Source organism: Eublepharis macularius, chromosome 5, assembly GCF_028583425.1.
Source record: "Eublepharis macularius isolate TG4126 chromosome 5, MPM_Emac_v1.0, whole genome shotgun sequence".
NCBI classification, from domain to species: domain Eukaryota; kingdom Metazoa; phylum Chordata; class Lepidosauria; order Squamata; family Eublepharidae; genus Eublepharis; species Eublepharis macularius.
The window spans coordinates 153,782,149-153,925,870 of NC_072794.1; the positions used below are offsets into that span (position 1 = coordinate 153,782,149).

General features: G+C 44.4%; 3 protein-coding genes across 7 annotated transcripts; 2 read left to right on the forward strand and 1 right to left on the reverse strand.

The window, feature by feature from the left end:
* Positions 1 to 10,235: 10,235 nt before the first annotated feature.
* On the forward strand, positions 10,236 to 31,341 carry CASS4 (Cas scaffold protein family member 4). Its single transcript, XM_054980452.1, has 6 exons — positions 10,236 to 10,271; positions 11,673 to 12,086; positions 18,758 to 18,862; positions 24,667 to 24,813; positions 25,515 to 26,849; positions 30,857 to 31,341. The coding sequence occupies exons 1-6, from the start codon at positions 10,236 to 10,238 to the stop codon at positions 31,262 to 31,264; spliced, it is 2,445 nt and encodes an 814-aa protein (XP_054836427.1). The 3' UTR covers positions 31,265 to 31,341.
* Positions 31,342 to 36,526: 5,185 nt separating this feature from the next.
* RTF2 (replication termination factor 2) lies at positions 36,527 to 111,754 on the forward strand. Of its 2 annotated transcripts, none has more exons than XM_054979616.1 (9): positions 36,527 to 36,664; positions 39,318 to 39,412; positions 39,512 to 39,605; positions 40,925 to 41,064; positions 45,248 to 45,326; positions 93,582 to 93,695; positions 103,350 to 103,404; positions 104,062 to 104,154; positions 109,317 to 111,754. In XM_054979616.1, the coding sequence occupies exons 1-9, from the start codon at positions 36,596 to 36,598 to the stop codon at positions 109,502 to 109,504; spliced, it is 927 nt and encodes a 308-aa protein (XP_054835591.1). In that variant the 5' UTR covers positions 36,527 to 36,595; the 3' UTR covers positions 109,505 to 111,754. The 2 variants fall into 2 exon arrangements, with proteins under 2 accessions (XP_054835591.1, XP_054835590.1); XM_054979615.1 differs by having other exon boundaries at positions 109,314 to 111,752.
* Positions 63,362 to 75,528, reverse strand: LOC129329886 (beta-1,3-galactosyl-O-glycosyl-glycoprotein beta-1,6-N-acetylglucosaminyltransferase 7-like). Of its 4 annotated transcripts, XM_054979611.1 has the most exons (6): positions 75,218 to 75,528; positions 72,109 to 72,274; positions 71,529 to 71,666; positions 69,409 to 70,445; positions 67,374 to 67,469; positions 63,362 to 64,870 (listed from the first exon to the last, which is right to left on the reverse strand). In XM_054979611.1, exons 4-6 carry the CDS (start codon positions 70,385 to 70,387, stop codon positions 64,644 to 64,646), a joined length of 1,302 nt encoding a protein of 433 aa, XP_054835586.1. In that variant the 5' UTR covers positions 70,388 to 70,445; positions 71,529 to 71,666; positions 72,109 to 72,274; positions 75,218 to 75,528; the 3' UTR covers positions 63,362 to 64,643. The 4 variants fall into 4 exon arrangements, with proteins under 4 accessions (XP_054835586.1, XP_054835588.1, XP_054835587.1 ...); XM_054979613.1 differs by lacking the exon at positions 71,529 to 71,666; XM_054979612.1 differs by lacking the exon at positions 75,218 to 75,528 and having other exon boundaries at positions 72,109 to 72,606.
* Positions 111,755 to 143,722: the final 31,968 nt, after the last annotated feature.

Consider the following 143,722-nt stretch of genomic DNA (forward strand, 5'->3'; position numbering starts at 1 on the left):
GGTAGAGAAATGTGATTAAAACAAAAAAAAAAGCTTGGCAGCCTGTACTAACAAGAGATATTGAAGGACGAAGGTTTTTCAGACGTCATATGCAGAATTATTCATTGTAAGCAGTTCTAACATAAGTGGTATATTGCCGGGGCTTTTACCTCCTATAGAGAGAATAAAGATACGGATTTTAATTATCCTCTTCCCCTTAAATCATTGTATTAATGTGAATCACGTCCACTTCCTTCCTCCAACATTTTCACCAACCTTCTTGACCTTGTACCATCCTTTCTCTCCTCATTGCTTTCTAGTTTCTCAGTTTCTTGAATCGTCTTGAATTCTGATTCCCAGAAATGAATGCAGCAGTTCAAACGAAGTTTACTGAGTGAAAGTAGAGTCTGTACTGTCAGTTTCTGACACAAGAATGCCAATGCAGCCCAACAATATTTTGGAGCCAACCAGCTTTTCTGCTGCTGAAAATAGGGTGTGTGTGTCTTCTTTGACCATGCAAAAAAAAAGCTATGCTGGAGACCTGCATGAACAAAAGCCAGGTGGGACGGGGGCTATAATAGGAAAAGGGACTGGCTGAGTTTGGGTGCCAAAGCTGGCTGGGTCCAACCTATTGGTTGAGTCATTTGTGTCCTAAATATGGCTGGCAGTCTCCGTGTGGTGGCTGGAGATTTCCTAGAATTACAGCTAATCTCCAAGCAACAGAGATCAGTTCCCCTGGAGAAAATGGCTGCTTTTGAGGGTGGTCTCTATTGCTTTATATCCAGCTGAGGCCCCTCCCCTCCCCTTCCCAAACCCCACCCTTTCCAGGCTCCACACCTCCCCATCTCCAGGAATTTCCCAGCCCAGAGCTGGCAATTCTGAGGTGTTCCGCGCCTGGTTGTCTCAACCGACAACCAAGATGCTAAAGGTGGGCCCTCAAAACACAGCCCATTCATGGTGCAGGCTTGCTTTATTTCAAAAAATTTCTTCTCCCTCGTCATTTTCCACTTTCAGAAAAGTTAGCCTTCTTTTTGAAAAAGACGGAGGAAATCTTTATTTGATATAAACTCCTACTGATTGTTCACAAATATTTCAAGTTGTCCAGACAATGTAGTAAATGCCTTTTATTTCATTATACTCTACAGAAGCCCCCCCCCCAATCCTGCCCTCCCCAGACTCCACCTCCAAATCTGCAGAAATTTCCTACACCAGATTTGGCAACCATAGGACCCTTGTGGCATTTTAAATGGCCCGAGTTCAGCTTTAAAATGGCATCTTCATCCACAGGTCAGACCCGGGGACGCCCTAACGTGTAGTTGTGCCCACAGATAACAGAGCAAGGGGAGCAGTTAGAGTAACCAGGTGTAACTGAAGATGAGGCTCCTGTTATAGTTGCGCAGGAGGAAGGGAAGCTGTGCTGGCTGAAATTCCTGCGATTGTTAAAGACACAGGAGCCCTAATCTCCTTTGCTTCTGGTCACACTAGAAAAAGAGGCTAAGGAAAGGATGGCCAGAAGAGGAGCCAAGGCAGAAAGGAAGGCCAGAGGGAGGGTTTCAGAATGGGAAGAAACCTGGGGGAGAGAGTCGACAGAGACATGTGCAGGCACAAGTGGCCCCAGGAGCTGTGTATAGCCAAGGAAGGTTGTCATTCCTATATGGAAATCTGGGGTGAAGACTTCCAGCCTCAGTAACGGGTAAAAGGCTGTTCTTGTTTTCACCAGAAAAACCCAGAAGGCATTGGGCTCTATATTTGGACTACGCTGACCTGGGGTAATTTTTCTGATTTCATCATGTACTTCCTCTTTGGACAGTGACTCAGTGACCTGCCTCCACAGCAGGGGCAACAGTAGAAGGAAGCTGTTTTGCTGATCCTATCCATATGTGAATGAATGGGGATGCTCAAATCGGCCTGCTGCAGAAGCGTGGGAGTGCCCTCGGGGCAGTGTGATGACATCACTCTTGGGAGTGACGTTGTCATGCTGCCCTTGGCATGTGCCCAGGAGGTCTGTTCCCCCACCTTCTCCCCCACCCCCCGCCAGCCAGGTGAGTGGCAGCGAGGGATGGAGGGTGGGAGTGGGGGACTCTATGGCATTTACCTGGCTGAGATCCTTTGCCTCTCCAAATCCTGCCCTCTCCAGTCTCCTCCCACAAATCTCTAGGAATTTCCTAACCAGGATTTGGCAACCCTACTTATCCTGGATTTATGTACAACTTTACACTGGACTTGATTCCACTAAGTCGAATCCTGATCCTTTCTTGCCCAGACCATATCCTGCAAAGATACTTATTTATCTGTCAGCTTCTGTTACACTTGTCTCCAAGAGGGCTTGGAGGCTCCATCCTCCTGGACACACGTGCCAAGAGAATCAAAATGTTCAACGTATTGTGATTCATCCTCATGGCAAGCATCACCTTTCACTCACATATGAATAGGAACAGCAAAACAGGGTTGCTGGATCAGACCAGAGGCCCAGTGGCTTGTTCGCGACAGTGGCCGAATCAAATGCCTAAGCTGGCCTATAGGGAGGGGCTGTGGCTCAGTGGAAGGACCTCTGCTTTGCATGCGGAAGTTCTCAGTCTCAATCCCCAGCATCTCCAGTTAAGAGGACCAGGCAATTGGTGACGTAAATGACCTCAGCCTGAGACCCTGGAGAGCTGCTGCTGGTCTGAATAGACAACACTGACCTCAATGGACCAATTCAGTATAAGGCAGCTTCATATGTATGTGCAGGTATAGGGGCACAGATGGCCCAAACCTTTCTCTGTGATTGCTTCCCAGCAGCTGGTATGCAGAGGAACCCTGCCTCTGAACATGACGGAGGTTCCATTTAGCCATCACAGCTAATGGGCATGACGGAAGTTCCATTTAGACGTCATAGCTAAGGGACCTACCTTGAGCCAGTCATTCTCTCTCAGCGTAGCCTACCTCATAGGGTTGTTGTAGAGGTAGAGTAGGGGAGGGGAGAAAGATGTTATAAGCCACCTTGGGTCCTCATTGGGAAGAAAAACAGTATATATAACCCAATACATACATACATGGGCCGAATCCACACATCTCAAGTTTTCCACTTTTCCCCCGCCCATTATTCGCTTCTCAGAGGGCTGTTCACATACTCTTACCTCAATCCCGCCATTCTCTCGCGTCTTTTGCGTTGCACCTCAGACAAATTTGTCATGCGTTCGAACGCTTTTTCTTGCATGGTTCACACCGTGGATGTGGACAAATAGAAGCGTTTCACAAGGAGACCTCCCCCTTCAAACCACCCCACTTCCGTGTTTGCAACCTTTCCAGAACACCATCCCTCTTTGCCGTGCAATTATCAAGCTTTTCCACTCTCTCTGCAGCATGCCTGCCTGCCCGCCCTTTCCCTTTAAAAAAAAAAAATGGGGACTTTCCCAGCGCTGTTGCACAATTCCAGCCATAAATCTTAATCGGGGTGCTCCAAAATCCCCGCAGAGACATCAAGGGGTGGCGTCATTTCCATTTCCGTGTCATTTTTAGGATGCCGAACAGTCGGAAATATCGGTGGCTGTTAAAATTAATTTTTTTCAACTGTTGAAATTACCGTTATAGCGGAAATCCGTCATTCTAACATTACATCGAAGCGTCAAATAATTAGTCTGTCCGTTTGGAGAGTTTGGATCTCCCCCACCTTAAATATCAGTTCAAATTAGCCCACCAGAATAATGGTCCAATGGATTTCAAAGACGAAGGCATAGAATAACATTAGCCAATCACAGGCATCATAGGGGTGTGTCCTCACCATAGCTATTTAGCAAAAAAACGCTATAGCAGAAATTTGATGAAAAAATGAAAAAAAAAATGAACGTGATGTCGTCATCGGCGACATCGGATCTAAACCCGCCCCATATTGCGCGATTCTACCAGGGATGTGGACGAAGTATAGCACGAGGCAGCAGCAGTAAGAGAAGGGATGTGAACAGAGACTGGGAAATTGCGGGATAGAATCCAGCACGATTAATGCACATGAAAAGTGGAAGGTAGGGAAGTGTGGATTCGGCCACGATATTTACAGTACGTCTTGTGGATTGTGGCATGTGGGAGTGCACGGGTAAGATGCAACTAATAAGAATGCAAGAATGGCCTTGGTGAATCAGATCTAGAATCATAGAGTCATAGAGCTGGATGGGACCTCTAGGTTCTCTAGTCCGACTACCTGCACAGTGCAGGAAATTCACAACTACCTCCTCTCCACACCCCCAGTGACCCCGGCTCCATGCCCAGAAGATGGCAAAAAAACCTCCAGGATCCTTGGCCAAACTGGTCTGCAGAAAATTGCTTCCTGACCCCAAAGTCTAGAGTCTGTCTAAATCTTACATGATCTTACATTCAATCTCCAACAGCGCAGCAGCCCAAAGTTTGCAGGTTGGTTACCCCAGGCCTTGTGTGCCATCCATTTATGCTATGAGACTCTCTGTGACCCTTTATAGAATATTCAATGTATGAATTAAATGTTATGTGCTGTGGTTTTGCCTCTGAAAAAGGAGGTTCCACTTAGCTCTTCTAGTCAATAGGCACTACTAGGCCTGTTCCCATCCCCACAAATGTTTTTTTTTTAAATTCAAGCCCTCCAATTTAATGGCCATTGCCATACCCCACAGTCATGAAATCTGCACCATTAATGTTGAATCCAAGTTCAATTGCATCATCATAAGAAAGATGACATGCCAGGTGGGATGTTGGGTGCACTTTTTTGGCTGATTGTATGGAAAAGGCTTCAAATGCAGCCCTTACTTCAGGGGCTGTTTTGAATTGTCAAAACCAAATATTGACACTGGCTTTGTCAGAAGAGACAGGTTGGTTGGAAGTTAAGTACTGCAGGAGGTAAACAGGACTGTTACTGTCTGTCTCTTGACAGCTGCCGGGGCGGTCCAGGCACCATAGGAGATCCCTTGTTCTGAGGCCATCTTTGCAAAAGAAGTGGATGCTATTGACAATGGGCTGCTTTCATCCTCTGAGCTGGCCAACACGTCTCTTCTGCCAATACTCCAGAGCAGCTGTTGCTTCTCAGCAAATGTTAGGGGTTAAAAATACAAACCTGCTGTTCCTGGTGCTGTTTACATCATGGGGAGAACTGGTGTTCTGGAGGAACAAATTCTCAGCCCAGATTGAAGTTCAGGTGGTGCAATGGAATGGGGCCGGCTGTTTGCATCCCGTTTAGGTTGAGAATGTCTGGGATTCAGCACCCCCCCCATCTCCATCATGCCCTGATTCTGCAGCAGTGCTGGCACGGAAGTCGCCCTCCCTCCCTGGAACCTGCTCTGGCCTGAATTGCTGTGGACCGTGACATTTGCAAGTCTGCACTATTCAGATATTTATTTATTGACTTTATTTATACCCTGCCTTTATCCCCAACGGGGACCCAAAGTGACTCACATTGTTCTTTCCTCCATTTTATCATCACAACAACCTTGTGAGGTAGGTTAGACTGAGAGGGTGTGACTGGTCCAAAGTCACCCAGCAAGCTTCCATGGTGAAGTGGGTATTCAAACCTTGGCCGCTCAGATCCTAGTCCAGCGTTCTAACCACTACTCCCCATTGCCTCTCAATAGATAGATGGTTCCTGCTCTGCAACTGGTACTTTCTAAACCTACTGGTTTCTGCTGTCTCATATTTCTGATTTTTGCCTTCCCCACCAGCAGTGTTCAGTGGTTGAATATGCTAAGGGCACAGGGCTGCTGAGAAGCCACAAAGGGGTTCTGCAGGGCCTGCTGCCCTCACTGAGCCTCTGAGCCAGCTGCACCTGATTTATCATTGAGCATGTAAACATGCTTAATTATTCCCCATTGAGAAGAAAGCATTGCAAAATTTAGCATCACTTTAAAAAATGTTCAGATATTGCAGGATGCCCATTTTGTACCGCTGTCCATGTGGTACCTAGGGCAGGTGGTGCTGTGTTACCCTAGAGTGGTGGAGAAACAGCAACCCTAATGAAAGGTTGCATGGAAACCTAACCCCTGGTAGAAATTTCGTTAGTGTTGGAGGTTTACATGGCTATTTGAATATGATAAAACAAAAGTCCAGTGACACCTGAAAGACTAACAACATTTATTCCAGCATGAGCTTTTGAGTCAGAGCTCACTTCCTCAGATGCAATGAAGAAAAAATCATTTTCCTTATATTTATCAGGAAAGTTATAGTAGGAGATGGGGTAAGGAGAGGTTGGGGCAGAGTGTAGTGGTTAGAGTGTTGGTCTAGGATCTGGGAGACCTAGGGTCGAATCCTCCATCTCCCCTGGAAGCTTGCTGGGTGACCTTAGGCCAGTCACATACTCTTCGCCTAATCTACCTCACAGGGTTAGTGTGAGGAGAAAATGGAGGAGAGGAGACTGATGTAGTTTGGATCCCACAGGGGAGAAAGAAAAGGGTATAAAGGAAGCAAATAAAATAAAAAGAGAACGGTTTCTGTGTCATAAATCAGGCACGATTGTCTGTATAAAAGACTGAAATAGATTAGCATGGTTGTTACACATGATGGATGATGAGGGAGGTCAGAAATTCCGGCCTCTGTCTCATGAGTTGAAAATGAATAAAAGTGCAATGGGGTGGGATAAATAACAGCTAATCAAGGGCCGAATCCACACGTCTCAAGTTCTCCGCTTCCCCCCCCGCCCATTATTCGCTTCTCAGAGGGCTGTTCACATACCCTTACCTCAATCCCGCCATTTTCTCGTGTCTTTTGCGTTGCGCCTCAGACGAATTTGTCATGCGTTCGAATGCTTCTCTTGCGCGGTTCTCACCGTGGATGTGGACAAATAGAAGCGTTTCACAAGGAGACCTCCCCCTTCAAACCACCCCACTTCCGTGTTTGCAGCCTTTCCGGAACACCATCCCTCTTTGCCGTGCAATTATCAAGCTTTCCCACTCTCTCCGCAGCATGCCTGCCTGCCCGCCCTTCCCCCCCCTTTTTTTTAAAAGGGGACTTTCCCAGCATTGTTGCACAATCCCAGCCATAAATTTTAATTGAGGTGCTCCAAAATCCCTGCAGAGACATCAAGGGGTGGCGTCATTTCCATTTCTGTGTCATTTTTAGGATGCCGAACAGTCGGAAATATCGGTGGCTGTTAAAATTAATTTTTTTTTAACTGTTGAAATTACCGTTATAGCAGAAATCCGTCATTCTAACGTTACATTCAAGCGTCAAATAATTAGTCTGCCCGTTTGGAGAGTTTGGATCACCCCCACCTTAAATATCACTTCAAATTAGCCCACCAGAATAATGGTCCAATGGATTTCAAAGACGAAGGCATAGAATAACATTAACCAATCACAAGCATCATAGGGGTGTGGCCTCGCCATAGCAATTTAGCAAAAAAACGCTATAGTGGAAATCTGATGAAAAAATGGGGGGGGGGAAATGAACGTGGTGTCGTCATTGGCGACATTGGATCTAAACCCGCCCCATATTGCGCGATTCTACCAGGGATGTGGACGCTGTATAGCGAGAGGCAGCGGCAGTAAGAGAAGAGATGTGAACACAGACTGGGACATTGCAGGATAGAATCCAGCGCGATTAATGCACATGAAAAGCGGAAGGTAGGGAAGTGTGGATTCGGCCAAGGAAGAAGTGCTGATTCTGCACACATTGGATAATGCACTTTCAATGCACTTTAGCTATTGTTGGAAGTGGATTTTTTGTTTCACACACAAAAAATTCAGTTCCAAATGATCTCTAAAGAGGATTGGAAGTGCATTATCCAACATGTGCGGAATCAGCTGTGGTCTGAAGTATGAGAAAAGCAACTCACATCAATAAAGGGTTCCTGATAGGTATTGAGCAGTCAATTAAAGTTTCTTAAAAGTGGGACCTCAGAAACTATACTGAGTAAGGAAATGCAAGTCTTTGTTTTGACTCCAGTAGCACCGTAAAGGCCAACAAGATTTCCAGGGTATAAGGTTTCGTATAAGCTCCCACTGGACTTGAATCTTGCTCTTCTACTGCAGTGCAAACCAACACAGCTATCCACCTGAAACAAATCTCTGATTAATAATGATGAAGGGACATCAAGTCCTGCACATAGGACTTTCAAAAGATTTTTTTCCTGCTATCCCTGTTTTGTACCAATGGTTAGCTCAATACACCTGTGGAGTTATATAGTGGAGTAGTAATGAGCCTTCCAAAATATTACCCCCTGCATTAGGAAGATGGAAAAATGGCAACCGGATTTGTGAAACTAGTCAGATCACCAGAGGCTGGTAGTGAGTTCCACTCTTTGGGTTGGGTCCCTCAGATCTCTCCTCCTGACTTTCCTCCAATGCAAGAAGCCTCTTCAGTCAGAATTACCCACAGCCAGGGGTAATTTCATAGAAAAAGAGCTGGAGGAACTAATTTAGCATAATTTATTAGCATATGCCATGCCCTTGACATCACCAGAAGTGTGTCATTAGCATAACTGATTTGCATATGCCACACCCCCTGACATTACCTATCCTGGCTGTTTTGGACCCAATTCTGACCATTCAGAGCCGAAATTGGGCCCAAAATGGCAAAAAGGGGCTGAAAATGGCTGAAAAGGGGCCCAAAATGGTTAGGATTGGGCTGCTGCTGAGCAGGAGAGTGATCTACCACCTGTCAGAGGCCCGATCAGGGCCGTTTTGGCCCCAATCCAGGCCAAAACAGGCCCCCAAATGGCTGAGAGTCAGGTGGGTGGGGCAACCTGACATGTGACCTCTTTGGAGAACTGCTGGAACTGCGTTCCTGCGCGTTCCCCCTCAAAATGAGCCCTGGTCACAGCTAATAGATCTGAAAGATCCAAAGTACTGGCAGCATCTTTCTCTAATGCAGGGAGCTTTCCTCCAAAGCAAGAAAGATTCATGTCAGAGGAAGGAGCCATCACAACCTGGAATATGCAAAAAACAGGGTGGCAAGGTGGCTTTGAGGGCTTTCTGTGGGATTGTGATGTACGTGTGGATTGTGCCAAGAAAGGAAAAAAGAACCCAAAAACCTCAGGGACAGAGGGCTTAGAACATAGGCAAGGTCTGAATGTTGATTCAAAAACAACCCATAAGCAACGGGCTCCCCTTATTGCATATGATCTCATTGGGAAACAGTTCTCTGTTTCCTACAGCTTGAGCACGAGCATGCTGCAGTGAGTAAGGGGTCGAACTAGGATCTGGGAGACCCAGGTTCAAATCCCCCCTCTGCCATGGAAGCTTACGGGGTGATCTTGGGCCAGTCACATCTTCTCAGCCTACACTGCCTCACAGGATTGTTGTGAGGAGAAAATGGAGGAGAGGAGAGAGATGTAAGCCACATTGGGACTCCCCTTTGGGGAGGAAAGTGGGTTATACGTGAAGTAAGAAAATGAATAAATTCTACTTATTGGCACCTTTACTTCTCTCTTTCATTTCTCTGTTAATTGTAACAGACAATATATGCATCTCTTATTGTTAGATTTATATTCCATTCTGTGGCCGCAGTCATTCCCAGACAGCACCTCTTTCCTGCAGTTACTGCATTGTAGCTGGGGCTGCCGGAGCAGAACATTGGCAACAGGGCTTCCACATGGCTAGGTTTTCCATGCATTTTTCCTACCCTAGTCCTCACGGTGATCTTTTCCCCCTTGACTCCATGCCAACAGAGCTCTTCTTTGATTTTTTTTTTTAAAAAATGGTATTTGGTGTGGCTATACCACCCTGACCTCGATAGCCCAGATGAGCCTGATCTCGTCAGATCTCAGAAGCTAAGCAGGGTCAGCCTCGGTTAGTAATTGGATGGGAGACCTCCAATGAAGACCAGAGTTGCAGAGGCAGACAATGGCAAACCACCTCTGTTAGTGTCCTGCCATGAAAACCCCACCAGGGGTCGCCATAAGTCAACTCTAACTTGAGGGCACTATCAGCCACCACCATGGATATACCTTAATACTGATATGTCAATTACCAATTGAAAAAAATCTCAAAAAGATCTGTGTGTGCAGGGAGTAAATCGCTTCCGTGGGGCTGAACAGAGGAATGGTGCCAAGGTAGATAAGACTGGGAAAATGCAGACTATCCCTCCTACACAACAGCCATTCCGCCTTTGCTGAGATGTTTCCCAAAACCTCTCAGCAAAACAAGTTTGGGAAAGATGGCAGGAAAGGCAGAGAAAACCCAGCAAGCGCAGGGAAGCACCCCAATGTTGCGTGGAAGACCAAATAAAACCCACGTGAACAACCTATCTGTAAGTGCCCATGCAAATTGATGAGCTGTTTGTCTGCAATACTATTGGTGCTACGAATCCTATTGTTAGCGTTGATGGGCTACAGGGGCATCGTGCAACGATTTTTGAAGGTACTGCACTAATCCTTGGTGCTTAACTTGCCATCAAACTGTTGGTGACTTGTGGTTGACTCGAACTGCGTGGCAGTTGACTCCATAGCATTTCTCAGGGACGAGGGAGAAAAAAAATGAAGAAATGGATGAGTAGTAGAAGGATTGGCCAGGGAGAAGAGCTAGTAACACTTTCTGTCTTTTGCAAGCGTCTGGTGATGGTGGAGGAGAGTGCCCTCAAGTCATAGCTGACCTGGGCCGTTTCCACACGGCTTACCTCTCTTCGTAATGTCCTGGTAGATCGCGCAAAAAACGCGGAAGATCGCATTTTCTCGCACAAGATTTGCGCGATGTCACGTTTATTATGACAGTAGACGGGTTTATTATGACAGTAGATGGCTGATGGTGATTGTTTGCCAACGTGGCCTGTACATTTTGCTGGCATTGCCTGTACTACACAATCTTCTGTCAAGGAGATAAGGCAGGATAGAAATGTTTCAAATAAAGAAACAAATGAATAAATCTAAATAAATTAGAAAGGTGTTCTAGACATTTAAAGATGACTTGCAAAGGGGCTTGTGTTTTACCCCATATACACGCAGGACAAATGAACCATCAGGAATCGAATCACAAATGGTAGGCAGCGCTGAACGTTAACACTGGGGAAATATTGAGAGTTATACATATGCTGGGTTGTATCCAGTGATCCTTCATTAGAAAGTGGTGATTGTTGCAAATTTTCCCCCTTTTTGCCTTCCCCAGAACACTTTTGAGGTTGCAGGACCTTCACGGATTAGGGTTGCCACTCTCCAGGTGGGGCCTGGAGATCTCCTGGAATTACAACTGACCCCTAGATAACAAAGATCAACCTCACTGGAGAAAATGGACTCTGTGGCATTATATCCTGCTGAGATCCTGTCCTACCCAGGCTCCATCCCCAAGTTTCCAGGAATTGTACAGCCTGGAGTTGGCAACACAAGCATGGACTAATAGCCACAAGGGTTGGGGGGGCAGTGGAGATGATTGAAACTGGAAGCATTTCAGCAGATTTGACACCCAATCGTTCTGATAACAGCTCAGAAAGATCAAGAATTTAGACGGCGGGAATGGCCAGTTTCAAAAACAGCAGGCTTGCTGGGACCCAAACCGGTTCTGGGGTTCACCTCAGAGGTCCCGAGGCTGAACTGTGGCTCAGATTTATAGTCCTGTTTGGGGTGTTAAATTCAAACATTTTCAAGCTTGTGTTTCTGTTTTGTTTGTTGTTTGTGACTTGTAATGGCCTATGGCTGAATACAATAAACCTTCTACTACTCTACTACTACAATACTACTCTACTACTACAATACAATACAATACTACTACTACAATTAGCAGCTACACAAAAAGCCATTGATCACTCTGTGTTGTCCCTCTCCTCCCCAGAACGCCTTGGCAAAAGCGTTGTATGACAACAAAGCCGAGTGTCCGGATGAGCTCGCCTTCCGCCGAGGAGACATCCTGACGGTGCTTGAGCAGGATCCCCTTGGGAGCGAAGGATGGTGGAAATGTTCCCTCCATGGAAAGCAAGGCCTTGCTCCTGCCAATCGCCTCCAGCTCCTCACCCCTTCGCAAGCCCCCTCCATCCAGCACGACTCGCAAGGCCTTCGGGCCAGCCCCGGAACCATCTATCAGGTTCCTTCTGCGCGCCAGTCTGCTGGGCCGGCAGCCCCCGTCTACGAAAGAATGGACAGTTGGATTAAGCCTCGCTCCTCTTCCTTGCCGAACCAAGAAGTGTACCAAGTGCCCGCTCTGGCTGCACAATTGCTCAGTGAGAAGGCGCAGAGCTCATCAAATCAGGTAAAGACAGAAGCAAAGCCTCAAAATGGAAAGAGCCACGAGAAGCAATTACGGAGATTCACAAAGAGGCACAGATGCTTCCCCCCTCTGCTCTTTCTGTCTGGGTTGATTTCCACAAGGTGGAGTTTGCAGGGTGGAGACTCCAGACAGGGGAACAGTGTGTGTGTGTTGGGGTGGGGGGGAGGGTTTGAAGCTTCTGCCCGTTGCTGTGGTCCTGATCTAGGGCTGCCATGTTCCTGCCGGCTTTGGGGAGATCTCCCATTCCAGGCTCCTGTTTCCTGCCACAACTCTGATGGCCAGCAAGAGAAAAAAAAGTTTTAAAAATGTCTGCCAATGATGTTAAGTCACTTCCAGGGGAAACTGGGAAGTGATGTCAGTTCACTCTAGGAACTCCCAGATACTATGGTTTTACATTTTTATTTTTTTTAAATGGGCCATGGTGCCTGGAAGGCCAGGCTCAAGTCTCCCGCCCACACCTTCATACTACTGGCCTTGGTTGTGGAGTCCAGCATTGGGGGGGGGGGTTGTATTTGGCCTTGTGCAAGAGAAACGGGGGGGGGGAGACCAGCTCTCCTGGCTGGCATGATGACATCCCTTGGAAGTGACGTCAGTATGCCTGGCAGCTGGCATGCTCCTGCCCTTTACAGGGGCCAATTTTGGGCCCCTTTGAAGCACAGGAACGTGCCTGCCACTGGACGCGATGACATCACTTAAGGAAGTGAAGTCATCACAGCTGGCTGGAGTGCATCAACCGTGCTCTGGCTCATGAGTTGTTCTGCCTCCTGGGCCCATTCCCTGAGCCTTCCCCCGTCCCACCAGCCACATGAGTAGTGGAGGCTGGGAGCCGAGACTGGGAGCATGGATTCCCCACCCTCACTGGTGGACTTGGAAACCTTAGTTCCCACTCTGTGTTTTTCTGGCCACCAAGGTGCCTCATGCTCTAAGTCTGCACAACAGGGGGCTCTGAGACAGAACCTGTGCCTACTTATTAAGTTCAGGGGTGTTCTGCCTGGAGTTTATGTAGGGTGAGGGTCACGACTGTGAACTGGGAGAAAGTTTGGCCGCCACTGGAGATTGAAGTTTGCATCCTGTGCTTCTCTGGGCCATTTGGATGGGGCCATACAGGTGGGTGGACAGTTGTCTTTTCCCTTTGTACAGGTGCTTGAGAGCTATGCTGTCAATTCTCTTGGTGTAACTCTCTGCCACTGTTTGAGGGCATTACCAAGCCTGAAGTTGGGAGTTGGGGGCAACTCCCAGCCCACCCCTCAGCCCTCCCACTCCCCTTCTGCTAAGGCCTGCTGAAGGCTGATCATGTTGAAGCACTGCCAGTGCACTGACTTGGCGGGGCTAGGGTTGCCAGGTCCAGGCTGAGAAATTCTTGGATATTTTGGTGGGTGGAGCCTGGAGAGCATGGTTTGGGGAGGGAAGGGGCCTAAGTGGGGTATAATGCCATAGAGTTCACCCTTCAGAGCAGCCACTTTCTCCAGGGGAACTGGTCTCTATTGCCCAGAGATCAGGTGTAATTCCAGGAGATCTCCAGCTACCGCCTGGAGGTTGGCAACCCTAGGCAGGGCACTGTCAGAGAGCTGCACTGGAGTAACTTGGGCTTACAGCAATGTAAGTATGAGATATGTAAGCCTGAGTGCTTTCACACACCCACCCTTAGGATAGCTCTGCCAGAGAAGGAGGATAATATTTATGCATTTTTTTCTCTCTCTCATAATGCTAGAATTTGGTATGAATGAGCGTAATTCACCTCTCACCATTTATAGTACTACAATTCAGGGTGCCATCCAATGAAAATGACTGTCATTATGTACAGGAGAGACAAAAAGAAGAACTTTGAACTATGAGTTGTTAACGTAGAGCAATCATTACTGCATGTTGAGATGGTTATGTGGAAAGATTGTTAAAGTAGCAGATGAATAAGGCGTAAGAATGGGACCTCCATATTCCAAGGCAATATTGAGTAGATTTGTTGTTTATTAATTTTTCTTGTCTTTCTAATGGACCCTTGAAGTAGTGTACAACATTATTCTTCCCTCTTGTTGGGATCAGACCTTTGAGCGTGACCACTATTTGAATTGTCTAGAAGCCTTTTGTTGGCCACTGATGGAGACAGAATGCTGATGAACGAGATGAATTTGAGTCTTTACCATCAAGGCAGTTCTTATGTTCTTAAGAGACAGATGAGGCTAATGATGAACAGCGGTCCTAGCTATCTTACTCTGGAGCTCATGCGTTCTTTGAAGGAGTCAAATCTTTCAGATGTTAATCCTTAGAATGGTGGGTTTTCTGGGGTTGCGTCCTGCACAGCATCGCAGTTGCTGCTGGCAGAGAACAACTGCCGCCTAATAATCTATCACGACGCATACTGAAAGAACGTGGAAGGCAAAGGGGCCAGCTGAGGGCAGGAATAGAAACAGGGTGGACTGAATTGCTCTGAGGCAGCTGGGAAGCGATCAGCTGTTCTCTGAGCAGCCGGGCAAAGTTTTCCCTATCTGGTTGAGATGGCCTCAACCTGTCTGGTGGGCAAGGAGATCTTGCTATGCGGTGTTGCAGGCTCTCTGCGTTTCACACAAACTGAACCCTCAGCAGGTCCCAAACAGCCTGTTTTGGCAAAATGTGTATTCAGTTTATTAATGGTATGCTATGCAGTTACTAACAACAAAGATCGTTGTGTTTAACAATACAGTGGGCTCTAGCAGGACCTCAAACGGGCAGAAATTGGGCCGGTGCGGTGTGCACGAGCACTCCGGAGCCCACTACTGGCCCCCCACTCCATCGAGGCTTAGGGAGGGCAGCACATGTGAGCCGGGCACACCTGCCCCCCCATCAAGGCTGGGTAAGGGCAGCGCAGGCAAGCCAGGCACACCTGCCCCTCCCCCCGCATCGAGGCTTGGGGAGGGCAGAGGAGGCGGGCTCGCCTGGCTCAATTGTGGCTGGGGAAGGCTGTGCGGGCGGTTCGCCCGTCGCCCCTTCCCAGGCTGATCAGCTGGGGAAGGTGGAGGCAGCGGGCTCCCCTATTGCCCCTTCCCTGCTGATCAGCTGGGGAGGGCAGAGGCAGCAGGCACCCCAATCAGAAACTTGCTTTCTTACATGTCTCAATTTCCTCAGCAACATTTTCTTCTTAGTAGAAACCAGTTCAGAGTAGGATTTCCAACTCTGGGTTGGGAAATTTCTGGATTCTTGGAAGTGAAGCCTGGGGAGGGCAGGGTTTGGGGAGGGGAGGGACCTCAGTGAGGCCATAGGGTCCACCCTCCAAAGGAGCCATTTTCTCCAGGGGAACTGATCTCTGTTGTCTGGAGATTAGTTGGAATTCTGGGAGATCTGCAGGTCCCACTTGGAGGCTGCCACTCATACGAATCACCCACTCAGACAGTGAAGTGAAAATGTGTTTTGTGCACAGCCTGGCCTGTGCTTATGGTGAAACAACTGACAAGCTAGTGTCCATACAAGTCAAACCACATGTACAGACAAGGATGACTTGAATTGCTGGTTGCATTCACTGGTGAAGCAATTGGCCGGGGTTCAGAGCAGAGTGGTTACACCAATGGCTCTCTTCTTCCTGAAATTCTTTCTCCAGAAAACCTCAACCACACTTGCTTTTAGAAAACAGCCGACAACACTTCTGCCTCTAACAAGTGTAGGTGGGCTGGTTTTATTTTACTGATGCCTTGACTTGAAACTTCGGTCCTGCCATAGGTTTTTGCAAAATCTTTAGGGCAACTTAAACCTAGTCCTAAAGTAATAAAAGAACACTTTAACCCAAAGCACACAAATGGAACAATTACAAATGATAGCCTAAAAAAGAAGAACATATTCCTACACCAGTTATTCTCTTTAGACAGCCATCTCCTTCTTCCAGAGGGGGGGAGAACCGGTCCACCCTCAACAGTTAGATTAACACTTTCTTTGGCTGTAGCCATACTAAGAAGAACTCTCCCAGAAGCAGGGCTTTTTTCTGGGAAAAGAGGTGGTGAAACTCAGTGGGTTGCCCTTGGAGAAAATGGTCACATGGCTGGTGGCCCCGCCCCCTGATCTCCAGACAGAGGGGAGTTTAGATTGCCCTCCGCTGCGGAGGGCAATCTAAACTCCTCTCTGTCTGGAGATCAGGGGGCAGGGCCACCAGCCATGTGAGCATTTTCAAGAGGTTCCGGAACTCCGTTCCCCGGGGTTCCCCCTGAAAAACAGCCCTGCCCAGAAGTGACTCTCATTGAATAGATGAGAATGCAGAGTAAACTTGCTTCAGATTGCCTTCTGGGTCTTCACAGGTTGGACACTTGTCAGCTTCCCTCAAGTTTTGATGGGAAATGTAGGCAGCTTGGCAGAATGTTGGACAGGTGACAGTTGAAAAGTTCATTGGACAGCAGGTGGAGAGCCAAGCTGCAAGACCAAGGCGCCGGTGTCATTCGTCACTTGTAGTTTGGCCCTAAGCCTCCTTTCTCCCCAGTGTCGGAACCTTGATCGGCATGCCCTCCCCACCTGCCTTTAACTAAAAATAAATAAATCAGGGGAGATCTAATTGTGTGTCTCCTACCTTCTTATCAATTTGTCCCAAAGGAGAAAGATGTGAAGGAGGAGCCCTACTTTCCTTCTTCACCCTCACATCTTTTAAGCATTGCAACATGCTACTTCAACACTAGACACACATGGAAAATTTGCAAGATGTCCAGCAACTATTTGCAGATTTGCAGGTGGGAGTCCCGTACACAAATAAGGCCATGAAAGTTGGGTTTGTTGTGGATGAAAGCAAAGGAAACCATTTCATCTCAGGAAGGGTTGACATTTATGGAGATGAATCAGTGGGTTAGAGATAACTAGGCTGAGAAAATCTCATTGGTCTTGGATTGATATGTTTTTGCATCCCGTGGGGGGGGGGGGGAAATAATGAATCCCTCCGATCTGAGTAGCACCCAACAGTTGGCTGCTACTTTCTGGTGGTGAAGTTAGGATTTTGAAGATCAGGTTGGCCCAAGACCTCCAACAGACCTCCTAGAGAAGAGAAGATGAAAAGGAACTCTTCTCTCTGTGCCTTTGGTCCTTCTGTGCCTTTACTCCAGACTGATGGGGAGGGGCAAATGCCGGTTAACTATAGTTTCCCACATTAGGTTAGAATCATAGAGTCTCTCTACACGAGACATCTGTCGGGAGATGCAATGTTAGCTGGGAAGGGTAGTTTAAAAAGACAGAGCCGGCGGCAGGGCAAAGGCTTTGCTATACACTGGAGCTGTGTGAAGGGGCTGTGAAATGCCAGAAGGGAAACTTCAGCCCATTATAACCTCTCCAGGTCCAAGCTTGGCTCTGGATGGCAGCTCCAGCCCATTTCCATTCCTCGCAGCCCTCTGGTTGAGATGCCAGACAGTTTTAGGCTGGAGAGGTGAAACTGATAGAGCCTGATAGAGGCGAAGATGAAATTAACAAACCCTCTGACGAGTGATCTCTGCTAGCTTTGTCTTTTTAAACTATGCTTCCTAGCTAACATTGCATTTCCCTACACTTGATGAACATGCGCTGAGGTGTCTCGTGTAGAGATACTCTTAGAATCACAGAATCATAGGGTGAGAAGGGACCACTACTCCAGTTTGGTGTAGTGGTTAAGAGCGTGGGACTCTAGAGAGCTGGGTTTGATTCCTCGCTCCTTCACTTGAAGCCAGCTGGGTGACCTTGGGTCAGTCACAGCTTCTAGCTCTCTCAACCCCACCCACCTCACAGGGTGTCTTGTTGTGGAGATAATAACAACATACTTTGTAAACCGCTCTGAGTTGGTGTTAAGTCATCCTAAAGGGCAGTATATAAATCAAATGTTGTTGTTGTTGTTGTTATCTATTCCAACCCCCTGCACAATGCAGGAAATTCACAACTACCTCCCCCCACTTAGAAATATTTCTCTGCTTTTATTTCCTTTCTTAGGACTTGCACCTTCATTTCTGTAGCCTGCCCTGTATACCTTTTAGAGATGTTGATAGTGGAATAAAGCTTTGTAATGTTTAAGAGATAAAAAGACTGCCTTGATTCCCACAAGCCATGTTGGGCCCACATTACCAGATAACTCTGTTTTATGACCCTCCTGGCAGGTCACGGCAGAAGAAGGCCTCCCAAATCTCTTAAGAGAGTTGGGGACCTGTGAGGGATCCCCACAGGGAAGTTGGGGTTTCCCTTGTACAAAGCAAGTCCCCTGTCCAGTCTTTGCAAGTTGTCTGCTTGCTGGCTAGTGGCAAAAGCAAGGAGAGGAAGTAACACAAGAAATTCCAGGATGTGTGGAAATGTTTATAGGGTTATATATATGTTCTCTTCTTTGACTCTGCAATGTAGAGTTCTTAACTGTAAGCCTCCTTGGCTGCCTCCTCTTTGAGGCCTGCCTCTTCAGTAGCCACAAAGGTTTTTTTTTCTTTCCCCTTGTGTGCCTGTCTTTCACACGTCAACAACCCAACACAACAGTCAAACAGAAGCTACCAGGAGTGAATTATTATGCGAAGAACAAACTCAGCTTCACAGGGCAGACCTGGAGCTTGTTTTTGAGGTTGGAAACCATCTGGCAGGGTCAGTGACTATTGACTGGAGTTTAATGAAAACCCATCGAAGGCTTCTTTCAACAATAGCAACTGAACCTTTTGCAGAAGCCGTAAGTCCAACTTCTTCCTTGTTTTTCTTCCTTCTTTTCTGCCCAGCACCTCTTTACACTTCCCAGAGCAACCTGGGCATCAACACTGGGTAGCAGAAGTGATATATATGACGTCCCGTCCCCCCAGCGCCATGCAGCCTTGTTCTCACAGGTGAGTCTCTTTGTCTTGGGGTCTGATAACTTCTGATCACAACGGACAGTTTAAAAATCTTCCCAGATGCTCTCAACTGACCTGGTCTAATCACACATTACAAAGACCGTGTGGCTATCAACCGCATACTTTAGGAGTTCCATGTTTGGTACTTAATTTCCAGGTGCAGTGAGACAATTTCATTTGGAACTACAGGCAGAAGGGACTTAAACTTTCTCCATGGATGCTGTTTTCCTTACCTGATGTCCCCAGGGAGCTGCTACTTTCAACCAGACTGATGGACTACACTTAATGTTTTTCAAACGGGGCAGATAGTCGATTCTCAGGGTCATTTCACGTTGAGAAAATGGTACAGAAGGAGGAAAAATTAAGCCCCCTCTTTCTGCGCACAGCAATCCTGATTCACATTGGGTTCACATGCACCTGTGAATTCAATTCGGAACACAAAACTCCCAGAGCACAAGATCCAGAGGAGTTAGCTGTGTTAGTCTGTAGCAGCAAAATAGAAAAGAGTCCAGTAGCACCTTTAAGATGCATCTGACGGAGAGAGCTGTGGTTCTCGAAAGCTTATGCTACAGTAAAGTTGGTTAGTCTTAAAGGTGCTACTGGACTTTTTCCAGAGCACAAGGACTTTGTAACATACAATGAGTCCAGCCTGACATCTGCTATATTTTCATCCTACAGTTCTTGCAAGGTACTCATGGCAGCAAACATAGTTCTCCCTTTCCACATTTTATCCTCACAACAACTCTATGAAATAGATCAGATTCGGGGAGAAAGACGGGCAGGTCACCCTCTGAGTTTTATGGCAGAGTGGGGATCTCATCTCAGATCGGCCAGGTCCAAGCTGTTTCATTCACACGATCTCTGTAGGTTTACTTGCTTCTAAAAGATCCAGCAGCACAATCCTGTAACATCTTGAAAAGCATGCAAGTTCCTCTGTAGCGTGAAAACTGGAGATCTTGTTTTACAGTTCTAAATGACCCTCGGGGTCCAGCTCTGACTTTCTGTGTTTCTAATTCCCCTGGTATCCCCAAGATGAAGGCTCTGTGCCACCATAGCTACTTATTGAAGTTGAGAATGCCTTGCCTGTTTTCTGCTGTGTTTCAGCTCCACCAGTACAGATGGCAAGAAGTTAATACTGCAGCTACCAGCTCAGTATGGCTCCGGTGGCAATAAGAGTTCATCTGCCCCTGTAAAGCTGCCAATTCTAGTCTGGGACCTCAGCTGAATCAACATTTTGTTTAATACTGCTGGCTTACTTGTCTATAGACAGGCTGACAACAGGCTACTTTTAATTGTCATTTCTGTCTTTTCAAATGATAGCTTTCTTGTATTGCAAATGTACCTTCCCCACAGCTACCACAGATGTTTCAGAGCCGCACTGCATGATACATTGCCTATGGGTCTTCCCAGGTCTGTCAACCAGATGTGCACCAGGGGATCTGTGTTGAAAAAAATTCCCAGGTGTGCTGCTTTCACCTCCCCCACCCCCAAAGCCACATTTCACAACAGGGCAAATTGCAGCTCCCGGGGGCCATTTCAGTTTGGAAAACGGCATGACGGGGAAGGCTTAAGACTTTCTGTTCCTGCACACCACAGTGCCAATTCTATTGGGGCCCCCATATGCCTGGAAATTATGTCGGTTTCCACGCGCACTTTTAAAGGGACGGCCCACTCATCGAACGCTGGTGGCTTTCCTCACTCACTCCACACGTCTCTGATTTCAAAGTGGAAGCAGGTTGTTTGGCTTCTGTTTTTTCAGTGCCTTTTCTGAGAACGCAATTTCCCACACTTTCCTGCAACCCGAAAAGATGCCGAAAAAACGGAAGCCAAACAGCCTGCTACTGCTTTGAAATCCGAGATGTGTGGAGTGAGTGAGGAAAGCCACCAGCGTTTGGTGAGTGGGCCGCCCCTTTTGGAACATGTGGAAATGGCCTGTGTTTCAACACAGATATTCCAGAGCCTGTCTGGTTAACAGAACATGAGCCACATGTGGGACAGACCTGTAAACAGCATGTCGTGTAGTTAGATCCTCACTGAAGACATTTTCTGAGTAAACTGCAGACATTTGACACTGGGGAGGAGTGATTCTCTCCCCCTCCCCCCACACCAACTGTGTAGTCCATGGTAGGTTTGCCAATTCTGAATTGGAAACTTCCAGAGATTTGGGGGTGGAGCCTGGAGAGGGTAGAATTTTGGGAAGGGGAGGGGAGGGACCTCAGCAGGATATAATACAATAGAATCCACCCTCTAAAGCAGCCATTTTCTCCATGGGAACTATGTACTCTGGAGCTCAGTGGCGGTGGCGGCAGCTTCTGCGCCCGGCTGGGGCGTGTGGGAGCGGAGGAGCGCGCAAGCCAGCCCCATGCCGCCACCGCCACACACCCCAGCTGGACGCAGAAGCCGCGAGCCGCTGCTGGGGTGGCGCACGGAGGCTGCGCCCGGCTGGGGCGTGCAACGGCAGTGGCGGCGGCAGCACGGGGCTGGCTGGCTGGCTACAGAAGTAGCTGCAGTCCAGTCATGCAAGCTTCACTGCGCGCGCCTCAGCCTCCGACTCCCCCTCCGGCGCCCCTCCAGTTCCTTCGCACCCGAGGCCACCGCCTACCTGGCCTCCATGGGTGCGCCGGCTCTGCTGGAGCTCAGTTGTAATTCCAGGAGATCTCCATGCTCTACCTGGAAGTTGGCAACCCTAGACCATGGGCTGGATCCTCAGGAGGGCTGGGGAGTCCCATGTACTGAGTTACAAGTCCCCATATATTGCATGGCTTTTTTTTAGGGGGTGGGAAATGGATGGTGAGGAGACGTCACTGCCAGCTATGGCGGTGATGACGTTACTGGAGGTAGGTGGATCTCCACTCCTGGAATCCGTGTTCTTCCTCTCCAGGAGCAGTGTTACCTGTGTGGAAAAGTGTAGCAAACTCAAAATACTATTATCATAGATGCAGAGGAGTTAGCCGTGTTAGTCTGTAGTAGCAAAATCAAAAAGAGTCCAGTAGCACCTTTAAGACTAACCAACTTTATTGTAGCATAAGCTTTCAAGAATCACAGTTCTCTTTGTCAGATGCACGACGAAGAGAACTGTGATTCTCATCTGACTAAGAGAACTGTGATTCTCAAAAGCTTAAGCTACAATAAAGTTGGTTAGTGTTAAAGGTGCTACTGGACTCGTTGATTTTTCAAAATACTATTGTTTGGGTAGGGAGCAGATGTGGTGTTAAACTGCTAATGTCTATATCTGGAGGTCTGTTCATTAGACCACCTTGCCATCTAGAGGCCATCTTCTTTCTCTACAACACTCTAGTCTAACATATACGCTACCATACTTTCTTCTAGCAAAAGTCCTGATTAGTGCGCCTGGATTTTTTTTTGGTTGCGATTTTGTAGGCTCTGCCAAGATTTCTTTGAATTCTTTGAATTTAAATGTTTAAATTACTGGTTCCAGATGATTAATGGATCCCGAAGTCTTGTTTGCTGTGCTATTTGAAAGGCAGTGCAATGGAAACAGGTCTTCTTCAGCAGATTATGAATTTATTGATGGCAGTAAAAGTATGCAGAGCATCAATGGGAAAAGTAAGGAGTTACTGACAATATCTGAGTGCCTCAATAAAATATAGAAAACAGTTTTTATGACTATATTAACATACCATATTGAAATCCAGGACAAATTAAAAACTGTGAGGTGAATAAATGTGTGGAATGATGATCTTTGTGCATTATTTACCGGAATTCAAGATATTCAAAATATATTATTTGCAACAGAAGTCAAAATCATCAGCCACCTGTCTGCTCAATCTAGACTTCCGAGATAGTACGCAACTCCAAGTACGCCCAAGCCAGTGCGGTGTATTGGATATAGTTTCAGACTAGGATCTGGGAGACCCAGATATGAATCCTCACTCTGCCATAGACGCTCACTGGGTGACCTTGGGCAGGTCACCTACTTTCAGCCTACTCTACCTCACAGGATTGTTGTGAGGATAAAATGGAGGAGAGAAGAATTACGTATGCGGCTTTGAGTCCTCATTGGGGAGAAAGGCGGGGTATAAATGACATAAATAAACAATTTTTTAAAAAAGTCACGAAACAAAATGCAAAAAAAGACTCCAGTAGCTGCTTGTGCTAAGTCAGTTGTATCCCCATATGTGTAAGATCTCGTGCAACTAGATGGGCCAACCTGCAGATCAGACCTGGAGATCTACTGAAATTATAGTTGATCTCCAGGTTACAGAGATCACTTCCCCTGGAGAAAATGGCTGCTTTGGAGGGTCATCTGAGTCATTATACCCTTCCATCCCTAAGCTTCATCTTCCCTAGGCCTCCCCCTCGGATCTTCAGGAATAATAATAATAATAATATAATAACATTTGATTTATATACCGCCCTTCAGGATGTCTTAACACCCACTCAGAGCAGTTTACAAAGTATGTTGTTGTTATCCCCACAACAAAACACCCTGTGAGGTGGGTGGGGCTGAGAGAGCTCTGAGCCAGCAAGGCCACCCAGCTGGCTTCAAGTGGAGGAGAGAGGAATCAAACCCGGCTCTCCAGATTAGAGTCCTGCGCGCTCTTAACCACTACACCTAACTGGCTCTCATAGGAACGTCTCAATATGGAGTTGACAACCCGTGAGCATGCACTATGCTGTGTCTTAGTCTCAGGTTATGAAGTTTAAGCTCAGGAGCCCCTCATGCTTAGTTCACACATGCAGGAGAATGATGTGGGAGTGAACTGACAGAGCCCCAAAGGTGGCAGAATACACTGTGTCATTTCAGACTGCAGGTGCTAGATTCCAAGTTTGAATCTTCTTGGGAATAAAAAAAAAACCCTCCATGCATAGATAAAACTAGGATGGAAGAAAGTAGTATCTGTGGTGTTTTGTTTTAAATTTACATAGGGCAGCTTTCCAATATGAGAACCTCCATAACCTGTACTTCCGTCTGAAGTGGTACAGTCCATTCTATTATTGCAGGTTACTGCCGTCTCATTCTCCTGCATGCATGAAATAGGCTTCGAGATGCTAAATGGCTATATTAATGGTGAAAACTGGACAAAAAATATGTGCAGCTGGGCCAGCCACAACTATGCTGTGAGTTTTTGGCCAACCTGGGGAAATTTTAAGTGTGCAGAAAAATCTGATTTGCTAAAAAAATTAATTGGGTGGTAAACCCCCCTCTCTAATAACTTAACAATGGGGTATGTGAATGAGCAAACATTACAAAAGTAGTTGGAATGTGAATACTATTGGGGATGCAAAAACTGGCAGTGGTGAGGAGATAAGATTGCCAACCTCCAGTTAGGGCCTGGAGTTCTCTCAGAATTACAACTGATCTGCAGACTACAACGATCAGTTCCCCTGAAGAAAGTAGCAGTTTCGAAGGTGGACTGTACAGCATCTCACTCCCTTCTCAAATTCCACCCTTCCCAGGTTCCACCTCCCAATGTCCCAAGAATTTCCCAACCCAGAGTTGTCAACCCTGTGAGGAGGCAGTGATCGGGATCAGACAAGTGATATCTAGCAGGAGAAGGAAGAGAAGAGGAGGGGAGGGGAGAAGGAAACAGGGTTTCCCCTCCCCATCAATCCCCCTCCCCTTATCCTTTTCTAAATTCCACACTTACAGGGGCAGTCACAGGGATACAGAAGGTAGAAAGCCCCTAATGTTGGTGAGCATGTTTGGTTCATCTCTCATTCTTTTGTCTTCCTTTTGACTGGGAAAAGTTACATAACCCTCATCTGTGCATGGATTAAATGTATATATGACTGCTGCAGGAACAATAAATTTCTTTTTTTTAAAACGCCATTAGGGTGTTGCCACTCCACCTTCTTCCAGAAAGAACTCCCAACTTTTCCCCTCTATAGAATGTTGCCTGGAAAAGTCACAGCAGCTTTACGATATCCCGCCAAGTCCACAAAAAGCAAGAATTTGCACACTGAAGCCAGCCACGGATAATGTAAGTGCCACTCAGGGAGCACGAGGCATCATTTTGTTGTAAATCATGAAGTCTGGGGGGAGCTGTGTCATTACAGCTGTGCTTATCAGGGGGCTGGGGTGGTGATGGTGGCTGAACCCCAAACTGTAGAAAACAGGATGCTGGACTAGACAGACCATTGGTCTGATCCAGTAAGGCTGTAATAAAAAGAAGGCACGTTAACTGCCGGTTGTAGAGGCCAGTGGTGCAACTGCAGAGACCAAGTGCACTGCAGAATTAGTTGTACTCTTAACAAGAAAACAAAAAAAGTCTGCCCCCCAACTCTGTTCCTTCACAACCATCCTTGGCTGGTGACACCCCCCTCCCGCTTAATTCTTAATTCACAAACGATAAATGAGAAGCACCCTGACCTGGATAGCCCAGGTGAGCCTGATATCGTCAGATCTCAGAAGCTAAGCATGGTTGGCCTTGGTTAGTAATTGGATGGGAGCCATCCAACAAAGACTAGGGTGGCAGAGGCAGGCAATAGCAAACCACCTCTGTTAGTCTCTTGCCATGAAAACTCCACCAGGGGTCTCCATAAGTCAGCTATGACTTGAGGGCATACTCTATCACCAAACAGAAGCAGGACTACACAGAATCATGGTTGGGGCCATAAATGAAGATCTTGGTATATTCCTAATTATTTATAAATTGCCATTTTTTTTGATGTTGTCTTTCAGGTGTGTGATAGTCTCCCAACAGCTTCCCAAGAGGCTAGAAAAGCTATATCAACACGAAAGGATTTAAGCCATTACAATACGTTGCCAAATCTTCATAAGTCAGAATGGATCTATGATATACCTGAAAAAACAGGTTTAAAACAAACTCCTCAGAGCCAGTCCCCAGATAGGCATATGCTTTATGACATCCCACCATCTAGGCTTGATTCTGATCTACAGAAAATCCTACCAATGAACAGTGAATGCAAATCAATGAGCCCGCAAGCATACGATGTTCCATCAGCTCAAAGGAGGTTAACTCTTCCAGAGAGTCCTCTTTATGATGTACCGTCGACACATGATGTTCGGTTTCTGCGTCAAAACGGTAACTATGATGTCCCTCCAGCTGTTTTATCCTCCAAAACCGAAAAGGAGAACCATCAACAGACTTTTTATGATGTTCCAAAAAGAACACTTACAACTTCGCCACAAAAGAAAGGGGTTGAAAAATGTAATTATAATTCCAGAGACAATGTTTACAATTTTCCTTCACAATTACCAAGAGATGCCAAATCAAACCAAGACAGACTGTCTGTCTCAAGTGTAGACAGCCGGACCAGTACCATATCAACATCATCCAGTGCTTCTACTGAGTCCTTTTCGTCTAGTCCATCATCATCTTCAGAAGAATCCAACAAAGAAGCAACAATGGAACTTGACTCGGCCATAGAAACTTTGACTAAGCTACAGCATGGGGTATCCAGTTCTATTGCAAGTCTAATGATCTTTGTGAGCAGTAAGTGGAGATACCAAGAGAATCTAGAGGGAAACATTGAGGAAATTCGTCGAGCAGTTGACCACATAAAAGTTTCCTTGGGAGAATTCTTGGACTTTGCTCAAACCATCGAAGGAAATGCTGCATGTGCTTCTGACAGTAAGCTTCAGGTGAGAATTAAAAAACAGCTGAGCATCCTTGCGGCCTCGTTTCAGATCTTGGTGGAAATGAGAGAAGCGCTGAACAAATGTAGATGGTCGCTCGAGGTCCTCGTCATTAAGAAACCTCAGAGCAACCCAGATGACTTGGATCGGTTTGTTATGGTGGCTCGCACTGTCCCAGATGACATCAAGAGATTTGTATCCATCGTCATTGCAAACGGGAAGCTCCTTTTCAGAAAGAACTGCAAAGAGAATGAGAGTAAAGAGCTGAGACACAAAACGGTGAAGGGCAGTCTCGGGCAGCGAATGGAAGACAATTCGCTTCTAAGAAACGTTTTGGATAAATCAAAAGAAAATAGCCCATGCGTGGAGAGGTCAGGAGCAGAAGTCACTGAAGATTGTGATTACATTCAGATACAGGTCAGTGAGACTGTGTTTATAGGAACAAACACGTATGGGAGGCACACACAGCACTGCACCTTTCACTCCTGATAAATTAAACCAGCATAACTACCACCCCCAATTTTGAACTCACAAACATAAATATTAGAAACTAGGAAAGGAAAATCCATACTTTTACTTCTAGAATAACTGCACTTATATACTACTCTTCTAGACAGATTAGTGCCCACTCAGAGTGGTACAAAAGGTATTAAAACTTTGGCCGTTTCCACACGGCTTGCCTTCTACGGGAAAACAGCGTCTTCTCGCACAAAATCATGCGAGAAGACGCTGTTATGCGAAATCACGCGAGAAGATGCTGTTATCTCGTGATTCTGTTTACTGCAATACATCGGACTTACCCATGGGAAACATTGCATGCTGTTCTCATCATGGATAATACAAGTAATTCCACAACACTGATCATTCCAGTATTACTTTGTTTTGTAAACACGGCATCCACTTGTTTCCACTCTATCCAAAACTGTCGGGCTTTTGTTTTGTTTTTAAAGCAATTAGGCTCTCGCCTTGATGGGTCTTCAGAATATATCGGACAAGGAACAAACAAAGAGTCTGAGAAATTCATGAGTTTGAAAAATTAGGACTCAATCAAGGAGTTGGGAGCACATTTGTGGAACTCTTGGGGTCATGTCTACTTTGACTCTCAGGGCCAAACTACAAGTTATGAATTACACAGGTTGGACACTTGTCAGCTTCCCTCAAGATTTGATGAGAAATGTAGGCAGCTTGGTGGAATGTTGGACAAGTGACAGTTGAAAAGTCCATTGGACAGCAGTCGGAGAGCCAAGCTGCAAGACCAGGACGCCTACATTTCCCACCAAAACTTGAGGGAAGCTGACATGTGTCCAACCTGTATAATTCGTTACTTGTAGCTTGGCCCTCAGTTCCGGAACACTAAGAATTCTGCCTGAAGCTCCTTAAGAACACAAGACAAGACCTGTAGGGTCACACTAGTGGCCCATCGATTCCTGCATCCCGTTTCATGTGGTGGTGCCAGTTCCCCTTGAAGAATGAGAAACTGGGCCTCGAGACCCTTGATGTTGCCTCCTCTGAATATCAGTACTAGGAGGCAACGTTAGGGGGAAGGCTTTGGCCTCTGTGCCTTTTTTATTTTCTCTGCTGGTTGGCCACTGCATGAAAGAGGATGCTGGATTAGATGGACCGCCAGTCGGATCCCACCGGACTCTTCTTTATGGTCTTGAGGTTAGGACAGAATTCCCAGCATTCTGGAACTGAATGTCAAATCAGTCATGACACTGACGGTGCAATCCTATGCAGAGTTACTCCATCCTGTTAGTTTCAGTGGGCAGACTATAGTAACTTGACATAGAGCTGCACTTTGGAGACCCTGTCCATTTTAAAGAGCAGGCATGCAGGGCTCCCCACCCTTGCTTTTAAAAGAAACAAAAACCTGGGAACTCATTCTCAGGACTCCCAGCATCACGTGCAGGGAAAGGAAAATGGAAATAGTGGGGAGGGGGAAATGAGATGCTGTAACCAAGTCCTGGCAAGTCCTCCACTTGTACCTGTTATATTCTCCTTAGAACTTGCTTTGGGATTTCTTTCTAAATGAGAGGGTGGTATACATCCGAATAGTGTTTCCCAACCAGGGTTCCATGGGACCCTAAGGTACTGCAGGACACCATCAGAGGTTCCATGAGAAATTAGCCAAGAATTCAACATTGTGCAAAAATAAACAAGCTCAAATATCACATTGAAAGGAATCTTATATTGGTTTCGAACGTGAACTTTATTTTAATGTTTAAGTAAACTTTATTTTGGTCTGATATTTTGATATTTTTTAAAAAGATTAAATAATACAAAAAAGACAGGAAAAATGTGATGTGTGTATGTATATAGCAGCTCTTTAAAATAACTTTTCTTGACAACAGTTTAGCAGTAATTGAAGTGCACTCCGTACCATCAATTTTTTCTTATCTGTAAATATTTTGATAGGTAGGAGTTCCTTGAGATTTGAAAACTGAATTTAGGGGTTCCTTCATGAGGGGAAAAAAAGGTTGGGAACCACTGCATTAGAACATAAGAATAAGCCTGCTGCGTGAGACTAGTAGTGCCCTCTAGTCTAGCAACCTGTTTCACACCGTGGTCAACCAGTTGCCCTAGAGGTCCAACAAACAGGGCATAGAGGCCGAGGCACTTGCATTGTCTTTCATAATATTTTAGATAAATAATTAAAACATAGAGAAAGCTCAGAAATGAATGTCACTATTGTAAATTATAAAGTTACCATAGTGAGCTGTTATTAAGAAGCCCTTTACTGGGTTTATGTGGTCCCCCCACACAATGGTTAACATAAGGGTAGCCCTGACCTGGATAGCCCAGGAGACCCCAATCTCATCAGATCTCAGAAGCTAAGCAGGGTCGGCCTTGGCTAGTAAGTGGATGGGAGACCAACAAAGACCAGGGTTGCAGAGGCAGGCAATGGCAAACTACCTCTGTTAGTCTCTTGCTAGGAAAACCCCACCAGGGGTCGCCATACGTCAACTCTGACTTGAAGGCAGGATTTCATTCAACATAAGGATATAACTTTAAGATTTCACTGTAATGTAGCGGGGTGGTGGTGAAGGCAAATCTTACTATCCTGGATGCAGGAGAAGCAGTCAGACTATGCATGACAAGCTGGAAGATGCATAACCCTGCAAACCAAAACAGGTGGCAGGGATAGCCATATTCTAGGCACAAACTGGGCCGACCTTCAAAATAAGTCCACAAAACAAGTTACTAGACCTCAGCTGGTATATTTTTATGCTTCTAACTTTACTCTTTAATTGTTCTACTGTGTCAAATCATGTTTTTATGTTATTTTATAACAGATCCCCTGATGAAGTCTAAAGTGAAACACGTAGGGATCTAAAAAAAAAACCCCTTCAATAACTCCCTTCACATTGCACCTGGTTCTTCTGTTTTTTCTGCCTACTGGTGCAGCCATTGTTTCTCCTGCATTACTAGTCCACAGCAACATGTACTAAAAACCAACAACATGTACCTGTGTTAAGACATTTGTAGCACATTGATGGCCTTAAAGGGGGACAAAAGCCCACTTCTCTTCCGGGTTAACAAACATTTCCTAGATTGATTGCTTGAAAATTGACCCTCAGCAGCCAAGTGGGAAATCGCTTTAAGAGTGAAATCCTAAGCAGAGTTACTTCCGCCTCATCCCATTGGTTTCAATGGGCTTAGACTGGGATAACTCTGCTTAGGATTTCACTGTAAGTCTTTAAGACCTTCTTCCCATGAGCATCTTGAAATGCAACCACACGGAGTTTGTCCCCATGTAATCAGACAGCCGTGTAAAGATGGATCAATGTTTAATCATCAGTGTGGTGCAAAATGTCACATATGCCAGTAGGCTCTGATGGTGTAAGGTGTCCATACTAAACACAAAACAAGTCTCTGGATATGTCTAAAGGGTATATGACACAGCAGGCTTGCTGAAGTTAAATAGATGAGCATCTAGGTAAGAAAACTCCTTAGAGCTTTATGTAAGACTCTGGGAATTCTAACTGAATAAATGTAGGATCTAAATGTTCTAAATTCAATGAATAATAATAGCATTTTGTTATTAAATAATAAGTTATATATAACTTATATTATTTTCTTCATTTATACCCTGCCTTTCTCCCCACTGGGGATGCAAAGCAGCTTACATCCTTCTCCTTTCCTCCATTTTATCATCACAACAACCCTGTGAGGTAGGTTAGGCTGAGTGTGCTTGACTGGCGATTTTAAGACTAGTAAGAACTGTATAGTTAAACTACAAGGAAATAACAGTTGCAACCTGATTTATCAGCATTATTAACTCTATTCCTTTTGGATATGTCTATATTGGTAGGTAATGTATTCCTGTCTATGCTTGCTAAAGGAGAAGTTGTAAGAAGAGTTATTGAAGTACATCATCACCAAGAGTTGTGAATCTCTTTCTCATTTCGTTTTTCCCTCTCCAGGGTTCCCCACCAAAGTCTAATGTTCTGAGCGAGCAGGATCCTGCCATGAAAATGAAACTCTCTGATCTCTGCAGACTCTGTTTTGGTGCTGTTCAGAAGGCCATCGGCGTTTTCCGTGACAGCCTTGGCAAAAATCCAGCCCCAGAAATCTTCATAGGGCAAAGCAAACTGATTATTATGGTGGGCCAGAAGTTGGTGGATGCCCTGTGTCAGGAAGCCCTCGAGAAGGCCACACGGAATGAGATCCTGTGCGGTAGCAGCAAGTTTTGTAGCTTGCTGAAGAACTTGGCGGTTGCCACCAAAAATGCCGCAGTGCAGTATCCAAGTGCCGAGGCCATGAGGGAGCTTCAGGATCAAGCGGATGGGCTGTTGAAATACATACAACAGTTCCAAGCAATGATGGAATGAAGTTTTCCCTTTTTCTGGGGTCCTGAGGATACTCATAATTGTGACTACAAGCACTGAGATTAGTTACTGGCCATGACTGTGAGACTTCTTGTTTATTAAAGAGTACCTGTGTCAGTTACTCCACCTGTATGAGGGAGAGATTAGTACTGTAGCCTCATAGGGATGTTTTAAAATAAATATGTAAGATATTTGGTATAATGCTTTGTAGTTGACTGAGCTAAACATTCTAGGGTTGCTCAGATCGTCGGTGTGTTCAGCCATAACCCCTTCAGCCTCTCTAGCTCAGACCACATGATGGTAACAAAAGTTGGTGGGTAGTCTGGAGAGGGGCAAAGGCCATTTATCTACTGATTTATTATATTTGCATCCTACTTTTCTTTTGTTTTCTAAAGAAAAGCTCATGGCAACTCAAAGGAATATGAAATACAGCTAGGTGAGAGCAGACCAATAGAAAGGGCCTTGCTAGGGCTTCCTGCTAAAGGCAACAAAACAATCAAAAGGACTGGTCTCAACAATCTGAAAATACAAGGGGACCGCAGGTCCCAGAAGACCACGCTAACAATATAGAATTTTATTGTTCAAAGTGCTAGTGCAAAGTGATTCCCCCCCCAATAACTTACAATCTACTCCATGCATAGGTATTCAGACCCAATGCTCAATAGTCCAATATAACAGTTCCAATTCCTAAATGATGATAGGCAACAAGAGTACTGAATTCATATGATGCAATGTCCAATATGAAATCTGTTGTTTCTTCTTCTGTAGGCAAAAGCCGTCAATGGAGGACGACAAAGAAATCCCCATGGGAGACAGGATGGAATATAGGTCTCCTGGGCAGTTGGCAACGGGAGTGCCAGCAGCATTGCTTGTAAGGAAGACACTTGCCAATGCTGATGTAGTGAAGATACTTGTTGAAGAGGATGTGTTAAATGATGGCTTGATAAAGCGTTACAATGTGAAACAGACTGTTACAACTGCTGGCTGTTACAACTGCCCAGGAGACCTATATTCCATCCTGTCTCCCGTGGGGATTTCTTTGTTGTCCTCCATTGACGGCTTTTGCCTACAGAAGAAGAAACAACAGATTTCATATTGGACATTGCATCATATGAATTCAGTACTCTTGTTGCCTATCATCATTTAGGAATTGGAACTGTTATATTGGATTATTGAGCATTGAGTCTGAATACCTATGCATGGAGTAGATTATAACTTCCTGCTAAAGAAGAACCAGATGGGGGCTGAGCAAGAGCTGCATGCACTTCCTTTCCTGATCTTCAGAATGGACCACCGATGGATTGTGTAACCATTAAACATAACTTACAGATCAAGTTGCTGGATCACACGTGTTAAGGAAAAATTTTCTTTAAGGTAATCTGCGTTCAGATTACATTTCCCAACAGCCGTCACTCACAAGTAATCAAGACACAAAAATAGTGATCCATAAAGATTAATGAGTTTTATTTACAATACAACCCAGATGCAGTGCCATGTTCCAACACATGCATAAAAATCAGCCATAACAGAGAATCATATATAATTTCCAAAGTTGTTTACAGAAAAGAGATTAAATTGTTATACAAAACTAGATACAAACAATTCTTCAGAATCAAATTCTTCAGGAGACATGACAAAAAACAAATCTGACTGACAAGACAGTAAACGCTCTCTGTAATACAGACATGCTCCATGTCTGGTGCTGCAAAGGAATTTTGGGTGTCTTCCCGAGAGGTACTGCTTATCCGAGCTAAATTCTTGAGTACAAAGTCAAAACAAGAGAGATACTGTCCTTGCAATAGGGCTTTCTAACCCATGTCACTCTTACTTTCTCTTTCCTCTGTTCCTGGTTAAGGTGATACCAAGTATTATCCCACCTGTGGTGAAAGTATTAATTTCAAAGTAGATGCATGGAAAACAACTGTTCTTTTCTTTGTTCTAAAGCAATGTACTGCACTAGGGATTAGTGTGGGGAGGGTAATATATGGGAAAGTGAAGAGTGCCCCACAATGAAGCAGGAAAAGGGAAAGGCTATGGGGACTTTCAAGGAAGGAAAAGATGAAATGGGGAGCTGGAAAATGAGATCCCCCAAGTCTTTATGGCTCCCCCATTTATTCAACACTGTGAAGCACAGTACAGCAATGAATAGACTTGTTACACCACATTTTCCCATCTAATAAGTGTTAGCTTTTGAATGGATAAATGTGATGTACATTCAACAGAGAAAACAATGTACACTTGTTCAAAATTGTTCATGCAGGAAAGCCCTAAGGCAATGGTTTTCAAACTTCCCAGAGCCAAGACACGCTTTTAACCCCTAGGCAGCAGCATGGGATGCCCCTGAACTGCAAACATGTGACAAGAACTCATGGCATTACCTTTACATGGCATCGGAGTCCTGTGACTAAAAGAGTTAGGACCTCACCAGTATCAAAATCGAGGCTAGAGGAGTTGGGAGGGGGGAGCAGATCAAGAGAGGCAGTGTCAGGAATCGAAGTCAAGCGCCAGGAGGTGTACTGTAATGCGGAAGAAGCAAGCAGAGACAGGTTCTCTCATTCTCTCTCCCCTGCTCCCCTCTTTTGCAAAAGTTCTCCCTTGCCTTTTCTCTCTTCTTTCCCACCCACTTTAACCCCCATCAGCTACCCCAAGCTCCTCACCTATTCTTGTATCAGATTTCCCGGGAAAAGACAGCCCTGTGTTGCAAGCACACTCACAGAGCACTGGAGGATTAACTTGACAAAAGTGGGGAAACAGAAAAGATAAAAGGAATGAACTTTGTGTGTAGTGAAATGTGTGGGGTAAGACCGTTGCTGAGTGGTAAAGCACCTTTTTTTGCATTTGGAAGGTCCCTGGTTCGATCCCCCAGGTTCTCCAGTTAAAACAAGCAGGCAGTAGGTGATGTTAAAGACCGCAACCTGAGACATTGGGAAATTGCTGCCAGGCAGAGTAGATGATACTGATCTTCATGGACTGATGGCAGCCAAAGGCAGCTTCATATGCCTATGAATCTATCTGTACAAAAAAAAAATAATCTCCACTTCCAAGTAACCTTGTCTTACCATCCTGCTGGTCCTCTTAGTGTGTATACAAACAGAGAGAGGAGTCACAATGACCTGGCTGTCAATGCATTAGCATGTGCAGCAGCTGTTTTATTTAAAAATAGCATGTCTACAGGGGCTTGCCAATCCTGCAAATCATCCAAGGTCTCAAAAACCATGGATGGAAGACCACTGCCCTAAACCATTTACCCGAGATAGCCACGATACAGAAACTGAAGGAAGGAACAAGGATTTCAAGGTGGACAGAAACTTACACTTAAAACGATATTTACTTCTGAATATTGCAGCTCCATAGAATTAGGGGGGAAACCTAGAATTGGGGGTGGGGGGAAGAATCAGAAAAAAATGACCTGTCAAATGACCTGTCAAATACTGGACAAGTGTTCTTAACCCATACATTTTATTAGGACACCAGAAGGTGCCTTAATTGCGATCTGATCCGATGCCTATTTAAAAAGGTTGATTCATTGCTACTGTGAAACAACCCAATTAATTTTAAAAAATTCAAACGAACCTTTCACAATTTAAGTTTCTGTCACTATGAATGGCTCTTTGTAGCTTTTGTCCTGGAACACCTAGGTCAGTTTATTTACAGTTAAAACATTTTAAAACCCTGGAATTAAAACAGAAACAAAGCAAGAAACCATTTTTAAAAATGCCCCTTAAAAAACACAGTTGTAGCTGAGAAATGTCTACCTTCACACAGAAAAAACTGCCACTTACATATTGGTATTTTTTTCTTCATGGAATATTTGATAAAATTTAATTAATCATGCCAGGCCTATATAAAATATAGCTGATGTCCCTCAGGTGTTCTAAAACCAGTTGTCACAACCTCAGCGGGGTCCTTTATTTTATTTTGCTGTTGAAACTCTAATCCAACAGCTGTAGGCCTTGAATCCAGTGGTACCTTAGAGATCATCTAGTTTTCCAGGATATTAGCTTTCCTAAGCTCCCTTTTCCTCCCTTCTCCTTCTTCAGTATCTAAAGAAGGGACCTCTGGCTCTCAAAAGCTTACACCTTGAAAATCTTATTGGTCTCTAAGGTGCTACTGGACTCAAATCTTGCTAACCCAACAACTATTACTACATAGTTTTAAAATTTGTATGGAAACTGCTGGTACTCTTACCTACCACTTTTCAAGAGAGAATTTGAAAGCAATTTCTACAGGGCCAACAATGATTCTCACTATAAAACAGCTGAGGCATATGCCTGGTTCAGAAACCCTTTATGCACAAGTCCCACTGAGTGGGTGGCCTGACCCTTTCTCCAAAGTAAGTGGCATAGGATGGCAGCCTTTCATCTGAACACATACGCTTACTCCGTTCCATGGAATGTATTCCCAAATAAACTTGCATAAGACCTGCAACCCTAGGCATTTTAACTCTGATCTCTCGCCCGCTTGAATGCAGCTTACTCCCAAGTAAGCCTGCCAAAGAATGCAGACCCAACCCAGTAAGCACATTCACTGGGACATCAGGACAACACAGCTTACCCCCAAGTAAGTTTGCTTAAAACTTCAAGATCTAATCCCTGTGCACATTTACTCAAGACATAAGCCTCGTGGAATTCAATGGTACTTACTCTCAAATTCACCTAAAATTACAGTAGAAAAGATCAGGATGGTTAGCCGTGTTAGCCTGTCTGAAGCAGCAGAAAAGAGCAGGAGACCAGTAGCCACCTATAAGACCAACAAAATTTGTGGTAGGGTAGGAGCTTTCCTGAGTCACAGCTCACTTCTTCAGCTGTGTTTCACAAAAGCTCATATCCTATCACAAAATTTGTTCTTATAGGTGCTACTGGATTCTTGCTCTTTTCTACTGCTACAGACAGGCTAACACGGCTACCCATCTTGATCTACCTAAGACTACAAGCAGAGAAGCTAAGTCTGTTTGGGATGGGTTGCCAACTTGGCTGGAGATCTCCTGGAATGACAACTGATCTCAAGGCGGTAGTGGTTAGTTCCCCTGGAGAAAATAGCATCTTTGAAGGGTGGACTCTCTGGCGTTGTACACCACCCCACAGTCCAACCCTAATCACGCCTACTTGAGTGTAAAGCCTATTAGAGCGGCCCGCTGACCCCACTCCCACCCCTTCCGCCTGCTTCTGGAGAGCGTCGGCCGCGTTGCTAGGAGCCCATCAGCAACGCGAGCGGGTTACGTCATCAGTACCGCCCCTTCGAGGTTCTGCGCCGGAAGGATTCATCTTTCGTGGCCGGAAGTTTCTTTGTTGTGTGGAAACCGGGAAGACTGAGGAGGAATCTGAAGGGAGAGAGATGGGTTGCGATGGGGGAACCATCCCCAAGAGGCACGAGCTGGTGAAGGGGCCACGGAAGGTCGAGAAGGTAAACGACGGCATAAGAGGGGGCCTGTCGATACACGGGGCCGGGATGGGAGTGGGGTGGAGGCCGAGTCCATAGGAGAAGGGTAACTTTGGGAGCGCCCGTAAATTTTCCACCGTCCTGGAAAAGGGGGGGGGGGAGTTCCTTTCTTCCCCCCTTATCCCCTTTCCTGAAAGTTCATTCTTTTGGGGGAGAACGGAGGGTAGAAGTTCATGCCATATACTTAATAGTCTCCCCCTCCCCTCCCATGAAGTTTCAAAGCTACATGCTACTGCATAGCTACTTTAGGGAGATCTGCTGTAGCTGCTCAGGGGAGGTCTCCAAACGTTGGAGGGGTCCACACCCCACAGAGTGGATCATTTACTTTTTTCCCTGCTGGCTTTTGTTTTCGTCTCTCTCGCAGTATAGTGTCACATAACTAGTCCAGGACAATTGAATCTTCTGACCTCTCTTTGTGATATTCTCCTCCCCTCTCCTGTTAGTTATTCTGGATATGCATCTTTCTACAAACTGGTTGTAACCATGTATTTGAGGAAAAGGGGTCTTGGCTCACCAAAGATTTTGCCACAATAATTCCATTAGTCTTTAGGGTACTACAAGATTCCTTACTAGTTACTGTGAGCTTGCAATGTAGGGTGTCTTTTAAGGGATTAAAATACAGTATGCAAGGGTGTGAATATGGAGTATTCACATATTCTGAAGGAGTAGCTGTGCAGAGTTACTCCATTCTAGGCCCACTGGAATAATTGAACTTAGACTGGAGTAACTGTATAGGATTGTACTGCAATCTGTTACAGCAAATATGACAATAGAGCCAGTCCCTTCTCCATAAGCAAGGGAGAATAAGTTGTAACCAGACATCCATTATACTTGGATGATGTTCAAGCCAAAGTTTCCTTTCCTCCTTGCTAACAGTTGCTATTGAGGGAGAACAGGCATACTGGTTTATATAATATATGACAGACTGTTTATAGTGTCCTATAAACATTTCAGGAAAAAAGGAACAGTACAGTGAGTCTTTGATTCCTACTCTTCCTCCCCTGGTAATAGCATTTCATTCACCAGAGTTGCTTGCTTGCTTGACCAATGTTTTATGAGAGCTTCATGATTAGGTCTCTAGAGCAGTGGTACTGGAGATAATGGGTTTATTTAAAATTCAGAACTTGTTCTTATTGAAGTAGCAGTTAATATCTACAAAAGGAATTGTACAGTGTTTCTTCTGACTACTCTGTGCTGTTGTTCTTTACAGAACTGCAACAGAGAATTGTGCTATTGCTTTGCATGGTTATTTATACAGAGACATGAAGGCAGATGAGTCCAAAGCCCCTATCATCTCATAGTTTGTTTGAACATACAAGCACATTGGAGTTAAAATTAATTCAAAGGTGGTTTATATAACGTAAGAAAGAAAGAGGTTCATATCCATGTGAAGAATTGAAAACAGATGGTGGATCTTGAAGTTATGTGTTGGCTTCAGCTTCAGAAGGAACAAGCAGGCTTCTCATTGCGTACTCATACATTAAGAGGCTGTGGCCAATTCTGATATGTCAGCTTGTGTGTGTGTGTGTGTGCGCGCGCACACACACACACACACACACTCACTGAGACTCAAGGAGGATTACACTGTGTAAATCAAAACAGTCAATGCCTGGTACATCCAACAAACAGCACAATGGAGTATGGATTGCAGAAATATGAAAACAAACATAGGACCAAATCTTGCCCCTTTGCAGAGTGGTATCTGCTGAAGGCCCTGTTCAGATAAGTGAAGTTGCCATGGCAGAGCATAGTGGGAGAGGGAGTCTTGAAAATATAAGGGGCCAAAGCTATGCAGGGCTTTGTATGTGATAGCCAAAACCTTGAGTTGAGCCTGGTAATTCATGGGATGACTGCAGGATGGGAGTAATATGCATGCTGTGCCTAGCTCCTGATAATAATAGAGCAATGGCGTTCTGCCCCAGTTGGAGTCTGTGAACTGACAGAGGGAAAACCTATGTAGAGTGCATTACAATAGTCTTAGTCTCAATGTTACCATGAATCCATTTGGCCAGCCGGGTCAGGGTAGGAGGCTTTCTTCCAGGTTAGTCTGAGTTGGGAGAAGACTTTTTTGCAGTTGCATTTACTTGATTCTCTAGTATCAGTGCTGGATCTAGTATAATCCCTAGGCTCTTAACTGAGTCTGCAAAGGTCAACTGAACCAGATTGAAAGTGGGAAGCACAGTGTCCTTCCAGAGCTCTGCCTTCCCAACCAACATCACTCCCACCTTGTATGGATTCAATTTAATGGTATAATAGTCATAATATAGTATAATAATAATATATAGTAAATATAGTGATAATAATATAGTAAATGTGTGTGTTCTTCTCCTGCTTCTCTTGGGCATAGACCTATTGCAAATAGAAATAGGGGACAACCAACATTGCACTGGTAAATTTGCAAATCAGTGCTAGAAATGTCAAGAGTCATGAAGATGATTCCTTTAAGTAGCACAAGCTGTGTACTTATCTGCTAGTAATTATTCTGGATTTTTAAAGTGTATTGCATATGAAATGCCTGTGGGAGGTGGGTTTCTAAAGTGTATAGAAAGATGGGTGTAAAATGTGTTAGTGTTGAGCAAGGCTTTGGCTTCTTGACATGCATATTGTTTTTCCTCAGGTTGACAAAAATGCAGAATTAGTGGCTCAGTGGTACTACTGCACTCTGAGTCAGGAAAAATTAAGCAGACCTATAGTCGCTTGTGAGCTTGGCAGGTATGATTGCAATTTCTTTCTTTTTTAAATGGATTTTAATTTCTGAATATATCTCAGATGTGAAGTTAATCCGTTTTCATAATACATTTCTTATTACAGGCTATATAACAAAGATGCAATCATTGAATTTTTGCTGGATAAATCTTCTGAGAAAGCCATTGTGGAGGCTGCATCCCATATCAAGAGTATGAAGGTAAAGCTGTCTGCTTGTGATCCCTCTCCACTTTTGTATGGAAGGCTATATCTGTTGTACATAGATCAGAGACAGTTGTACCTGATTTCAGTTTAGCATCATAAAATACTTGAAAGTACCAAACTTCTCTAGAATATACCCATTTGTAAAATAAGGTATCCTTGAGGAGTATTTTTTTCTCCCTAAGTTCAGTGTGCTTCTCCTCTCTCCTTTCATTCCCTGTCTGGCACTTCTTTAGTTGATCCACTTGTTTTCTGCCCTTTTTGTCATGATTTTCCTGATGTCTGAAATGGCCCTTTTACCTGTCTGCAATTCATCTTTGAAACCTTTTTGTCCTTACAGCCTTGTCTATAGTCACCATTTGTGTATGATTCTGTGTCCTCTCCTGTGCCTCTTTCACTAAAAAGTTGACGCCCCTAAGTAGTGCTGGAGTTGCAGCCTCTGTAGGGAAGACCCACTGGTATCCTTATCAGCAACTCCAGGCGGAAGTGTCATTGTCTTGCAGAGCATCTGTTCTTTCCGTCTTCCCCAGAGGTTGCAGAGCCACAGGAACTTTAATAAGCATGGGGAGGAGGGAGGCAGGGGAATGTCTTCTCGGCCTCCTCTTTTGGTGCCTTCTCACTTTTGTCTCTTTTTATCAAGTCCTGTGTCCTCCCCCCCATCATTTTGACCCACTCTTTGGGCAGACAGTAGTGCCAGTTCTGTTGTCTCTACAATGTTTTAACTTAGTGATGCTAAACTGTTAAGTAGTAATTGTAGATATCAGGCACAAATGTTCAGGCTGTAATCAGCACATATGTGATCAGAAGTTGAAGGACTGCTTACTGTGGCTTGTTTATTTGGCCTCGACACTGTCCTCCTCACAAGAAGCCCAGGGAAACATACTTGATGCTCCCCTGCCCCACTCTATCCTCACAGCAGCCCTGTTACCTGGTTCAGGCGGAGAGATGGCAACACAGGCCTGTGGTCTCCCTCTTGGTGTAATGGAAGAGTGGGGATCTGAACCTGGTCTCCCTCATCATAGTCTAGTACTCTAATCTTTATTCCATACTAGCTTACCTCCTCCAGCTGAACTAAGGTTTTAGAAACTGGTTAGGCCTTGTAGAACTTAATAGATCTGTGAACTGCAAAGCAGTTCCATCACTGCTTTTGCACAGATGTTTTAAAAATTCACAAATAGGGCTTCTAACCTAAGTAATTCAACAGATGATTCTATTAGAATGGTAAAGAGGGGGATTGCAGTGTCTTTGCTTATGCTTCCTTCCAAGTTACTTGAGTGAAAAGCAACTTAGCTAAGACTTCTATGTATTCTCTTTCAGAATGTCATAGAACTGAACCTCACAGATAACCCGGCTTGGAATGGTGACAAGGGGAACACGAAGGGGGATAAATACGATGACCTCCAGAGTGCACGTTTTATTTGCCCTATAGTGGGATTGGAAATGAATGGAAGGCATAGGTTAGTGTTTTCAGTTTTTTATTAACTTGCATCAGTAGTTTGTATCCAAATGATCAATAACAAAATTCCAAAGCTGTTCCATTTCATGAACATGTTTACCTTTACTAAATAAGGTTAATCATTATATATGTTTTTTTAACCTTTGCAACCCAATGACACACATCTACCAGCGTACCTTGTTTCCAAACTTTTGCAAAGGTTATCCTAGCAACAGTTAAAATGTTCAAAAGACTAAATTGAAATTTCTTTCATATCATCTCTCTTTTTTAAATAAGATAAAAATTAAAAAAGACAAAACATAGAATTACAGTAACCCAAAAACTAGCCAAATGAGATGATTAGCAAACAAACAACAGTAACCGACCATACAAACAGAACAGAAAATATACAATAAAGGAAGAAGAAAGAGAGAAGGGGAGGGTGGGAGAACCAAATAATCAACTGAATAATCTAAAAGAGGGCTTCCAGTTTTCTGCATGAGAAATACTAGTATTTTCAAATTTCCCCTTACTCTGTGTTAAAATTAAAAGCTCTCTTATCGCTCGTGCCCAGATTCATTAATCCAAAACCCCACAATTCATCAACCATTACACGTTGAAAGTCAGTAAGAGGTTTCCACTTGTCTTCTCTCCAATCAGTGACAAACATTTTGCTATCTTTGCTCATTCCAGCACCTTTAGTATCATCTCAACATAATTCAAAAATTATGTTGAGATGGTTTGGCCCAACCAACCTTCTGGCCCAACTGGTTGCTGTCTGTGGGTGTCCTCAAGTATCAGACCAGCCAGGGAACAGGGTTGCCTCCGCTTGACCTTCTCTTGACCAGCCTATCCAGAGCTGCTTCCCAACCACGCCATCATCAGCCCTCACAGGAGCTGTCTTATTTAGGAGTTTCCTTGCTCAACCCCTGAACCTCCTTCCAACTCTGCCCTGGCTTTCCTGAACGTCCCGCTCCTGAGCCAATCAGTTGGAAGAGCTGTATGAGCCTTTTAGCATTCTTGGCTCCTTCCCTCTCAGTTCATCCAGCAATGGTTTACCCATCCACTTCCTGGTTGGGCCCACTTAGGCCCCAAACCAGGCTCAAGCTGTTAGAGACCTCCTGCCAGCTCGGCTTTTCCTGGGCCATGCTGGCAGTTCTCTTGGGAGGAGGTTTGGCTGTCTCAGGTCCCAGGACTGCTGCAGGCAAGGCGTGAGTAGCACGGGGCCTGGCAAGGCTGTCTGCTGCTGCAAGGGCGGAGTGAGTGGTGCAGAGACCTGTGGCTTCAGACAAAAGTAATACTTCTGGTCTAAAAGGCAAGTGTATACCTAAAGCTTGAGTTAATACTCTGTAAATAGATGCCCTGAATTTCTTTGCGCACACACCCCGCCACTACATATGCATAAAATCCACTTTATGCTCTTTACTGAACCAATAATTCTCAGAGCCTCTATAAAACATTTTAATAGTTCTTAATGGCATTAAGTGCCATTGTTGTATCATTTTCATACCATTCTCTTTAAAAGCAAGAGATGCCATAAAAGTTGATCCAAATGATGATATATATTTCCACATCTCTATTTATGTTTCATAACACAGAGGCGTGTTCCATTTCTGCTGCTAAGATGGGTAACGATAAGATTTTATCAAAATGTCACATATTCTTGATAAAACATGGTTACTTCCTTGCTTTAACAAAATTTCAAACTCAGTGGGTTTTCTTAATATTTTGCCCTGTGTTATTTGCTTCAGTAAAAGCTTCTCATTTGCAGAAATCCAAATGCTAAAATTAATTGAAGAAATCTGATGAAAGGAGATCACACTGTTATTTACCGTTCAAGAGTTGTATGTATCAATTTTAAACCTGTCCCATTTACCCAAGCCTCTTTACTGACCTCTTGTAGGTTACTTAAATCTCTAATGGCTGATGCCAATTGGAAAATACCGGGCAATAACTTTTTCTTCAGTTTATTCCAACAAAATAAAAGATTGTTAATAACAAAGTTATTAAACTTAAAAACCTTTCCTCTTAAGGGTTTCTTAAGCCGTAAGAAAGTATGCAGGGACATATTTACATACGCCTGTTCTATTTCAGTTTCATATGTTCATTTTCTGTTGTCTGTTCCAGTAACCATGATAAAAGAGCTGCATCATGATAGACTTTTAGGTTTGGCATATTTAATCCTGCATTTCCCCTACTTATTTTCTGCTAAAGCTCAATTCAGAGTGAATTGAGCTTTTTTTTGTTTTCCAAAAAAAACAGTTTATTATAGATTGCCATTCCTTCACAGTTTTCCCTGATATTGTAACAGGAAGGTTTCCCAATAAATAAATCAACTTCGATATCAACATCACTTTAATAGCATTTATATAACCGAACAATGTTAACTAGAATGAATTCCAAAGATTTGATTTACTTTTAAATCCGCTTTTAAAGTTCTTATCCCACAAATCTGGTAAGTTCCACCCAGTTTTTACACCTAAATAGACTATAATGTTTGTATTTAAATTTGTCTTTAATAGCCAGTAATGAGAAGACAAATCCAAGGGTTATGTATTAAAGAACAAAGTTTTGTCATCGTTCAATGTGTACCCAGCTACAGCGGAATAAGAAATCTATAATGCTTCTGAAGATCCTGCTAGAAGTCTCTAAAGTCTCCATCTTTAACTGATTCTGGTTCATATAGTTCACCAGCTTCTTCATCAGTTAATTCGATTACGATCTAACTAAATTAATTTGTAGTGTATAGGCCCATTTTACAGTTAAGGGGCTGATGACTGAGTCCAAGAAATGTGTATTAGAAGTTAAGATCCCCTTTAAATTGCTCTTTAATTCTTACTCACATTCCTTGTGGACATCAGATGGTGTGAGAGAATTGGCCTAGACATCTATTGAGATTTTGCAGTATGTAAATCTATGGAATTTATTTAGGTTCCTTAACTAAGAACATTTCAGCCAAAGTACTGCATCAGTAAGTGAATAATGGACATTATGAATTATAAATTAACTATTAGCAAATGAAGAAGAGAATGCCTTGACTTTTTTATGTTCTGTTGTATCTTGTGGGAAGCTGAGAATGCATGGTTGTTCACTTAGACTGCAGCCATGGATTCCTCAACATGTCTCCTCTAAACTAAGTCCCACTGACATGAATGGGCACTTTTCCCTTGGAGAGCATTCCCAAACTGAAGGATCCGGGCCAGTTCAAGCAAGCTCCACTGTGGGGCCCTGAAAAGCAAAGCTTCATTTAACTTCAGATGGGAAAAAGTGAAGAAGGGCCATGCTGTGCTTTTAAAGGAGTCATATAATAACATAAGCTCTGAGTACTTTGCCCTGGTGCAAGGCACCTTCTCCTGGGGCAAACCTCTTGCATAAGGGAAGGCTTTGGAAGCACAAATGCTAACAGAGCAGACCTAGATCCAGAGGAGTTAGCCGTGTTAGTCTGTAGTAGCAAAATCAAAAAGAGTCCAGTAGCACCTTTAAGACTACAATAAAATAGAGCAGACCTACAGGATGCAACTCGTTAAATGTGAGAGGAACCAAACCTTATTTAAATATTGCACTAAATGAAACATATGAACAGCTTCTAAAACTCATCTGTCTATACAAGTTAATGTGATGGCTTCACTTTTAATTGGTTATTTACTGGAATATATTATTGCATTGCTGCAGTAATGAAGCTTGCCTATGAAGTCCTTTTATCCTGTACTCCCTGGGATAACCACAAGGGGGCTCTTTGGGACATACCAACTAAAATGCTGCTTATCGGCAGCCAGCCCATGCAATGAAGTCTCCCCCACCCCCATCTGTTGTTTACAATTACTTAGAAATTCTGGCCTAATTGTGATTTCCAACACTTCCAAGTTGGAAGTGTCTCCGTTTGAAAGAAGATCCCATGAACTTGAATGAGACTTGCTCCCAGGTAAAATAGTGACGAAGAGAGCTGTGGTTCGCGAAAGCTTATGCTACAGTTAAGTTGGTTAGTCTTAAAGGTGCTACAGGACTCTTTACTATTTTGCTACTACAGACTAACACGGCTAACTCCTCTGGATCTGTTCCCAGGTAAGTGTGCATAGGATTACAGCCTGTGTCCCATGAAGCTGAATGTTAATTGTAACTCATTGAAGTTGGATGCTGACTTTATGTGACTTGGACTTCTGCTTTCCATCTGTTGATTTATTTTTTTTTCTTTTTACTCTTGCAAGGTTTTGTTTCTTGCGAAACTGTGGGTGTGTGTTTTCCGAACGTGCCCTCAAAGAAATTAAAACAGAAGCTTGTCATAGGGTAAGTGCCCCCCCTTCCTCCTACCAAGTCATCTTTCATTAATTTGTGCTGAGTTCCAGCCCAGAAGTCTGAGGTTAAGTCCTGTCAAGAACAGCAAGGCTTTAAACTTGCTGGCTTGGTTGCTGCTGAGAATCGGTGAAATCAGGGTGAACTTTTCCTTGGATTTCATCTTGCCTGCTGTGCATTCAGTAGAGAATCTGTTTATGCTATGGAGATTTTTGTCTTGTGTTTAATAGCATAGCGACAATGCAAGAGGTTATGCTTTTACTTTGTCATGGTGATGTCTAGTTTTCTTAGCCTCTCCAGAACTGCCTTTTTGCCCTTGCCTGTCTTTATCTCACTGTTTCATTCATGTAGTCCAGACTTCCATAAACTCCATGGTCTTGACGCCATTCTGAAGGAAGTAGACTGCCTAGGAAATCAAAGCTGTCCTTAGGCTATACTTTCCTAGCACCTGCCCTCCTTACCCCTTGGATCCTCCAGTCCTCCTAACCACTTTGCCTCATTGCTCATTTCCTACACCCTCGTTTCGTACTTCCCCTTGTATACCTTGTACTTCTCCTCCAGCCTGGAGTATCTGCATTTTCAACAATCATGATTTTGTGACCCTGCCCTCTCTCCCATTCAGTGGTCCCAGGGGGGACAGGACCGATGTGGGAACTGACTGTTCATAGATGTATATAAAGGTAAAGTGTGCAACCAACTTACGGAGACCCCATCATGGGGTTTTCAAGGCCAGAGATGAGCAGGGATAGTTTGCCATTGCTTTCCTTTGCATAGCAACCTTAGTCTTCCTTTGTGGTCTCCCAGCCAAGTAGTAACCAGAGCCTACCCTGCTTAGCAATGGATTCTGACAAGGCTGGCCTAGTCTAAGCTATATAGGCTGCTGTATTAATAGCATATGCAAAGTAGTTTCAAAAAATTGCTCTCTCTCAGTGTCTTTGGGGAAGTCAAAGACACATAAGTGGGTACTAGATCAAATCAAGCCTGAATTCTCCCTAGAAGCTAAAATGACAAAACTGAGGCTATCATACTTTGGTCACATCATGAGAAGATGAGATTCTCTGGAAAAGTCAATAATGCTAGGAAAAGTGGAAGGTAGTAGGAAAAAGGGAAGACCTAAAACGAGATGGCTTGACTCAATAAAAGAAGCCACGTCCTCCACTTGGCAGGATCTGAGCAAGTCTGTTAATGATAGGACATTTTGGAGGTCTTTCATTCATAGGGTTGCCATAGGTCAGAGATGACTTGATGGCACACAACACACACCCACAGTCACCGACTAATTTTCCAGGAGATGTGTTTTGCCATTTATTTTTTGTGAATCACATATTTTATGTGCTTCATTGTAGTGTTTTCGCTGCTGTCATGATGCTTTCACTCAGAACTTTTGAGCAAAGTCATTGCATTTATACTGAATTCTGTGCATCAGATTGCTATTCCGTAAGGCAGGGGTCCCCAACCTGCCGCCCGCCAAGTATTTTTAGAAAGTGGGCAGGCCAGGTGGGGCTTTTGCCCAGCATGGCTTCTACTTGGTCATTGGGGATCTGATTAGCTGTGCAGATTTTTAAGAAGTTGCTTCAGCACCTGCTGCCACCGCAGTGCAAAAATCTTTGCTGCATAAGTGAAGATAAGCTGTGTGTATGAAAGATGATTATTTTTAAACAACGCGTTCATTTTGAACAGCATCCTGTTGAGCAGAGCTTCTGCTTGAAATGTAGAAGAGTCACTATTAGAATTACATGTGACCTCACTATGACATTTTGTGGTTGGCTTTGCCTCTTGGGGGAGCTATTTTGTGGTTGGGCTCACCACCCTGTATCAGGAGCTCTCAGGCTTCAGAAAATTAGGGGCCCCTGCCTGATGAGATTGTTAGGACTACTCCAATAAGTCACATCCATGTTGCCGGGTTTTACACTCATTTGGGCTGTTTAGTCATTCAGCCCCAGGCTTGATGGGTCTTGAGTGCTGTTAGACCTTCTCTCCACAGTCCCAGCAGATGTAGCAGCCTTGTGAATCAGGCCTGAAATCCTTACAGTGTAATTGACTTGCGCTTAGGTGCAAACACAGTGATATTCGTAAGTTACGCATTGACTTCATGGTATCAGCAGCACCAGCACAACCTCTTAAACTGTTCATCTGAGAAGCTAGCATAGGCTGAATAGCTTGTCAAGAGAAGGTGTTGGGGAGTTCTGTGTATAGTAAGGTATTTCAGTAGATGTTCACAAAGTGAACTTGATTTCATCATGAGTGTATCTTTACAGCAGAGTTAATATATGTTTGTCCTTTACGCACACAATTAATTGCGGTGACTGTTGGTTGTAAACACAGCAGTTGAAATCTTGGACGCAGTCCAGCAAGCTGAGCCATGTCACCTGGGCTGACTCTGCCTGTTTCTTTCACAAGCAGTTGCCCTGTACCCCTTGCAAGGGGAGGCATCCTAAGAGACAGTAATCCTCAAATGGCTGTCCCTTCAGTTATTGTACCTAATATAATGATATTTATTTATTTATTTAATCACATTTCTAGACCGCCCTCCCCGTCAGACGGGCTCAGGGCGGTTTAACAACAGCTTAAAACAGTAAAAACATTATTAAAACATTAAAACATCATATCAAAACAATTAAAATTGGTGGGTATAAAATATTAAAATACAGCATTGTCCTGCATGGGCGGTGGCAGGTCTTCAGTGGTATGGCTGGCGAGAGGACAGCCTAGCCCCCACCAAATGCCTGGTGGAACATCTCCGTCTTGCAGGCCCAGCGGAAAGATAACAAATCCTGCCGGGCCCTACTTTCCTCAGACAGAGAGTTCCGCCAGGTCGGAGCCAGAACTGAGAAGGCCCTGGCTCTGATAGAGGCCAGGCGGACCTCCCTGGGGCCAGGGACCGCCAGCAAGTTCTTAGTGGCTGATCGAAGCGACCTCCGGGGAACATATGGGGAGAGGCGGTCCCGAAGGTATGCTGGGCCCAGTCCGCATAGGGCTTTATAGGTCAACACCAAAACCTTGAACACCAAAACCTTGAACCACATTCAAAACCTTGAATGTGGAACCATTGTTCCACAATGGATTTGCCAAAGGCTTTCTCTGTCTCTTTAATGATTGCCACATAAAACCAGGTTAGCAACACAAACTAATTTTACAGTTCAGGGCTGATTTCCACAGTGAGTCAACACACATCCCAGTCGTGCTGGCCTGAATTATTATCCTCTTTACAATACACAGTTACTTTAAAGCTTTTTTGTGAAGTGTAAACATACACTGCTGTGTTAAAAACTAAGCCTTCATTTCAAGTGTTGTTGTTACTCTCAGAATAGATCACAAGTTACTCTCAGAAGCATGACTGATAACCTGTTCTTAAGATTAGCTGAAGCTTAATAAATGGGTCCAGTGGGCATTGGTTGCTACGTATCAGGTATTTAATGTTTTGTTTTTATTTAAAGCAGCAATTAGCTCTGTTCCCCAAGCATACCCCTCTCTTTTGTGCATAACTGAGAAAATTAACCCCAGTAAATGTGCTCAAGGCAGGAAAAAGAAGAAACGCCTTGTGATATTCTGATGTGGTACGCATTGTATTTGCAGCTACTTCTTCCATCTCCCTTCCCCCCTAAAACAAAAAGGAGGATCTTTTAAGATGCATCCTGGATCCAACTGAATCTGCCTTCTAGCTGAGAAAGGCTTTGTTGTGGTGACAGCAAAGTATGGGTATTGTGGCTGTAGTTAATACACGGCAAGGCTACATTACGTGGTACAATAGAGGATAATTAAGCAGTCTTGTTTTATTCATTGGCTCGTTTTCGCTTTCACTGGGATTTGGTCTAATGTTTATGGTTGTGATCACTCAGCGCCTTCTGAGCACATCTCCGTTAGGTTGCTGGGTTAGTCTTGTTTCCTTCCCATGCTTCACAACGTTCCTGCCAGAAGCACCAGACCTGCAGCACCGATGCATAGCCATTCTGGTCTCTTTTGAGCTCTTAATGTAGGAATGGCTGGTAAATTATCAAAACACGAATGAAATCCCTCTTGTACCTGTTACTAGGGCCAACCACATTGATACAAAACATGGCACAAGCTTTCAAGCTCACTAGAACTCTTCATCAGGCAGGAACGTTACAGAATTTAAAACGATGCAAGGGTGGAAAGCAGATGATGAGCATTTTCTCAAAAAACTGGGAGGAACGTTAGCCGGGCACCTAAATCCTAGAAGTAGTCAAGCTTATGTGTTCCAGAGAATCCTGGAGGTTTTTTTTGAAGATTATTGGGAGGTTCCTCAGTGGGGAAAAAAATTCCGCAGCTGTGGACAGGGTTTCCCTGGAGGGCAGCTTGGACAGCATTGCCAGCCGTATGTAGCCTCATGGAAGTGCATTCTTTGTGTGTATGGGCTGATACTGAGGCCTACCCAATGCCCTGCGTGAATGGATTTATTTATTTGATTTATATGCCACTTCTCTTCAATTAAGAACTTGAAGTGGTTCACAACAATTTCTTCAGTTAAAAGCAGTACAAAACATAATATATACAATAAAATCACAGTAAAACAATGGCATAGTATAAATACTTAAAACTGCTTGTGCACCTTTGAACAGAGACCTGTACAATGATTCCATGGAAACTGTTGATGTGGAAGGAGTTGCTTGAAGCTAGAAAGTCCAAAAGTCACTAAGGTGGTCTTTGATGGCCCTGCAATGAAGATTATAATGAACAGTGACCTTTGAAGTTGAAGGTTTGCCATTGTTTTTTAAATGCAACCAGGAACCCAAAGGATGTTGCATTAGCTGGTAAAAGCAATCTTTGGGATACAGTTGTGACATGTAGGCTATCCCTGTAACTAGAAAGAGTTACTTTTATCATGCTCACTGAAAACATAGACATTGAATTTGGAAGGGGTCCAGTGGAGTATCTAAAGTTTTTATGGTGGGAGCAGAAGATCCGCTCCCCCCCGCCCCCAAAGTGTGTGGCTTGTTTTGTGTGAATGACAACTCTCAAGTTTGTCATTCCGTGAACACTTTTGTGTAGTATACCTGTTCCCATCTTATCTGACACTGAAGGTCTAGATTTGGATACATGTAACCACGAATGATCAGCTGGAAGATAGATAATACCTGTCTGCCAGGAGGCTTTTTGGTCACTTCCAACTCTGCTTCTAGTGCTTCATAAAGAGATTCCTAAAATGAAGTCTAGAGCTGTGTGCAATTCCATGTTTCCTTGTAAGTGTGGAATTTGGTACTGGGTGTAGAAATTGACAATGTAAATACTTCCAAAACTGATTTCTTGCCCTAATGCAGAAGAAGATATTGAAGTATGTGGGCAATCTTTATGGATTTAGGGCTGAAGATAGCTTTTGTTGGTGAAGGTTGAGTAGATGGGGCTCAACCTGCACCCTCCCTTGCCACCAGATCTCATGCTGACCACTAGCTGAGATGGTTTTAAAAGAGGATTAGACATATTGATGTATCATAGGCCTATCGATAGTTATTGGGGTGTGCCTAGTGAAAATCACGAGCTGTAAAAATAGCTTTTTCCTAGTTCTGACGTTTATCAGCAATGCAGCATGAGCTCACATTTCACTTTGAATCTGGTGTTGATTTACAGGAGAATTTCTTCTTTTCAGTTTGATCATTGCAAGAGAAGAGCAGCAAAGAGTACTTCCAGCCAATCCCAAGCTGTAGAGAGCTGCCATTCTCTCTTCTCCCCCCCCCCCGCTTGGGGCTGGAGAGAGTCTTTTTTTTCTTTTCACAAGAAAAGCCCTAGATTGTTCAGGGGCCTGTAGAATCTGAATGCTTTGCTCAATTTGCTTGAAACTCGAGGGTTCTGCTGTCATTTTGGTGGCATTTGGTTGAATAACAACTACTTCACCTCCCCTCCCCCCCAAAGGCCCCCATAGGGAATGATGGAAGTGCAACAATGTCTGAGGATGGGGTCTGCAATGGAAACCTTCCTCATTTTCTGAAAGGAAACAAACCACACGGAGGTAGGAAAATGCAGAATTTTCAGTGAAAAAGTTTTTTCAAAATTGGTCACTGAAAGAGTAGGGTAGTAAAACGAACGCAAACAGGGCTTTGTTTTTTAAAATGTTGGTGGCTGTCTGGAGCTCTCCTACTGCCTGCTGCTTGATGGTCATTTTAGGAAATGGTAGAGAGAATTTAGTGTCATTGCCCAGAGAGGGTCTGTAAAATTGCCCCCCTTTGTTCAGTCTTCTTGAAACTAAGGGACTCTAGTTGCTATTCCTGAAACTATTTGCTTTGTGCTTTTGTCTATGCAGCGCTCTAGTTCCGGTGGGTTTACCGCATTACACTCTGTTCTGTCCATTCTACACAGAGCCTAGTACCAAATTCCTCACAGTGCTTTTGAAGGGCTTAAACTCTTCCTCAGAAACATTGATGTTGCTTTTGGTTGTTGTGGGTTTTCCGGGCTGTATTGCCGTGGTCTTGGCATTGTAGCCCGGAAAACCCACAACAACCATCGTTCTCCGGCCGTGAAAGCCTTCGACAATACATCGATGTTGCTTTTGTTTGCTTGGGCAGCTGAGAAAATACGAACGGACGTCTCATCTAAAGGAAGTCATGTTTTAACATGAGAACTTTTAGACTTTGTTTTAGTGTTGATATATATGACTTGAGGTTTTTTTCCCCTTTTCATTTAATCCACTGTGTTTGAATGGCCTTTGACTACATACTATAAATGCTTTTGTACCTTTGTACCAGGAGATTAAGATCTGAGGCTGTTTCATCGGTGCTGATGAAATAACACCAATGGCAGAGGATTAATAGAGGGAATAGTCAATTGAATGGTAGAAAGGGCAGTTGATGCTAAACAACTTATTGTTAATCAAAAGGATTCAGTGGAAGCATGGATTCCGAAAACCTTCGGCAGCAAGGATCCACAAACATTGGAGATGGCATTAGAAGACCAGTCTTTACACTATTGATACCATAGTCAGTTCCTCATCCAGTAAATTTTATTCTACTGTATGTGCCCAGTGGTGATTAGCAATTTGTGCCTCAGCCCTCACTGGTGACACCTGACGGCCACACCACATGGCCCTCTGCTGTGGCCCAATGGCATACCCTGGTGGCTTGAAGCCAAAGCCCAGAGCTTTATGTCTCTTTTGTATTGAAGGCCTGAAAGCTGTTCTTCCAACATTCAGGGAAGATCTGCCTCGTCATTCTTCATCCACAAAGGGGGGAGGGTTACAGAACATCTGGGGGGGGGGGAGCTGTCTCTTCTCTGTGCAAAATCTTCAGTAGATAAGGGGGTATTTATTTATACAATTAGTTAATATTTATATCTTGCGCTCTTCAAAATCTGCCTGAGGCAGATAATAGGTCAAAAGGTACGCTCGCAGCAATGATATTTCACCCTGATTGTTCCCATTCATGTAACATAGTCACTTCTCTTTCATCTTGAAGAACTGGATCTTCAGAAAAATCTGTCCAGTTGTTGATCACAAAAGATGCTTCTCATTGTTTGTCTTGCTGCAATCTGCCAAAGGGATACTTTGCAGCCCCTCTGAATTGTTCTCGAGCATAACACCCCCCCCCCACCGCCAAAGTAAGCCCACTTTACCAGAATTGCCTGTTGCAGTCTTCATTTGTTCCAGCCCCTTCAGGCACCATGCAGAAGCCTGCTGGACTGCATTCTTGGTGCAGACCAGGAGGATTCTTACCCCAGTATGCGATCCTAGTGAGCACATTGGCTAAGCAGCAAAGGCCATGGTGTCTGCACATGAATAGAAGTGCTCAGTGGAACATCAGATAAACTCTGCTGGAACTAATCAATGTTCCATCTAGTTCAACATCTGTTTCCCACAGTGGCCAACTAAGTTCCCCAGGAAAAGTCTGCAAGTGAAGCATTTAGACAGTAAAGTCTCTGTTTATTGATACATCTTTGCCCCCACCCCCACCCTGAACTAGTATTCAGAGGTGTACTTCCTCTGAACACCTATGCTTACGGCCATCTCTACATCTTGTGTCTGCAAATTCTGTAACTTAATTCTGTATTACGTGGAGTACTTCCTTTTATAGTAAACCTTTGCCATTGTATTCACATTTCAGTCATGTAATATGGACTCCAGCCTGTTTTTACTTCTACTGCACCATCAGCTTAACCTTTATTAAATGGGTGGAGGGGGGAATATGGTGGTTTTACTACTGGGTGGCAGCAGAACCCTGCCTCTCAGTATTTACGAATTTTGCCCTCCATGGTCATCCCAGGAATGGCTCCTCCATGAACGATGAAGATCTCCTCTGTAATAAATCTCTGTCTTGTCCCTGGTTTGTCCCTGGTTTTTTTCCTATTAACTGAAAAACCCCAGACTCTAGCTATTCTTAGTAGGGAAGGTGATGCAACAACCTTGATCATTTTGGTTAACCATTTCTGCACCTTTCTCAGTGCTATAATGTCTTTTTTCGGTGAGCTGACCAGAACAGTATTCAGTCTGAATGCAGCTGCAACAGAGAACTACACAAGGGCATTATGATAGTTCTCCTTCTTGAAAATCTAATAATACTTGATAATTGTTTTTCAAAAAAATCCATTTTTTGTATTAGTGGGTGCATATATTGACGTCAATGTCCATTCTTGTCCTTCTGGTAATCTAATCTTTAAAATCCTTATCCAATATTTTCCTTCATGATCTTTAACCTCTTCAAGAACCTCCACCAAACTTTGATTATTACTATATATTGCTATGCCTTTTTTCTTCATTTGAGATGATGCTGAATAGAGTATTCTGAATAATGTGGTGTTGCAGAAATTTCACTGCACGTATTACTGTTCACCTCCAATTCCAAACCTTTTAGGAACAAGTTAAACAGCACCAGCCCTAATGCAGATCTTTGGTAGGCTGCACTGGTTCTGCCGTCCACTGTGGGAACCATTTGTTTACTCCTTCCCTCTGCTTCCTTTTGTTTAACCAGTTGTTAACCCACACAAGGATCTGTCTGGCTGCTGTGCCAGTTCAGGAGCCTTTATGGAAAGCCTTGGTTGAAAGCTTTTTTTGAAGGTCCAAACATGTTATGGCTACAGGCTCCCCTACCCACATATTTGATAATGCTGTCCAAAACCTCCAAAGGTAGGTGAGACAGGGCTTCCCTCTGCAGAATCTATGCTGATCGTTTTCCTAAGTAGGGGGATTGTTTTTCTGCATGGCTGATAGTTCCATTTTTATAGCAGTTTTTACCCATTTACAGTGCAGTTAGGCTAATTCCAAGAGGTAACCATGTTAGTCTCTTGTAGCAAAATAAAAGTCCAGCGGTACCTTAAAAATTAATAACATTTATTCCGGCATGAAAGCTCATGCTGGAATAAATATTAGTCTTTAAGGTGCCATCTCTGTTTTGTTTTGTTAGCCTAGTGTCTGTTTCAGGTCATTTTAAAATCTTCTCTGGTTTCCTTTTTAAAAAATTTGGTGTTGTGTTTGCAAATTTCCAGTCCTCTAGTAGGGGGCTTGATTTTAGTGACAAATGGCATATGTTTCTGTCACGATGAAAGAGGGGGAACTTTACCCTCTTCCTCACTGCAGCACCCCCAACCTATATGGCTGTTTGCTCATACGGATTCCACAACCCCAGAACTGAAAGAGACCGCTGGAAAAATACTTATAAATAGTTACCCAATGAGTTTTGTGGCTGCTTGGAGATGGTGAGACTATTAGATCCAAGACTATTAGATCCAAATTTGACACTATGTCCATTATTTTAAAGAAAATACTAGAGGGCCAGTATGGTGTACTGATAGTTTGTAAGACTAGAACTATGATGGCCTGGGTTCAACTTCCTCTACTCAGTTATGAAGCTTGCTGGCTGGACTCAGTCCAACCAGTTGCTCTCTTTTTATTTTAATTTCCCTCCCAGGGTTGATGTGAGAGAATGCACTATGTCATATGTTGTTGTAGATGCATTCCAAACTGTCTAAAAGCATCACATAAAGGTAAGCAATATTATTAGCCTAGTTCTAGGCACTCAGATTGGTAGTGAGTCTCCTGGGTCCTAGAAAGAGAATCTCTCCAGCCCAGTGGCTTGAAATCCTTAGAGCTGCCAGGGATTGTACACTGTGCAAGCACACCAATGTACCAGGTGTAGAGTGCACCATCCAAGAATGCAAGAGGCCAGAGAGGCACAGCAAACAATTATAGGAGGGGGTATAGCTACTTTTCGGTGCAGGTTTAATCATAAAGTCATCCATGTGAAAGAGCAGCAGAAACACATGACACTTAGTTGCTCTCAAGACAGGGGTAGTCCTGAGCATGCCAGAGTTCTGTTTGGAGTCCAAATCTGGCCCCAGTTATAGTTATATAGGATAAGATTCAAATTCAAAGCAAGATTGTTTTCTTTCCTTGTATGGACAGAGAGAATGGAGGCAGGGTGAGCTAGGGAGGTCCTATTTCCGAATAAGAAATAGAGGGGCAGTATCCTGGCAAGGAAGAGGTATTTTCATGAGGCTGTCGATTACCTCTTTAAACTGGAGTTTTGGGGTATGGGATTCAGTCCAAATTAGATCAGCCAGAACTGAAAATCTTTTAGCGTGAAGTGCTGATGTGAGCTTAGTGCTTTCTAAGGCAGAGTCCTAATATGGCAGGATTCTTTTTTTCTGCTAAGTACCCTGATCAATGGCTAAAAAGCCTTTATTAATGGCCCAGTACGTAAGTGTGCTGAGATCGGCATGTGCTCTCTCCTCCATCTACTGGCTCTCAGTCTTTGGAAGTTCTAAAGGCCATAAGCTTCTTTACTTGGCCTGGGAGCGGAAAGAAACTGATCCTGCATCTCAAGATGGAGGGTGATAGAGAGGCCAACCAAAGTGGGGGCATGGTGGAAACAAGATGAGTGGACATGTCTTTGTTTACAAGCCTAAAAAACTATGCTGGCTTTATTGAGAGAGAGAGAGAGAGAGAGAGAGAGAAAGATTGTAAATGATATGATATCAGTAAGAAAGTGGTGGAGCTGGGTGAGGTTGATTTTGAAAATTTCTGACCTGCACTCCTTGGTCAATTCAGGCTTTCTAAAGCAGCTTGCAGACCACATGATGTGTACAAAGGGGACACCAATATATGGTAAAAATCAAGCAATAGTACCTTCAAGTCAGTGCAAAGAAAGAAAGAAAAGTACAAACTCAGCAAAATGCCAGGGGACATAAATAAGTTTTTGCCTGGTGCTAAAAGCTGACTGATCACCATGCAAATAGAAGAGGGGGAGGGCATTCTACAATCACAGGGCTGCAGTGTTTTGAAGTAGTGAGAAATACACTGTATGGGGTTTGAACAGGGAAAAAAGCGGAGCAGTTGTAGAAATTAGTGAACCTACTAATGTTTTCTATAGTTAGTCAACTCTTTTTTTTGCCATCAGTCTTCTTAAAATACTAGGATCCTATCCCAAGTGTATCACTCCACTGGGCAGAGTTTATTTATTAAAATATTTATACCTCACCTTTTCTTTTGGCTCAAGTCTGAAGCCTTTCTCCAATCTAAGGTGCCTTTCTCTATATTAAGTGGTTCTTCCGTTGGAAGCAGACTCACTTAAGATGGAATAAGTCGCCTTGGGGGGGGGGGGGGAGGAAGGTTACTTGGAGGATGATTTGGTCCACTCCGCTATTTCTCTTGGAGATACAAGCCTTTTGAAGCTTACACACAGCAAGTAACATTATCCTAATTCTTACTGTCTCTTGTCAGTGTTTCACTGTGTGCACTGCTCATCATAGTAAGAGAAGGAAACATCATTGCAAAACATGTAAAGCTTTTGCAATGCATTCAGGTTTGTTTCCCATCTAGATTTTGAATGTTCTTTAGATTGAAAAGTACTGCGGTTACAAGGTTGGGCTTTGGATGGCAGCTTTAGTAATTAGACAGCCCCTGTATGTATGTGTAGCACATACAAAGCTCAGGAATCTCTCCAAAGATACCTTATGCACTTGTGTTGCGGTGCATTCACTGGTGAAGAAATGAACAGGAATCCAGAGCCAGGAAACTGACATCAGTGACCCTCTGGTTCTTTGAACTTCTTCCAGAGAAGCTCAAACACATACTTTTAGAAAACAATCAAAAACACTTCTGCAAAAACAGATATGACATGATTTTATTTACTTATTGGCTTAAAAGTTCTACCTACTTCCCCTCCCCTCTGTTTTTTGTAAAACCTTCAGGGTGGCAATTGTAAAACCACAATCCAAGACCGATTAAAAACATGCTAACACAAACTATCCAAACTGAACAAACGGTGGTTAGAAAATGGGAAGACTGTGTACACCAAGGCACATAGGCAGGATAAAATGTGATAGATACTTCCTTTCGAAAACCTGTCATTTCACCAAGTTGCAATCCACTTTGTTTTGGCTGTGGTTTACAATAACTCATTTTAGTAGCGCTCCTGTCATGTAGTAACGACACGAGACAAGATCTGGATGCAAAGTCTCTCCCTCCAACATGGAGGCGAGTGTTTTATTAAGAAGCTGTCTATAGCAACAATTGTAGCAACAGTTACACATTTCCAAACCAGTCGCAGCCAACTAAGCAAATATGCTGTGATCAGGCTTTTGTCTTATCTGTGAAGCATAGTGAGAGGAACACAGTGGACCTTTAAGACATGTAAGAATATTACTTAGAGTGTTTGGGAATATTGTGCTCTGTGAAAGATGAGAGAGTTATTGTGAAACATTTAAACTACGTCCTGAGTCTTCCTGTGTGGCATGCCAACTGACCAGGAGACCAGGACTGTAGAAATGTAAAGGCAATTAACGGAGGCTGTGTGGCATGCCTACTCCGGCCTACACTGTCATACATACATAATGGCAATACGGCCGCTACATATATAGCAGAAACTGTGCAGATGCTTTTCCTGTATATAGAGCTAGTTCATTTGTTTGGTAGTATATGATGTGTTGCTTCTTATATGAGGACATGGTGATGTAATGAGCAGGTTAACTGAATTGCCAGCATGCTTGGATGTGATTACCTTGATGATGATGATCCTTCTTGCTTGCCCTAGCAATATTTGTACAAGAAGGTACACTGTCATATTTTTATACCCTGGGGTGTGGGTTCTAAGTTCCATTAGTGTCTCCGAGAATTCAGAAAGCCCATTTACAGCACAAAAATGTTTCTTAAGTGTCACAGTTCACACATTTTATTTCCCGTACTTCCTCCTATTGTATTCAGGTCCATCCTCCCTCACTTCTATGTATCTACTGGTGCAGTAACTGTAAATTACATTAGGGTAGGAGCATATACGGCATTATGTGCAGTCCCCTGGGAGAGCTTTTGTGATCTCTGAAGCCCCTTGCTGCCATGTTGAGCATCTTTGCTTGCATGTTACATTTTTGGCCATCTTGGATGACTCCACAAAGACAGCATTCTTAAAATGCTCAGTTAGTGGAAGATGAAGCAGACTGCACATGCATGTTTTCCTACTTCATTTCATGACTGTGTAGATATTTTGGGTTAGTTCATAGTCCAAGTAGTATTCACCAGAAGAGACAGCTGATGAGAAAACCTTGGATTGATCCATTGCCTATCATTGCGGTGCAGCTTAATTGCACTGGGCATTAGTAATGATGTTTCAGGGGACCCTATTTGAGTGGAAAGGTGGCATAGAAATGTTTTAAACTAAATAAAATAAAATGGATGAATGAATAAACATGCAAATGCTCCCTGGAGATTTTTCATAGCTCTCACTTGCCCTCGTGGTGGGGGAGGAATTTCCAGAGCTCTGTTTGGGGAGAATGTTGAAGTTAAGACAAACTCTGCCATTCCTTCTCTGGCGCTGGTGTCTCTTGTGCTTTGGCTGGGGAAGTTTCTCTCCACTCACACTCCTCAGTTATGGCCCTAGTTGCAGCCTATCTACATAAATGGGAGTGGTTCACTTTTGTAAGAGGAAATAGACTGCAGTCAGAGTGAGAATCTGACCCAGATACCAATCACTTTAAAGGCAATAATAGCGATGGGCACTGTGCCAGTATAGTCAAGCATTTTAGTGCTTTCTCTCTGGCTTGCAATATTTGGTTGTTGTTGTATTGTCGAAGGCTTTCATGGCCGGAGAACGATGGTTGTTGTGGGTTTTCCGGGCTGTATTGCCGTGGTCTTGGCATTGTAGTTCCTGACGTTTCGCCAGCAGCTGTGGCTGGCATCTTCAGTGTGACACTGAGAGATCTCTGTCTTTTGGTGCTACACCTCTGAAGATGCCAGCCACAGCTGCTGGCGAAACGTCAGGAACTACAATGCCAAGACCACGGCAATACAGCCCAGAAAACCCACAACAACCATTGGTTGTTGTTGTTTAATGTAATTACATATAGCAAATTCAGCTTTTGAAAAGAAGCAGTGACTCTCAGAAGAAAGCCAGTGCTGTATTCCCTTTAAAATCCATTTGTTTATCCATGACGCTTTATGCGTTGTTGACTGTAAAACTTAATTTTCCATTACAGTTGCATATCAGACACATCTCTACCATCAGTGGTAGTTTTTGGCCTATATCTGTTGTTCAAAAACAGTGGGCATGATTTTAACGTGAATTTGTTTCTTAAAGAAAATGCTGTCCCGTTAATTCTGTGTGACTTGGGCATGGGCAGGTCCTTATATTCTGGGAGTTACAACATTTCAGAGCAGGTCTGCAGTGCTGTGGTGGGGAAACCTTTTCTCTGCTGTTTTCTCAAAGGGAACCATTGACACCCCAAACTGCAATTTGACCTGCGGTAAAAATACACAGTTACCTTGGTTTTCACTGGAAGAAGCAAATAGCAGCAATGACTCAGGAGGGGAAGGAGTCAGCAGCATGCTCCTTTCTCTTATAGAGCAAGGGAGTGTGTGTGCATGTGGAGGAGGACGAAAGGCTGATGGGCAAGGCGTCTCGGACTCTCTGTCCTATCCAGACCATCCATATGCCGCCTCCTTCTAATGAAAGACAGAGAGTGGAGAAGCTGCTGCCCTATCTTTAAAGGGCAAAATAAGAGATGCAGCTGAACCAGAGGAAGAGCGGAAGACTATTTGGAATTGCTTGGCAAATGACTGGTCACTCCCCAGTGACTTTTGGCCCTCCCGTGCTGCATGAGATGGAGTGTGCAAGTTTTGTATGCTGCCATTTCCCCCCAAGAAACTTTTTTTAAAAAAGATTGAATGTGAGGATTAGTTTCCCAAGGTAATAATGGAGCAGATGACCAGTGCCAAGTCGAAGTTACTTAAAGCGAGTTCAGCTGCCAAAGGCATCTCTCACGGCTTTGGGAAAATGTTTAATGATTTGCTCTGATGACCTTCTAGTTAAGCCACAGATGAGTGCATTTGAAGACTGTCCCACTCTCATTGTGGTGATAGGCCTCAATTCAGGGACGTACTGGAGGTCTGGTGTAACCTCTTCAGTCTCGCTGGTAATGTGAAGACCTCTTTAAAGCTGTAAAAAGAATCCCCTTGAGTGCAATGCCAGACAATGCGCTCTGTCTCCTTTTATGTGGCTTACATTTTCAGCTTACAAAAAGTGGAGCGTTCCTCACTACTGAACACAGCAATGAAGTCATTAATAATTGGCAAATTCTTCTGTGTTCAATGTGGAGGAGACTTTGTTACAGTACAAAAGAAAGTTTCAGGTTGGTAGCCGTGTTGGGCTGTAGTAGAACAGCAAAATTCAAATCCAGTAGCACATTAAAAACCAACAAGATTTTCAGAGTATAAGCTTTCAAGAGTCGAAGCTCCTTTCATCGCATATACAGCCAAGGGAACTTTGACTTTCGAAAGCTTATACCTTGGAAACATTGCTGGTCTTTAAGGTACTGCTGGATTCGAATCTTGTAGTACAAAACAAAGGTGGCTCTGTATCTGGATAATCGACTAAAATGGGATTCCACTGTTTCCGTTTGCCGTGGGAGTAGATTGTTTCAAGAGAGAATGTATGTACCTTCTGGGTGCGAACTGTTCTTTCCTGTGGTTTTTTTTTCTTTTCCTGTTGTTGTTTCCTGTTCAGAGAGCAGAGGCAAGGTCTTTTTTTCCTTACATCATTGTTTCAAAGATTCATTACTCGAATAACCGTATGCCAGATTATTTGGAAAGATCTGATTTCCTTGTTGTATCTGGGTTCTATCACACTATCCCTTAAAGGGCTATCTTAGCTTTACAGTTCAGCTTTCTGCACTCCTCTGAACTCTTCCTGTGGCTAAAGCTACACATTACATTGGGAAGGCTATTTTTCTTTTCCACGTGCTGCCGCTGGAAAACAACGCAGGGTAATAGAGGGGCTCTTTAACTATTTTCTGTCAAAAAAAGCCACACTGCCCCCTGCTACTGTTAATTCAGGTGGGGGAAATATGTAGGTACTTGCCATTATTTTGTCCTACCTGGAGTACCAAGAAGTTTGGTGGTGGTTCTTTTACAGTGGAGAAAAAAGAAAGGGATGAAAGTGTGAAAAGTCCTTTCTATCCTGAGTCATCCATCCTTCTTCTTGGAAAAGCTGCCCCAACAGCTACATTTGGAAAAGGAAATGGTTTGGAAAATGACCACAGAATTGAATGTAGCTTAAGACTAAGAACTTGCAGTAAGGTAAAGACTTAGACTTATGTGAGTCTCAGTTTCCAGTGACCAAAGCCATGAATTGGATCCAGCCAGTTTCTCTGCTAGTGAAGAAGGAAGAGCGGGGGCGGGTTCATGTGCCCAAAGGTCTGTTCTGGAGATCAAGCATGCACAAAAGGTGTGTGTGGTGGGATCTGCAGTAAAGAGAGGGAATGGATGAGATTGAGTGAAAAGGTTGGTTGGATCCAAACCCAATGTTCAGTTTACAGGTACACACTTGAACTGATTTTTTAGTTTTGGTAAGTAATGAAGTGCCCTGACCTGAATAGTCTAGGTGAGCCTGAAACTCAGATCTCAGAAACTAAGCAGGGTCAGCCTTGGTTAGTAATTGGATGGGACACCTTCATCAAAGACAAAGGTTGCAGAGGCAGGCAATGGCAAACCACCTCTGTTAGTCTCTTGCAATGAAAACCCCACCAGGGGTCTCCATAAGTCAGCTGTGACTTGACGGCATGCTCCACCATCACCAAGTAATGAAGTGTGCAGAACTCCCTAGATTACAGACAGGAAATAACAGCTGCTATACACAAATTTGTATAATTTGTACACTCGGGTTGCAAAATTTGAAGAGCGCTTGTGCATCACAGCGCTCTTCAAATTTTGCATGGAAAGGTTTGCCTTCATTGATTTCAGACTTGATTCATATGTAAAACTAAGGCCTTGCCAGGTCTCTTAACAGTCCCTAAAATGTCTTAGTTAAAGATCATATTGTTCAGTTTTGTGTCAAAGCACTCTATTTTCTAGGGTTGACTCGTGAATCTATTATGCCACTAATGGCTCTTTCCTCTGGCATAAGGAGGAGGAGCCTCTTGCATTGGAGGAAAGCACTGCTGCTAGCAGAACAGATTTGCAGGATCCAACCCTCTGATTGAAAGTTGATGGAATATTTAGGCCCCACCCCAAGGATAGAAATCCCTTCTCCCCTATTGAAATGTCAGCTGGATCAAGTCATAGTATCCCACACCTGTTGTCTAAAGTAGTATGGACTACTCTGCTGCCTCATTTTGTAGTATATGTAGATTTCATCCACTACTGTATGACAGGAGGAACCCAAGTGGTTGTTTTAAAACCAGTGAATGACCCTTTTAAAAAGTACTCTAAAACAGGGACGACCAACTTAAAAAAAGCTCTGCAAGGGGCAGACACCTGGTCTGGTCCCATCTTCCATAATGTTTCCACAATTATAGGGTTCATGTATGCAGCATGATTGGAACATTATCTATTTAAAAAACTGAAATATCCAATATTAAAGTGCGGGACTCATCTGCTTCTCAGACTTTCTGATACCCATCTTTTCTTTCCCATCTAATCAAAACCTGTGGGCTGGCACAATTTGTTAATCATAAATATAAAATTGCTTTCTAGTTTCTCTTGTTGGCTATCCATGTTCACCTAAAACGCTTCAGCTAAATTTTAAAGAAAAATACACATACAGACACACATTAATTGCAGTTCGGGAAACCATGAGCACACAGAAAGGGAAAGAGCCAATGTGTAAATGGATCTTTCTTTTCTTTTTTTTAATCAATCTTCCCAGTCATCATGATTACATATAATCTCAAATGTTCAATAACTTAGGCAGCAGTGAATAGCTTATGACATAAAACAGCTTGTTGTCCTACGAGTCGATTCTCCTTTTGAGCCTTCTTGTAAACTATCAATTCCATGTGTTTGTCATTCCACTGAAATCTGTAGAGCTGCTATAATGGCTTGGATCCTGTGGCACACAAGTGGAAACATCAATGGACTATCCACAGTTCTGCTTTCATAAAATACCGTGCAATACCTAGCGCTTTTCTACCTATATCTTATAGTGCTCAGAAATTGGTTGCACAAGGTCTTGTACAAATGGAAGTTCGAGTAGAGGTACAGTGATTTTGACTTGGTGCAAACTCGCCTCTGCGTCTGTCTTGCATTGTCGCTCATGCAAGACCTCTAGTGCAAGTGGAAATTTTGCACTGTATCCGGCCCAGTGTCTTTGTTCATGTTCACTTCAATTTAGTCCTTGATTGTTACTTTCCTTGCAGCAAATTACCTAATTTATCCTTCTGTTTCAGTGGAGGCATATGGAATACCAAATTTTACCTCTTCTTCATAGATTCTTTTGGATTCTATGTGCATTGTGTTGCTCTTTTTTAATATTACATATAACTTTGTTTATACAGATTATTTGGATTTTTAAAGGTTTTTTTATTGTCCAATCAAAGACATTTTAGTCAGCTGGTCAACTCAATTGATTAAATGCTCCTACATTTGCCTAGGGATAAAAAGAGGCGGGGAATTCATGCACATTCTTAGATGATGGTGTTTGCTGCAACATATACATGCACCTTAGAGGCATTCTCTCCATTTAAAAGAGAGTGCCTCCTCTAAGGTAGTGTCTATCACTTATGCGATACTTTTAAAAAAGAAAATACTGTTGTTTTTTAAAAATCTACTGCCAGATTAATTGGAGGAACCTTTGTTCATTAAAACTTTAAATGTTTTTAATCAGTTAACTGATCAGTTAGCTAAATGTTGCAGCCCTAATGAATGTATATGCAGAATTTTTAGGTGTATTTTTATACTGCCTTTCCACTCACAGGTTCTCGAGGCCACATTGCTAAAGATGCTGGATGTCAGTATATATCAGTACTTCATTTTGTGGATGATTTTTTCTCTAATGCTGTTGGTATTATACAGGATGTGGGTGTTGCATCGGACAGATTTCATAACTGTGATATAGCCATTAAGCAAAATGACATTCATTTGTCCTTCAAATGTTGGTCATGATTGATTCAGATATTAGGTTTCATATTAAAATAAGTGTGTTCCTGTAAAGGCCAGTGTTCTTCCAATGGGACTTCAGCCTGCTGGAGTACTTTAAGCCGATAATGCCTCTCGAGACATTCCATGACAAGTGGATATGTTTGAGGCTCAAATTTGTTGGCAAACAAATGTGGAGATTCAATGATCCATTTTATGTCCCCAAGTCCATATACGCAGATGTCTCGGACGTAGTGACCTGCAAAAAAACAAATGGTAAATTGGCAATCCAAAAGTTGGTGCAATCTAGAATATGGGGTGGACATTGAAGGTTAGATATGGGGAATGTCTATTGTTTGGTTCATACCAAGCGTCATAGCACTCTCCCTCTGGCCTCTTGTCATTCCCCTTTGATTCCTTTATTGATCCAAAATTTGCACTTGATAACAGCTTCAGTACCATCTCTTTATAATAATATATTTATTGCTTTTCCGGCCGAAGCCATAAGCCATACGAACACCAACAAAATATGAACTGTACACTTGAACATACCCGATTCACATAGACATAACTCGTCATTATCACTTTAAACTATCTAAACTCGTGAAAATCTTGTTTCTTTATCACCGTGGCTAAAAAGGAAGCCACTATAGCAGAGGTTTGATTGTCAGGAAAGTTATCAGACAAATAACACTGAGATTGTCCAAGGAAGGAAGGGAAGCTTTTCTTTTAACATTATAGGAATAATAAATCTCTTTCCTTACTCCACTTAGGGCAAAAAACTATTATATGATCCAAGGTCTCTAACTTTCCTTGTCCACAGTCACAAACTCGTTCAGAATAAGGGAGTCCAGAGAAACAACCAGAAAGCACTTTAGATGGGAAGGAGTTGAGTCTAGCCAATGTGAAGGCTCTGCGTTGAGCTGGAATCTTTAAAGAATAGCAATAAGATGGAATAGCCTCTGGGGGTGAAAGTCCCAGGGATAAGCTTAAAGACACGTGTTAGGGCAGACTGAGGGCCAAGCTACACATGACGAATGACCCTTGAATGGCAAGTGGATTGAGTGGAGGGCAAGTGAACAGGGAGAAATACACTTGCCGTTCAAGTGTCATTCGTCACTTGTAGCTTGGCCCTCAGTGGGATTTCCTGGCAGAGGTCCAAGTAGGAGTAGTATGGAAAACAAAGGTGATTCTCCTCCCCACTCCCCCCTGACCTCTTAGATGTTTTACCTTGGCTGAAGTGTCAACCATGGAGGTGCTGTACTTGAGCAGAAAGGGCTTGTGTGCACATAAGAAAAGGAATGCCCATACGTGAAGCTGCACATAGTTTGAGAATGTGAGATATAAAAGAAAGAGCATGTTCTTTGGTCAGGCCTCACTGGCAGTGAAAATGCAGAGTTGCTCTGAATATAAAAGAAGGTTCTTAGGCTGGGTTTGATAAAACATGGCTGACTATGCCCAGTCCACCAAATGGTTCTGTATCTCCATGTGGTCCTTGAGATCAAAAGTTTGAACGCCCCTCCTGTCGTGTGTCTTGGGAGTTGGTTTGCGTATATGAATTTTGGACAGTATATAGTGGCAGTATTTGGAGGAGCAAGAAACGGCACATTAGATTCTGCAGGGGTGCGCTGTTGCCTTCTGTACAAAAACAGTTAAGGGAATGGACCGGGAGCAACGATGCACCGTGATCGGAAGGTCATTTTTCCACCTTTGCCTCTGCAGTGACAGTGTGTAATGTTAGATTCCTGACTAAATAATGGAACAGGGCCTTCATTCAGTCCTTACCAAATGATGGCATGTATTCAAAACACTGTTGTTTGTATTACTGAATATTTATTCAATTGAATATTTATTTAAAGGCTCAGAATCATGTTTCTTCATTGTATTCATATTTCCAGTAAATGTCGTTGGTGTTATTTCCTTTTCTGAGTCACTTTGGCAACACATTTCTATCATGTGAGACAAAAGTGGTATTGTTGAAATGCATTCAGCCAAATCTTCCCAGCATTAAAACACTTTTTGCTTTCCTCCAATTACCCAGTTTCCCCTCTTCAACTGTGGTGCTCTCTGAGATTCAGAGGAAGGAAAACAAAATCTTGGGGGGGGGGCATCTTATCTGACTGCCTCATCATAGTAAAATTCCTTTTGCAAAGTATTTTATTTATTGTACCCTGCCTTTCTCCCCGTTGGGGGCCCTAGGTGGCTTACTTTGTTCTTTCGTCCTCCATTTTATCTTCCCAAGTACCTTGGGAGGTAAGTTAGGCTGAGAGAGTGTGACTGGTCTGAGGTCACCCAGCAAGCTTCCATGGCAGAACAGGAATCGAAACTGAGGCCTCCCAGATCGTAGTCTGATACTCCGACCACTACACCACACTGGTGTACATGCAGACAGGCGTCACGATTAAGTAAATCTTCACCTTGCTAAAGTGTGTATAATAATCACAATATTACAATTGCTGGAAGAATCTCAGTTCGATCCATTGCTACATGGTGGAATTTTGCATGCTTTACAAATATGCGAGGTGTATCTTGTCAGTAAAAATCAGAACGCTGTTATTGAGTGTTGGACCATAGAAGTGGGCAATAAACTGGCAACCACTGTCTTCCCAGCTGTGATGCTGTGCCGCTTCCGCTTGTTTGAGTGGGAATTTTGTAAGTGCAGTGCTCAAGCTGTGTCAAAATGGATGAAGTCAGTGCCTGGTGCAGAGAGTGCACATTCCATCTTGAGGCGAGTTTGCACTGTATTCAGTTATGGGTGTTACCTTTGCAGCCATTGTGGGCTCGTCCTTCTTGATCTCTCCACTTGATAGCTCGTATGTTTCCTTCCCACTCTGCATCTGGCGTGGCACCGGGAGCATCTAAGTCGCATTAAAAGCAGCGTTACCCATGGCTGGTTATTTAAAATACTGAGCCCCCTCCCCTCAATATTAGGTCTTTTTGCAGTTTCAGTACTGCCCCATCTTATGATTCCTAGTTCTCTTTAGAAAAACTTACTGCTTCTCTTTCTGGGGCTTGGTAGGGAAGCTAAGGAAGAGAGGGTTCAGAATGTCTTAAAACACTTCAAAGTAAAGTGTTAAAACACTTTTAAAGTAAAGCTGTTTGTGACTTCTCTGGAGGCATAGGAGTTCCCCTGGACATCAAGAAGAGATGCAGGTCTCAGTATCAAAAGGGGATTGTGAAGTTTCTGCCAAGCTAAAAGCGAGCCACCAAGCCTAAGGCATGCTATGCCTGATACGGGAAGAATGCTCCACCAGCCTTTACAATGCCCTGCTACTTGCAAGGAGTAGCCTGGCAGGAACAGTCAGAGGAAAGAAGGCAATGATAGCAGAGAAGACTCTATTCCTTCTTTAGATCAAGATGGGTATCCATGTTTGTCTGTAGCAGTAGAAAAGAGCGTGAGTCCAGTAGCACCTATAAGACTAACAATTGTGATTGGGTATGAGCTTTTGTGAGTCACAGCCCACTTCTTCTGAGGAAGTGAGGTGTGGCTCATGAAAGCTCATACCCTACCATGAATTTTGTTAGTTTTATAAGCGCTACTAGACTTTTGCTCTTTTCTTCCTTCTTTAGAGCAGCATTGCTGAATCTTCCATTACTGACGACAGAATGAGAGAAAACAAGCCGGGATGGTACTCCTGGAGACCTTGGATTGGGAGACCTTTCTCTCCGTCTCTTCCCTCACCCCCATCTCATGCTGATTCCTCAGTTTAAGAAGGCAGACTTCACCTGGGGACAATCCCTGGCAGGCGGCTGCCTGACTCAATTCAGGAATCTCAAGGGATGAAGGTGAAAGGTCCCATTCCCAGTCTCTCCTTTCAGGAAGACCAAGCATGTTATAGATGTGAATCGCCTGAGGCTGACATGTTTGAATCCCTGGTTTTATCTTGAGAGAAAGGGAGACAGGTATATAATAGATTCGATTGTGCTGGTCATTTCTCTCTGCGTGTTTGGTCCCCCACCCAGACTTCCCACTCCTCTCTCTTGTGCTGTTCCTCCTCTGTCTCCCCAGGAGAAATGTGGGAGAATTTTTGGCTGCAGCATTGAAATTGTCAGTTTCCTAAGGGGTTATTAAGGGCTATCTGGAATAGAGAAAAACAGTGTTTTATAGGTAGCTACTATATTAAGCATGAAAGTGTATCTAAACAAGAGATTGTATTGAACATCAATATTCTTGTGTGTTACTGAAGTTTTTTCTGTTTATACCTAGGGTAATTTTGATGTCTGCAGAATTTTAGGCACGTAATGGATACTTCAAGATGGGAGGGGAACCCTCTATTAAAAACTAACAAGTTGTGTAGATTGAGGGCCTGTTCTCAAACTTCAGGACTTTTAAGTTTACTATCTAGGAGATGGTACTAACAATTTGGTGCTGAATATTGTGGGTTTTCTATTTTCTGAACACCGAAAGGCCAAATGAGAAAGTTGTTTTGGCACACTAGATTCTGGCTCCCAATTGATTCTCATGGGCTTGAATAGGCAGATCATGAGAGGGAGGGCAAGAAGGGATACGTCAGTGCTTAGTTCTCGTGGCCCTTTCTTACAAGCCCACGGGAATGCTGATTGCCATTTTGGGGCCAGGAAGCAATTTTCTCCAGGCCAGTTTGGCCAGGGATCCTGGAGGTGTTTTGCCATCTTCTGGGCATGGAGCAGGGGGTCACTGGGGGTGTGGGGGGGCAGGGGTAGTTGTGAATTCCCTGCATTGTGCAGGGGGTTGGACTAGATGACCCTGGAGGTCTCTTCCAACTTTATGATTGATCTATAGTATGAATGCTCAATAGTATGAAGAACTTTGCTTACCTGGCAGCCTGTTGAGAGTGACCCAGTAGTGTTCATCAGGGCTATAGGTGTCCCTTGACCATTCGAGTAAATCTTTTGCACGTTCATCAGTCAATGCAAACTCTACAAATTTTCTTGTGAGTACATAGTAGGCACTCCCAAAATACATAGTCAAATTGTGGGGCGGCTCCCTTTTCACATTCTTTGTTGGATACACGTAAGATTTTCCTGCATGTACATATTCTCTGTAACTTGTGTGCGTTCGATGCTTCATGTGAGGTGGCTGGATGATTCCTGGAGTCATGTTTTTACCATTCCATTTGCTTTTGATATATTGTACCAGCTCCTTGTTCGTTTTGATGGGATAATCCTGCCCACATAGGTTGATGACGTAATTCCACTGAGTTTTGGAATGAATCAAATCGTGCATGCAGTTGATATCCGCTTGCAATCTAGAAAATCCAGCATAGACAACATTCTCTCTTTTAGAAGCAATAAAAACGTTTTCAAAGCAGTTAACCAGGGTTTGCACAGCCACCTTGTAATCCTTCGGTGATTTTTCATCAATGTGTATGCAATAAATGTTTTGAGGCATATAAATGGCTCTGAGTAACTTGATAAACATGTCCAGCTCTTTGTGAATGGTGATGATATATGCCAAAGAGAAGTTCCCTTCTTCTTCCGACAGTGGCCTTGTTATGAAATGGAGTCTCTTCTGGACTGTTGAGCAGTTGCAAGGAGTCCGTACGCAGGCAGTCATCTCTTGTCCACGCAGAACCTGCTGGCACAGGTGGCCAATTTGAGGAGCAGCATCTTTGCCCTCAAAGAGAGCCGCGCACAGCTCATCTGGGTAGAAGCCACACTCGGCTAATTCTGGGGAAAGTTTTTGCTCACTGGCTTCTTTAGGAATTGTATTCTTTACATAGATGAAGGCAAAGATGAAAACGCAACCCACGATGCATACTAAAAACCCAGATTTGGCTGCCTCAAGTTGGTTCATCTTCTGTGATCCAGAGATGTTCTTCTGACCATAGTTCAGGGAAGCATGTTCGGTCTACCTGGGGAGGGGTGGGAAGAGAAATCAGTGTTCGAGTGAAGATGGACAGGCACACTGTCAGCCACAGCGTGTAAGCGGCAAACCACACCTCCTGCCTCGCTGTGCTCTCCCCCCGCTTCCCAGAAGCATCCAGTTAGAGGCGAAAATCGTATCACTAGAACTTAGTCTAGAAGGAATAATCATGAATATAGATATTGAGGAAAAACTTGTCTAACTGTGCATGCTTTATTTTTCTTGCCTTTATCGTTCTGAGGCTTGGTGTTCAGTTTATGCCCTCAATCAATTTAATTTTCTGTTTACATTCCCATGTCCATTCAGTAACGCCTGCTGCTTGTTACAATTTTTATTTTTTTAGATTCCCATTCCACCTTCTACAGGAGTTGGAGGAGGGGTTACAATATTTATCTTTTATTTAGGTTGGTATCCAAAGACTTATTTAATGACAGCAAAAATGTTTCATACTTTCTTTTCAGAAGTTACTGCCTCCCCGTTGCTATTTTTAAAAGTTGCTTTCAAGTTTCCTTGAATCTGCAATGCAGTATGGGGAGGGGGGAGAGAAGTGTGTCTTGCTGACTTTTTTGCAAAGCAGAAATGCAAAGCCGTGTCACGTGGAAGCACTTGCATAATTCCTTGGCTCCCCATCTTACTTCTTTTTTGAAAATATGTGTATAGCCTATATTTGATCATATAAGTCCTTAGACAGCTTTTGCTTCAGCAAGGCCAGTACAGGGTTCACGGTCACTGTGCAAGTGAGACACGATCATGCTTTCGCCACTGCTTCATTTTGTTCGGATCACAAGGAAAATCGCAGTCTGTGCTGCTGCGGTAATAACAACCAACTCAAGGCTCAGTCTTGCTTTAGCTTCTTACCGTGGTTTAATTGGCACCAAAGAGAGTGCTTTTGAAAGCAAGGGGTATAAAATAAAAATGAAGGGGGTTTAGAGTATTTCAAGTCTCTTCTAATAAACAGAAAATTCTGACTGTAGCAACGCAGCTTTGCCTCGCAGTGCTATTTATGGTTAATGTTTCCAATCCTGTTTTAGCAACAACAACAACAAAACTGTTTACGGTTGCGCGCTTTTACCTTTCTGCACATATCCTTACACAGACTTGGCTTTGTTGAACCATCCTGTGGCTCTCAATGCAGCAGTATGTGCTCTTAGAGCTCAGAGAGAGGTAAAGTCTCCATCCTTGAACTCTTAGGTGCTGGATATTTCTGGCACTAAAAAAGAAATGTAGCAGAAGGATAAGTCTGGAAAGCTCTACGAATTCCTAGCAGGTTTCTGGTATTAATTTACTAGTATTGATTTTTACCAGCTTCGACACATGCTTGAAAGCTTTCTTTAGTGCTAGTATGTGAAATCAGGAACAGGGCTGCTGTCTTTCGATTTTTTCATATACGCTTCTGTTTAGCTTTGTAGCTTTGTTTTTCCATATATTTCTTTTTTTTTTAAAGTTCAATATCTGTGTTTAAAACCAGTTTTATTCCTTCAGATTGCTCATTCTAATTTCAGGCTTTTAAAAACAACAGCATGCAGAAATGGAAGGAAAAAAAAGACATGTTTTAGAATGTGTCATGTTATAAAACTGCCTTGAGTCTCCCAGAGAAAGGTGGGCTATAAATGAAGTAAATGAAGTAAAAACAAAATCGGGTCTCTCCTTACTGGTGTGTCCTGGGCGTCAGCGAGAGAGAGAGTCCTTTCCTCCACTTCATGGTGTAGAATTCCTTTCCGTGGAATGCTAGCTGGAAGATGCATCCATTTTGCCGTTTAGTCCTATCTCTGCCTTAGTCATCTTGTTCCCGCACGGAGCTGTGCTGTCTGTGCAGGCCTAAGAAAAACAGCAGGAAAACCAGTCCCAGTAGGATAACGTTTGCCTAGAAGCTCATAAGGGATATGCTTACTGTGTAAACATACACAGGGAAACAAGCATCTTCTTAAGATGAGCCCCCAGGCGCCGGCTTTGAATCTGTAAAATGTTCAGCTCTCGCATCTGTCCTTCGGATGGGGGAAGGAGTGGAGGAGGAGGGAGGAGGAGGAAGCTTTGGGAAGCTGGAGGCAAGGTTTCCTGAGCAGGACAGAAACACCGGCGGAAACGCGCTGGCTCTGCTCGCTCAGGAGATCGCAGGCTGCTGCCAAGTGGCTGATGGAGCCAAGAATAGATTAGCGTAATGGACATGATGTACCTCGTAGAGGGGGTTAAGAGCCAGTGGGTGGAGGAAACGCCTGGCTACAGTAAGGTAGGCAGGGGCTATGTCACAAAGTCAGGATTGCCATGTTGCAATGGATAATTAAAAAGGGCATAACACAACACTCCAGCTTCTGTAGTTAATGTCATAGAATACTGTCACAGGAAGAGCACGAGAGAGTGTGTTGAGGGGAAACAAATGCAACAGTTCACTTGAGGTTGTAGGGTTTTTTTTACTGCCAGTAAGGAAACATTGCGAGAGAGTTGTTTCTACTTTTAAGATTCCTCTGATCCGTCATAGGGAGGCAGACTGTCTTAAAGGGTGGAAACCACTTTTGTTACAAATTCATTTGCCCGACTTTGCTAGCTTGCTGTTTCCCCAGTCGAGAGTTCTGTGCAGATGGAAAACCTGAACACCAGCAGATGTTAGCTCAACAACAGGGAACACCGTATCTGTTTTTTAAAATTATGATTAGTCCTCTTCAGATCCAACGTAGGCACCAAGCTCTGCATTAAATTAGCATTGTGCTTTGGCAACTTAATGCAGTGCTTCTAAAAGGCCTTGCTAAGCTAAGCGGTATAAGCTGCCCACAGAGGAACCAATAAAGGGGATGGGCGTAAGAAGAGAGCCAGCAAGAGCTACAGCCCCCGGTCAGACTGTGGCAGGACAGGAGGGTGCTGCCTCACTGAAGTTAAATAGAAATCCCCCCTCGTGTAATGCCTCTGGCACAAGACCCCTAATGCAAGCTACTCTGCTGTGCACCAGTGATTATTTCAGTCCAACGTTTGCAAGCTCCACTGTCTTCCCTGCCCCTAGGTTTCCCACTTAAGGCAGGTCCAGATTGAGTTAGGAGCCTCTGCTACACACAAACAGCATCTTTCTGTCATTTCCTACAGCTTGTTATGGATGGAGTACACTAATGACTTCAGCATCTTTAGTTGCCGTTTAGAGGAATTTTCAAGCTGGATATTCATGTGTTGCAGTTAACATCATGGCCATTGCCTCTGTTCTGTATGCTGTTTACATAGAAAGGTTTACTGGTGTCATTTGGCGCTGCAGAGGTGCCATTCTTGGAGCATCAGGGTGGCACTGGAGTGGGTTGAAATACACAGGCTAATAAACCTGTATAAAGCTTCTGTCAAACATACACCTCCTTCCTTATTGCTGGACACCTCCTTAAGAGGCTATAAGGGTATTATGTATAATGATGGTGTTAATGGCTGATTAGGAGTGGCTGCGGCTCAGTGACAGGACACGTTTTGTGTGCCCGAAATCCCAGATTCAGTCCCCTGCCATTTTCTCTTAAAGGGTTTCCAATCGCAAGAATCACCAGTCTGCCATTCTGAGTAGTGAATATGGGGATAGATTTACCAGTGGTCTGGTTTAACAGAAGGCAGCGTCATGTTTTCATATAAATTATGGTTTTCACCATGGTTGGATCTAGCCAGCTTTTTCAATCAAATGTTTCCAATTCCAGTCCCCCACCCCATATGATCCCCAGCAGTTGCATTTTTGGAGGTCAGAGAGAAATCCTTTCCCCCCTTTGAACCTACAGAAAACCTACGTGGATCCAACCGTGTATTATTCAGACTTCTTCTTTACATCCTTAAAAGCACACGGTGAATCTAAGCACTAACTCCGGCTTTGTTGTTGTTATATTTCTAAACCGCTCTCCTCGTGAATGGGCTCAGAGTGGAATGCAACATATATAAAATACATAAACGTATTTAATTTAAAACAAGGTAAAAACATCAAGAAATATATAATACGATTTCTAAAATACAGCAGTATATTACACAGACACTCTTTCATGTAAGAAATTTGCATGAGATCCATTTAGACATTATAATGTGTTTTTGTTTGCCCGTATTTCCCTGCATGCATCTAATGGCTCAGTTCAGATGGAGTGCCTGTTTGTGGTTTGGAGCTTGGGGGTATCCCTGTGGCCTTTCTTCTTTCCTCCCCTCTCACATACTCAAGTGCAGTTGTTATTTGTCCTCCTCCACTAACCATGACGTTCTGGTGTCTGAACTGGTGTGCCTTTTATTACTGCTTTCCTCTAAGCCTTGATTGGCGAACCCATGTCACAGCTTAGTTTTTTGGTTTGGCGCAATGTGCCAACCATAGCATTTCAATCTGGGCACCACTGTAAACTAGAGGTAGCAAACCTTTCAAAGTGAAGGAGAGCATATGTGAATCTGCAGGAGCCCCACATTTTCCAGTATCAATTAAAGTCGTCGTTAATCCTGAGTTAGAAGTGTCGATGATTACCAGTTGCTCTGTTAGTAATTGCTCAAGATGTTTAATTGTAAATGATTGTAAGCGATGATTTTAAGTCTCAAACTAGTTGAGACGTGGGCAGTTTGAGAAGAAAATAGGCACTTGGTCTCCGGGGTTTTACTTATCGAATGAAGAAAGTCCTGTTTTCATCTATTAGCTTTTTCAATAAGAATCCTCATCGGCCAAAACAATTTGCATAGGAGCTGGTAATTAGACCTGAGTTGTTTTGTTTAAATTTCCAGTCATTTCAGATTAGGTTGTAGGCTTTTAAAAATATACATAAGGTTCAGAATGCATAAACTCACCCACTGCTGGAAAAGGCAGATGTCGGAAGCCAAATTTAAGAAACGAGAGGATCGTGATCCAGTGCCCTTCAGGCTCGTGTAGAATGCAGTCCTTCCATTTCTAATGTCGACCTCCTGTCACATGAAAAGAGTTAATATTTAATGTTTTGTTTTGTTTTTAAAAGTGGGGGTTAGTGCAGGTTATCCTGCACTGCTGAGTCCCTTGTTCTAGAGTTTAGCGGCTATGGTGTTCCATAGAGCATAATTAAAAATAGCTTGTGTTTTTTGAAATTTTTTCCCCCTGTTGTCATTCTGGAAGCCTTTTAAGGCAGTGAAACCAGTCTTTGTAAATGAGATCTGTAGATACTGCATAACTGTTGATTATAAATAGTCTTGGTATGGCTTTAACCTCTAGGCTGCTAGCAGAGTACAGTGAACAATGTGAGGGGGGGGGACCTGCTTTAACTCTCCAGTTGCTGAAACTTTCCACATTGTAGCAGGCAAATGAGAGCTGTGTGTAAGCATTTGTTGCAGGACACCTTAAAGGTGGAACACACAAAGAATTCTTTTGTCTATGTATTCTTCCTAATCTGAACAATTTCACGTCACCTTCTGTGGTTTTCATGCCTGAAGTTATTTTTATTTTAATCAAGTAGTTGTCTTAGAGGTTTAAATAATAAAACAATCCAGTGCATTGTAGTGATTACAGTGTCAGACTAGGATCTGGGAGACCCAGGTTTGAATCTCCACTCTGCAATGGAAGCGTGCTGGTTGACCTTGGACCAGTCACACACACTCGGCCTGACCTACCTCGAAGGGGTGTTGAGAAGATAAAGTGGAGGAGGGGAGAACAATGTAAGCCCTTTGGATTCCCATTGGGGAGGAAAATGGGGTATTAATGAAGTGAATAAACCTGTGGATAGGAGATCTGCCATTGGAGTGGAGGGGTGTGCAGGAAAAATTCAAAACAGTGTCTGTACAGAATACCAAAACTGTATTTTTATTACATCATTGGTTTTTTTACCTAAAGACGGTAAATGTTAAATGCCTTGATGTGGGCAGGATGTTGGTGCGAACAGAGTGGGTTCTGCATGCTGTGTTCCTCAAATGATTGAAGAAGGTTGTAGAGAATCCAGTGGTCTGTACAGAGTCCTTTGAAGAAGCAACAGCAGTTTTTCAGCAGAGCAGAGTCTAGGACAGGAAAGACGCAGGTTCAGATTCCTGATCACCCTTGAAACGTAGTGGCAACCATGGGTCAGTCATTCTCTTTTAGCCTATTCTAATGCAGAGGGTGCTTGAGAGGAGATAGTTAAGGAGGGGGAGACCCATGTATGCCAGCCAAAGCTTCTTGGAGGGTTAAAATATACAAAATTCATATTCCTGTTATAACCAGCTCTTGCTGAAGCTATAAATTCATCTGTAGTTATTTCTCACCTCTTCCATAAAGGACTTCTGCTGTAATCACAGAGTTGGAAGGGGCCATACAGACCTTCTAGTCCAACCCCCTGCCCAATGTAGGATGAGCCTAAAGCATCCCTGACAAATATTCATCCAGCCTCTTCTTGAAAAAACTGCCAGTGAAGGGGAGCTCACCACCTCCCTAGGCAGCTGATTCCACCTTTGAACTACTCTGACTGTGAAAAAGTTTTTCCTAATATCCAGCCGGTACCTTTCTGCGTGTAATTTAATCCTCATAATGAATGAGTTAATCCTCTTTTGACTTTGCTGTTGCTAAAGACTGTGATCCGATTTGCACATTTTTATCTATCAATTTGCAGTTTTTTTATGCTGCCTCATGGCAACATACAGATCCAGTGCATATTAAAATGCATAGTAAGATATCTGATTTTTCTACAATGCAATATAAAAAGCTGTATTAGCAGACTTTAGGAGCAGATTCAAATATACACCAATAGCATCAGGTAAAAATGTGAGGTAGGCAGCAGATAAATAAAACAAAAATAAAGAACATTTTAAAACATTAGCACCAAAATAAAATAGTATAAAATTGTTTGCAGGAAAAAAAAATCAGTATAGGGAAAATGCCCTAGGTATATCACTAATGCATCACATTAAAGAATCAAATGCCTAAGTAGGTAAAAGTGTTTTAACTTGCACTTGTTCCTTACTTTTGTGGTCTCATCACTGACTGAGTAGAATGGGTGGAACTCTCTGCATAGACATGCTGAGTTGAATCCTGTGGTTGCATAAGCAGAAGGCAGCCATGTTAGTGGATTTTTCTCCTCTTCTCAAAGCAGCCTTCTGAGACCTCCGTCTCAAAAGGCATTGCTGTCAGGGTCATGCCTTGTGAACAGAAATCTCCTGGGCACGGGAAGATGTAGTAAGGAGAAGGAATTTGGTGAGAATGTCCCTGCCTTGCTTTTGCACCAGTAGAATAGAGCAGAAGAGCTTTTTTTGTAAAGCCTAAGACCAGTGGGGAGGCATATGTTGCCCAATTTGCTCTCCTCACTGCAGCGCTCTGTGCTTGGTTGCTTTTTGACCACAGGGGATCCCATGACCTCTAGCAATGCCTTTGCGGAGTGGGGGGAGGTGTTGCAGAGGGCCGCTGTATCAAGGAAAATATTGGGAGGAGGGTCAGATCTACCATAGTGCATTCTGTTCTGAAACCAGGCAGGCCACCTTTGAGTGGGAATCCCCAAGATGGTGGCAGCCTGAAAACCACAGCTGGCACGCAGGGACATACAGGGAGAGACGGTCCTTTAGAAACGTGGGTCCTAGCACCTTGAATCAAACTCACAGATAAACTAGCAGCTAGTGAAGCTGTTCTAAACTAGGCAAGATGTGTTCCCGACTGCCGGGCCCTAACAAATAGTCAAGTCGCAATTTCTGGGTGGTGTTTAAAGGGCAGCCCAGTGTAGCATGTGTTGTAGCCCAAGCACAAGTTTACAGAAGCATGGTAGAAGGTATTTGTGGCCACCTCAATGAACTGCTTTTCCAAGAAGCTGGATCCATGAGTACCCCCAAGTTCTTACCCTGTTCTACAAATGCCATCTCTCTTTTTTTTTTTAATATTTTTTTTATTTTTCATAACTACAAAACACTACAGACTATCACAAGGAAAGGGGAGAGGGAAGGGACAAAGGGGGGTGGAAAAAGAAAAAAGGGGGAGGGAATGAACTACAAACACTAAACACTACACTTCAATGTTTCCCTTCATACTGTCATAATACAAAAATAGCTCCATAGAATAATGATGGAGTGGTTAATCATACAGAGAATAAACATTTCAAAATCTGATTAAACTTTCCTCCCCCTTCTAGGTCCCGGACGCAATTCTCTCTGTGCAACTGCTGTTGCGATGCTCTCCTCCCCCCCCCCCCTCCGGCTCCTCCTTTTCTTCGTTCTTGGTGCAGCAGAGTTCTGGGTTTTTATTCTCAAAATCCTTTAGTTGATCTTCTGATAATATCTTATAGGCCTGATCTTTATATCTGAACCATATTCCTTCCGGGAATAACCATTTGTACTTTATTCCATGGTCCCTCAGAAGAGCTGCAAACTTTTTATATTTAAAACGCCGTTTCCGGACTAGAAATGGAACGTCCTTCAAAATCTTGACTTTCAAACCCATAAAGTCCAAATCCGCATTGTATGAGTTATATAGGATGGTGTCCCGAATCTTTTTAGATGAAAAGTCAATAATGATCTCACGAGGCAACTGTCGCTTTGTTGCATATTTTGAAGAAGCCCGACGGACCTCCAAAATGGCGCTTTTAACCTCTTCTTTAGTCGTCCTCGCGGGTGTCGCCAGTAGTTCCGAGACCAAATCCCACAGATCCTCATTTTCCTCCTCTTTCACGTTTTGGAGACGCAAAATTGTCTGCGTTCGTTCCACCTGTAGCCCGATCAGCTGGTTCTCCACCAACTTCAACTCCTTTTTTGTAGCCTTCACAAGTGACGCACTTTCCAGAGCAGACTTTTCTGCCCCCCCCCCGCTGCTGCCTTAATGGTTTTCACCTCGCTTTCAATTAAGCCCACCCTTTGATCAGTTTCGTTCAGCTTGTCAACAAAGGGTTTTATGGCTTCCACCACCGCCCTGCGCACCAACTCTTCGAGCGACTCCCCCTTCAAGGTAGCCGAGATTGACTTACCGAGAGCGGGACTTTGCTTCTTTGCTGCCATTTGGGGGGGGGGGGGCGCCGACAAAATTCTGGAACTCAACGAAGGGGAAGAGCGAGTCTTCTTCAGATCAACCTCTCCTTCACAAACGCTTATAGAACAGAAGGGATTCGCTTGTTTACAGGCTTCCGCCTGTTTCTTTTACTTGCCGTTTCTCGTTGCCCGGCGGCACTCGAGGCGCCGCGCACATCTGCCGGCCTCCATAGGGACAAACGGGCAATTCCCCCCCCGCATTGGTTTCGGGGAGTTCTTCCTGCCGCGTCCCGGACCCTGGCTCCCTCCCTGGGAGTCCTGGGGGCTAATCCTTGCAGATCAGCCGCCCGGTCAGGGTGCCCGGTCGTTTCCTCCCGGACCAGCCGAGAGGAGCGTCCGGCATGGCTGAGAAAACGAAACCGAATCCACACTTACATACAAATGCCATCTCCATTCCATCCACCATTGTGAATCCATGCCTTCCCGACCTTTTGTCCTGCCAGGATTTGACTTCAGCTGCTTCTGCCTTAACTGTGTCCTCAAAAGACTGATTCAGAGCCAGTACAGATGGTTCTGGAGGCTTAAGTAATGAACTGTAGAGCTGCCTGTCATCTACATATTAACAAATGATTATTCATGGGAGAGTCAGCCCTAATGCTGTGTCTGCACCAGCCAATATCCCCCCCCCCCCGGCCCAGGCAGAGAAAAAGTCACATTAGTCCCTCTTTAGCCGAGCAACTGCCTTTGTTGCTGCTTCTCTCGCTTTGTGGATGTACAGTTCCGAGAACAGAGAAATTTCTGTGAAGTAATTGTATCCGAATGATATTAACGCCTGAGTAGCAAGGAGGGGCTCTATTCTGCTTGGGTATGCAACAGAATGCTTCCGTTCCTAGCAAATCTGCAGCTATTCCTTTTTGGGGGGTAGAGGGATCACTATTGATGAAGGGCTGGCATCTTTCCCTGCTATTGTATCTACTCAGGAGAAAGAAGACTCCAGCTTGTCACTTTAGAGAGCAAGCTGCTCTTCTCCTGTTTGGAAGCAAATCTTGTTGATTTTTTAAAAATTGTGGCTATCTGTTCTCTGCAAGGAAACAGGTCTTTAATGAAATGCTTGAGGTAGGAGGGAGTAAGCATAGGGCCATAATTATTTATTTATTTATTTTATTTGCGTCATTTTTAAGTCTGCCTTTCTCACTGAGACTCAAGGCGGATTGCACAGTATGAGGTTAATACAATCAGTATCAAGTAAGTACATTTCAATACAATACCATAAGGTAAACATATACAAGTTTAAAGACATAGTGTTAGCAAGGATCCAAGATATAGTAGAGATACTGAAGCAAAACATAATCAATTCTAGGACTAACATTAGACAGCATAATAACATTTGATTTATATACCGCCCTTCAGGACAACACTCAATCAGAGCGGTTTACAAAGTATGTTGTTATCCTCATGACAATCACCCTGTGAGGTGGATGGGGCTGAGAGGGCTCCAAAGAGCTGTGAGTGACCTAAGGTCACCCAGCTGGCTTCCAGTGGAGGAGTGGGGAATCAAACCTGGTTCTCCAGATTAGAGTCCTGCTGCTCTTAACCACTACACCAAACTGGGCCAACACGTGAGGTGATAAGGACTTTGCCCAGGAAACTAAACCATTTTGTCAGGAAACTATACTATTGTGTGGCTAAATTTAGAGCCAGATGAATTCACTAAGAGATCACAGATCCCCTGTAATGCATTATATCTTCCTGTCCTCATTAAAACACTGACATCCATGAAACGCTTGAGGTTTGCAGACCTAGACATTCATAGCTAAAAGGCAACATCTGCAAGAGAATTGCTTACTCCAACGCACTCGTAGTGTGGGGGAGAGGGAGAGCGGATTGGAATATGCAGCGTTTTAACTTTAGTGAGGCTGCTCAATGCTGCTGCGCCTTACCCATTTTAGAACATTTGGCCTTTTTTGTGCTGTCATTAGAATAACGGAGTTCCTCACAAGGTAGTTACAGATGGCTCAAGTTCACTATTGGGGAAGTAGCCCAAGCAGAAACTCTGAAAGTCATGAGACTTATGACAAAGCGATAAGAGAGTTTATAGCATTGAAAAAGGTGTTTGCTATCCCCCTTCTTTTTTAGGCACTTCCTAAATGAAGAAAATGAAGAAGAATTTAAGCTACATTTTGTCTGGACAGTAGCATAGATTTGTCTGTGTGTTTGTGTCCGAGAGAGAACTTTGAAACATAATGCCTTTTTAATAGTCTACTGATCGTAACCTGTTAGTTTATTCACATCTAAACTTCTTTGCTGCCATTATCTCTCTCATAGCTGCTTTGGAGGGTGGGAGATCGACTAGGGACCACTGTTCTGGGTGCCACAAGTTTGTGGCTATAAACTAACCTACCCTTTTATTGCAGGAAAGGCAAGGGCAAATGTGGCCTTTGGCCACTCGCTTTCTAGGCAAATGTGGCCTTTGGCCACTCGCTTTCTACTACTTTGGCTACTAGACTGAGGATGAAATAGGGTATGTTCCTGGGTGAGAAAAGTAGCATAAAAGTGGGAAGGAATGCAATGAGGAAAGGGTATGTGGGTCATATAAAGAGAACCGATTCATGCTAGCAGCAATTCCTGTGCTTCTGTTTCCATATGATGTTTGGGTTGGGTCTGGGTGGGAGGAGGAGGAGAGGGAGAATCTTTATGGGGCGCCTAACAGCCCTTGCTCATCATCCCAGCTAAGCTTAGACTTTTTTTCTGCTGCCGCCACTGACCACAGAAATAATGTAGATCTGTGAGAGAACATTTCTGATGGCTAATGCTGGAAATGGTCAACAGTATCTGCAGTCTTCTCTACCAATTTGTAAGTTACACACACTGACCAGAAGGCACTGAACCTTGTAAATGCATCTTCTGTTTGCAAAGTGTCCAGCCTACGTGAATGGGAATCTGTGTTCCGTGGCAGGCTACACAGAAGAAACTAGAAGAGGAGAAACTAAGATCTTCATGCTTTTAGGACAGGCCAGTCAGAGATCAGAGAGCTACTGCCACCATCCTCTGCATATCAGAATTAATAACTGTGCTTCCTTTGCCTATAAAAAGGCAAGATTGCTGATGGGCGTTAATGGTCAGGAGTGTTTCTCTCTCCAGTCTTAAAAGAACAGTGTTAGCTTTCTGTTTTCTTCGTGCACAATTCAAAATGCTTGTTATCACTTTTAAAGCTTTAAATGGTCTAGAACCCAGGATAAAGGACCACTTGCTCCCTTAACAATCTGCCCAACAACTTCCCCTGCGATATATACCCTTATCTTCCACAGCATATGGTTGAGGCTGAGCTATGGGTGTTTTTCCTGCCGGTTTCCTGTTAGAACCCCCCATCCCGGTTTTCTATCGGTGGGACCTCTGCTGTTCTTCACCTCCTACCCCATGGAAATGTTTTACTGGGGCTGGGGAAAAAATGGGCTGCCATCCAGAATTGTTTTTATGACTGAACTGTTATTTATTATGGTTTTAATGTTAACGTTTTAATGTAAATGTAATCTTGATGTTACCTGCTCTGAGCCCGTCCATGGGGAGAACAGGCTACATGTAATAAACAAATCAAATCAGTAAGATAAGAGGTTCTGAAGAACCACAGTGATGGCTGTCTCACACAGCAGGGGATAAAAGAAGTACATTTCCCCCAATAATTGTGGAATGAGGTGGTAGTTTTCATATAATGAAGCTTACTATTTAACTGTTTGTAAGAATGGTCTTTTCAGCCACCCTTTTTTAATTAATAAGGAAGAAGAAATGGAGCTGTCTGACATAATCACAGAGTTAATAAATGTACATTAATGAATAACATTAGATTATATCCCACATAACAAAATTAGTAAAAAATTTAAGGTCACCCTGTTAATTCCATGACATAGTACCATCTCCAAATTAGAGAACAGACCACTCAAGTTGCATATGATTTATAAAACACAACGTACATGCATGTATATAACCATATGACTACGCTACTGGTATTATTTGATTAGTTATAAATTGATTATGAAACCCTGAATCTTATTATACCTCTCATGGATGAAATCATAGGAAACAGAGCACATAATCTGATACTATTCTGAAATTGCTTGTTGCAAAAAGCTACCAAGTACATAAACTGATCCTTGCCAATCTGCTGTTTCCTTGCTTGGGTAAAGTAAATTGTCTTTGACGTTATTGCTATATCACAAATCTTGTAAAGCTGTTTCAAAATGGGAGGAATAATATTTATTTTTCTCCTCTGTAGAGGCCAATGACCATTTTAGCTACTCTCAAGTATAATTTCTCTTTTCCTTTCAAATAATATAAGGTCCTCGTGGTTCTGCTGGAATTGTATACCCTGTTATTTGTTCCATGTAATTTAGAATTTTGTTCCAAAATGTTTCGATCTTATTGCATATCCAGAAACATGTACGCAATCAGGCTTTGAATCCCCATACCGCCAGCACTGTGACCAGATCAAAAGTTATAAACCAATGTATTGCGCGAAGTACCATTAATAGATATTAAAATTTTCTTGTACATTTACTGGTGTTAGAGTATTAAGTACAACTTGGCCAATTCACCCTTTTTAATGAATCTAGAAAGTAGAGTACAGAAATCTAAAGTAAAACAGCTAAATAGATGTGGACTGAGGCATGATAGAGAACAGTTATAAATGCACCACACTTTTAATGCATATTGAAACAGTAGCTCCAGCCGTTTCCCCCCATTATATTAATTTCCTCCCTTATTGTACATTTTGTATCTCTCCTTTGCTCTTATATATCCTTTAGGAATCTGATCTAAAGTTGTTTGGACAAAGGGCCTGGTAGCTTTAAAGCTGAGTGCAATTTATTTCTGATTGCTGATATAAGTTTCTAAGTACAACTAAGGAAAAAAATTAGGCAGACTTAAGTTCCGTCAATTCATAGAACAAATACACAGTTTAGTCATTGAAGTGCCGTTTCTCTTTGAATGGAGCCCTTGCTTTGGAGAGTGTCAAGTAAATCCTTATATTCCTGATTGATTTCAGGAATTGGAAAGTTATTCAACCACCTTCCAATACAGCCGTATCGTATCGTGGGCTACGTATAAAGGTAGTTCTCCCTTGGAAGGCATAATGACAATTTTGCTGCTCTTTGTCGCTTACGTTGAGTAACACCTGCCTGCGGGGTGGCAAGACCTTGAAACTGGTTTGCCCAGTCTGAGGCAGCGGAAAGGTTTTGTATGTCTTGTGAAAAGAGATTATTTGGATTGGGGTGGGGGGAGAGACGTTGGCAGTGAACTGGACTCGGCTGTTTTGTTGATCAAGTCTGGTCTATATCCCCTTGTCTGCAGCTCTACCTGTACATCTGTAAATGCTCAGTTGGTCACAAAGGAGTCTTCTCTCTTCAGTCTTCTTTTCTCCCACCAAATCTCTTGATGTTTGCCTGGATGTTTGTCTACTCCTCAAGAAAAGGGAAAATATGCACAACATAATCAAGTATGGGGACTTTCTGAGAAGTTTCCTGAGAACATTTTTTCAATGTTCTTCTTTGTAACTGCATACTGTTGTTTTTCTCCGGGTACTCTGAGGATTAGTCTTCAGCAGCTGAACTAATAACCTATCAAGTTTATCAGCTTTATTAAAAACAAGCGACTGTAAAAACCCTCTCTGCTTTGAGCATCTTTTCTTTTTTAAGTCTAGTTTCAAGGACTTTGAAAAAGTTTGGAGAATCTTACTGGTAGGTTTAGGGCATGCATCCTGTAGGATTGCATGTTTTCATCAAATGCATCTGATCTGTCTACAGCCCCCATGCTTGATCTGTGCAACTTACCACTGGGTGTGATGCACAACAGGAATGAGTAGATATCGCTGTAACCTATTAACCGTCGAGATGCATTATATTGCACTGTACTTCCTGGCTTCTGCTAACATGCAGAATGGGCTATGTGGGAATTTTGTCTGTTCTGTGGGAGAAAAAGGAGAGATGGGACTTGCTTCCATGCCTTGGAGCTAACCTCAAATCTTGTTTGGCACAGATAAGTTAAATCTGGGATTCTTAGGATTTTTGCAGGCTGTCCTGGAATTTGCAAATGGTTCTAAGTCAAAATGAATACACCCTGTCCACCTGGTCATCACAGCAGAGGTTAGGGAAACAATGTTCCCCCAAGGTTGGACAAGTTTCTATCCATCCATGCCCCCTCATCTCCCAGGATCTCCCTTGGAATCTGTCTGACCTTGTTCCCTAGTGCTGAACCTGCACGGAAAACCTAAACCAGCTCCTTAAAATTGACGCAGCTTCCCTAAAGGAGTTGTACTGATTGCCAGGGCTCCATCAGAGAAACCCTGACAACGAATTCGGAGATGCATGACTGCAACATGGAGTGGTGATTTGCATGTGTAAAATGGAAATCAAAGGGAAATTTCAAATGAGAATTAAATGACATTTTTCAACGGAGTCAGGTCTCACTGTCCATTGTGTAAGAGAGGGATCAAAGCTGGAACTAGCTTAAATCTTACATAAACGTGTCATGTAGCTGCTTCATTGCACTTTTGACTTTCTCGCCTTCCTCCCTTCAGCATCCTGCAAATTTGTTAGTATCGTATGTACACAATTCCTGATCTGCCATTGTGGGAAAAGTTTGAAGGTCTTTGGGGTTTCCACTGCAGGCCCAAACAGAGTGATGTTCAGAGCCATCTAGAGCTAAGCTAAGAGCCTCTTGAGGGTGGCCCTGCCCCAAACAAGGGAATGGGTGCTAATGTGCCTGCTTTGAGGGCCCAAAGTGTCTTCCTGCTCCGTTAATTCTATGACTGACGCAGCACCTGCCTCCAGATCTTCAGAGAGAGCTTCAAATGCTTTCCCAGATCTCTTAGTGAGTAACCAGAAACCAAACACCAGGCTGTACTCTAGGTGCACCTCTCATTGTTTCTGAATATTGAACTGGCACCTCCTATGAATCCAGATTTTCAGTCTCTGGATTCAGATACCCTTTTAGCTTTTCTTTAGATGGCCAAGAGCTTGTATGGAAGCTTGTCACACAACTTCCATCAAGAAGACTGGGCAACATGTATAGAATTCATCAAGAGAACTGGTCATTCCTGTTTTCTCATCTCGCCCCTAATCCCATCATTTCATAAGCAAAAGCTGCACTCTGCCCTAATGGATAAAGAGGGCAAGAAGCTCAGCTTCATGGTGTTCTGTGAATTCTGTTCTTGCACAGTGATTTCTCTCTGCATTGCCATGTTGTTCTTTCCTCTCCTATTCACTTGCTAACGCAAGGGTTTCCAATTTCTTAATTTCCCCATACAATCCACCTGCTGCCACTCCACGTTTGGGCTTTCCTGTAGAAACTGGACCACTCCCTTCTGTGCGGAATTAGAACTCCTTTGTTATGACTGGGTGCTGAGGGGTGACTGGGTGCCCCCATAGTTCTTGAACCATTGAATACTAATCGCTGTTACGAGCTGGTGTGTCATCTGCGGCCAGTCACTGAGTTGACTCTGTAACGGCAGTTGCTGCATCTAAAATGTTCAGTAGAGTCGTTGCACTTCCAGACTCGTGTAGAGCAACAACTCAGGCATCTGTTTTCATGAAGCATTATGGTGTCTGGCTAGAATCCATACTGCCTTAATCAGGCCAGTGCTCAACTTCATGTTCTCCTGTCTCAGCAGCTCCAAACTTCAGGTGGGTCAGCTTTTCTTTTCCCTCGTTAGTGTGCCTGCACAGAGATTATGAACAGCCAGGCTGCTTACCTGTAATAGTTATTTTTCAGGTAGCCCCCTGTGTCGTCAAATGTCCTTCTGTCCTTCCCCTTGGCCACCTGCTGCATCCGTCCACCAGAAAGACATGGCTCCAGCCCTCAAGGCATGCACGTTAGCAACCTCTCTCTCAAGTAGAGCAGGCCTGCCACCAAAATACCATCTTACACTTCAGGCGTCTGTAAATCTCTGACTCCATATCTTGCACATTTACTTTGAAGAGTGAGAAAACCACATCAGGGAAGAGGGGACCTTTTTTGCTCCAAAGTGTGGACTGAAAGCCATGCAACACCAGGCTAGGGATAGATCTTCACTCAGCAGCCATGCAAAAAGCACTCTTGCCTAAAAGCTGAAGTTGATAGTGGAAACATGCAAATTGCTTAAATGTACTTTCAGCCCCTTTATGCCTCCAGGGTCTCTTGTAACATCTTGTTACATTGATCCAGTGAAGTGGAAAGTAATGGCTACTGAGACTGCAGAAGGAAGGAAACTGCAAAATTAAACTATAAACCTGAATACCAGAGCCATTAAGTGATGCTCTCTCGAATTTTCTCACGAGCTGCTGTCTGCTGTCCCAGGTATCTCTGGCGCTATGTCATCCCGAGATAGTGTTGCTTTCATCTGTAATTCATGTATATATTGGCAGGACAAGAGCTAGGCATAGGAGAATAGAATGCAAAGTTAGCCATTCTTGGCAAAAGGCTGTTGCAAGATAAGAAGCGAATGTTACTTTTCAAAAATTTTAAAACAAGATTTATGTATGTATTTAACATATGTTTCAAAATTTATTTTCTGCCCTTCCCGAAAAACAATCTAAGTAGCTCACAAATCAATAGGTAGACAAGCATAAGACAGTTCAATATTAAAACCTTCAATGAGACGAACCAACAATGAACCAACAATTCAGCCACGTTGAAAGAAGCAGTATGGTGCAGTGGCTAGAGTGACAGACTAGGATCTGAGTAAGACAAGTTCAGTTTCCTACTGTGCCATAGAAGCTTTCTGAGTGACCATGGGCCAATCATACACTTTCAGCCTAACCCATCTCACAGGGTTATTGTAAGGATACAGCGGAGGAGGAGAGTGATGTAAGCCTCTTTAGGTCTCTTCTGGGGAGAAAAGCAGTATATAAGCATAGTGGATGAATAATGGGGAGAATAAGACATTCAGCAGCAGAAGGCCCTTTGAAAAAGCACAGCCTTACATGTATTTTTAAAAGCTGATACAGATGGCAACCCTCTTCACCGTCTCCAGCAAGCCTTTCTGTAACATTAGGGCAGTGAATAAAAATGCCCAGGAGTGGGCATGAATTTTTGATACTCCTTTTGGCCCGTCTTTGATGGGGGCGGGAGATAACTCTCTACCTATATCTCTATCTGCTTTATGGGAATGCTTTGGGGATGATTCCCTTTGATACAGTTGTGGAAAATATGTTCCTGTTGGCTCATGCTTCTGGACCATAACTGAAGCCATAACATGAATGATCAGTTCTACAAAAACACGTTTGATTTGAGAGCTTCCATATGAACAAGCCTGAAGTGATCCTGTGGACACAGTTGGCATCAAAAGAATTCTTCTGAATCGGGAATATGTATAGCTGAAAGGATTGGGAAGCCCTTAAGGCACCAGGATAGTTCTACAGGTGGGCTTACAGGAAACCCAACTGTTACAGAGAGCTGCTGTAGCACAGTGGTGAAGTGGTTCAGCTGCGAATCAGCACTCTACTGGTTCGAATCCCACTATGGCCATGAGCTCAGTAGGTGCCCTTGGATAAGCCACTCCTCTCTGCTCCAGCTCCCCAGCTGTATTATGGGGATAATAACACTGACTTGTTCATTGCGAGGCACTAGAAGAGCGGTACATAAGCACAGTTGTTGTTGTTGTTATTTATTTATTTATTTATTTATTTATTTATTTATTTATTTATTTATTTATTTATTTATTTATTTATTTTACAGCCCTTTCTAGGTATGTGTCACTTCAGAAAGCAGGTGGGCTCTTGCTGCTCCCCTTGCATCACAGGCATGTGAAGATAAGACATGCCTTAATGGAAGAGGGAAGAGAGAGGCCGATTCCAAGAGCTTTACCAGGGCAGCATGCTCTGGAGCTCTTGTTGGCTATCCCTTCTATTTCTGTTAGATGAAAGTGCTGGAAAAGGTGTGGGAAATGGCTGCCCCAGCTCCAACAGCAAAAGGGTTAATGCAGAGAACGCTGCCAGCATGATAATGAGTCCTTAGTTACCTGACAGGAGCATAAATTATGCAAAATGTAACTCAGGCTCTCTCTCCCTTTTCTTTGGATGCTCAGGGTAAACAAGGAAATGAATCAATCCCAAAAGGGCTGTAGGAGAGACCCCCAGTACCGAGAATGGACTGACGGGAAAAGGCTTGGATGAAGACAGCACAGATGAGAAACAAGTACCAAAGTTTCTTTAAAAATCCTAATGCAGATTCAAGAGCTTCCTCCCGCCCCCGATCCATGGTGCCTGGCTGGGCACATCCTCACAAGCCGACACTCTCAGTCATTGTGTGGCTTCTCAAAGAAATGGACTAGGAATTTCTGAGTGCAGTAATTTATCCATTAAATTAGAACATCTTGCAAAACACTATAAAAGGATAATTATAGCATCCAGGAACATCCTATACAAGATACTAGTGCTTATAGATAATCCTCTTAATTTTATAAGCTAAATCATGATATTCCATAGACCAAAAAATACATTCAAAAGATGCAGACAGTTTATTAATAAAAAGAGCAAATTTCTGGACATTATCTGCTTTTTGTCTAAAAGATCTTATCCTCACTGGAAACCCTCTCTCTCACCTAAACCATCATAAGAACTTTGAAGGATACAGTTTAAAATTTAAAACATAAGAATTGTCCATAAGGAAGGTTCTCCTTAAGACATCTGGGATGACAACTATTATCATGTAAAACAGAGTTTTTATCAGCTGGTTTTGAATACTTTTAACATACAGAGTGGAATGTAATTTATAAACCATCATGTCCAAAAAAGGAATATTTGTGACGCTGCACTGATATGAAAATTTAATATGAAGACATACCCAGTTAGCCCAAGAACAAGGAGAACGTACATAATTAGCTTTGGAGGTAGAGGTGTTACATGATTTTGCTGTGTAATCAGTATAATGCATATTAATCCTAATATAGCTTGTATTATGTTCTGTTTATTGATTTTAGATACAGTATTATTAATCAACCCAACCACTATTGTCATATTCTGAGGCCATGATTTGGCAGTTTCCACCTTCTGAGGTTAGGAGGGGCAACCTCAAGGGAGTCTTCTCTGTTGTGGCACTAAAACGCTGGGACTTCCTCCCCAAAGTAATTTGTCTGTCCCTTTCTGTAGCCATCTTCCATCAGTAGGTGAAGACTTTATGTTGCATTTGGCATTCCTTCAGTGATTCTTCCTCCTTTCCCCAAATTTTCAATTTTTAATGTTCTTTGGCTGCATTTTAGTTCTGGCTTTAATTGTTGTAATGATGTGTTTTATTTGGTTTTAAGGGTTTTTAAGACGTAATTTTATTATTTACGTTTTAATTTGTTAGCCATCTTTGTGGCCTTTATAAGAGCAGAAAGGCGGGGTATAAATGTTGTAAAATAAGTAAGAGGAATACAGCTTCTGGCTGAACTCAAGGTTTTCCCTTCGTTATGTTTTTATGACCTCATTAGCAAGGATAGATAAGGTTAAAGTAGCCTTGATAACTTATCTTGAGCTTTGGGAGTAAATGAATTAACTGGTTTATTGTGCTTATCAGTCATAAACACTTGGTTTTAGCTTGACTGGCTCTGATCTAGATATATGAATTTTTTAAAAAACCTCAGACTTCTGAATTTTAATAATACGACTTCTTCCTTTGTTTCTTTCTAAAAATCCTTTTAAAATAAATCTAATTTGCTCTTTTTGATCAGAGTCCTGTTAGCTCTCAGGAGCAACCTTTGATAAGGCTTTTGTGCGCTGGGAATTGATCACTTCCTGGATATTGATTGGTACAAAGACTGTCTGATAAAGAGATTATAAAACGTTAGTTGATACTTTTGTTGTCATTTTTAGTCACTGTTTTTGTTGGCTGAATTATTGCATTCTCCTTTCTGTATCTTGCATCTTAAAAAGTGCTTTCAGTAAAATTAGTTATCGCTAAGACTTCAGACTGGATTGCTGGGAGTTTGAAAAGCTAGGTTTCCAAATATACTGTGCTGTACAAAGGCTTGTTAATAAAGCAGTAAAGTTTCATGTGGTTGATCATAGAGTAATCTCTAAAATAGGTGAGGAATAAAGATTTCATTACAGGAGTGAGGAGCCGGTTTTTTAAATCTTCCCTTGCCTTCCCTTCTTGTTTCTCTCATGACTCTACTTGCTGTGGGTGACATCAGAGGGGGCCCCAGCTGTCTCACAAAAATGGATTGAAGATGCCCTGATCTTGAGAGAGACTTAATTTTTGACTTCATTTATACCCTGTCTTTCTTCTCAGTGGGGACCCATAGCTGCTTACATCTTTCTCCTCTCCACCGTTTTATCCTAACAACAACCATGCAAGGTAGTTTAGGCTGAGAAAGTGTGACTGGCCCAGGGTCACCCAGCAAGTTTCTGTGGCAGAGTGCGGATCTGAACCCAAGACTCCTAAATCCTAGTCTGATACTTTCACCACACTGGCAAATGCACAGGTGGGCTTGTAGCAGTCTTGGCCCTTGTTCAATTTCCCTTTTCCTTTTAAGACTCTCCCTTGTAAGCATCCCATGGGAAATACAGAGCTGCTTGATCATGGCCTGAGACAAATCCCCCTCCTTTTGTTTTAGTTTTTTTTTTAACAGCCAGCGTGATGAAGAGTTCTGCAGAACTTAAAAGCTTGCCTACTGTTTTGAGCTACTTTGGTTGGTCCTAATAAAAGGTATCACCATGCTTTAGCGTTTGACCAGTGTGGCTACCTGCAACGCTGTAGAAAGGGTGTTCTCTGATTCCCAGTGTTAGCCATGAGTAGGATGGTGTGGGCCACTCAGTTGTTTTCAACGTGTATATTTGCTGTCTATCCTTTTCTTCACTTCTCTCTCATATTTCCCACACCTTCTCTATGCTCCTTTCACCTGGATCACCCTTTCCCCCTTAGTCCATCAGCCTATCATCTCATGCGTGCATTTTTTTTAAAACCCCTGTCACCTGAGCAAAGAAGAAAAATCTGCAGTGCATATATATTATACAGATGTCCGAAAATTACATATATTTGTTTTTGTTTTTTTGTAATACACCTAGAGTCTCTGCAAGAAAGGCAGAGAATAAATGAAGTCAGTATATAAGTGGCAGGTTCTGAGTTTTCCATGCACTTTCTAGTCCGTGTAAAAAATGAAAGCTGAAATTCTAACAATGGGTAATGCTTCCTGTGTGGCTGTTTCATACGTTGTAAAGAAATGTTCGTTAGAGCCCTGAGCCAGATGTCGCTTGACTGCATAGTCATAGGGCAGGATGTGGTTTGTCAACGTGTAAAAAATATTGCGGGGAAGGTTTCTCAGTTTAAAGGGGCAAACCCTCTTCTTAGGACAGCTTGTCTTAACACTTACTTTAAAGGTGATGAGGCTGGTACTTGGCTTTCTTTTCCTCTTATGCTGAGAATTGTTTTAGAAACTATGAAAATATATTGCTTCTTTCTATAAAGAGATAAAAAATAAGTCAGGAGTGAGTTTCTTTAATGAACTTAAATGTGCATTTATTTAAGATGCGTACTTTTCTGTTTTGATGCTTTGAACATTAATTCCGGCCTTCCCAAAAAGTTCTGTGGCACTTAATATACTGACTAAAATCAGAAAAAATCAGTTGTGACTCACCCATGTTTCATTCTTTTCAATATGACTTCAATGCTGCTGTGTTCGGATTTATTTGCATTTTATTTAACTTCATTTATACCCCACGTTTCTCCCCAGTGGGGACCCAAAGTGACTTACATTATTCTTTTTTTTTCTCTCACAACAAATCCTGTGAGGTCAGTTAGGCTGAGAGTCACCGAGTGACTTCCATGGCAGAGCTGGGAATTGAACCTGGGTCGCCTGGATCCTAGTCCGTCACTCTAGCCACTCACCCCATTGGCTCAACAAGGGTTGAGCCAACATGTGTTGGGGCCCATGCCAACGGATGAAAAAAGGAGTAGTTTTCTTAACAAAATAACAAGTTGTGGCTTATTGGAATAACTGGAGGCAAGTTGGGGATTTGTGAGAAATCATGGAGAAGGGTCAGTTTGGACACATACACCCCGATTTCCTCTGCAAGGATTCTGTAAACTTTCAAGGGCTTGACCAGGCTAATTTCTCCTCCCATCATTTTATCCTTTAACTAATCCTTAGCAGCTCTCAACATTCCTTCTTTTTTGGAGCATATTTAGTCCTCATCAGGCCAGATATTTAGGATTTATTTATTCATTCTTTTGATGTCCTTTTTTTAAAGTGTAAATTTTATAATTGTCTGAGTTCATACAAAGATGTCTTGATGTCTTGTTTACATTTCTTCTTTTCTCATTAAAGTGTGCTGTTCCTTTTCAAGACGATGATGTGATTGTACTTAATGGAACCAAAGAAGATGTACAAGTGCTGAAGACAAGAATGGAAGACAGAAGGCTTAAGAGCAAATTGGGAAAGGTACGTTGTCTCAGGCATCTACACATGCTGTCAGGATTTGATTCAAGGTACTTTGTCACACATGCATCCATTCTCTATTCCACCCAGGTATATAGCTTTTTTTTGTTAATTTAGTGTAAGGCACTTTGAATAGTTGTTGGGAAAGCTTTAAATAAAGAAATGCCTGGAGTTAGTTGCTCTTAAACCCAACTAAAGAATCTCAGCAGCTGCTTCTCTCCCAAGGCTCAAAATGGTGATCTTGTTCAGTCAATAAGGCAGAAGCATTAATGGCCTGAGGAACGTGAACACGCATACGCTCGCACTCGCACGCGCACGCGCACACACCTGAAATGATTTTAAAAGACCATATTATGCTAATGAGCTTTTTAGGCTTGGGAGCCCCCTCCCCCATGGAGCCTGGTAAAGCAGACCCCTTCTCCCTCCTTCTCCCCAGCTGGGCTATTCATCTGTTCTGCCAGAGGCAGGGAATTGTTTTTAGAAATCTGAGAAAATAAAATCACAGAAGGTTGTGTGCCATCAAGTTGCAGCCCACTCATGGCGACCCTGTAAGATTTTCAAGGCAAGAGACGTTCAGAGGTGGTTTGTCATTATCTGCCTCTGTGTAGCAAGCCTGGCCTTCCTTGGCGGTCTCCCATCCAAATACTGGCCAGGGCCGACCCTACTTAGCTTCCAAGATTTGATGAGATTGGGCTACCTGGACCTTCCAGGTCAAGGTGAGATATTGCCTACAAGGTTTGTTTTAAACTCTCTGAGCCTTCTTCCCCCACCTTTTATACTGACTCATCCTGCTGAGTCATACTTGCCAGGCCTAATGATCAGCAGCGCCTGATTACCCCCCTCCCCCCCAAAATTAGGAGGCTAACAAAAGATAGCCCTGCTTATAGTTGTATGCAGTAAGCTGAATCAGCCCAAGGCAATTCGTGAATACATTCCAAGGGCCAGAACAACGGCCACCTGACAACACCATTCCCAGGCCTCCTCAAGATTCTTGCCTGTTTGTACTACAACATCCCAAAGTGGATGCAACCAATTCAAAAGCTGTATTATAGATCTGAAGATGCTCTTTGCCAAAGATTAAGAATAGCATTAATTGCATTTGTATGTAGTGTACCTGAGGTGTACATGTTATCGCAGTCATCTGTACAGCAGCCCTGTGAGTTAGGCCAGTATTACTACCAAAGTTTGGGGGGAGGGGAAGATAGAGGATGAGCACAGCATAGTTCCAAAATGGACCAGTGGCCGGTTTCCAGAATATTTCCTAGGCTTGTTTGTTGCTTTAAGTCCTCCAGAGAGTATTGCTCTTAGTCTGATCCTGCCAGGCACTTCCTCTTCTTCTTAGTTGAGAATGCTTCATCAGGCCCAGTTGTTGCGGCATATTATCTCTTCTGTGGGGGGAGCATGCCTTTTAAAATAGACACGTCCAAAACAGTGCGCTAACTGCTAAACCACGTGGCTGTATTGAAAAGGCCGTTCTCTTTCTCAGCCCCTTTCTTAGAGGCTAACAGCTCTCTGACTGAAGAGAAGTCAGAAGTTTATTTTCCAAGCATTAAGTAAAACCATGTGTCCCACTCCCAACCAATAATTTCTCAACATTGTCTTTTAAGACTTTTATTTAAAATCAGTCTAGAAATGATCAAATATACAAGGATCACAAAGCTACAAAACAAGTTTCATATGTCAAAGATATCAGAAGCAGATAAGCGATCATCCCTTATCCTATTTTACCTTCATTCTAAAAAATACAGTTTTAAGAATCTCACCGAAGTGTTTTCAGAAAGATTATAGTCTCATGCAACCTGACTTGTCGAAAGGCAGACTATAAATAAATAAATAAAATCCAAGTCAGAGAGTTTTAGTCAGGGCTTTTTTCCTGGGAAAAGAGGTGGTGGAACTCAATGGGTTGCCCTCGAAGAAAATGGTCACATGGCTGGTGGCCCCGCCCCCTGATCTCCGGACAGAAGGGAGTTTAGATTGCTGCTCGGTGGCACGGAGGGCAATCTAAACTCCCCTCTGTCTGGAGATCAGGGGGCGGGGCCACCGGCCATGTGACCATTTTCAAGAGGTTCCGGAACTCCGTTCCACCATGTTCCAGCTGAAGAAAAGCCCTGGTTTTAGTGGTCTTTGGGGGTGTGGCTATCTAATACAGGCTCAGTTACGTGAAACTCTCATAACCATACCCCAGACCCTCTGATTTGTTACTTCAGATGGCATGACATGAGTTCCTTTCTGAGCTATAACACATGGAATAAACATAACAAACTTTGTAGTTCTTCAGACCAAGTTGTTAAAGAGTTTAGTTTAGGCATCCATCTGACTACTGAAACTTAACTGTGTCAAGGATGTACAGCAAGACCCCATCTGAGAAAAGCCTGTTTTGCAAATATAAAACTAAAGCAATCACGAGGCCTTCTTCTTTTACTCATCCAATACCTGTTTCAGACAGGGGGTCTGCAACACAATTGATCCAGTGATGCCATGGCTGGGAAGAGGTTGTTCTGACCTTGCCCTCTTGCTTGTATGAAACCACTTCATTTGTTTGTGACTGCTGTGAACCTTGAATCAGGGCTGTTCTGGATCTCCTCTCCCACTCTGGCTGAAATGAGATGTTAAACAGTCATAAGTAACGTTTGCCTGGTGATTTCTTCTTAACCACAAGCAGCTTCAGGAGGCGGCAATAACTCTCTTCTCTCCTGCTGGGTACTTTTGCACAAAAGAATCTCCTGCAGATGGGAAAGCATCTGGGGTGGGGAACCAGTAACATGAGTGACAGTTCCTCCTGTCCCTGGATCCAATAAGGGCCAGCAGCCCCAACCCATTGGTTAGCGGTGGTGGCACTGTAGATGTGCTGCTGTGGTGCCAGCACCTCTGTGAAAAGCAGAAAGCATCTCTGCTGCCACCCCCAGGCCACAGATGGAGCCGACTCTCTGGCCAGGGCCATGTTATCCTCCTGCTGCCCAGTGTCCGGGGTCTGAGTCCCAGCCCCCAGACTTGCCAGGAGGGAGCAGTGGGAGGCAACCGGGAGGCAGTGGCCCTACCACCCCAGCCAACAACCAGGTCCAGAACCTGCCCACTCCAGGGGGAAGGGGCGAAAGGCCAAAGCCTCAGAGGGCTGGAGGGAGCAGGGGGAGACCAGCCAGTCCCACCCTCCAGGGGGAAGAGAGGGGGCTAAGCAGGACAGAGGAAAAGGGCCAAGGCAGGGGGAATAGGGACCCAGCAGCAGCCCAAACAGAGCCCTTACCGGCCAAGGAGGAGAAGCAGCCACTACAGCCCAGAGCCACACCCCGGCTAGAGGACAGCAGCCTGGCTCAGGAGGTGCTAGGAGCCAAGCCCCTCCAGGTGGAGCTGCCACAGGCATTCTGGGGAGGAGATGGGTAGCCCCGCCCAGCATCAATGAGCAGGCAGCCCAGAAGCTGGCCAGGGCAATTCCTCGCGAGCAAGGCCAGGGAAGCTCAGTAGCACAGAAGCCGGCTGGGGCAGCTCCTCGCGAGCAAGGCCAGGCAAGCTCAGCAGCTCAAAGGCCTATCAGGGCAGCTCCTCATGAACAAGGCCAAGGAGACCTCAGCTGGGGATGGCTCGCATTCAACCCTACCCTGCCAGCAAGGCAAGGAAGCCAAGAAGGGATTAGTGGTAAGAGGGAAACACCTGAGGGAAGGCACAGCTGGGCCAAGTCAGGAGAGGGAACAAGCCTAGAAGGAGGGCAGGGCGGGGAAAGGAGACCCTATATAAGGTGGCTAGGAAGAGCTCTGAGGTGGTGGGTGTGAGTAAGGAGTGATGGCGTGGAGTGAGAGCAGAGTAGTGCAAGAATGGAGGCTTGGAGGAGAGTTCTGGGAGGAGGAGATGATGGAGGACGCAGGGGGTGAGCAGGCCAGGTTGAGCAGGCCAGCGAGTGGACTGAGAGGGAGTCAGGGTGATGTATACTGCCCCTCCTTCCACAGAGCAGGGTCCTGCAGCATCCCTGGTGCCCCTCTGACGTCAGGGCCGGCCCAGCCGGCGCCCTGCCCAGCGGCGGCAGCGACAAGCCCTGACACCCAGCATTCTTTGTTTGCCAGCACTCCGTCTTCACAGGTAGATGTTGCATTTCTTTCAACGTTGGTTCAAAAAATGTGTCTCCCCCCTGTTTCAGCTGTTCCTAATAGCCACGATGGGTCAGACATAAATATAAAGCAATCCAAGCTGGGTCCAAGCTGTTCAGTAGTATGGGGCAGAAGGAATGTTTGCATCAGTTCCATAAAATAGCCAGAGATGCTGATGGCCTGTCTGCAGCCCCAGCCTCCTCGTACGTGTGCAGAACGAACTGGGTAACTGCTGCAAGCCCATGATCCCAGGCCTTGTCTGCTTCTCTTAAGAGTACAAGTGCTGATGTGCTCAGTCTGACCGAGGGCTATTTAGCTCAGCCCTCCGTGGTGCTGTACCAGACATCTCTGCAGCCAGGTGCCTTTCACGCATTCTCTTTTTCTCCCTGGATCCCAGCCTTGCTCCATGCATTGCATTGTCATGGTATGAAGCCAATCAGTTCAACCTGGGCAAATGGTCTGAACGGAAGGACTTCTCCACTGGAATACTGACTGCTAAACCTTCAATTCTGTGACCTCCTTGTCTTTCCCTATCAGCACTCTTCTTTTTTCTTTTTCTTCTATGAGCTCTTTCCAACATTGTTTCCCTACTTGGTTTTGCAAAACTTGCATAAGGAAGTGGATGAGAAAGTGGCTGCAAGACAGTCAGAAATATAAAATCCAAAGAATGAGTTCTGAATTGTGGATTATTTGAAGGACTGGGTGTCAGGTGTGTGGATGCTGCATCTTGCATCTGACTCCTTCAAAACCTTGCAAAGATGTGAACCGTGGACCATTTTCTGTCTGTTTCCCTGCTAGTTCTTTCTAATGCAAGTAAGGCTATGTAACAACAGAAGAAGCCATATATTCAGACAAGTGGTAGAAATGTCCAGTTTTCACTAAGTAAATACTGTCCTTCTCAGTCTCAGGTATCCGCCTGATTTGAAAACAAGGAGTAACGAAAGAATGGAGAGAGACCATTGCCTTTGCTATAGATCCAGAGGAGTTAGCCGTGTTAGTCTGTAGTAGCAAAATCAAAAAGCTCTCGACCGAGACTCACACTTAAGAGATTTACAACAAGCATTTTTGAGACTACAGTACCCACCAAATGAAGTGAAGAAACAAATCAACAGGGCCAGACTAGTACCCAGAAACAGTCTGCTCCAGGACAAACCTAAAGGAACTAACAACAGAACACCACTGGTTGTCACCTATAGCTCCCAGCTCAAACCCATCCAACGTATCATCAGTGAGCTACAACCCATCCTGGAAAATGATACCTCTCTCTCAGAAGTCCTGGGTGGAAGACCTTTCCTTGCCTACAGACAGCCCCCCAATCTTAAACGACTTCTCACTTACAATCATGAATCGGCCAGCAGAGTCACCAGCACAGGTACCAGGCCCTGCAACAGACCCAGATGCCAGCTCTGCCCCTATATCTACCCAGGGAATACAATTACAGGACCCAATGGCATCAACTACACTGTCTCTGGCTCTTACAGCTGCTCATCCTCCAATCTGATATATGCCCTCATGTGCCAACAATGTCCTTCTCCTCATGTGCCAACAATGTCCTTCTGCTCTGTACATTGGACAAACCAGCCAACCTCTACGCAAAAGAATAAATGGACACAAATCTGACATTAGAAATGGAAACGTCCAAAAACCAGTGGGAGAACACTTCAATCTACCAGGACATTCCACCAAAGACTTAAAGGTCGCTGTGGTTCAACAGAAACCTTTCAAAAACAAAATCCAACGGGAGGCTGCTGAATTGGAATTCATATGCAAATTTGACTCTGTCAAGCTGGGACTGAATAGAGACTATGAATGGTTATCACATTATCACAGGTAACAGATTCTCTTTACAGAGGCGTGATCTGGGGGAGCCCAGTGACGCCTGGTGTGGGCTTTCGGGGACCACAGTTCTCTTTGTCAGATGCAGCTGGCAGGGAGAGCTGTGGTTATCGAAGGCTTATACTACATAGGAATTGGATACTTTCACTGCTACAAACTAATACGGCAAACTGACTGCACACCAAAAGGAGATGTTTACATTTCCAAGCAAAGGAATGTTTTGATTGCCTCCATGCTAATTGCATGCTGTCCCCTTGTGATTTATGTCCCCTTTTGTCCTCTCTCTCTCTTCCCCCCTCCTCTTCTGTATCTGCCCAGTTTTGATCAGGCATCTGACGAAGAGAACTTGATTCTCAAAAGCTTATGCTACAATAAAATTGGTTAGTCTTAAAGGTGCTACTGGACTCTTTGACATTGCTTTTGCTAGTTAGTCTTTGTTTACATTAGTCCTTTGTTGCCCTCTGGTGGACGAAAATGGACAGATATTTGCGTTGTGATCAGCCTCTGTTTGTGCTCAGCTCCGTTTAATGCCTTGCTCTGGGAAGCTTTCCTCCAATTGATGTGGCTCTTCTACTGGAGGATGGAGCACAGTTAAAGAAAGGCTCCTTAGGCTGGTGAAAGGCTTCCAGCTTGGATGATTAGAGTCTAATAGGATGCATGCCACCCTGCCTTCCAAATTGCATTACAAGGTATCTTCCATGGCATATGTCATCCGGTCGTTCTTGCCCTTTTTGAAGCAGAACCCATTCGTCATTCTGCCTTGGCAAAATAATACATCAAATGCAAGAATCTCACATCAATTAATACTGGACATGTTTACATTTTTTTCATTATTATCTTTGTAAATATATAGTAATATTGCTATATGTTTATAAATGTAATGAATGCCCCCCCTCTCCGCCCACAGAATGGCTCCCTGCCCCTCTGCTTACAACCCTGCATGCAATTCTCTGTAGCCTTCTCTTCTGTCATTCAGAAGAGGGAAAACTAGCGCTCTCTCTCTCTCTCTCTCTTCTCTCTGCAACAAACCATATGCTTCTCTTCGCAGCAGCTGCAAGACAGACAACCTCCCTCCATCTAGGGTCAGGGATCTGCCCTGTCCTCCAGACATGAAGCTGCCGTCTTCCAGCTCTTCGGCGTGGTGGCCTCATACTGAGTTGCTGCAGACGCCAGGGTCAGCATCCTGGCCAAATTCAAGGGAAGGTGTGGCTGGGTGAGGGGCATGCCTCCCAGAAGGCACTTGGGCCTTCCACTGAAAGGGCTGGAGATGCCGCAGTCGCCACAGTGACCTCACACCTCACCATGACCTAGGAAGCCTCCCCCCCCCCCGTTCCTGTTGACAGGAGACATCCCACAGCTCCCAGGTCAGGCCAAGGCACTGTGGTCACTGTGTCAACCACAGTATCCAGGCAGGATTTACAGGGGAAACCCCGCTGTCTCACAGGAGGTGTTCCTACGAGAAACATCCAGGCCTCCCAATAAACTTGCCAGAACACTGCAATTGTTACGGCAACGGTGGCACCTCCACTAGGGAGACAGCATCCACGTCAGCTTCCCTGAGGGTGGGGCTGGAGGGCTTTGCTCAGGAACTTCACTGCATGTGGTGCTGCACCCCACTTGCGAATGAGGGAGTCACGAGCCGTCATTCAAGAACTATCAAAATGGTTGTGTTTTTATCCAGCCAGCTTCCAGCAAAATGCGTGTGCATTCCCCCCACGTTCCTCTTCTCTGAGCAGTCCCTTTTGAGCTCTGGAAAGACGATGCCTGCAGGTCAAAGAATTCAGATAGATAGAAAGCCATGTTGCTCGAGAGGGTGCAGTGAGAAAGCATAACTGGGCAAAATTATGCCCCCTTCCCCTTCACTGATGAATTTCTGTTTCCAGAAGAGGGGGGTGCCAATGGTTTCACCTAATTTCCCCTCTTCACTACACCCCCCCCCAACCTGCATTGCTTTTTTGTCCATATGGACAAGATATCAGGCATTATCTTTTTGAAGGTCTAAAAGGAACTGGATAGTCCAGGCTAGCCTGATCTCATCAGCTCTCAAAATCTAAGCAGGGTCAGTCCTAGTTAGTACTGGGTTAAGAGACCGCTGAGAAAGTCTAGGGTCGCTACACAGAGGCAAGTGACAAATAACAAACCACCTCTGTAAGTCTATTGCCTTGAAAACCCTACAGGGGTTTTTCACACCCTACCTGTGACTCGACCACAAACAAAAAGGGAACTGCGGGCAAGAGGAACGTTAAAAAACTCCACAGTCACCAGGCTCTTCTGAGGACAGCTGGCCGGATACAACCCAGTATATTTAGTTTTGGTTAGCTAAAGAACAAAAAGGCAAAATACTGGGTACCAGATCAGATCACGCCTGAATTCTCCCTAGAAGCTAAAATGACAAGATTAAGGCTATCGTACTGTGGTCACATCATGAGATAACATGATTCTCTGGAAACGTCAATAATACTAGGAAAAGTGGAAGGCAGCAGGAAAAGAGGAAGACCCAGAACGAGGTGGCTTGACTCAGTAAAAGGAGCCACGTCCTCCAGTTTGCAGGATCTGAGCAAGTCTGTTAATGACAGGACGATTTGGAGGTCTTCCATTCATAGGGTCGCCATAGGTCGGAGACGACTTGATGGCACACAACACACACACAGCTCAAGAACACTTTTGTTGACCTTTCTGTCAGCTAGCTCTTCATTATGTAAATCTTGGGCCCCAAAGGACTGAGGCTATACAGTGGATAAGATGCTCCATTATATCAGTCAGACATTTGAAAATCTCTCTCTCTCTCTCTCTCTCTCTCTCTCTCTCTCTCTCTCACACACACACACACACACACACACCTCTCTCTCTCTCTCTCTCTCTCTCTCCATGGAAAAGTTGCCCTACTTGTTGTACTTATTTTCACTGGCAACAACCTGCTGCAATAGACAAGAACCACACAATCTCTTCTCTAATTAAAACTAATTGACAGATGTTTGGAGATAGAGTTCTGGTTTTATAGCTGTTATAAAAAAAATTATAGACAGCCTTTTTGGTTGGTGGCCATTAACATTATACAAATAATAATTAACAGCAGCAGCCACTTCACGCCCCCCCCCCCAATGGCAGCACTCTTAAATGAAAAGGTTCATCAGTGCTCTCCCCCAAACCGAACTAGCCAGTGCAAATGCCCATGGTGGGGGTCCACCACAAAGAAAGTCCTACTTCTTTTTCTCACACCTGGGCTTCAGACAAGAGGGAACCCTGAGCTCGAGTCTCCTCTAATTATCTTGTGGTCTTGAGAGGCGTGTATAGGATGAAGTCTTCCTTCAGGAATATACTGAATATAACAACCATGTAGTTTTTTTCTTAATTACATGGAATTGTGAGCTGATTTTCCCTACTGTCAAAGAACCTTAATGTTTGTTCCAAAGATGTAGGAGATTTTTCAAAATATCCTTTATCCTTAGGGAGTGAATCTTCCTCTTCAGCCTCTCGCTTCTCTGTATCTCCCAGGTCCACTTTCAGGGAGTAGTAAATATACACACAGCTGTGCAAATTGGGCAACCAGCCTCATTTTAGCCAACTGGATTTCTGTGTAATACGAAAAGCACAGGATAAGTATATGGAACAAGTATATGAAAGTATATGGAATAAGTATATGAAAGCAGAGCAGGAAAAAGATTTTTCTAATTATCCAATATGTGCTTAGATGTTATCACTGTTGGAGCTCCTCAGATATCTGATTTGTCTCCCCTTGTTTCAGAAACCCAGGAAACCAAAGGGAGCAGAAACTGTTGTGAAATCAGATGCTGTCGAAGGTAAGGCAGGTGTCCTCCGGAAAGGCAACAAAGAGCCTCTTTCTAGATGCTGGGTTGGCCCCAGCAGCTTTTCCACCCAGTTTTTTCCGATTCCATTCCTTGCTGTAGTCTTTGTCCGATGTGGTTTTTATCCATGTGAGTCCCGCAGTCCCCAGCATGGCCTTTTTGGTGATCAAAAGAGAACCATCCCCTCCTCCCTCTTTCGTCAATGCCAAAGCTGATAGGATCCAACCTTGGAATGCAAGAACTGCAGAACAGTGTTTCAGTTTTGTTGAAGGGACGTCCAAGCCCCATTCCTCCGAATTGTGCTGCTGGCGTAGGCAAAGTTCACCGTATTGTATCACTTAGTTTAAAATAAAAGCTCCTCCCCCAGCACAACTAGCTGGTGGCTGTGCGGCCACCTAATGGCTGGTATCAGTGATATCACCACTTTGGGTGGCGTTACTCTCCATCCCCACACCTGTGTCACACAATTTCTTTTTAAAGTTGCTTTAAGTACCTTTAGGCAGAAAAGAAGAGCATGCATTGCAATAATAATAATAATAATAATAGTAGGGCACGTGTGTAAAAGAGATGCAGGAACTTTGTCGTCGACTTTATCTCCTTTATCTCCTGCCACATACCTCTTCTTTCTTTCCCTTTTTTTGCTTTTTTAAGACTCTCCTGGGCCATCTAAAGCCTATACGGAAAAGGATGCCACAAGCATGAATTCTGGTGAAAAGAGGAGCATAGCCTTCTGCAAGGGCGCAGGTCGGTATATGCTTTCCAGTGCAGTTTCGTAAGCTCTGCATTCAGTAATGATAGATCAAAACGGGTAGCCGTGTTTGTTTGTAGCAGTGGAAAAGAGCAAGAGTCCAGTGAGGAAGTGGGCCGTGGCTCACGAAAGCTCATACCCTACCACTAGTTTTGTTCGTCTTATAGGTGTCACTGGTCTCTTATTCAGTAATGATGTAAGCAATCCTTTTGCTGACCACTTGCAGCCAAATATTCATCTAGAAATTTCCTTGGAGTTGGTGCAGACCTGGGTTTGGATCCAGCTGGCTTTTTTGCTCGGTCACACGAGACTGCCCTGCTTGCTACAGGCCCCGTCCCACATGGCTTTTCCCTTGCAGGTCCCATGATCCTCAGCACAACCTTCTTGGTGGTCAAGAAGGAGGGACCCCCCTCCTTCTTGTACCACTAAGGGAAAACTTGGTTGGGTCCAATTCATCACTACAACACATTCCTTAGGATCAAAATGGGTCATGGGATCACAGTCTTGGCAGCTTCTCCCCTCTTAGGCACAAGCATTCCATACTTCTGCTGTTGGCTTTAACCATGGCAAATTTGGCATTAACCATAACTATGGCTGGCACTAAGCAGGGTCCCATCTTTAAGCCAGTTTGAAGCTGGGGAGCTGACTTGGGGAGCATCCTTCCAGATAGTGAAATATATAACTCCTTTGTTCAAGGAGCCATTTGAATTTCCACATGGTTATTGCTGAGCTTGCCTTAACCTGGAGAGCCCAGGAGAGCCTGATCTTATCAGATCTCAGAAGCTAAGCATGGTCGACCTTGCTTAGTAACTGGCTGGGAGACCTCCATTGAAGACCAGGGTTGCAGAGGCAGGCAATGGCAAACCACCTCTGTTAGTCTCTTGCCATGAAAACCCCACCAGGGGTCGCCATAAGTCAGCTATGACTTGAGGACAGGATTCCACTTTTTCATTGCTTAGCTTAGCCTTGGTGTCTGCTTGGTTCTCATATTTTTTAAAATTCTGTATGGTCTTTCCATATTCAGTTGTTGGTTACGATTGCAATAGCTTTGGTAATCAGCAATAAATAAATGGGAACTTTTTTTCGGTAAAAAAACCAAACAAAATGGTAAGACTGCAACAGCCTTTGGTTATCAGCATAAACAAACATGAATCTACTTTAGTGTATTGTCGAAGGCTTTCACGGCCGGAGAACGATGGTTGTTGGGGGTTTTCCGGGCTGTATTGCCGTGGTCTTGGCATTGTAGTTCCTGACGTTTCGCCAGCAGCTGTGGCTGGCATCTTCAGAGGTGTAGCACCAAAAGACAGAGATCTCTCAGTGTCACAGTGTGGAAAAGATGTAGGTCATTTGTATCTACTCAGGAGGGGTGGGGTTGAGCTGAGTCATTCTGTAAGAGTTTCCCAGGGTGTGGAATGCTAATGGCGGGAGGCTTCACTGAATCCTGAGGAGGTTCTTTTGCATATGGATTGGTGCTTGATGTGCTAATCTTCTCTGCAGGGCTATTGTCGGGTGTGGAGTGTTTTGTTGGCCTGGTGTTTTTTAGAACTGGAGCCCATGCTCTGTTCATTCTTAAGGTTTCTTCTTTCCTGTTGAAGTTTTGCTTATGCTTGTGAATTTCAATGGCTTCCCTGTGCAGTCTGACAAAGTAGTTGGAAGTGTTGTCCAGTATTTTGGTGTCCTGGAATAAGATACTGTGCCCTGTTTGAGTTAGGCTATGTTCAGCCACTGCTGATTTTTCAGGCTGTCCAAGTCTGCAGTGTCTTTCATGTTCTTTTATTCTTGTCTGGATGCTACGCTTTGTGGTCCCGATGTAAACTTGTCCACAGCTGCAGGGTATACGGTATACTCCTGCAGAGGTGAGGGGGTCTCTGCTGTCTTTTGCTGATCGTAGCATCTGTTGTATTTTTCGGGTGGGTCTGAATACTGCTTGAAGGTTATGCTTTTCCATAAGCTTTCCCATCTGATCAGTAATTCCTTTGATATATGGCAAAAACACTTTTCCTGTAGGTGACTGTTTTTCCTTGGTTGTTTGATTCATCCTGGGTTTGATTGCTCTTCGGATTTCATTTCTGGAGTAGCCATTTGCCTGAAGTGCGTGGTTTAGATGATTAATTTCCTCATTGAGAAAGCGCGGCTCACATATCCGTCTTGCACGATCTACTAATGTTTTCATTATGCCTCTTTTCTGTCGGGGGTGGTGATTGGAGTTTTTGTGTAAGTACCGATCAGTGTGAGTTGGTTTCCTGTAGACCTTGTGACCTAACTGAAAGTTTGCTTTGCGGATGACCAAGGTATCCAGGAATGAGAGTTTTCCCTCACTTTCTTTCTCCATTGTGAATTGTATGTTCAGGTGGATGTTGTTGAGATGATTCAAAAACTCCCTCAATTCTTCCTCCCCATGGCTCCAAATGATGAATGTATCATCCACAAACCGGAACCATACACTGGGTTTGTGGGGTGCTGATTCTAGAGCTGTTTTTTCAAAATGTTCCATGTAGAAGTTTGCTATAACTGGGCTGAGTGGGCTCCCCATGGCCACCCCATCCATCTGTTCATAGAATTCGTTGTCCCATTGGAAGTAACTGGTTGTCAGACAATGATGGAATAAGGCTGTTACATCCTCTGGGAAAATCTGATTAATCAGTGCAATAGTGTCTTTTACTGGAACCTTGGTAAACAGGGATACAACATCAAAACTGACAAGTATGTCTTGTGGATTGAGTTTCAGAGAACTGATTTTGTTGATGAAATCTGCTGAATCTTTGATGTAAGACGAGGTTTTCCCGATGTGGTCCTGCAGGAGATCTGCCAGATGTCTAGCTAATTCATATGTCGGTGAACTGACAGACCGTCAACTCTCACCAGAAGAAACCTCCATCTTGGCAAAGGGAGGAAACTTTGCAGTCACCCCCACCAGAATTCCTGTGGAAGACATCATTGCAAATGTAGAAGCTGCCATCCGTCATCTACCGGAAGAGGAAGCTGAGGAAATAAGAGGAGAGACAGCCAGGATTCTACGAAAGGCAAAGCTTCCCACCAGCAATTTAACACGCAAGGAGAGAAATGCCATCAAGACCCTCAATGCAGATCCAGACATCATCATTCTACCAGCTGATAAAGGCAATGCTACAGTGATCATGAAAACGGAGGAATACAAAAAGAAGATTAAGGAACTCCTGGACCCCTCCACCTACAAAAAACTAAAACGAGATCCCACTTGCAAAATCACCAGGCTAACAAATGCGCTGATCAAGAATTCCTCACTACATCCCGACACGCACAGAAAACTATGCAAGACTGAAGCACAACCACCTAGACTATATGGACTCCCCAAAATACATAAAGATTCAGTCCCACTCCGACCCATTGTGAGTGCCATTGGTTCACCGACATATGAATTAGCTAGACATCTGGCAGATCTCCTGCAGGACCACATCGGGAAAACCTCGTCTTACATCAAAGATTCAGCAGATTTCATCAACAAAATCAGTTCTCTGAAACTCAATCCACAAGACATACTTGTCAGTTTTGATGTTGTATCCCTGTTTACCAAGGTTCCAGTAAAAGACACTATTGCACTGATTAATCAGATTTTCCCAGAGGATGTAACAGCCTTATTCCATCATTGTCTGACAACCAGTTACTTCCAATGGGACAACGAATTCTATGAACAGATGGATGGGGTGGCCATGGGGAGCCCACTCAGCCCAGTTATAGCAAACTTCTACATGGAACATTTTGAAAAAACAGCTCTAGAATCAGCACCCCACAAACCCAGTGTATGGTTCCGGTTTGTGGATGATACATTCATCATTTGGAGCCATGGGGAGGAAGAATTGAGGGAGTTTTTGAATCATCTCAACAACATCCACCTGAACATACAATTCACAATGGAGAAAGAAAGTGAGGGAAAACTCTCATTCCTGGATACCTTGGTCATCCGCAAAGCAAACTTTCAGTTAGGTCACAAGGTCTACAGGAAACCAACTCACACTGATCGGTACTTACACAAAAACTCCAATCACCACCCCCGACAGAAAAAGAGGCATAATGAAAACATTAGTAGATCGTGCAAGACGGATATGTGAGCCGCGCTTTCTCAATGAGGAAATTAATCATCTAAACCACGCACTTCAGGCAAATGGCTACTCCAGAAATGAAATCCGAAGAGCAATCAAACCCAGGATGAATCAAACAACCAAGGAAAAACAGTCACCTACAGGAAAAGTGTTTTTGCCATATATCAAAGGAATTACTGATCAGATGGGAAAGCTTATGGAAAAGCATAACCTTCAAGCAGTATTCAGACCCACCCGAAAAATACAACAGATGCTACGATCAGCAAAAGACAGCAGAGACCCCCTCACCTCTGCAGGAGTATACCGTATACCCTGCAGCTGTGGACAAGTTTACATCGGGACCACAAAGCGTAGCATCCAGACAAGAATAAAAGAACATGAAAGACACTGCAGACTTGGACAGCCTGAAAAATCAGCAGTGGCTGAACATAGCCTAACTCAAACAGGGCACAGTATCTTATTCCAGGACACCAAAATACTGGACAACACTTCCAACTACTTTGTCAGACTGCACAGGGAAGCCATTGAAATTCACAAGCATAAGCAAAACTTCAACAGGAAAGAAGAAACCTTAAGAATGAACAGAGCATGGGCTCCAGTTCTGAAAAACACCAGGCCAACAAAACACTCCACACCCGACAATAGCCCTGCAGAGAAGATTAGCACATCAAGCACCAATCCATATGCAAAAGAACCTCCTCAGGATTCAGTGAAGCCTCCCGCCATTAGCATTCCACACCCTGGGAAACTCTTACAGAATGACTCAGCTCAACCCCACCCCTCCTGAGTAGATACAAATGACCTACATCTTTTCCACACTGTGACACTGAGAGATCTCTGTCTTTTGGTGCTACACCTCTGAAGATGCCAGCCACAGCTGCTGGCGAAACGTCAGGAACTACAATGCCAAGACCACGGCAATACAGCCCGGAAAACCCCCAACAACCAATCTACTTTAGTGCTTGTCAAAATCAGTCCGAAAATCTGGTCTGCCTGGTGTGCCTTCAGCTTTAAGGATGCTATTTGACCACTGACTCACATTCGCTATTTGGTTTTGTTTTTGTTTTTTTCTACAGCAGTTGAGGGAAGCACATTGTCTTCATCCGGAAAAGGCAGCAAAAATGCACCTGGGCCCCTCAAGCGATCCATAATAAACCAGGAGGAGAAATCAGAAGTGTACAAATCTATTTTTACTTCCCACAGCTCAGCCAAACGCTCCAAGGAAGAGTCTTCCAATTGGATTACTCATACAGCTTACTATTTCTGAAGCAATCAAGTACAGGATTCCTTGCAAATCCTGCTTTCCCTCTGATGAGGAAGGTCTCTGTAATCTGGTTTTGTGCAGCTTGCCAAATTATCTGTAAATTCAAATGTAGCTAAGAAAAAAAGATTGTTTGGTCTGGCTTTGCTTTTTTAGAAGAGGTGATATGAACTACCCTTTTTCAAGACTGATGTATTTCTTTGATGATTTTACTTGGCCTTGCTTCATTTTCATAATTGGTACACATGTATCCTATTAGTACAGAAACAGAAGGCATGACTCCAGCACCCAGGTTGTCTGTCCACCAGCCAACTTCTGGAAGGCCAATTATCCTGGTTATCAGCCCTGTTTGGGTAGGAAATTGTAGGCTGGGTTCCCAGAAAAGTAAGGTAGGAGTCCAGCATCTCCTCCTCCCCTTGCCCAGTTTTATTCCCAACCTTGCATAGGTGGGTCAGGATACAATCTGAGAGGGTTCTATCAAACAGGACATTTGACCAACCCCTTTCCCTAGCAGAAGATGGCTTTAGCGAGGCCTCCTTTTCCATCTGCAATAATCCAGTGTACAAGAGGACCATGGGCTCTTTCAGAGTAAGGGGATGAACAGAATTACAGGCTCTGTAACAACTGTACTCTACTGACTAGTAACATGTATATCTCCTCCAAGTTTTTCAGGTGCAGAGTATTGCTAAATATTTCCATTCTTGTTACTGTCTTTTGTTACTTCCTGATGTCTTTTTCCTTACAAATAAAACACAGTACAATACGGTGGTTCCTAAAATGTGGTGTGCTTATTCTCCCCTCTCTGTTTCAAATCATTCCAAAGACCTAACCCCACAGCAAAGACGTGCCATTATTCTTGAAGCAGTTTTCATTTGCTTGTTTGTTTTCCTGTATATCTCCTGCTGACTTTTCCTATCCCTTGTGCCACGCTAAAGTAACACTGCTATTTTTCAAGGCATCCTCTTGGGATTAGTTTGGCTCGAAGCCTCCCAAATCCCTGCTCCTCCTTCGCCCATGGACCACATGCCACTTCACTGTGTGTCTCTAACCCCACCTCAAGTTACTGGCCCAGTCCCTACCTCTCAGTGTATCCTACTTCACAGAGCTATTGCAGGGATAAAATAAGGGTGGTTTACTCAAACTTCTTGGAAGAAAAATGGGATAGAAATAGGTGGTTTGCATTGGGACCTACAAACTTACTCTACTTTTCAAGACCCTCTTATCAAGTAAGCTACTTTTTCTACCTCCCCAACGTAAAAGGCAAGAATCAATTAATATTGAAGAAGAGTAATGTTTTTATTTTTCATTGCATGAAGAAGGTTAATTTTTTAAAAATTTTCATTGCTAGTGTACACAAGTATATAGCATTCTTGAACCAACAGGACGTGCCAGTGGAGCGAAGTGTCAGAGTAGGGTGTGGGAGACCTGGGTGTGAATCCGCACTCAGCCACGGAAGGGAGTTGGGCCAGGCACACACACTCAACCTAAGGAAGATAAAATGGAGGAGAGAGGAACGATGTAAGCCGATTTCAGTCCGCACTGGAAAGAAAGGTGGGCTATACCATAAACGAAGTAAATAAATTTCCTGGCCCTCTTGCGCATTATGCGCAGAGGCAAACCCAAACCTGCCATCAAGCATTGCAGAATCTCCTCTCTCGGCTCATCTTCTTCCGTCTCCAGCTTCCTGGTCTTGCGCCCCACTAACAAGAAAGTTGCAACTAGAGCCATGAGCAAACCTTTGAGAACAGATCTAGAAAAAAGAAAGCAGCAGTATATGGTGACGGCAGCGGGAGTGATTTTTGCAGCAAAATAGAAGGTCCAGATTTGAAGGAATGGAAGAATAAATTATATGAATATACGATTATGGCAAAATTAACATCTTGTTTACATAACAGACCGGTCTCAGAATTTCAATAAAAATGGAAAGTATTTATTGACTATTCAACTACAAAATCAAGAATCAGTAAAAAATTTAAGCTGAAATTAGAAAAGAGAAAGGTCGGCAATACATGTTTGTAATGCATATTTATAACAAAATTATTACTGGAGATGAAGATAGATGGTAAAGATAGAATAGAAATATTGAAACAAATGAAAAATCAAGAATATATAAGGCAGGTCTACACAGATATGTGAAATATATGATTTGAATGATTTTAGTTTCATTTTATGTTAAAATGTGTATGTCTATGTTTTACGTAGATAAATGTAGAAATATATGATAGTAAATGTATGATTAGGTGACTGTATGATTATACTTTTGAGTTTATAAACTGAAATAAAACTTACTTTAAAAAAAGAACGGAAAGCAGCTTCACTCACTGGCCCTTCCCGCTTTCTGCAGCCTTTGTTCCCCTTGCATTGTCGTCTTTTTTTCCTGGCATCCCAGAGCTGGAGTGCCGTCAGGGCCATGGCAGACATGCAAAGGGGGGCGGGGGGCGGGTCAGGCTGTCCCATCCAACCAACAAGTTAATCACAAAGTCGTACCACACTGCTCAGTATTTATGTACTGGCAATGTCAATGTGGGTCTTGACCTGCGGTGTTCACGCATGCAGAGTCACCATGTGAAATTACACGTAATCGTGAGAACCTCTTGCATCTTCCCCCTTCCCCACGGCATACCCAATTTTCTCTTGCATGGCAGTGAACAAGGACAATCGTGACACTATTTGACTGGTACTGGTGACTTCTGCTGCACGTGCTGGGTGTGGAGTAGCTGGCCGACAACACAAACTAACCCCGGTGGGGTCAGGGGGAGAGACTCTATGGAAGTGTTGGTAGCAACTAGGTATAGAAGTTAAATAGCTCAAGCAAGACTGAAAGTGTTAGTCCATTAAAATGCAGATTGTCTTGCAACTTGAAAAGCATTGGGTTGGATCTAGATTAACATTTGCACATCAACAAGGGCTTCTACCACCACCATGCTGCACAATTTCCTGACAGCCAGAAATTCTGTTGAGGGGGGGGCCCCCTCAGGAATAGGATTTCTAGGGGCATTTTGGGCTGCCACGAGAGAGGGGAGTCAAATACTAAAACTAAAAATATAATGTTTGTTAAAATATGATAGGTGTTGTAGAGAATGATAGAAAATGAAATGTATTATTTTTCTTTGTTCTTTTCAATCTTTGTTCTTTTTCTCTCTTTGTATTCTTTTTTCTTTGCTTCTTCTATTTCTCTGCCTTTGTGCTCTGGGAGTAAAAGTCCTTGTGCCTGTGGGAAAGTTAGTCTGGATTCAAGCTGATGATTAGAAACACAGGCAGGAATTGTGTCTAGGTTAAAAGCAGGAACAAAATGCTAAAATCCGATTTTCTGACATTTGTGAGATGACTTCAACAGAAGTGAACATGGCATGGGAGGAATAAAAGGGAATTAACCTTTTTTCTAGTTAAGGGTTTGATCGTATCCTTCAGATGGTTCCTGAGCTGAGCAGAGATCCAGAGGAGTTCACCGTATTAGTCTGTAGTAGCAAAAGAGAAAAGAGTCCAGTAGCACCTTTAAGACTAACCAACTTTACTGTAGCATAAGCTTTCGAGAATCACAGTTCTCTTTGTCAGATGCATCTGACGAAGAGAACTGTGATTCTCAAAAGCTTATGCTACAGTAATGTTGAGCTGAGCAGAAGGATTCCTGTTCTGGAGGAATCTGCAGGTGACCACAGAATAAAGTGGTCGGATTCCGTCGACTGGTACGATCACTTTGAGCATGTGTCAACAATGAAAATGAAGTTTCTTACTGAGAGAATGTATATGCTAGCTCCCCAGAGCTGTGCTTGGGGCAACTTGCAAAGTAAAAACAATACTCTAAAATTAAACCCTGCCATGTAAAAATTACTGGTATTAAGAGAAGGGGGAGAATACTTCCCCCCCCCAGAAGTCTAGATCTATTCTGTAAGCCACCAGTTGGCCATCCCTTATCTAAAGTGGATTCTCATGCCTCAATTGTAGAAAATGGGACTTGGTCACAGAATTTTTTGACCCAGTCTTCAGATTCCAGCAACTAACCAAATCTGGCTGCTGGCTGCAAACTGGTGCTAGGAATCCCATTCCAGAAGTTGGCATGCTTTGGCATTTCATTGAACTTCTGTGTTTTCCATCAGCTGCAGGACCTAATTAAAAGAAGAAATGACACAACTCGAGTCACTTGCTCATGCTAACCCAGATGAGACATGTTTTGAATGCAAGTTCTTCAGTGCTCATCACGGTGTCGCTTTGCTACCTCCTTGTAAGTGTAGGGAGGGTGATAAATTGGGCTTAATTTATTTTGAAAAGTGTCCTCGGATCCAATTGGAAAGTGTTGATTAGAAATTCATATGATTGTGTTTACACTTGGCTGATTTTTCTGGTACGTGGGTGCAGGCTATTAACAGCTGGAACAGTTTTGCCATCTTCCAAGCATAATTAGTTGTATTTTCCACACTTTGGTTTTGTCGTGGGATTTGCATAATCTTTTTCGCCTTCCAAAATGTTAACCTATAAGAAGCTCTTTGTCTCCTTCAGAATTCCCTCCCACCTCCAGATCAAAACATTACAAATGTTTGCTGCGCCCCAAGGAATCATTCCACCATATTTTCTATTTATAAATGGCCTCCTGACATTTTGATTTATTGTGTTTTTTTATCTGCTTCTTCCCTTCCCACAATTATCTTTTTAAGGCACCAAGACAATAAACGTCCCAATGTATGAGACACAGTACAACAGTCTAATTCATAGTGTAGTTGTGTTTTGACAGCAGCTCTTATATTTTCTCCAGACAGCATCCTTGTCCTAGGGAAATTATAGTTAACTGACTTATTAAATGTGGCTCATATCCTAATAGGAGAGCAAACACTGCCAGTTCTCAAGGGCCCTGCAGCTCTGTCTTGCTAGAGGAAGCTGGGCGCCATCCATTGGAATGAGGTTAGGTTTACTGATCAGCATCTACCAGCCCTTGAGTCAAATTTGGCCCCCTGTCGAGTGCCTGTTGGCAGCTCAGATGTCAACTAACAGGAAGAAGGAGTTGGAGAGAGACTTCTGGTAATTTGTTTGTTTAGTACATTTTTGTGCCACCTTTCCTCCAAGGAGCGCAGGGGAGGGGTGTGGAAGGCGCTCCCTTCCTCCACTGAGTCCTCAAAACACCCTTGTGAGTTAGGTTAGGCTGAGAGAAAAAATGGCTGTCCCAAGGTCACCCGGTGAGATTTGTGGTGGATTTGAACTTGAGTCTCTGCAGGCCTACCGCAACAGAGTACATGGACTCTTCTTGGCAATCTGCTGTGAGGTGGCATGATAGCCAAAACTATGACCCCCTGTTCTCCATTCTTCAAGAAGGGGGGCACCCAACAGAGCTAGGCATTGAGAGTAGAGACTGAAGAATTCTTCCCTCACGTTGGACAAAAGGTGTGCTAGGTCATCTTCACCTTAAGATGGCACCTAAACCTTTAAAAGCTCTGGGGATCCAGCAGGAGTACTCTGGTACTTTTCCAGAGTAACTGACTTAAGGAGATTTATTTATTTTTTGGCAAACAATAATCACTCTCCCTCAGGTACATGAAGCCAAGGTACACTGTCAGACAGACCAAGTGAACAAAATGAAAGCCAAAGTTGCTAGTATAAAAGGCTATTACTGCTGGAACACAGAATATACTGTCATGGTAACGGGCATCCAAAGAGTACTACATGTGCTAATGAAAGGAAGAGCATCTCTTAGTCACCTTTTGAAGTCGCTCAGTGGCATACCTGCCACCCGGCTGAGCATTTGGGAAAAGCTCATTTGTTTTGCAAGAGTTCATTCAAATAGCCCACTTTTTGATGCCCATTTCCAAGCCAGCTCCCTAAATCACTGGTGTGCATTCTACTGCTCCTCTCGGAAAAGTCTGAAGCCTACCTCCAGTCTCAGGGGCCTCCCTCCTACTTAAGTGGCTCTTCCACCATGGGTAGAGCCACTTAAATTGAACAACATCTCCTAGGGTGGAGGTTGGCCAAGTAAAATGGTCAGATGCGGGCCAACATAAATTGCACAGCACTAACCTGCACTTTAAGACTTGTTAGGGCTTCCCAAAAAGCCCTCAAGTAAAGAACCGCTTCGGCCTGCTCCCCAGAAACCCAGAGAGAGGGCGAATGAGGAAGGCCTCTCTCGAGTTCCCTCCCAGGTTCATAATGTTGGCCCATGCACATTTATGACGGCTCTATTCCCAGCGCATGATTGCCTTGTACCCTTAGAAGTGCGGTTTGGTTCCCTCTGAACCCAACCTACAGTGCCCACTCCAGTAGATCACCATCCTCCAATTCACCTGAGAATAAGAGAGGTATTTAGATTTGGGTGGGGACCATCAGCTGTATAAAAAGCTTGCAAGAACTAAGAGAATGAGCCCAGCTAGGGAAGACAGCAGACCCGAAGGCGGCTTAATTGGGTGGTCATCACAGGAGTTAAACAGTGAGGAAGGGATAGATCAAGATGGGTAGCAATGTTAGTTTGTCTGTAGCAGTAGAAAAGAGCAAGAGCCCAGTAGCACCTATAAGACTAACAAATTTGGTGGTAGGGTATGAGTTTTGTGAGTCACACAGCTCACTTCTTCAGATACAGCTAGAACATGAGTCCATCTGTCCTTATATCTTGGAGAGTGATTTCAGATGCCAAATGACAATAGCTGGTGTGATTGAATGCAGAGGGGTGGTGGGTGTGGAAAAATCAGCATCGATAATGAGACAGGAAGCCTCTGTCTCAGTTCAGTCCAGGTGGATGCATTGTCTTGAGCTTTGTTATCAGTTGCAATTCAGCAGTCTCTCTTTCTAATCTCCCTTTGAAATGCCTCTGCAGGATAACTCAGGGCCAAGCTACACATGACGAATGACACTTGAACGGCAAGTGGATTGAGTGGAGGGCAAGTGAACAGGGAGAAATACACTTGCTGTTCAAGTGTCATTCGTCTTGTGTAGCTTGGCCCTTACTTTTAGGTCAGCTACTGAATGTCCTGGAAGGTTAAAATGTCCCCCTACTGTTTTTTGAATGTTGTGGTTTCTGATGTCAGACTTAGGTCCATTAATTGTTTGACAAAAGGAATGGCCAGTTTGTCCAATGTAAAGGGTGCAAGGTGCATTGCTGACACGTGATGGCATAAATCACATTAGAGGATGAGCCGGAGTATGAACCTGAGATGGTATGGCTGGTTTTGTTGGGTCCACTAGTGGTGTTGCTAGAATCTATATGAGAGAAGAAAGTGTTGATGTTACACAGCTTCTGAGTTATATGCCCATAAAAAGCAGCCAATTTGGGGCAGCTGCTGGGTAGGGTTGCCAACTGGCTGGAGGGAAAAAAATGCCCGGCCCCTTCCACAGAGGTTTGATGGGATTTCATTTACCAAGTGATTTGGTTTTTTACCTCCATAACATGAAAAGCTTCAGCAGCCCATTTCCACACATTAAACCTTTGCTTATAGGGACGGGATATTTTCCTCTCATCCTGCTGGCACCTGTACTGGTGTGCTGAGTGATAACGGCCTGAACAAAACTTTCATCCTTCACACCGAGCTGGAGGAGAACATCTGGAAGAAATGGAAGAAGCTGGACAATTTTGTACACGCAAACGTGTAACCTGATGGAATTGTGAAGAAAGGCTTTTTGTTGTTGTAAGATTTCTGAAGAGAAAGGGAGAAAAAACGCTATCTGAGGAGGATGACATGTTTTCTATTCAAAGATTGCAGTAGCCTTGGGAGATTCACAGAGCCGGTTAACCCACAGAAAGACTGAGAAACTTCCAGAAGGCCTGAGAGAGAGAGAGAGAGAGAGAGAGAGAGAGAGAGAGAGAGAGAGAGAGAGAGAGAGAGAGAGAGAGTTACCTTTATGTGTCTCTTTCTAATTCTGTTGCCTGTGTTTGAGTGTTTATGGATGTTTTCTGACTTTGATTTCCAAGCCCTCTTTGTGGAATAAACCCTGTTTGTATTTTAAGCTCTGTTTGAGAAAGGTTAAAAAGGTTACTGGAGGCCCTAGAGGGTTTTTTTTTTAATTGTGTGGTAGTTTTGGTTTGCCTTCTGGTAATTCCCCTTTGGTTAGAAGCCCAGAGGATGCAAGTATCACTGATTTCTCCTTTTCCCTTCCATTAAACAACCCAGGTCTCATAACTTCATTCCTCGTGGGGGTACGGGAGAAAACAGTATTGCACTAGGGTTGCCAGCTTCAGGTTGGGAAATTCTTGAAGATGTGAGGGTGGAGCTTTGGGAGGGGCGGGAACTCAGAGAGGACGTGACATCATAGAGGCTGCCTTCTGAGACATCCATTTTCTCCGGGGGAAATGATTTCTGTCGTCTGGAGATGACTTGCAACTCTGGAAAATTTCCAGAAGATTGGCAACCCTGCATTGCACATATAATTACAAGCATTGGCAACATCACTGCTGTGCAGTGTGAGGGAAAAATTCACAAACCGGTATGGTTCTTGCAAGCTCAGAAATGTTGAGGACCGCTGGTTTAGAGTATTCAGTTGGAACTGGGGTTCAAATCCTGGTTCATCCATGAAGTTCAGTGTGTGATCCTGGGCGAGTCACTCTCTTGGCCTAACCTACTTTACTGGGTGATTGTGAGACTAAAATGAATAATAAGAGAAACTTGCATGCTGCCTTGAGCTCCTTAGAGGAAGGGTGGGATAAAAATGTAATATGTAAAAATGTAATAATTGAATGTTTGTCCAGCTCCAGGAAACACAACTGGGTTTGTGAATGCGTTTATATCCTGTCCCTTGAAACACTCACAATTGTATGAATAAATTAGCATTTTCTCTCGTCACCCCTACCCCGCCCAGATTAGTATGTTCTATAGTATCCACTTGGTGGAAACTTTTAAAAAACGAATGGTGATTTTTAAAAAAAAAACATTGCCGTTAAAAATGCAGATTCAAAGCTTATTTCAAAATTGCTTCATTCCAAAAATGTGCTGATGTTCAAAGAGGTACAAATACTGGGTTGAATCCAGCCGTCTCCCCCCAACACCAATTTCATCTTCCCCACCTAACTACACCCCCCCACACCACGTGACTTTCGTCTAGGCCCAACCCAGGATCCCCAGCACAGCCTTTTTGGTCATAGGGGACCACCTCGTTCCTTTTTTCACCAGTGGGAAACCTGGCTGGATCCAACCCATTTGTTTCAGCTCCAGCGAATTCAAAGTTCGCTTCAGAAAATGTTGTGGGAGAAGAGAAGAAGATATTACAGGTGAATAGAGATACTGCTGGGCTGCATGCTTGTTATGTGTGTTCGAGGTTCCAGCCAGGCTGAAATATTTCTCCAGTGTGTCAAGACACTTTATTAATGTTATTTTCTTAGCCAGATTATAGGACTGGCATTGTGCTTTTAATACATGGCTTGGCTTACTCACGGTTCTGTGCAGCTGCCAGTTGCTTTCAAAGAAATTTAATTTAAAATAAAGAGCTGTGTGAGTGGTCAGAGAAGTTGCAAGTCATCAGCTGAAAATATTGCACTCTATAAATTCAGGTTGCACAGTCTCATATGGAAGCCAATGATGAGCCAGAAGCCATTTCACTAACAGGCTTAGCGAGCACAGAAGTAGGTGACAATGAAAATATGTGATTCCACCCCCTCCCCTTGAGGTTGGTGTTAGGACAGAAGAAATGGCCCCTCTGCCCAGTGTCTCATTTAAACTAGGCCTCGACCACTGTACAAATAATGTCAGCATGCCAGAGACTAGATGGTCTGTAAGCAGGGCTTTTTTTCAGCAGAAACGCGGTGGAACGGAGTTCTGGAACCTCTTGAAAATGGTCACATGGCTGGTGGCCCCGCCCCCTGATCTCCAGACAGAGGGGAGTTTAGATTGCCCTCTGCACCACTCAGCGGCGCGGAGGGCAATCTCAACTCCCCTCTGTCTGGACATCAGGGGGCGGGGCCACCAGCCATGTGACCATTTTCTCCAAGGACAACCCACTGAGTTCCACCACCTCTTTTCCCAGAAAAAAAGTCCTGTCTGTAAGGCTCCTTCCAACTCTATGATTCTATAAAATAGGCAATCCTCTTTGGGAAGTAAGTTCCACAGTCTGGGAGCAACTGCTAAGGCGGCCCAGTTTGCTCCTTACTCTCCTGATTTCTGACCTGGGCTGGTTTGTACCGGAGGGGACAACACGTTGGGCCCAGGCTGTTCAGGGCTTCAAAGGCCAAACCCAGGACTCTGACTAAAATAATGAATGCTTGGAAGATTCATGTTCGATTTTTACAATAAAATTTAATGCATTTAGTCAAGAGTAGTCAAGAGGACTGTAGACAAATGTCCATCTTCATGCCATAAAACGCTTCAGCTGCCCATTAAGCCTCTATTGTAGGGACAGGACATTTTTCTCCAAGTCCATTGGCAATCCTAAACTTGGTTCCCAGCACCATTAGAGTCCCCCCCCCCCCCCTGAGGCTTCTGCGTGCAGCTTTATGTTTTGAGCTGGAGTTGTTACAGATCCACTCATTTCTTCTTTGGGCCAGGCAATGTGGTGTAGTAGTTAGAATTCTGTGCTAGAATGATCAAAAAGAGTCCAGTAGCACCTTTAAGACTAACCAATTTTATTGTAGCATAAGCTTTCGAGAATCAAGTTCTCTTCGTCAGATGCATGGTACAGAAACTGGTCAAATATAGAAGAGGAGGGGGGGAGGGGGGGAGAGCGAAGATGCAATTAGGGGGGGAGAGGGAGGATGCAACCAAAATATTCCTTTGCTAGTAAATGTAAACATCTCCTTTTGGTGTGAGGTTTCAAAGGAGTTTGTCGTGTTAGTTTGTAGCAGTAAAACAGCTAGACCATTCAATTCCAATGCAGTATAAGCCTTCGATAACCACAGCTCTCCCCGTCAGATGCATCTGACAAAAAGAACTGTGGTCCCCGAAAGCCCATGCCAGGTGCTACTGGGCTCCCCCAGACCCCGCCTCTGTAAAGGAGATCTGTTACCTGTGATAATGTGATAACCATTCATAGTCTCTATTCAGTCCCAGCTTGACAGAGTCAAATTTGCATATGAATTCCAATTCAGCAGCCTCCCATTGGATTTTGTTTTTAAAAGATTTCTGTTGAACTACAGCGACCTTTAAGTCTTTGATGGAATGTCCTGGTAGATTGAAGTGTTCTCCCACTGGTTTCTGGACGTTTCCATTTCTAATGTCAGATTTGTATCCATTTATTCTTTTGCGTAGAGGTTGGCTGGTTTGTCCAATGTACAGAGCAGAAGGACATTGTTGGCACATGAGGGCATATATCAGATTGGAGGATGAGGAGCTGTAAGAGCCAGAGACAGTGTAGTTGATGCCATTGGGTCCTGTAATTGTATTCCCTGGGTAGAATGGGGAACTATCTGGTTCTAATCCCCTCTCAACCATAAAAAGCTCACTGAGTGATAGGGTTGCCAGCCTGAGACTGGTAACTATTGGGAGACCCCTCGCCGATGGTATCATGTGACTTACTCATTGTGCTGGGAGTGTCTTCATGGCATCCTTGGTGTCATCGTTTGCAGCATGTAAGTAACACCATTGTGAAGGGGGGGGGGAATGCTGTAGCAATACTAACTGTCGTTCATTTGTCCGTCCTGAATCTACTACCCATCAACTTCATTGGATGGCCCTGAGTTTCAGTATTTTGGGGGAGACTTACTGGCTGCTGTGCATGCTTGCTGGCGATGTAATGACATCATTTCTGGACGTGACATGATACGTCACTGGCCTGCAGGAACCACTCTGCTTTGGGGGCAAAAATTCTATCGTTTTACCCCCAAACAATGGCTTCACTGGTGACATGCTGATGTCACTTCTGGGTGCAAGGGAAGTGAGGTCCGTGCACCTGCTGGCGACATCATATTGAGTGTGCTTACAGACCAGTAAGTCCCCCTTTATTTCTGCCCTTGCCAGCCAGGTGAGCTGACAAGGTGGGGAGCAGTGGTTGGAAGTGGGGGAATCCCCCACCTCCTGGGCTGATCCTTTAACCGCTACACCGTCCTGGCTTGGATAAAAAAAATGTGATCCTTCCTGAGATTCTAGCAGCCTCAGAGACTTTAGTAGGCACAGTCTTCTCTTTCGACAGCATTTGTTTCAAAACCATTTGGGTAAGAACATTGTTCTTAAAAAATAAAAGCTGGAAAGCATGGCAGGGTATCTTGGAAGCCAACCCGTTCACCGTGCGATTCAGAACTATGCCGGGAACATGTGTCTGTTGATTAGCAATTATCTTGTATGGAAAACCAGAGCAAGAGAAATTATTTTGCCGTGAGCAAAGGCTATACATCTGCCTGTCTGGAAAATGAACATTCTTAGGCTTTTAAATAAAGCTCGAAACCAAGCAGACACCTGCTGAGAAACTTAACTTCCATTATGACTGTCATATTTTCATAGCAGGCGACTCACCGGTGCTCAGTTTAATTGCAAGAAAAGGGATAATTATCTTTTAATATCCCTTCATGAGTTTAAATCTGATAAGTGCTTCTCGCTGCTATGAGCTCTCACAGTGCTACATGGAACAACGTGGGTGCAAATGATCTTATTGTTCGCCTACTGATTTGAAAAGAAAAATGCAGCACAACTTCAGATTTATGCTGGCGTGCAGGTTCTTCTAACTAAGTCTACTGATCCTTTCCCCTATTTGCATCTTTCTGATGTGCAGAAGGAAGCAGGAAAGAAAATGCCAAACCACCAGCACTTTCTCCAGTGTAAACAGGCCTTTGGCAGTGATCAGAATCAAGTCCAATTAGAGTGTCACAGAACGGGTGATGCCACCATGTAATGGACCTCATAGCTGCTGCTTGCTAACCAAGAACTGAAAAATCTCGCTTTGTCTAATTATCGTTGGCTGTGGAAACCATCTGTGTATGATGTCCCCCTTCAGGCATCCCACGTAGCTGTAATCCTCCCCACGTGGTAAACTGGGAAAAGTCAACATATTCGGAAAATAGTGGGTTGGGTGAAAAAAGTTGTAAGCAGGTGTCTGGCTCCACACAAAATCCAGAACAAGGAACAAAATCCACATAATACCTTTTATCGGGTCCAACCTTATAACAGAATATCCTGTTGAATGGTGCCCTGGCCTTTCAATCTGCCTTATACTGAGGCAGGCAGTTGGTATGTCAGAATCAGCCTTCTCTACATGGATTGACAGTGGCTTTCAAGGGTCTTTCACATCCCTTACTACCGTGTCATTTTAAGTAGAGATGCCGGGGACTGAACTTGGAATGTTCTGTTCTGCTCTACAGTCGAGGCACAATTCCACCTTAAAATACTTGCCCAAGACATGGAAGCTGCTAGCTTTCTGCTATGCAGGTGTGCAGCTGCTGAGTGTCTCGTGGTCCCTTGGATGGCCTCGGGAACTAACCAGACCACTAAACAAAAGAAGCCTGTTCGCTTCCCCATCACCTTACATGTTGCTATCCGTTGTTGGAATTCCATTCTTTGAGGGCCTTAAGAAATGGAACAATTTGTTTATCTGTCCCACTGGCCTACACCACAGCTGCATTCTTTGTTGTGACCTGTGTTGGGCACACAGCAAAGTGGATCCCTAAGGAAGCACTAATTTAGCTAGTGTAGTGTAGTGGTTATAGAGTCGGCCTAGGATCTTGAAGACCCAGGTTCGAACCCCACTCTGTTATGGAAGCTTGGGCCAGTCACACACATTCAGCCAAACCTACTTAGGTGCTGAGAGGATAAAATGTAGGAGACAAAAACAATGTAAGCTGTTTTGGGTCCCCAATGGGACCCCAATGGGGGAGGAAAGTAGAGTATCAATGAAATAAATAGATTAATTAATAAGGGAGAATATATTCATGCTTATATATTTCCGTTTCCTCCAAGAGGTAAGAAAGTTCCATGTATGACAACAGTTAGACAAGCAGCTCTTGAAACCGTGTTATTATTTTTATGCAAGAGTAATGTTGCAATGAGAGCAAAGCCGTTTTGTTTCATACTTAAGCTTTCTAAAGTTTGCACTAGCAAGTGTTACCACCTACATTTATTTGGACTTTTACTGTAAACTTAGTGAACTATCTAGTTCTGACCTATCTTTTTCTTGTCTCTATTATTTCATCTTCCATTGTGAGTCAGTGGACCAGGCAAAAAACGCTTTACTTGATTTTAGGTTTTTTCTGTTTTGCTTTCAAACAATTGCCAGAAAACCAGCAGGGCCTAGCATTTTCTCCTCATCTGTTCCCTTTTTGAATTGAGGTGTATGAACAATTTTTTGTGTGGATCACTCAGTTATATTTTTATCACACCTCCAAGAAGCTCAAGTTGACATAGTTCTCTCTTCCATCTGATCCTCATGCGAATCCTGTGAGGTAGGTTAGGCTAAGAGAGGACAATTGCCTCAAGCTCACCCCAGACTTGACATTTGCCTCCTGCATGTCCAAATACCCCTGCCAGGACTCTGCTTACTCTGCCACCTCTCAATAGGGTGGCAAGAGGAAATGAGAAGGTCAAAATGGCATCTGTCAATGTCTCAACATCCCTTCGAGGTGCATAACTAGAACTGATGTCACTGCATTGCAGCACACTCTAGGATTCACTCAAAACTATGATTTTACCATAGAGTTTTGGGTTAATTCTAGAAAGTCCCACAAAATGATGATGTCACTTTTGGCTACCAAGCCAGAAGTGATATTATTGCATCAGTGCACACTATTTTGGTAAAGCCAATACCATACTGTCTCTCAGGGGTTGCAAGCCCTTTGCAACTTTTCTACTACAGGCAGGAGATCCCTCTCCCTGGTTCCCATTTCCTGCTGTGCTCCTGTGGCTGGTGGGAAAACATTTTTAAAAAGTTGTCAGTTGACAGCATGATTTTATTCCCAGCAGAAACTCAGAAGTGATGTCAGTTTGCTCCAGGAATCACCAAAAACTCTATGGTTTTGCCATAGAGTTTCTAGTGATTCCTAAAGAGATGTGACATCACATCCAAGTTTTCCTCAGAAGGGATGTCACATAGTTACCAGATGGAACCATTTGTCACATCTGAAAACAAATCTGAAAGTTCAAATGAAGCATTTCCTCTGCGAAATTCAAGTGAATAACCTTGTCCATGTCCATCATAGCTCCAGGGTTTGGATAATGCATTTTGATGCTGCCTCACCTGTGAAGAGTATAAAATGAAAATTCTAAGTTCAACAGTGCATTAGCCTCACGTATAAATCGATGAAGAGGCGATGAGCTACAGTTCCTAGTTTTGTCCACTTGGTGGCACTAGCAGCACAGCTTACATGTAAAAATCGACTTAATGACCAGAATTTTTTTTTAAAAAATCCAAATTACTCAGACATCTTAAAAAATGTGGACATTGAAGAGCACATAACACACATTACCTGCCCCCTGCACAAACTTGAATTATCAGGTTGCATTCACATTTGGACATATAAATTGTATTCATAGATAACATGCCATTAGTCTTCAGTGTATATTCTAAGTTGAAATGTTAATTAGTGAAAAGGTAGATCTTTTTTGAACTCTCACACATTTACAGATGAAATTGGGATTTTAATCCACCTTTATGTTTATTAGCATAGAATCAAAGTGTGATAGTTAAGCTCATTTAGTTTCATCTTGCATGAGAGGGGCAGTTTTGTGTATAAAACTTTATAAGCTTTTGATTCATAGCGGATAACTTATTTTGGATCTTACTTAGGTTTAAAAGGGGATTAGACAGATTCATGGAGGGTAGCCTGATCCACTGCAGCAATCACATTCAACAGGCAAACATGCCATATTTATTTAATTTACTATTTATTTTATTGATGTTACTTATAGTTGTCTTTTCTCAGTGATCCAGAGGAGTTAGCTGTGTTAGTCTGTAGTTGCAAAATAGTAAAGGGTCCAATAGCACTTTTAAGACTAATCAACTTTATTGTAGCATAAGCTTACAAGAACCACAGCTCTCTTCATCAGATGCATCTGACGAAGAGAGCTGTGGTTCTTGAAAGCTCACGCTATAATAAAGTTGCTTTGTCTTAAAGGTGCTACTGGACTTTTTTTACTATTTTCTCAGTGAGACTCAGGCCGATTATATAGTGTAGGACAAATACAATGAAGAGGATGACACATCCAATTAACAAAGCAATAAGGTCTGGAATGCACAAATCTGGGGAAAGAGCTGAATCAAAGCATAAGCGTTTACGTGGCATGCTAAATGATGTGAAAATTACATGGTAGGATTATACTTAGAGCAACAGACAGCACATACTATATGCAGTAGTGTAGTCCACAATTTTACCCGAGCAACTTTTGGAAGGATTTCATTACAGTACATCCCTGAGTGATTCCGCACACGTTGGGTAATGCACTTCCAATCCTCTTTATTGATCATTTGGAACGGATTTTTTTGCGTGCGGAACAAAAAATCCACCTCAAACGATTGGTAAAGTGCATTGAAAGTGTATTATCCAACGTGTGCGGAATCAGCCCCTAATTACCTGTGAAAAAAGCTCTCCTGAATAAATTCAGTTTTGCATAGTTTGCAGTAAGCTGGGAGCATGGGAGCCATTCTTACCTCTTCAGGTGGGCCATTCCATGAGGTGAAAGGTACAACAGAGAAGGCACACTTCAGGACAGTTATTGATGTGGCCCATTTGCAGGGTACCACCTGCAGAAGACCCTGCTCAGATGAGCAAAGCTGTCGTGGCAGAGCATAGGGGGATATGAAGGACTAAGGCCATGGAGGGCTTTGGAAATGACAGCCAATGCCTTGAATTGAGCACAGTAATTTAGGGGAAGTCAATGGAGTAACTATAGAATGGGAGTAATATGCATGCGCCATCTAACTCCGGATAGTAAACGAGCTTCTGCGTTCTACAGCAACTGGAGTCTCTGAATTGACTTCAAGGGGAGACCTATGTTGAGTGCATTACAGTAGTCTAGTCTTGATGTAATGGTGGCATGGATCGAGATGGCCAGACAGCTACAATCACCCATAATTGGTGATTGTAACAGCTTTGCTGCTGCACAGTAGCTGTGGTCACGGAGTCCCATTTTCTTGCCTAGTAAAGCCTTTTGCAGCTGTATAGCAGATGAGATGATTCCATGCAGGGTCGGGGATAGCCAGGCCATACAATTAAATGATATAAGAGGAGCACTACACCTCCCATAAGCCTTGGCAAAACTGCACATGCACAAAATAATGTCAATAACATGGATTTAAATGAACACCAAATGCTAAAGCTTTTTTTTAAAAAAACCCAGTATTTAGAATCACTGGCTCTCTGATGGATTTGCTTACTGAAGGTTTCTGCAATTGGCTGCTGAGCAGTGTGCAGCGGCAACTGATCTGCAGGTGTCACAGTAGAAATGGAAACCTTAGAGCAGCCGCTCTAGGACTTCCATTTCCCCTAGGCTCTATAGTGTGGAGGTCAGCTGTAATGCCAGGAGAACTCCAGGCCCCACCTGGAGGTAGTTTAGATGACTGTAGCTAAGTCGAACTTTCGTGTTCTGAGGCAGTATTATTTGAAAGATGGATACGCACCTTCTGTTATATAAATACCACACAACCGCTTACAATTTGAAGTTAAAACATTCTAGCCTGGCTTCTGTGAAAACGTTCTATGGTCTCTGCCCCAGAGAACACTTCCTCTTCTTCCTCTGAAACATCCAGTTGTGCAAGATCAGTGTTTTTTCCTGGAGGAAACAGGATGCCGGTCCCTTCACGTGATCTAGCAGAGTTCTCCGTGTGTCTTTCTGGAGATGCAAAGGAAGCCAAAGTCCCTGTTGCTTTTCGTCATGGTAAGGAGCGAGGTCTTACAGCGGGTGCATTCGTCCATGTGGGGATGAGGACAGCTAATCTTGCTGAGATTTTTCTGTTTTCTTCATGTTTACATTTTGCATAGAGAAAGATGCCAGGTATTTTCCTGATTAGATATGGTCAATCAAATGGCGGAGAGCCAATGTGGTGTAGTGGTTAGAGTATAAGACTAGGAGGCCCAAGTTCGAATCTCCACTCTGTCATAGAAGCTTGCTAAGTGACCTTGGGCAGATCACAAATGCTCGGCCTAGCCTACCTCACAGGGTGCTTGTGAGGATAAAATCGAGGCGAGGAGAACGATGCGAGCTGCTTTGGGTTCCCACTGGAGAGAAAGGTGGTGCATAAACAAATAATACATGACCAGATCAATTTTAGCTCCATTGTTCAAATGGGCTGCTGGGTGGGAGGGGAGCACTGCTGGCAACGAGAAGCAAAATGCATCTTGAGCAGCTGCTACCTATTTTTTTTCATCACCACTACTTTGAGCTTTTAACAAGTTTCTGATCAACTGCGAGCAGGTACCTGATGTCTTCAGCTGATGCTTCTGTTCGTGGCAGAGGAGCAGGTCAGGCTGGCTAGATGGCAACCTTACTTCAAAGAAGTCAGTGACTCATTGAAATCCTGTCGCTGCAAGGCATTCGAGGGCTGAGTATCACCCATCTGTCCTACTGACCTTCAGAGGTTTTCCTCTCAACTGATATCCAAGCAAAAGGAGGGGTGGCTGCAGTGTAGTTTGGATGGTGTGGAAAGAACTGCAGAATCTCTTTTAGTTGACTTACAGTGCTGGCCTGGGAATGTAAATCTGAATTGGATCAGATTTAAGGCCCAACATCCTGTTTTCTGCAGTGGTCAACTGGATGAGCCTGGAAAGTATTAAAGCAGAACCTAGAGGCTGTTGCTTCCTAGCAATTGGTATTCAGTGGTACACTGCTACTGAACATGGAGGCTTCCTTAAGCCATCATGTTTAATATCCATCATTAGACCCATCCTTCATGATGGGTCTAATGATGGGTTTAGTTCTCCTATTAAAGCAATCAGAGCTGGCTACTATGACAACATTTTCTGTCTGTGCTCCCCCCCCCCATTTTACCCTTCCTCCAAGATGTTTGGGGCATCTCTTATTTTGTCCTCATTACACCTCTGTGAGGAACGTTAGGCTGGGAACAATTGCTTGGCCCAAGGACCTCCAGTAAGCCTCACGGCAGAATGGAGATTTGAATCCGGGTCTCTCCACTGCTAGTCTGCCCATTTAAATGCGACACAACACTGGCTCTATTCTGGCAGAAAAGACCATGTTGTGTGTAGGGGGGGAAATCTTTTCTCTATGCTGACTTCAGTGCCCATCAGTTCCATTGGATGGAACCCAAGTTGTTGTACTCAGGAAGAAGAAGGGAGAAAAATCCTGTCCAGTTTCTCCACGCATCCCCTTTTAGGCTTTCCTGACACTGAATAAAATGGGACTTAATTCTGAGCAGGTTGTACTAAGACCAAGCAGTTGTCCCAAGAACGTCGTATATGAACTGCTGTCTGTCTAGTCCTAGTATGGCATACTCTAACAATTGTACCATACGACCAACAAATTTTTAAAGTCCGGGGCTTGCAATAAGCATCACCTGTTTGTAACACTTGCTTTTCTTACGAGCTTCCTTGCCCTGAAATTATTACCCTGTATGCAATTTTAAAAATTAAGTTGTTTTACATTTTATGTGCCTGTGAAGTTGGCAATCATCAGTCCAGGCAGTCAAAGCAAGGAGCTGCTGCTGCTGGTATACGCAAGCAGATAAATGGGGCCCCTGATATTGGCTTAGATCCCTGGCTTGCGGCTTGCAGCCTGTGGCTTGGGATTCTCAGCTGACTTGAGGAGCCTGTCGCTGGGTCAGAAGTCTCTACAGACCTGCATCATTATCATCATCATTTGAGGTCACTTGGAAAGGTCTGCTGCCTAGTGAGCAAGGGTCCACGCTTTCTGCCTCTCTTCGTATGCATGGTGAAAACAGCAGGACAGCAGGGTGGGGTCACTCAGGGGTCACTCAGGGGTCACTCAGCATGGACCCTTCCATGATTTCGATCTTTGGCTTTTTTCTTACTGTTGTAGATCTTCTGGCATTTGGTTTGTGCTTTCAGTCCTCAGCTCTTTTCTTGATTTGTTTGTTCTGGCTATAGTTTAGGGTTGCCAGCTTCTGGTTGGGAAATTCCTGGAGATTTTGTGGGTGGAGCCTGGAGATAGTGGGGTTTGGGGAGAGCAGGGTATAATGCCATAGAGCCCACCCTCAAAGCAGCCATTTTTCCCAGGGGAATTGTTCTCAGTTGAAATTCTGGACAATCTCCAGACACCACCTGGAAATTGGCAACCCTGCCTGACCTTGATTCCAGTGAGGTCATAGTTCTGGCTCCCCCTCTTCCTGTCACATGATTATAATTTTATGCAGGGATTTTTTTCTGGGAAAAGAGGTGGTGGAACTCAGTGGGTTCAAGATTGGAGAAAATGGTCACATGGCTGGTGGCCCCGCCATTAGATTGCCCTCCTTGCCCTCCTTGCTGCGGCACGGAGGGCAATCTAAACTCCCCTCTGTCTGGAGATCAGGGGGCGGGGCCACCAGCCATGTGACCATTTTCAAGAGGTTCCGGAACTCCGTTCCACTGCGTTCCAGCTGAAAAAAAGCCCTGATTTTATGAGACCTCCTCTCAGTGCCTCAGGCCCATGCTCAGTGGATCATAAGGTATTTTTGTCCATGGAACAGAGGGGTGACTTTTGGTAATTTCCCTCATTCCATGTCTTACGTCCACCTTTCTCCTCTTAGCAGTTTACCTACAACAAGCAAACTCTTTCCCCAGTGCTCTGTTCCCACCCCCACTCAATGGAATGGTGGGAGCAAAACTGGGGTGGGAGGGAGTGGATGGCATCATGCAACGGTCTAGGAATTCTGAGAGCCTCATGTGATGTTACCCAGAAATGATGTCATAGCACAATGTGATGCCATGATCCTGTCCTGACCCCTCAAATGCTCCAACATAACACCCCTATCCCCTGTGAATCCTGGGGGTCCACCAATCACCAAAAGTAGAATTTTGGGAGTCCTGGCCAGGATAGGAGAATTGGGGAACCTTACTTCCATGAGAACTTAGGATCCAAGCCTTACTTGTGTGTGTGTGTGTGTGTAAACTGCTGTCAATTATGGCAAGTCCACAGGGTTTGCAAGGCAAGTGATTCCGAGGTGGTTTGCCATTACTTGCCTCTGTATAACAACCTTTACTGGATTTTCTCTCCCTTCCTTTCTCCTACATGCAGCCTCAGAAGTTTGCTCACTATTTTAGTTGGTAGTAATAAAATGGCTTATTGCTTTAGGTTCCAAAAAACTATCCCGATTGCAGGAATTGACTTGAGTTGATTTTTTGTAAATGGAAGAGTGAACCCAGCTGGAACCAGCAGTGTGGTTAAGTAGAGCAGAACTACAAGTGACAAAAGGCACAGGTTAGACACTTGTCAGCTTCCCTCAAGTTTTGATGGGAAATGTAGGCATCCTGGTCTTGCAGCTTGGCTCTCTGACTGCTGTCCAGTGGACTTTTCAACTGTCTCTTGTCCAACATTCCGCCAAGCTGCCTACATTTCCCATCAAAACTTGAGGGACGCTGACAAGTGTCCAACCTGTGCCTTTTGTCACTTGTAGTTCTGCTCGTAGTTTTAGACTCTGGGTTGAGTGATCTTACAGGGGAGGGGGACTTTCTGTGGTAATATATGTTTCATTTGCAAAGTCCCAAATGAATATTCACTAAAGTAATCTCATTCCATCCCACCGTTTTCACCTATAAACACCCGTGATGTCACCTGGTCCCATGCACAGAAGTAAGCCCTACTGTCCTCCATAGCAGTAGAAAAGAGCAAGAGTCCAGGAGCACCTATGAGACTATTGAAATTTGTGGTAGGGTATGAGCTTTCATGAGTCACACAGCTCACTTCTTCAGATATCTGTGACTCACAAAAGCTCATACCCTACACACAAATTTCAACAGTCTCATAGGTGCTCCTGGACTCTTGCTCTTTTCTACTGCTAGACAGACAGACTAACAGGCCTACCCATCTTGATCTGTCCTCCATAAGCCTTGCTAGCTACAGCTGACATGTGCTGAACCAATGAGTTGGGCCCCTGGGCCCTGGCCTCGATGGCACCACATGCTGGAATGGTTGGTCTTCCTTGACTTCCTCCATAAGAAGATCCAGGCTGGTTAATATGGTGCATATGCAAACAGCCCACCATAGAGCAAAGCCTTGGGGCACATAATGTACAGGGGAGAGGTGTGTGGCTACTGCCTCCCTTTGCATTAAAATTCCTAAGTGGCAGCGTGCCAACCCCCCAACCCCAATTTAGAATTCTTACAAGGACTTTTACCTGCAGAGTAGTAAAGAGTCCAGTAGCACCTTTAAGACTAATCCACTTTATTGTAGCATAAGCTTTTGAGAGCCACAGCTCTCTTCATCAGATGCATCTGACAAAGAGAGCCGTGGTTCTCGAAAGCTTATGCTGCAATAAAGTTGGTCAGTCTTAAAGGTGCTACTGGACTTTTTACTATTTTGCAACTACAGACTAACACGGCCATCTCCTCTGCATCTACCTGCAGAGTGTTATTTTGCACCCTCCCACTACTCCCCCTCCTGGGGGAGAAGATTTGGAGGGAGCATTGGGGCTGCTGCAGGAGGGAGGGGGGAGGCTGCTGTAGAAATGTTAACGTGGATCCGAACTTACAAATGCGGCTGTAAGAAACTACCTTATGCTGATTCAGACCCTCGATCCAACCCCGAAGAAGGGAGCTCTAACTCTCGAAAGCTCATGCCCTCGAAATCTGGGTGGCCTCTAAGGTTCCACTGGACTCCAATCCTGCTATTCTACTGTGGACCAACACAGCTACCAACTTCGTCCGACCCGCTCAGTATTGCCTGCTGTGTCAGGCAGCAGCTCTCCCAGATCTCCAGTGGAGAGGGTCATTTCCCAGTCTTGTTTTCTGGAGTGGTGAGGCATTCAGTCTGGGACTTTCCACTTGCAAGAATTACATTCTGCCAGTGAATCACAGGCCCTCCCCAGCTATAATTGGGGTGGCCGGGAGTTTTCCCCATTGCTGTTACCAAGCGCATCTGCTTTGTACCATGCGCCCTGCTCACAACTTAAACCACATTTAATGTACCAATTGCGCAAGAAGCAACACAGCAAAGGTGCTCTGTGCTGTCCCGTCCTGAATCAGCTGCATTCTTCCATCGCGCTTTCTGAAACGGGACTTTCAGTGCCTCGGCATGACTCTTCTGGTGACGAAGTTGCGCCTCAGTTCCCCAATTGGAAAAAAAAAGTGTTCCTTTTCAAGCCTTGCCAATAAGAAGTCATTTAAATGGAGAGTACAAATTAAAAGAATTAAAAAAGCCAGCTCTAATTAAAGACCACAGAGAAGCAGCCAAGGAGCTGGCTCCGCCCCTGTTATCTTGCTCACACAAGGATGCAGCAGACAATTTAAAATGTCACAGCATTCATTAAATGTTCATTAAGGGCGCCACCAAATTGAGGGAAAACGCGATAATAATACTTTCTGCTTGTGCTGGGATCTCCACCGAGAGAGATCTCTAAGGAGGGTCCCCCCCTTAAGTAATTACCCTTCTCCTTTTCAAGAGAAGCGTGCAAAGGTAAAAAGCAGTGAAATCCATTTTGTCCTGGGGGGAAGCTGGCAATAAGTCTCCGATGACCCCGGCGCTGAGGTCAGTGCTTGTCCAATTGGTTGCAACTTATCATGTGTAAATATTTCCATCTCCACTCGCTGGCAATGGCAATTATTTATTTTTTATTTATTTATATTCAGTTTATACTCTGCCCTCCCCACATCAGCAGGCTCAGGGCGGATTACAACCAGAATTTAACATCGCATTTCACAATTTCTAGATGCTCTGGAAATGGTAAAGGCCACAATTCCTACTGCACAGAATGCCAAGTGGAATTGTTTTCTGGCTTGGCGTGTGAAGTGTTGTGGAAAGGGCCCATTTCGAGGGGTTCCGGCAGTTCCCCAAAGAGGTCACATGTCAGGTGGCCCCACCCACCTGACTCTCGGCCATTTTGGGCCCGTTTCAGCCTGGATTGGGGCCGAAATGGCCTGGATCAGGCCTCTGATGGGTGGTGGATCACTCTCCCACTCAGCAGTGGCCCGATCCTGACCATTTTTGGCCCCTTTTTGCCATTTTGGGCCCATTTCAGCCTGGATTGGGGCCGAAATGGCCTGGATCAGGCCTCTGATGGGTGGTGGATCACTCTCCCACTCAGCAGTGGCCTGATCCTGACCATTTTCAGCCCCTTTTTGCCATTTTGGGCCCAATTTCAGCCCCGTATGGCCAGAATTGGGTCCAAAACAGCCAGGATAGGTGATGTTAGGGGGATTGGCATATGCAAATCAGTTATGCTAATGACACACTTCCGTTGATGTCAAGGGGCATGGCATATGCCCATGAGTTATGCTAATGAGTTGTGCTAATGAGTTCCTCCAGCTCTTTTTCTACGAAATGACCCCTGGTTGTGGATATTTCATGTTTTATCCTAAGCAGAGCTGTGGTCATGAAACTGAAAGCTCTCACTTTCCCCTTCCTACTACAATATGCAATTGTACCCCCAAAATAGGTGTGGGTGGTGCAGGGGGGAAAGCAATAAACCTTATGAATAGTCTGGGGTGGGACATGGGGATCTGGAGTGAGAGAGAGAGAGAGAGAATGTGGCAGAACGTTTGCAAAAGATAATGTTGTGCGAGTGAAAAATGGCTTAGGCTGCAGTCCAAACCCTTTTCCTAGGAGTAAGCCCCACGGAATGAAATGTGGGCTTACTTCTAAGAAGAGCTGCTTAGGGTCCTTTTCTGAGGTTCCAACAGTTTGTTGACCATGTATAGAAGCTGCCTTATGCTGCCTCAGACCATTGGTCCATCAGGGTCAATGTTGTCTACTCAGGCAGCAGCTGACTGTACTGACTCCCTGTGTAATTCGCCTTGAGTCTCAGCAAGAAAGCTAAACAATGAATGGATGGATGGATGGATGAATGAATGAATGAACCAAGCAATTTGCATGGCACGGTGGAGATCTGAACCCGGGTCTCTTAAATCTGGAGTCAAATACTTTAACCACTACACTGCAGTGCCTTTCCAGGCATTCTTTAAAGACCTGAAAGTCTGTAGACTGGTAGTTCCATTGTTTCCTTCAAATAAAAGAAGGAACGTTTCTTTTTTTTTTAATAAGTTTTTATTAAAGTTTTGTAACATATAACATATAACAAAGGGAATAACAGATGCATAAACATAATACGGTGCTATACACAATCCTAGTAAGGCAAAAGAGAGAGAACAGTGGTGTAACCCACAGATAGAGAGGCAGGGTGCATCAATAACAACGTTAAACTACAGTATAAGGTAGACATCAGTTTTGTAAGAAGAGTGATAACCAAGTAAATCCATTGCGTCACATAGCAAGCCTACGAATTAAACCTCAGGGTTTATAATCGCGTAATAAGGTAGTTTAGAGACCAGCCATGAATTTTGGGATAGATAATCCAAAAAAGGACACCATTTCGCGTAGAATTGTGTAGTTTTAGAGGGGTTCTGCAACAATCTGATTCTGTCTGCTATCTTTTCCATCATAAGGTGATCCCACACCATTCTGTACCATATATCCAGATTGGGCGGAAAGTGTGATTTCCACCTAAGTGCGATCGCATTTTTTGCAGCAACCAAGAGAGTTCTGATCAAGTTTTTCCTAAGTTGGGGAATTGCCAAATCTTTCCAGAGATCCAGGAAAACAAGTTCCGGACGTAAAGGTATCTTATAAGTTGTGAAGAAGGAAAACAGGGTTAACATACCTGTAACTTATGTTCATCGAGTTCTTCTGTGCTGACACACATGGGGACTGCGCAGGCGCAGGCCAGCCGCCGGAGAATTTTCTAGAGCTTCCATGGCTCCGAAGGGGCCGTTTGTCGCGCGCCTCAGCGACCGTTTTCCCGCCCAAACGGTCACGTGATCCTCCAGCGACCAACGGCCCCTTCCCTCAGTTCTCCCTTGCCGCCGCTTGACCAACACACTTCAGCCGTAACACCTTAAAAACACCAATATCCGTTACAGCCATCACAGTATTGTGCATTGGAGTTCACAGCGGGGTAGGAGGGAGGGTTGTGTGTCAGCACAGAAGAACTCGATGAACATAAGTTACAGGTATGTTAACCCTGTTTTCATCTTCGTTCTTCTGTGCCTCCACACATGGGAGTGTACCAAGCTTCACACAATAAGGAAGGCGGGGGTGAAGTCCAACACAATTTTATTGAACAAACAAGATCAACAATAAATAGATATGCATATATACATCTATGTAAAAATACTGTGTAAGGACACATAAATATTCAATATTTACATATATACACACCCCCAGGTACATATATACACACTTTCACTCAAGGGTACCCAACAGGTACGCCAAGAAAGTCATACCAAAACTCCCTCAGGAAAAAAGGGAGTGTAAGACAGCCTTGGCCACAGATACATCCTGCTCCGCATTGACATCAACGGCGTAATGCCTGACAAAGGTGTCTGCAGAGGACCATGTGGCTGCTTTACAAATGTTAATCAGGGGCACCCCCCTGAGGAGTGCCGAAGAGGATGCTTGGGACCGCGTGGAGTGGGCTCTGACATGAAGCGGGCAAGCCACCTCTGCCAGGGAATAGGCCTTGCTAATGGCCGACACAATCCACCTAGACAGGGTCTGTGAGGAAGCCCTGTTACCCTTGTCCTTGGCCCCAAAACATACAAACAGGTGAGGACTGGAGCGGAATTCCTTCGTCCTATCCAGGTAATAGGCTAGGGCCCTCTTCAAGTCTAGGGAATGGAGGGCCTTTTCCCCCTTAGAGGAAGGTTGAGGAAAGAAAGCAGGCAGCGAGATATCCTGCGAGAGGTGGAAGGCGGACACCACCTTGGGCAGGAACCCAAGGCAGGGACGCAGGACCACCTTGTTGGGATGAAACACAAGAAAGGGAGGGTCAGACCGCAGTGCAGACAGCTCACTGACCCTTCTGGCCGATGTGACGGCCACCAAGAATGCTACCTTGTAGGATAGCATATCCAAGGGGCAGGTAGCCATCGGTTCAAATGGAGGCAACATGAGACGTGAGAGCACCAAGGACAGCGACCACTGAGGCACTGGCGCTGACACAGGTGGGTAAAGATTGTACATGCCCTTAAGGAACTGGCGGGATTGTGGGTGAGAAAACACCGTAGCACCCTCAACTCGGGTGTGAGCAGCTGATATCGCTGCCAGGTGGACCTTGAGGGAGGAAGCCTTCAAGCCCAGGCCACGCAAGTGGCACAAATACTCGAACACCACCCCCAAGGGACTGTTGTCAGGCACCACTCCTCTGGCAAGTGCCCAGAGCTCAAACCTGCGCCACTTGGCCGCATAAGCGCGCCTAGTGGATGGCCGACGAGCATTCAGGAGGACCCTCTGTACCTCGTCAGTAAAGCCTATCGGGGAGGAACGATCCGCCAAGCCGTTAGATGCAGCTTCCTTGGATCGTGGTGGACCAGGCTCCCGTTTAGGAGAAGGTCTTGCCGAGGGGGCAGACTCACATACGTCCGTTGGGACATCCGCAGGAGCTTCGGGAACCAAACCTGCCGTGGCCAGAAGGGGGCCACTAGAATGCAGTCCGTCCCGTCCTCCTCTATCTTGCACAGGACCCTGGGAATCAAGGGGAACGGAGGAAACATGTAGTGCAAGCCCTGCGTCCACGTAAACTGGAAGGCATCCCCAATAGAGAGGGGGTCGCTCCCTGCCCTGGAACAGAACGTGTGGGCCTTGGTGGTCGCCGCAGTGGCGAACACATCTATCACTGGATGACCCCACATCTGGAAGATCGGCCCAACGCACTCTACGTTCAGTTCCCACTCGTGTTCCAGTAAAGGGACCCTGCTGAGGGCATCTGCCCGGGCATTGTCCGACCCAGCCACGTGTATAGCACGGAGCGACACGCCGTTCTTGATAGCCCACTGCCAAGTGAGTGTGGCTTCCCGGCACAGGGCCATGGACACTGTGCCCCCCTGCTGATTCACGTAGTACATGGCAGTCGTGTTGTCCGTCTGCACCAACACCTGACGATTTCTCAGCAGTGCTGTAAGAGACACAAGTGCGAAACGAATGGCCCTTAGTTCAAGCACATTGATATGGAGGGTCTTTTCCCTGTCAGACCAGACATCTTGCACAGCCACATCACCACAGTAAGCCCCCCATCCCAACAGAGAGGCATCAGTGGTAACCGTGATGTCATGGTGTTGATACCCGAAAGGGGTCCCTCTAAACAAGTTGTCATCAGACAGCCACCAGTCCAAAGAGGAGAGGATGACCCTCGGGATAGAGAATTTGAGGGACGGAGGGTGCAGTAGAGCATCATACCTCCGCACAAACCAGTTCTGGAGAGGGCGCATACGCAGCCTAGCGAAAGGCACCACAGAGGTGGCCGCTGCCATATGCCCTAGTAAGCACTGGATAGTGCGCACAGACTGGAACCGGTTCCTTTTAAACATGGACACTAGACCCCTTAGGGACCGAGCCCTCTCCAAGGGGAGCAGGGCCTTACCCTCCACAGAGTCTAAAAGCGCACCAATGTAGGACACCTTGCAGCTGGGCACCAGCTTGGATTTCTCCAAGTTGACCAGGAGCCCCAGGCGTTGGCAAGTGCTAAGTACCAAGCCAATGTCCTGCACCAGCCTAGACTCCGATTCAGCCACGATGAGCCAGTCATCGAGGTACGGAAAGATGGTACAGCCTTCTTCCCGTAGGAAGGAAACCACAGGGGCCACACATTTAGTGAACACTCGTGGGGCAGTGGACAGGCCAAAGGGGAGCACCTTATACCGGAAAACCCGTTGCCGGTAAACAAAGCTCAGGTACTTCCTGTGCTCCTTCCGTATGCCCACGTGAAAGTATGCGTCTTTTAAGTCAAGAACCGCAAACCAATCCCCCTGTTTCAGCAAGGCGATCACAGCCGCCAACGTTACCATTTTGAATTTGGTCACCTTGAGGAAGGCATTAAGGTCCCTCAGATCTAAGATGGGACGTAAGCCCCCATCCTTCTTAGGGACCAGGAAGAACCTAGAGAAGAATCCCTTTACAGAGTCCTCATAGGGCAATTCTTCCACAGCACCCTTGGCCAAGAGCGACACGATCTCCGCATCCAGCTCGGCCATAGTGCTATTGACAGCTGTCAGGGGTGAACTGCATCTAGGCAGCTCAACGAACTCCAGCCCGTATCCCAGTTCAACAATAGTTAAGACCCATGAGTCAGATGTTATTGACTCCCACTCAGAGAGGAGTGGACTAAGTCTGTCCGAAAAGTTCGGGGATACGGCTGGCGTGACCCGTCAGTACTGCCTCCCGGTGCCCTGCTGATCCTTCTGCTGGGCCGGTTGTTGTGCCGGACGAGGCTTGAAGGGCCGACGCCTCCTCTGCTGTTGTGCGGGAGGGTAAGGCCGCTGTTGGTAGGCAGGATACTGCTGGTAGCCTGGCCGCTGTTGATGGTATCTGCCCTGGTAATGGTAAGGGCCAGATCGGGGAGCGTACCGTGACCTGGAGGAGGGCTTGTCCGCTGGAGCCAGACCCAAAGACCGCGCCGTCTGCCGGTCCTCTTTCTTTTTCTTCAGGGTCTCGTCGGTCGCTTTGGAAAAGAGCGAATCCCCCTCAAATGGCATGCTCTCCACTCTGGAACGCACCTCTTGGGACAGGGCCGTAGACCGCAACCAGGAGTGGCGCCTGAGGACCACCGCCGAAGCCATCCCTCTAGCAGCAGTGTCAGCAGCGTGGCTTCCAGCGTTCATCTGCTGCTTAGACAGCCTCACAGCCTCTGTCTGCAGCAGGGACACCACAGCCTTCTGCTCAGGAGGGAGGTCTCGTGTATAGGATGCCAACTTCTCCCAGAGGTACAGCTGGTACCCTGCCATGATGGTCTGATAGTTGGCAATCCTCAGACCTAGGGAAGAAACAATGTATTGGCGCCTGCCCATGGCATCCAGTTTCTTGCCCTCCTTATCGGCAGGTACCGAGGAGTGACCCGATCGCCTGGGGTTGAACTCCTCTGTGACCAAGGAGGAAGGTGGAGGGTGTTTCACCAGCGCCGGCCAGGTACCCTGCTTGATCTTGTAGAGCTGCTCAATCCTCTTGGATGTTGGAGGTTGATCGCAGGGCACCTGCCACACCTTCTCCACGATTTCCTCAAGACCCTCGAGCATGGGGAAGCCAACATATGCCGGGTTGTCTCCGTAAATGCGTTTGAGAAGCTTGTCCTTGGTCTGGGGAACCGCCGAGGAGATGTCCATCTCGAGAGCCTTGGCCATCCTCGCCATCTGGTCGGCGTAGATGCGGAGGTCCTCGAATGGCGAGTCCGCAGATGGTACAAGCTCTTCAGCTGGCGATGGTTCGGACCAGGACTCCGACTGGTAGCCGCCAAAGCTCTCCACATCCTCCTCATCGGAACCGAGCCGGGATTCCGGAACCTGGTGCGGAGGGGGAGCCCACGTCGACCTCGATGTCGAAGGCCTCGGTTCCGACACGGAGAAACCTGCAGGTGCCCCTTCCCACTGGCAATGGTATGGCGAGGGGAGGTAGGAGGCCTGTCGATGTCGGGACGCAGTGGACCGGACCGATCGGACACTGTCCCCAGACCGACGTCGCTCACGACCGGCAGCTGGTGGAGACGGACGGGCAGGCGACGGACGGCTCCGACGAGGAGACGGGCTCGGTTCCAGCCTCGGCGACCGAAGAGCAGGCGATGTTCGGATCCGACGGCGCGGGCTCGGCTCCGGTCCCGAAGAGAATTCTGCGGGCACCGTCTCGAAGGCCATCGGATCCGGCACCGGCACGGAGATGTCCTCTGGCTCCGGGGAATCCAGATGAGGGGAAGGCGTGTGAGGAAGCACGATGACCTCTTCCTGGGGAGCGGGATGCGGCGACCGGTGATGTTTGGTCTTCTTCTTCTTCTTCGCCGGTTCCGAAGAAGACCTCGGAACCGACGCGCTCCTCGCCTTCGAAGGGGACCTCGGCCTCGATCTCTTAGGTTTTACCGGAATCGACCCGGTCGTCGGTTCCGATCGGGGACTCGGTAGACGGATCCTCGGTTCCGATGTCGGTCTCGGATCCGACCTGGTGGAAGATGCGCTACGGGGCGGCCGCACCGGTCCCTGCGCTGGAGAGGCCGCTCTCGACGCCGAGGCACTCGGGGGACGCGGTTTCGACCCCGACCTCGCGGAGGCCACTGAGCCAGCTCCGGAATGCCGTTCGGCAGAGGGGCTAGGGCCGGCCTTGGAGGAGGGCAACGGGGCGCCTCCGGACATGACCTTCTGCCACAGGGAGGAGTTAAGACGGGCCTTGCGCTCCTGTCGGGCCTTGCTGGTGAAGCCCTGGCAAATCTTACAGGCCGTTACATTATGGGTCTCCCCCAAACAGAACAGGCACAGTTCATGGCCATCGGTCTTGGCCATTTTAGTGTGGCATTGGAGGCAATGCTTGAAGAGAGCCTTTGAGGCCATCTTCAGGGGCACGCAAAAGGAAGGTCAACAAACAGTCCGAGTCAAATTACCGAGTCCACAACAAAGTCCAAACGAGATCCGAAGAATAGTCGAGGTCACGAAGTCCGAAGTCAAAAGCCAAGCAATCAGTCAGAATAAAGCACGAAGCACAAAAGCACAGAGCAACGAAGCTCACGTTCTCTCCAAGCGGCGGCAAGAAGAGAACTGAGGGAAGGGGCCGTTGGTCGCTGGAGGATCACGTGACCGTTTGGGCGGGAAAACGGTCGCTGAGGCGCGCGACAAACGGCCCCTTCGGAGCCATGGAAGCTCTAGAAAATTCTCCGGCGGCTGGCCTGCGCCTGCGCAGTCCCCATGTGTGGAGGCACAGAAGAACGAAGATGAACGTTTCTTGTATGAATCCACCTATCATTGTTTTGTTCAGTATGCCAAAATTCAGCTGGCATCTTTCACTAAGCAGCTAAAGTAACACTTAGAAGAGCATAATCTCAGCAATGTAAGGGATTGGAGAAGATTAGAGCCCCTGTAGAGTTTTTTCTTCCTATTATCATCTTTCATGTATAGACACTGCAGAATCTTTTTTTTTTAACAAGCATTCACTTGAAGTGCTTTTTCACTCTCTCTGGAGCTTTGGATTCCATCTGAATTCTGTCTGAGATTGTGACTGGCTCAGCTATGGAGTTCTGTGTTGCCTGGAAGCTGTTGCCAGTGGACATCTCAGCACAAGGTTATGACCTTGCATCAGATGCAGAAGCTTTATTACTTACCACCTGATCCTTTTTTCAACTGGAGTTGGCAGGGATTGAACCTGGGATCTTCTGCCATCAAAGCGGGCGCTCTGCCGCTGAGCCATAGCCCTGCGCCTTTCATGTTGCGTATATGACCAGTTGTTGTTGATGATGGCCTACATTCTTCCAACATTATGGACAACATGTGTCACACCATTTATCTTCACAAGAGCCTCCTCCACAGTGAGGACGCTTAAGTTGAGAAATGGAAAAAGGTGCAAAGGAAGCATTCACATGACACTTGTAACCCGGGTTAAGAAAACAGCACACACCTTGCGAGGCTTGTGCACACACCTTGCTCCTCTCTCCACACTCACCTCTTCGTTCACACATTTATCACTGTGGTTACAGAGCCACTGAGGGGGAGAACTCAGAGCTAAGCTATAAGAGACAAATTACACGAGGAGGAGCACGTGAAGGGAGTCGCAATGTTAGCTAGGAAGCCGAGTTTTTAAAGTGATTGGAAGGGTTTGTCAATTTCCCCTCTCTACAGAGCCAGGGAGATTGCTGCTCAGAAGGTTTGTTTATTTCCTCTTGGCCTCTTAGAAGGGGAGGTGAAACTGACAGAGCATTCGGGAGGCTAAGAGGAAGTTAACAAACCTTCTGAGCAGGGATCTCCCTGGCTCTGTGGAAAGGGGAAATTGACAAAGCCTTCCGATCTCTTTTAAAACTCAGCTTCCTGGCTAACACTGAGACTCCCTTCACGTGCTCCTCCTTGTCTAATTTGTCTCTTGTAGCTTGGCTGTGAGATGGATCAGAGGGGAGTGAGGAGGCCCCAAAGGGACTCTGTGTCGAGGGCCTGTAGTGGACCTTGGAGATTCTGTTTGGTTCAACATTGGGCTTTTCCACACGGGGACATTTTCCTGTGGAAGCCCCGTTGCTGCTTCTAGAGGGCTGCATTTTCCTTTCCCATGCTATCCTTCTGCCCCATGTGCCACTGGGGGTCTTTTTTGAGGATTTTTTAAACCAGTTATTGACATAACAATATACTCTTCAATTAGCATGTTGATATGGCGATTTCCTTTTTTGAAAACATGGACGCGCATGTGGGGGGGGGGTGACTGCTGCTTGTGGAGATTGAGGAAGGGAAAATGGATTCACTAGGAATGGGATTGGGAAAATATGGACTGCCCCACTCACTAGTCAGACATCCTGGCTTCTCTGCACTCTCTCCCAAAACATCACTGCAAAGAAGGTTTGGGATAGACCAGTACACTTACGCATGAAAATACTATGGGGAAATGGTGCGGGGGACACTTCCCAACAGCACTGATTCCAGGGCAAATAATCCATGTGGAAAAGCCCATTATCTCTGATTACCCATAAAATGCAAGTGCAGACACCCAGCATTACCAGGCTTTACCCATGTCAGACTTCCATGTTTGCAGCCATCCTTGTGGAAGCGAAGGGCTAAAATGACTCTTGACTGTCTACACTGAATGTGATCGTCTCCCCATTGTTTTTTGATGCGGCCAAGATGTAGCTCAAGGTATTTCTTCTGATACCATTTCAAAACCGAATAAGATTTAAACCGGTTCTATTGAACGGCATTTCAGATGAATTCAGCAAAGACCAAAAACATTTTATAATACATGCAGTGACAGCAGCTAGAATTTTATTAGCATTTCACTGGAAACAGCAAATAACACCAACTCAAGACGAACGAGTGGAAAAGATTATGGAAACAGCAGAAATGGATACATTGACAATGACATTCAGTAGGAAAATGGAAGAGGAGTTTGCCGGACCTTGGATACCATTTTACAATTGGATTAAAAATAAGCATAAAGATTTGAACTTGCCAAGAATGTAAAAGGACTTAAATGTCTCATTATTAATAGTATAATCTAGTTACTAAGAATGTTTAATGATATACTGAGTATTGTTGTAAGCAGACCATTATGAATACATTTATCTTTTTTTCTTTAATTTTTTTCTTTTCTCTTCTTGCTTCTTTATATTTTTTCTTACTTTTCTATCTACTGCTTATTTGAAAAATTAATAAAAATTTTTAAAAAAATCAAAACCAAATGAGATCCTCCCAGCCATCTTTACTGCACCTTCCATGGCTCTGTGCCTAAGATTATTTCATTAAAAATAATACAGAAGTGTTATGTGCTGCTGTAGACCTTGAGTGGTTGCTTGCACAAGCAGAATTGC

Excerpts from the sequence above, each read along its gene's own strand:
- CASS4 (XM_054980452.1), top strand. The coding sequence starts at position 10,236 with ATGGGCTACAGGGGCATCGTGCAACGATTTTTGAAG. Across the intron at positions 12,087-18,757 it reads CGCAGAGCTCATCAAATCAG|CACCTCTTTACACTTCCCAG; the intron begins GTAAAGACAGAA and ends TTTTCTGCCCAG. Across the intron at positions 24,814-25,514 it reads TGAAGCCAGCCACGGATAAT|GTGTGTGATAGTCTCCCAAC; the intron begins GTAAGTGCCACT and ends GTTGTCTTTCAG.
- RTF2 (XM_054979615.1), top strand. The coding sequence starts at position 36,596 with ATGGGTTGCGATGGGGGAACCATCCCCAAGAGGCACGAGCTGGTGAAG. Across the intron at positions 41,065-45,247 it reads GAAATGAATGGAAGGCATAG|GTTTTGTTTCTTGCGAAACT; the intron begins GTTAGTGTTTTC and ends TACTCTTGCAAG. Across the intron at positions 104,155-109,313 it reads AGCCTTCTGCAAGGGCGCAG|CAGTTGAGGGAAGCACATTG; the intron begins GTCGGTATATGC and ends TTTTTTCTACAG.
- LOC129329886 (XM_054979614.1), bottom strand. The coding sequence starts at position 70,387 with ATGAACCAACTTGAGGCAGCCAAATCTGGGTTTTTAGTATGCATCGTG. Across the intron at positions 67,470-69,408 it reads CACTCTCAACAGGCTGCCAG|ATGCTCCCGGTGCCACGCCA; the intron begins GTAAGCAAAGTT and ends AATGCGACTTAG. Across the intron at positions 64,871-67,373 it reads AGCCCACAATGGCTGCAAAG|GTCACTACGTCCGAGACATC; the intron begins GTAACACCCATA and ends GTTTTTTTGCAG.